The sequence below is a fragment of the Grammomys surdaster genome, unplaced genomic scaffold (assembly GCF_004785775.1).
Source record: "Grammomys surdaster isolate TR1022 unplaced genomic scaffold, NIH_TR_1.0 199, whole genome shotgun sequence".
In the NCBI taxonomy this organism is placed as follows: domain Eukaryota; kingdom Metazoa; phylum Chordata; class Mammalia; order Rodentia; family Muridae; genus Grammomys; species Grammomys surdaster.
The window spans coordinates 3,166,967-3,278,451 of record NW_021604644.1 but is presented as its reverse complement, the minus strand read 5'-3'; the positions used below and the strand labels follow the sequence as shown (position 1 = coordinate 3,278,451).

Genomic DNA, 111,485 nt, shown 5'->3' with positions numbered 1-111,485 from the left:
GAGGGAGGGAGGGAGAGAGAGGGGGGGGGCATGAAAGAGCAGGTCTCAGCACGTGTCGTCTGGAGGTGCAGGGGAGGGAGACAAGGTCAAGGCAGTACCTGAAGATGTCATAGATGGGAACTTGCCCATGACGAGGCACACAACACATTTTAAGCACACTGAGAATCCCTCTGAATTTGTTTGACCATCATTTCCTATCTTGGTCTGGCTGTAGATCTCCTTTGGATGGAGTAGCTCTTATCACACTGGAGACCCATGTTCTCCCTTTGTTGGAGACGCGGCCTCAGCAACTTCCATCTCCTCTGTCCATTCCTGATACCCTACCCTCGATTCCTGCAGAATTGCGTGCCCAGGTGAGGAGGTTTGAGGAGCTGCTGCCCCAGGTGTGTTGGCTGGTGACGGAGAACTACAAGGAACAGCACTGGAGCAAGTTTTGCGTATCCATGACGGAGGTCCGGGAGGAATTTGAGCAGCAGCAGAAGCATCTAGAGAAGGAGAAGGTGAAGGTCACAGGAGTGCAGGGAGTTGAGAATGGAGGCGGGTCATGAGCAAGGCTGCTGGGGACAGGGGTGCTGGGGAATTGGTAACTAAGCCAAAACTTGTCGAAGGCACTCCCCAAATTCCAGGCTGTATTTGAAATCTTTGATAGGGCCTTGGTCATTGAGATCAACAATAGTTCAGCCGTGTTCCTTGGTGCTGTGGTATATGATTGGTGCTGATTTTATTGGACTAAAGGCCCAGATTGTGCTGGAGTGGGTACCCAGCTCATCTTCTCTCCAACCCTCCGAGTACCAACTACACTCCTACCTTCCCACACTCAGATCACACCCAGGACATACCTGTCTGCTTGTGACCTTAGCTGGCAGAAGACATCGGTCCTGATTTCAAGTCCTGGTCAAAATCTCTGCTAATTTCTGCCTTGTTTGATTGAAGGATGTAAATGCTCAGAAACTCCATCCAAATCTCGGCCACCCCACATACACCAGTCAAATGGAGTCACTAAAACTCATGGAGGAACTGAGGCAGAAGGAGCTGAACCAGATGATCCAAACGAACCAGGAGAAGATGGAGGTAAGGGTTGCCAGTCAGTCTCCTCCCCAGGTGCTCAGGGCCATGCTGCCCTTCAGAAGAGTTGAGCCTGATGGTTAGTACCTAATTGTTTGTTTGAGACAGGGTCTCTCTCTATAGTCCTGACTGTCCTAGGACTTGTCATGTAGACCAGGCTGACCTAGAACTCACAGAGTGCCTCCCAAGTGCTAGGATGAAAGGCAAGGGCCACCACACCTGGCCATACTTTGATTTTTTAAAATTATTTACAAATCACACCCAGCTCTTTTTGTGAATGTGGAAATTGAACTCAGGTCTTCCCGCTTTGGTGGCAAGTACTTAACCCGCTGGGACATTTCACCAACTCCTCTCGATCCTTTCTTAGTCTCAAACCAGACCAGATGTTGGGAGAGATCCCTGGGCTCCAAGGACCAGGTACTAGCTAACCCCAGTGCAGCTGTTCACATGACATCAGGGTTGCCTCACTAGTTGGCCCTCCTTGGAGCTGTTCTATCCTTCTCCTGCTAGCCTGGTAGGGGCTTGTTTCTGAAGTCAATTTTCACTCTCTTTTCTCCAGGAATTTGTCAAGAAGTATGCCCGCTTCTTTATAGCAAATTTAGCCTCTTTCACAGAGCGGTTCCTGTTGCAGTTGGATGAAGTGATCACCATTGATGACATCCAGGTTCCACGTAAGTGGTACACCTGCCTCGGGCTGTGGCCCTAGGGCTCACAAGGTGTAGGGTGCTTGGGGCTTAGGGATGTCTGCTGTCCCTCAGTCAGGGTGAAAATGAGTGATGGTCTGGCTCCAGAAAGATGTACAATAGGTATACTTATGGCTTTGAGTATTCCAAGCCAAAGTAGCAAAGTAAATAGCAGGTCGCAGATAGTTCAATAGACAGATAGCAAAGCATCATCACGCAGCTCTCAAAACATCCAGTTGGGGAAGACCCATTGAGGCACTCATCTGGAACTACTGATAGATAATCCTGGACAGAGCAGGGGTCCCCTCAGATGAGGCTTCTGTTATCAAACTTGGGGGTTACAACCTGTTCCCCAAGTCAGATCTGGCCTCCTGGCCTCAATAAGCCACTAAACTAAGTGGAAAGCAGAAAAAGGAGATTTACTCAGAAAAGGGACAAAGAGACCCTGCAAAGCTCCAAATCCATCTTCCGGGTCCTGAAATAAAGTTGAAGTCTAAATAAAAGGTCAAGTATGTGCACATCTCTGCAAGCCGGGTGAAAGTGGACTCCCACCCACCACTGACTGTCACTGTCTGCTTCAGTCTCGTCCTGTGAGGTGGTCTAAGTTCTCAGGACTGTGCAGAACCTCTATCCAGGAGACAGGTTCCCTTCTGGAGGAGGCCTTTTCCTACTCCCAGCATGAAATTTCTAGAAAATTCCCATTTCTGGGAGTCCATAGTTTCAACAGGCTGAGAGACACATTGAGAGGCACAGTGTCTCTCTAGAAGCTCTCTCCATCTACCAGGTCAGTCACAGCACCGAGTACAAAACCACAGCAACAGACAGAGGCCAATCAGATGCTGACAACATCCAGCCAGACCATCCAGAGAATCTGAAGCCAAGGGCTGGGGTTCCCCTCGGAGGCTTTTCACCATGGACGGGTCCCTCTGGTCTCTTTCTCACTACAGGTGTTTTTATATGTTAGACCAAACAGTGCTCACCTCTGTTGGAAGTCATAGGGATTCTAGCTGTTCTCAGGAACATTCTCCTTGTGCTCTTTCAATGTTCTCTTCCTTGTGGCCTTGGAGGAGGCTTTGAGACAAACGTGCTTGGGTCTGAAATGGGGGAGGGGGTGAGCAGGCTGTTTCCAGGGCCAGTTTCTTTTTTTATTAAATTGGATGTTTTATTTACATTTCATATGTTGTTCCCTTACCCCATCTCCCACCCACCCAGGAACCCCCTATCCCCTTACCCCTCCTCCTGCTTCTCTGCAGATGTACCCCTACTTACCCCCCACTCCCACCTCCCCACCCTCAAATTCCCACCCCCTGGGGCGTCCAGCCTTCATGAGGCCAAGAATCTCTTCTCCCACCTATGCCCATCAGGGCCCTCCACTCTTACGTATACAGCTGAAGCCATGGGTCCCTCCCTAAGTGCTCCCAGGCTGGTTGTTTAGACCCTGGGAGCTGTGGTTGGTTGGTATTGTTGCTCTCCTCATGGGACCACAAACCCTTTCAGCTCCAATGGTATTCACTCTAACTCCTCCATTGGGAACCCCATGATCAGTTCAATGGCTAGTTGTGAGCATCTGCCTCTGAATATGTCAGACTCTTGCAGACCTCTGAGGAGACATCTATATCAGGCTCTTATCAGCATCCACTTCCTGACTTCCACATCAGCATCTACCTTTGGTGACTGCACATGGGATGGATACTCAGGTGGAATGGTCTTCAGACGGCCCCTCCTTCAGTTTCTGTCCCTCACTTTGTCTCCATATTTGATCCCTTGAGTATTTTGTTGCTCCTTCTAAGAAGGACCGAATCACCCCCACTTGGTCTTCCTTCTTCATGAGCTTCATGTGGCCTGTGAGTTGAATCTTGGGCATTTCAAGGTTCTGGGCTAATATCCAATAATTAGTGAGTGTATACCATGTGTATTCTTTTGTGATTGGCTTACCTCACTCAGGATGATAATTTCTAGTTCCATCCATTTACCTAGGAAATTCCCGAATTCATTGTTTTTAATAGCTGAGTAATACTCCATTGTGTAAATGTACCACATTTTTTGAATCCATTTCTCAGTTGAAGGACATCTGGGTTCTTTCCAGCTCCTGGCTATTATAAATAAGGCTGCTATGAACATAGTTAAGCATATGTCCTTGTTATATGTTCGAGCATCTTCTGGGTATATGCCTAGGAGTGGTATAGCTGGATCCTCAGGTAATGCTATTCCAATTTTCTGAGGAACTGCCAGACTAATTTCCAAAGTAGTTGCCATCTTGCAGTCCCACCACAAATGGAGGAGTGTTCTTCTTTCTCCACACCCTGGCCAGCATCTACTATCACCTGAGCCATTCTGACTGGTGTGAGATGGAATCTCAGGGTTGTTTTGATTTGCATTTCCCTGACGACTAAGGATACTGAACATTTCTTTAGGTGCTTCTCGCCAGGGCCAGTTTCTTAGTGAGCTCAAAGAACATGTGACAATTTACTAATTTAATGTACATCACAAGTGGATGGATTGATTTTTTTACTTATTTTTATCAAAGAAAATGTTTTGGCTGAACAAGTAAATGCCAGGTGAATTGAAGAGTAAATATTAAAATAAAGCCCAGGCAGAGAATATCTTCATACTCTTAGGGCTAGGGCACCAATCCTAAATAAAGAGTAAGAGTCAGAGGACATAAAGGAAATGGTGGCACCTCTGTGGGCCAAAATTAAAACAGGGGGGACAAAGTTCAACATGGAGAAAAACAGAAAATCTGAAGAGTGTTCCTCCTCACAACCCATGAGTCAGAGAAAAAACAGCTATTCCTGGGGTGCATAGAACTCTCACAGGTCAGTCTTAAAAGCAGAAAAAAACCCAGAACCATGTGTTTCTGAAGAGAAGCAGTTCCTGTGGCAAGCATAAGGCTCTCAGCCAACCCTTGCCTACAAGGAAGAACATGGACATAGCATGGCTGAGCTAGAGCAGCACGTTAAGAGCCCACTAGAGTCTCCCTGTGCTTGAGGACACTCTTGAAATATACATTAGTACACAAGATCATCTGCCTCGACTTCCTGGTGGCTCGGTTCACAGGCATGTATCCATCCAGCTTTTTGGTTTCAGTTTGGTGACTATTGGGGCCTGGTGAAGATGTCAGGGAGAAGAGGCCCCACGCTGGAAAGACAGACAGACAGGCCTCTGGATAGATGGTCAGACAATAGGAGATGCACACTGACAGCTGCTCTCTTGAAGAGTGCTACACTCTGCATTCAGAGCCCCACTCTCCTTACCAGGAAAGCATGCCAGAGTTGGAGCCCCAGGCTAGACATCTGGTGAGCAGCCTTGACTGTTCTTTCCAGGGTGAGGCCTCTCGTCTCTAAATAGGACCACGGTGTCATGTCCCTGGTTCTCAAGCTGTCCGTGAGGTCACAGTCAATAACGCACCTCTTTCCTGTCAGGGACGGAGCCCCAAAAGCAGAAAGTATCAATCCTCATACGGAGGAAGCTGGCCATGCTCTCTCTGGAGGAAGAGAGTGAGAAGCCCCTGATTGAACGTGGGAGCAGGTGAGAATCTAGGGACCGTGTGAATGGTTGAGTCCATTGAGTACAGGACAGGGGAGTGGGGGAGGGACTCAGGCTCAGAACTCAGGTGGACTTAATAGCCCTGGAAAGTCTCTGATGTCCAGCCTTCAGTTTCTGTCTCTGAAATGAGTGAGGCTGTTTGAAGAGAAAGATGAGGTCACCCAGCACATGCTGAGAATTCCAGGGCCACAAGGGGCTACAAAGAAAAGGAGGCCTGTCCCAAGGGGAGGTACATTCTCAAGTTGCTGCCAGCACTGTGAACTACTCCAGCTGTCTGTCCAGTTGTCAAAGTGCCTGTGCCCTGGGTCTGAGGGCAGTGACTCCCAACTGTATTCTCCACAGAGGTTCCTACAGAACAATAGGAAAAATAGGCCAGGAATTCATGGCTGCTGCCTGCATGGCAGGTTGATGAGGAAACCAAGGCCCAGAAAAGGGGAAGAAGCTTGGGTGGCATTTCCCTTTCTCATACATCAGGCCCCATGGCTATACACACTGTTAGGTCATCACGGAAATAGGAAGCAGAACATAAAGAACCCAACAGGAAAAGCTCAGGGGGACCTTTAACAAAGCCATCTAAATCCACGCTAATGGCTGAGTTTCAAGCTGTGTGTTGGGTGGCTGACAGAAGATGAAGCCAAGCATGTTTGTCTATAGGAAGTGGCCAGGAATCAAGCCCAACGAAATCACCATTCAAACCAAGATACTAACTCGGAGGACACCATCAATAACCACCTCTAAGACCACCCTGGGTCACTTGGCTGCTGTAGAAGCCCGAGATGCTGTTTACCTGGTGAGTCAGGGACAAGTGGTGTATGTCAGGGGAAGCAAAGCAACTCAGATTGGCTGCCTGAGGAAGGAGGGAGCTACAATCCACTGGGTACCTCAACACCTGACCCATGGAGAAAGAGCACATGCCAGCATCCCCCAGATCTCAACTCTTCGATAGGCTCAAGGTCACATGCCAAGGGCCATGTCCATCCCTGGTACCAGTTTGGTGGCTAAGCTGTGACCCTATACTCAGCAGACAGATACCTCACCTAGCAGTCATGGAGAAGGGCTGCTGCAGAGGGACAGTAGAGTCAGGCACAAGGCAGACAGATGTAGCAATGCCCATAGCTACAGAGGTATGTGGTGGTGGTGGTGGGGTTGTACAATGGCAGGAACACCCACAGACTCCAGGCGCTAACAAGTACCTCCTATTCTCAACATGAGGCATCTTGTGACATCCTCTCTGCCACTGCTGAGGGATGTAGAATCTCTCCCATTTTCCTAACAAGGGCAATAATACCTGAAGATACCTGCCTTTCTACAACACTCCCAAACAGCAGAGCCAGGGTTTGATCCCACTGACAGACTGTAGGACTGGCCTGATGAGGCTTTACCCAAATGCCACCTGAACTACCTCCCAGGTCAGAAGATGTACAAATCCTTGCTCCTGGTGCCCTCAGAGAAACCTAGTCACATTCACTGGTCCCAGGGAAAGCCTGAAGTGCCTAGTGCTGGTGTGTCCCTAGCTGCTGCTCCACTCCAGACTCCAGGCAGAGGGAAAGACTCTACCTGCTAAATTCAATGAGGGATGGAGACCCAGGGCTCAGCCTTCTGAAGAAGCAAGGAACCCCCACGAGAGCTCCACTGCAGGACAATAGTCAGGAATACTCACATCCCAGAACCAGAGACACAAGGGTTGTCCCGTCCAGCAGGGCATTGAACAGGGTCAGGGAGGTCACCTGAAAGAGAGAATGGGGGAAGCAGGCGAACATAAAGAATGACAATTTGTCTATAGTCTGATCAAACCCTATAGTCTGATCAAATAGCTGATTTTTACTTTTTCACACAGGGGTTATAAACACACAAAGGCAGGATGTGGGGAAGGGGATGACGCAGGAGTATAGGTGTACAGATACCTTTCAGAACAAGGTATCAGCTGGGTGAAGGTTCAGGGGACAGGTCACTATGAGTCTGCCTATGAATCACTTGCCCTTATCTAAGTTGGTACTATCCACCAAGGCTACACAAGGCCTATGACTGTCCAGGCTGGTAAATTTCCACCAAGGCTATTTGTTTACATTATCTTATAGCCATCTGTTCAGTGTTTTTCCACAGAGACCAAGACTTTGTGTTAACAGGCTGACTTAGGCCTATGGCTGATTTTAGGCCTTCAGTTTATAAACAAGGCTGTCCCTGACAACGGGTCTCTGCCCCTGCTCAGTTTCTCTTGAGCTGGGTGACCATAGGTCACAGACTTCCCATTGTAAGGTAAGAGGATAACCTCACCTATGTGAGAGCTTGTAGAGTGACTTCCTGAGGAACAGCTTGTAGGACTAGTGCTGTTCCTGAGGGCCAGGGGTCAGTGCTTGCTGTGGGCCCCAGAGCTCAAAGCTCCCAAGTCTGTGAGGGCAGGAGTCCCCAAGCCTGCCTTTTGCTTCCCTTCAGAAATATTTGGCACTGTTTGACAAAGAACTGAAGGGTATCCAGGATTACTTCAAGACCCTGCTGTCGGAGTCTCAGCGCTGGAAGGAAAGCTGGAAGCGATCTCTTAGCACCATCCAGACCCTATACTCGTCCCGTCCTTCTTCATACCTCAAATAAAGTGTTTGCTCCTTCCCGCTGCACATCTGTCTACAACTTTCCATCCACACCATAGTTTTATCAGAGATGAGGACAGTTTGATTAAAGAAGACAGATGTGGAAAGGACCCATGGTTAGCAAGTCGTTTGGTGGGTGCCAGGCCCAGCCACTTAAAATAAATACTAGTATTTCAAAGAAAATAGCACCCAGAAGCATGCTTGATGCTTCCTTTCACTCTCTGGTTGGAGATCAGCTAAGAGTGTGTTTGGCTGGCAGGCCAGGAGGTGTCAGGCATTCATTGTAGGAGTGCACCACCATTAGAAAGCCTGCCCCTGGGGCTGGAGAGATGGCTAGTGGTTAAGAGCACTGACTGCTCTTCCAGAGGACCCAAGTTGGCTTCTCAGCACTGGACAGCTTACAACCACCTGTCACTCCAGCGTCAGAGGCTCCGGTGCCCCCTCTGGCATCTGTGGGCACCTGCCCATACCACATATGTACATGCATACATACATACACACGCACACACACACACACACATACACACACACACACACACACACGAGAATGTGGTAATAGGGAAAGCTGTGAGGTTACTTACCCACTGTTGCTTTGAGGGGAAGGTACCTTCTCCAAATGGCCACAGGCTTCAGTGGTGAGGGCTGAGCCAGTGTCTGCAGAAAAGGTCTCCCATTCTAGATCTTTCCAGTGCCTGAGCCTTGGAAACACAGATGTGAGGCCAGTGAGATGACCTAATAAGTGAGATTGCTTGCGTTATGCCCTGAGTTTGATTCCTGGAATCCATGTGGAGGAAGGAGAGAACTGACTCCTACAAGTAGTCCTCTGACATTCACATACACAATAATGCATACACATACATACATGCATGCATGCATGCATGCATGCATACAGTATGTGTTCAAAGCAAACAACAGAAAAAGCCAGTTGTGTAGCAGTTAAGTATCTTGCTCCTCTGAAGCTCTCTGGTCAAGTGAGAAGCATGGGACAGGCGCTGTCTATGGAATATGCTTGTTTTCCAAAGTTCTAAGAGCTACCGAGATCTCTCACCAGGAAGTGAGATCACTTCTTCAAGGTTCCATTACCTGGCCTCCTTCTGTTAATTAGACCTACTGAGCTCCTCACCTAGTGGCTGCTTACCTTCCTCCCGTGTCACTTCCTTGACTGTACCTGGTCCCTGCCATTGAGAAGAGCTGGAGGTGTCCAAGACGGCAGGACTGAGGGCTCCAGAATCTTAGCAGTTCATTGTGCCTCTCCCATCTCCAGACCGCCACACTGGGGCTTGTTCTAGAGTCTGCTTCTGAGGGTTAGCGCTAAGTGAATGGGAGTTGATAGAAAACCTGCAGGTCGGAGTCATAAGCCACACATGCACAGACTCAGATTCAGAATGGGGAGGAATCATAGAATACAACTCTAAACCTGCCAGCTCCCACCCTGTGGTACTGACCAGCCACTTCGTCTGAGGGCCTTGTTTTCCATTCTGTGCTATGAGGGCATGGGAATGAAAGGGAATGAAATGTATATTACCATCCTGTGACCCAGAACCTTTTGATGACTTCCCACTGTGCTCAGAATCAATCCATGTGCCCTTTCCAGCCCATGTGGTAAGCAGCAGCATGCCATGACTTCCTATTTCTGGTGGACTGGTCCAAATGTAACCACTGAGTGGTTAGTGGTTCACTTCTGACTAATGTAATATGGCGAGGTCAGCGGGATGCTACCCTGTCTCTATGGGCATGAGCTATATGACCACATGGCTGTGCCCTATAGAACAGACATTTGTTTCTCTCAGAGCTGGTGGCTGCAAGTCTGATATCAGGGTGTTGATACAGACCAGCTTTGATAAGACCTGGCTACAAGGTTTTAGACCACCAACATTTGCTGTTATTTCTCACAGGACTGAAAGAGGAGGAGAGCTCTCTGGGCTGTCTTTTAAAGGAGCACTAGTTCCTCTCATGAAGACTCTACCCTTATGACTTAGTTACTTCCATGAGGTTCCACCTTCTAGTGCCATCACCGTGGGGACTAGGATTCAGTGTAAGACTTTGGGGTACCATAAACATTCATCGTACTATAGCTCCCAAGGTTTAGCTAGCAAAAATACTGCTCTTTCACCTTCCCTTGCAGATCTTCCCTCCTTTCCTATCTCTCCCATCTGCCCTCTTCCGTTCCCCTCCCTAGCTCAGCCTTGCCTTTCCTCCTCTCCACCTCAGAATCTTCTAGCTGAGGATTCAAGGACCCATATTCAGGAGTCACTCTATGTGAAAGGCTCATGTTGAAAGAGCCAGGGAGAGCTCAGACCCAGCTGTTGGAGCCAGGGAGAGCTCAGACCCAGCTGTTGGAGCCAGGGAGAGCTCAGACCCAGCTGTTGGAGCCAGGGAGAGCTCAGGCTACTGACAGGAGCTTGAATTTTCTGACACCTACAGACTCTCCCAGCTCTAGCCCCATCAGAGAGTACATCACCAGCATCTGGAAGACATGAGGCTTCCAGAGAAGCTATCTGTAGATTCCTGGTCCACTGAAGCTGTGAGGGACGAACTGTTAGCATGGTAACAGTGCCCATGTTATGAGAAGAGAAAATAACCAGGCCTCACAGCAGCTGGTCCTACAGTTCCCTCAGCCACCCTTGCCCTATCCCGGCTGTCCTAGCTTCTTCTTCCTGGCTTGCTTCTGTCTGAACCTCTGTCCCAGCAGAGCTTTGTTTCTGGCACACAGCTCCCAGACTTGAGCTGCTCAGTTTAAATGTCACTTCAGAGAGGCCACTGCCCCCTGCCTCGTTTACCCTCAGCCCCACCTCGTTTCCTTGATTTTCACTCTTTTCCACCACGTGCATTTCCCACCCCTGGGTTGTGTATCTGCTCCATGCTCCAGTCAAGGAGCCAGGACCAGCGGGTGATTGTCTGCAGTCCATGTTGAGCCACATGAGTGTGCCTGGTGTGGGTCTGTCCCAAGGGCATGGCTGCCAAATCAAAGGAAGCCTGTGGAACCTTCCCCTCTTCCCATTCTGATCGGCTCAGACTCTTGGTGTGGTGATGGTAAAAGGAGATGCAGGTTTACCTGAGGCAGGAGGATGGCCAGAATGACAGAGGACAGCTGCAAGACTCTTCATAGCTTCATCATGACCCAGGGGTATCACTGATACAGGAAACTGCCCACCCCTTTTCATCCAGGTATCTAGGAGCCCCATAGCACATATCACATGCTTTGTCTGTGTGATCTCAAAGCTATGGTTCTCCAAGGTCTCAGGGCAGCAATGGAGGGACTAAAGGAATCCCTTCATCTGCCTACGCCAGTTTACTCACAAAGGCTCCCCAATTCAACAAAAGGCAATAATTCACCTCACTGGCAAAGAAGTTCCCCAGGGATCCCAAGGATCTGGAACAAAAACTGGCTTTGTTCCAGAACCAGGGTTCAGTGCTCTGGAACCTTTTCTTCTAGTGAGAGCCCCAAGACTGATTCATAGTAAATAATGCAGGCATGGAGGTAAAAGCATTTCCCTGAGCCTAGAGCACAGTGACCCGCTGATGAAGAACTTAGGCTGAGAGATACTTCCTGAGCATGTGCAACTATTGGGCCCACAATCTCTTCATAAAGGAGAAAACTGGGTTTCTACCTTGAAGCTTCTATCCATAGTAATAGATACTACAGGGAAGGCCTATGGTAGTTTTGGGTGCTAGAACTTCAGGACCATGGGCTGTCTTCTTGAGGCTTTCTGGAGACATTAAGGAGTCCTAGGTTTCCTCAGACCCATGCTTTGGGCCTTTAGACATGTTTCTAGAGGACCAGATGCCACTGACATGTAGAGGAGGTACCTTCAACCTCTTCTTCCTAGAGCTGTGAAACAGAACAGCAATCCATCCTCTGGATCTGCCCACCTCCTGTCATCTAGGGCAGTCTTGTCTTTCCGTGACTCAGTTTCCTAAATACCCAATGTCAGACTTACTGTAAAGTTGCAGTGCCAGCTACATCAACATAGGATGGGTCGCTGGGGTGGAGAGAATCAGGTGCACCTCAGTGTAAAAGCTTTGACAACTCAGGTAGATGCTAGAGGACATTAGTAGCCACAGCCAGGCTTAATGTCCATAGCCAGACATACACAAGAAGCTCTGCCAGGACTAAGAAGTGGGCATGCTGCTGAGTTTCTGCCTCCATGTGCTTGTGAGAGCAACAGCTCAAGACGGTAGCTGCTCCCCGCACCTACTGGTCCTGGTCACATTCATATTGGAGCCAGGAACGATGCTATCTTGCTTAAGCATGAGGATTGTACTGCCTGGTTTTGTGTCAATTTGACACAAGCTGGAGTTATCACAGAGAAAGGAGCCTCCCTTGAGGAAATGCCTCCATGAGATCCAGCTGTAAGGCATTTTCTCAATTAGTGATCAAGGTGGGAGGGCTTATTGTAGGTGTTGCCATCCCTGGGCTAGTAGTCTATACGAAAGCAAGCTGAGCAAGGCAAGCAAGCCAGTATCATCCCTCCATGGCCTCTGCATCAGCTCCTGCTTCCTGACATGCTTGAGTTCCAGTCCTGACTTCCTTTGGTGATGAACAGCAATGTGGAAGTGTAAGCTGAATAAACCCTTTCCTCCTCAACTTGCTTCTTGGTCATGATATTTGTGCAGGAATAGAAACCCTAACTAAGACAAGGATGGAAGGTGGAGGAGGAATAGTTCTCCAAAGAAAACCTAAGGTGCTGTTCCCAACAGAAGAGAGCTTGGTTCTGGCCAGGCAAAAGCTCTAGGTCTTGGCTCATACACACAGACTCATCTGCCACTAAGCACGTGGGGATGTCCTGGAGAAGGAATGTGCCTTGACCAAGATCACACTGACAAATCTCAGACTCTGGTGAGTCTTCACTGTGGCCATACAGACAGGTATCATTCAACAATGGGGACATGTTATCTTAGTGCTCTATTGCTGTGAAGAGACACCAAGACCATGGCAACTCTTATAAAAGAAAGCATTTAATTGGGGCTGACTTACAGTTTCAGAGGTTTAGTCCATTATCATGGTGGGGACATGGTGGCATACAGGCAGACATGGTGCTGAAGAAGAAGCTGAGAGTTCTACATCTAGATCTGGAGGCTGAAGAAGAAACAGTCACTAGGCCTGCTTAGGCTTTTGAAATTTCAAAGCCCACCCCTCAGTGACACACTTCCTCCAATGAGGCCACACCTCCTAATCCTTCTCAAGTAGTGCCACTCCCTGATGACTAAATGTAGGCTTAGAGTTTTCAAAACCTACTTACTCAGAGTTCTCAAACGCTTCAACCCCCTTTCTAGCCCACCATCTAAAGGTAATCTAAATGATTGTAAATAGGACAAGGGGATGTGAGTCTGTTTAGAAGTAGTTCTTTGGGGGCAATTCCAATCTCTGTTGTCAGGATACCAGCAGTCCAGTTCAGTAGTGTCAGGATACCAAACACGAATCAGTAGTGGTGGCACAATCCTGCAGAAAGAGCCAGGCCTCCACAGAATCAGCACAAGATAATGGAAGACCAGAATCAGCCAGGACACCAGGAGAAGTTCGCTGCTATGCCTCTCTCAATGAAGTGAAGATCAGGGAAGACTTGAGACCAATGGAGTGTTGCAAGGCTGGCTGTGCAGGCACCTCATCACTGTCTGTTGAGTCCTATTTATACTCTCTCCAAATATCACATGTCCTTCCTGGGGTCTTGCCTCAGCAAAACACCACGTGATTTTGCATCACATGGCACAACCAGAAACTTCCACTTCAATTAAATATTCAAATATATTAGCTAATGGGAGACATTCTTATTCAAACCACTGCACATATTATGAGACATGCATTATCAGATGACTTTGTCGTGTGAATACCAGAATGGTATATGCAAGTCACTTGACATGACTTCTTGGCACAAACAGTAAGTTAAAAGAAACACAAGATGTAAGAGGTTGCTGACTGCTACCACAGCATACTGTTTTACAGTGAGTTTGCTTGCTTGCTTGCTTGTTTGTTTGTTTGTTTGTTTTTATAAGTAGGTGTATACTTCAAACTAATGATACAAGGTACAGTACAATAAATGCATAAGCCAGTAGTAGTCATTTTGTATTAATATTACCCACTGTAGATAATTGCACCTGCTATATCTTTAAAATAGTTTATACCAGCAGCAGGGTGAGCAGAGTTAGCTAGGTGAGTGTGGGAGGAAGCATGACCTGAGGGCAGTAATTACAACAGCTGTACCATCCTTAGGAGACAGGACTCTTTCAGCTCCATATAAGCTTATGTGTATGGTCCCTTACTGACCTAAACATCCTTACCAAGTGTGTGATTTTTACCAGAACCCTTCAAATAGCAGTGATGCAAGAGAGATTCCCTTCTTTCTCAGATTTAAAAGAAATTTGAAGGCAGACAGTACATGCCAGTCTTGGGCTGACAACTCTGTGAGTTCCCAGATCCCTTGTCTTTCAGTCTTGACATCATGGAACGTGATGGAGTTCCTCCAATGATGGAATCATAAGATGAAATACGTTCTTTCCTCCCCAAGTTGCTTTTGGTTATGGTGTAAGATCACAGCAATAGAAACCCTAACTAAGACGCGCTAAGACTGTGTTTAGCTTTATTAAAATTACCCCTTTCTGTCTTCTAAGATACCTACCAGTTTGCCCTCCCAGCAGCAGTGCGGCCCACACGGTTGTCAGCACTAGAGGTTGTTGGCTTTTTGTTCTTCAGTCATTCTCATAGGTGCTCGGTGGGAATCTCATTGTTATGAAAGTGGAGATTCCTCAGCCGTGTGCTGTTGGACATCTCACATGTTTGCTTTCCATCCATGTATCTCCTGTGCCAGTCCATGTGTAGCACATCTTAGTGGGAGTCTGTTGAGATACTTTTCAAGTCTGTAGATTAATTTCATTCATTTGGAAAGTTTCCTGTTGTTATTATTTCTTCTAATATTCTTTCTTCCTCTTCCTCTTCTCTTTCTCGAATCTCATAATGTGTATGTTGGTCCACTTGCTATTTCAGTGTATCCTTAATCATTGTTCAGTCCTTCTCAATCCTTTTTCTCTCAGCTTGTCAGACTGGACAATACTGATTTTCTTTTTTTTCCCCCTTCTGAGTAACTTTTACTTATTCTTTGGTTATTCCACAATTGTCACCATTACTTCGCTGTTGCTGTGACGAAACACCATGACCAATGCAACTTATAAAAGAAAGCATTTAGTTTGAGAGCTCATGGATCCAGAGGATTAGAATTCATGGCCAACACGGTGGGAAGCATAGCAGCAGGCAGGCAGGTATGCTGCCAGAGCAGTGTCTGAGAGCTTACAGGCTGAGACAACAATCACAAAGCAAAGAGGGGCGGGTGACAGGGAGAGCGGAAGAACAAGTACACGAACTGGGAATGGTATGGGCTTTTGAAACCTCAAACCCCACCCACCCCCAGTAACACATCTTCTTCAACAAGGCCTCACTCCCTAATCCTTCGCAAGCAATTCTACTAGTTGTAGTTCAAGCATTCAAACATATGAGCCTATGGATGCCATTCTCATTTGAACTACCACAACAATGTATCTTGATCATTGAAGCAACTTCCAACTCTCTCACTCATCTTCCAAAATGTCCTCCTCCACCTTCTTCTTTCTCCTCCTCCTTCACCTCTTCCTCTTCATTTTCTCTTCCTCCTTTTCCTCCTGCTTCTCCTCCTCCTGCTCTTCTTCATATTCTTCTTGAGCCTAGTCAGTGCTACCTGCTAGAATGTGGACTGGTCTCGTTGGCTTTGTACAGGTTTTGTGCAGGTAACCATAGCTACACTGAGTTAAGGGGTGTTCATTGCCGTGCCATATCTAGAAGCATTTGGAGTGCCCCTCTCTATTCTTTCATCCCCACCCCTTGTTCTATGATGTTTCTGAGCCTTGGCAGATCTAATGCAAACATCTCACTGGGGGTTGAACACTCAACTGTCAGTTTTTCTCAGTGTATGACTAGTTATGAGTTTTTGTATGGCTGCCTAATTTCAATCTTCTTGTCTCTGTGTTCCCAGATCTCTTCTGTTTGCTCAAGTCTGCTGTTGAATGTCTCCAGGGGAATTTCCATCCCAGTAACTGTAGTTTTCACGTTAGATTTTTCCATTTGGTTCACATGTTTCTACCTTTTTTTTTTTTTTATTGATGCCCTGATCTATTTGGTTGCATACTATTTCGAGGCACTCCTTTAGTCCTTTGTGAATTATGTGAGGTCTAATATGTGATCTGAATTAATTTTAGTAATGAGGTTGGAGAAAACAAAACAAACAAAAAAGAAATGATTGCCAGAGCTAGCTATTGAGGGGTTTCAAGGTGGCTTGCTAAACTGAAGTCAATGAAACTGACATAGCGTGTGAATTCATTGTTATTCTTAAATTCTGATGTTGTAAAAAGACACAATCTGTCCATGTTTTGCCATGGTGGTAGTTATAACAAACACATAACTCCCTATTTGGAAGACAAAGTCCTTATTTCCTGTTCTGCCTTCAGAAAGTCATGCCAGGAATGTGAGATGCTGCCCTGAGACTGCCTACAGAGAACAGGGGTAAAGGTAAGAGGTTGGGGCCATAGTGTGAAAAAAGGCCCAGGCTCACCAAAATATTTTTCATCAAGTCTCCCTATCCCCTAGGATGCTGTAAATGTTGTTTTAAGCTCCAGAAGTTGAAGGTGATTGTTTTGGATAGTTGCTATCAGTTCAATAGTTGTCTAGGTGATGTCACATCACCCTCTTCCATGATGTCATTAACATTTTTTAAAGATTTACTTTATTATTCGTGTATGTGTGTGTGTGTGTGTGCATGTACATGTGCACAAGCATGCACATGTGTGTGTATGTCCACAAGGACAGAAAAAGATTTTAGGTCCTCTGGAGATGGAGCTATACATCGTTGTTAGCCATTGAGGTGGGTACTGTAAACTGAACTCAGGTCTTCTGCAAGGGCAGCACGAGCCCTTAACCAACGAGCCGTCTATCCGGCCCCTGTATTACTTTTACTACCAGCCTCGTCATTGCCTTCAATGGCTGCGAATAAGTCCATTGTGTGGATATACCACAGTTCATTCATCCGCTCATCACTTGATGGACAGTGGGTTGTTTGCATTTTACATTGTTTACATCATGCTACTATGAATGTCTATATGTAAGTTTCAGTGTGAACGTTGTGTCTCTAACACAATGTTACTTAAATACTGAAAATCCTTCTGCTAGTAATCTGTATACAAGTCTCAAGAATACATTAGCAAATTAAATGTATCATTCTATTCATTATGTGCTATCTACTCTGCGTCTGCATTCTGTGTTCCAGAGATTCCCCATAAGGCAAGAAATAGATGAGGAGTTTGGCTTCTCTTGGCTTGCCTCCCAGGGGTGGTATGTGGAACAGAAAGAAAACAGTGGATGGGACACTTTCAATGGTGATATGCTAAAAGAAAACAAGCAAAGTGTGGTAAAGACAGACTGCTGTGCATGTGTGACTATGATGATTCTCAGAGGGCTGAGGCTGAACCAGGATACTGAATTACAGCAGTAGGGATAGGGCTTGGTGTATTTCCCAAACATGGATAGACTTACAAACCCAGAAAGTTCAAGCTACGTCTCACTTCCTGTCACCTAACTTGGCTTTGGCTTTTCTGAACCAACCTGAGTTGCTGTTACAGCTGAGTGTTCTCCTTCAGCAATGCAAGCCTTTTAAACAAGTGATTCATTATTCTTAAAGGGTAACCAGTGCCCAAACACGTCACCGAGATGCTGCTAAATATTCTTTACTTGTTAATGGTAGAGGACAGACTCTGTGTAATATAGCCACTTGCAAAGATGAGAGTGGATTTCCTGCCACCTAGAATTTGAACTAGAATAGCCAGTGAACCATATTATCAAAAGGTCACATGATTGCTTAATTTCTCACCATTTATCACCATTCCAGGGACCTCACATTTTCATTTGCATCAGAGGCCAGGCTATTATTTGAGCTTGATTTGGTGAAAATGTTGTGTTAATATATTAATGCTACTTAAAAAGCAGAATTTAGGATTTAGCTCAGTGATAGAACACTTGTCTAATGAGAGGAAGGCCCTGGAGGTTTGGTTCCCAATATTGGAAGAAAAAAAAGGTAAAAATCACACACACTCACACACATACACACACACACATGAGAGAGAGAGAGAGAAAGAGAGAGAGAGAGAGAGAGAGAGAGAGAGAGAGAGAGAGAGAACACCAAATAAAACAAAAACAATAAAACTAAGGAAACTAACACATACAAAGTTTGAGCTGTCCTGGCCACTGAGCCTGATGCAAGCTTGATTCCCAGACCCACATGGCAGAAGAAGAATCCAACCCCCACAAGTTGTCTTCTGCTCTCCACACACGTTATAGAACATGTGTGTACATGCACACAAAATAAATAAATACACAAATAAAATGTAATAGAAATGTTTGTGACAGGGTTTTTCTATCCTGGAATTCAATGTAAGGACCCAGCTGTCTTCAAACTCACCGAGCTCTACCTGTCTCTGCCTCCTGAGTGCTGGGGTTAAAAGCATATGCCACCCTGAAGGACTTCACAAGTTTATTTTTAAATTAAAAAAAAATACTAATTCTACCACTGCACACCTTTAACTGTAGCACTTGGAAAGCAGAGGCAGGCAGATCTCTCTGAGTTCCAAGATAGCCTGGTCTACATAGGGAGTTCCAGATTGGCCAGGGCTGTGTAGAGAGACTTTGTTTCAAAAACAGTAACAACAAAGCATATGTGTGTGTGTGTGTCTATGTGAGTGTATGTATGAGTGTGTGTGTGTGTGTGTGTGTGTGTATGTGTGTGTGTGTGTGAGTCTGTGTTCTGCCTCTCCTTCCAGGGTGTTGGGACACTACCATACACCAGCTCCAAGAGGACTGGGTGAAGTCTAGAACAGGTGGGGTCTGTAGTCCACCTGGGGAGGATGAAGCTGAGTCTGGGGTGAGCAGGATCCTGGTCTGATTGGGAGTGAGTGTCGGGGAGTTTAAGGGTAAAGGCCTTCTCTTAGGATCTTAGTGTTATGGCCCTTTTAGATGGAGGCTTTCTCTGACAAACTTTATAGTAAAGCAGCTCTCTGAGATGATCTTAGCTTGTTCATATTTCTTTATTGGGTTTGAATGCATACCTTTTATTTGGGGTGAGCCAAGGGTTATATACTTTTGGGGAGAGACATGAGAGTATCCAGGGAGGAAAAAGATCACTAACTGAAGGCTAAGGCTACTAAGATGCCTCATTTGCATGGGGAAGGATTCCAGGTGCTGTGGTATGTGACTGACCACTTGTGACCACCTGGTTGGTGGAGGGGGGTGGCTTGCAGTCTTCGGGTGGGGTGTGTGCAGTCTCTGGGTTATGTGTTCCTAGGCAAGCACACAAACAGGGAGGGAGATAACCCTAGTCCTGCAGGTCTCAGGATGAGATTCTAATCTCAGTTTTTGAGATAACCTGGATTTGTGCATGCTCCACCTCACCAGTTTCATGCCAATTCCTCTAGTGACACGGTCCATGTGCCCTACATGTGTGTGTGAGTATGTGCATGTGTGTGTCTGTGTATAAATGTTATCTTTGTTATGACAAATTATTGCATCATCTGCTTGTAGAGTATCATTTGCTCATTTGCGATGTCTATGGTATTTAACAGGTTAATTTTTTTAGATTTTTCTTTCTGTGGATATGCCCCTTGCTTATCAATGCAAAGGGGGAAATAGTCTCTTCATTCATAAGCACAAATACTGATGCTAAGAGACTGTCATAATCTTAACATTAGGATACAATGAGCCAAAACCAGCCAGACATGTTCCTAGTGTATTGAAAGTGCAGTGTTAGTATTTCAGGGCAGAAGTTGTAGTCTTGCCATCAAAAATAGAAAAAGCAAATGCAGTGTGTTGATACTTTTTACTATGTAGTCATGGAGAAAATGCAAAATGTTTTTACATACTTAGATACATTTACAACCCCATTGAGAACTCTTGGAGTCCTCAAATCAACCATGGGCTTTCCGTTGACTACCAGAGGCCTGGCTTTCATATTGTCAGGACTGCAATCCTGACTAGTGCTGAGGGATGTGTGGACATGGCACGTGGATCGTAAAATCACTGTCGCTTTGTAATGACTGCCCATGTGGCGCACTAAAGCCTCTACCCACAAGTCTCAGGGTCTCCGAGAAACGCAGTGTGGCCTTTTCAAACTCAATATGGGGTCAGGATTGAGAGAGAATGACTGAGTACCACCCACATTCTTGCTTTCCTTTAGACCTAAGGAAAGATCCCCAGTAAAGCGTTACGTTACCAGTTTCTGTTTTGAACATCCAGCCATTGTCTAATGAGGAAATGAGAAGCTCTGAGTGCCATGCTCAAGAAAACTGGGTAATCTGAGTTTCCTGGGAGGAAGAAAGCATGACCTTGAGCCCAAAGAAAACAGGAAGATTTGGTGGTATGCTCCAAAGACTAAGTGACCTCCCTCCCCAGAGGGAGAGTTATATTTCTCCTCTAGCCTCTGAGTTAGGATCCAAAGAATATATTCTATTCAGAATATCGGGGGGGGGGGTTTGTATAAATAGGACCCTGGCATTCAGAGGTGTCTTTCCTACAAGCACGGACTCACTCTGGGAGCATTTTCATTGTGTATAGAGGTGCCTTGTGCACTGGTCAGTGTATTGGCTACAGGCCAGATAGGCTTCCTGATTGACAACCCCGAGGCATCTGGATTGGTCACATTCCTCAATGATAAGTCACATTCCTCTGGTCTGTCCTCCACCTCACCATCTAGTATATACCAAGTACCGACAGGGACAGAGTGCCTGGCAGCTTTCCAGGAAGGAAGCAACTCTGGAATACGCCGACGGACAGTCGGGAGAGAAACTATGCAACTATTGAGTGACAGAGTCAAGATCAAGGCTCTATATGAACAACTGTCAGTTTCATGGACTCTCTGTGTCCCTTCACCACAATCAACAGGTTGGAATCCCAACCCTCAGTGTGCTGGTGTTAGGAGGTGGGGACTTTGGCAGATGATGCAGGTCAGGAGGGTGGAGTCTTCATGGATGGGCTCACTGCCTTTATAAAAAGAGATCTCAATGAGGTGTGTGCACACTTGTCAGTATGTGAGGAGGGGAGAGGAAGCCCACTGGAGGATACAATGAGGAGCCAGCAGTCTGCAACCCAGAGGAGGGTCCTCAGCAGAACCGGACCAAGCTGGCACCCAGATCACGGACTTTCAGCCTCCAGAACCGTGAGAAATAAATTTCTGTCGTTTGTAAGCCACGCAGTCTTTAGTGCTTTGTTATAGCAGCCCCCAAATGGCTGAGGTGTCATCAGTCTGCAACTGGTACCCAGATTTGATACAAGATGTTTGCTAACTTACAAGTGGGTAGCTCTTCGCAGGTGTTTTTATAGTAGATAAAGGTTTGCTGTTTTGATGCTTTTAATGTATTGCCCTTTGTTTGGGGAGTCTTCCCCCATTCCCATCATTTAGAATACAGACAGGTGGCATAGCACCACAGAAAGTGTTGGACTTGAGCCCTTCACTCATTTATTCATTGCAAATATTTGATGTCAGCCTGTGTGTGCCAGGTGCTAGAGCCTGCAGTTATCGTGATCCCGGACCTACCTCTAATACACAGAAGGCTTTGTAAGGAGCAAGCTCCGGGACATTTACAAGCAGGTTTAGAGTCCAAAGTTCTGAAGCATGCGCTGTAGGAGGAGCGAGCTTGTCAGTGCTGAGTAACAGCCAGCTTCCCGCAGGAGTCCTACCCTGACCCCACTACGGGGGAGTTAGAAGGTTACAGCTGCAAATTACAAAGCATTCTGTTTTAAAGAAACTGCCGAGAAGATTAAGGGCTCCAGCTTTAAATGAATGAGGAAGTTGAAGGGAGAATTGGGAGATAAAATATTGGGCTACAAGAACTCTGGGGAGTCCAGTGAAAGGAATGATTCCTTTAAAAGTCCTCAAGTGGTTTAAGTGCTAGGGAGAATAAGGCATCCTGTACTGTAGTGAGTGATGGATACGTCCAATAACGACACGCCTGTGCGTCCCGGGTCTATTGCTGTAACCAGGAACATCTTGCCGTCCATGTTTCTGGGTGGGGTTGGTTGTCAGGGAATTTCTAGCAGTGTTTAAATCTACAGGGCCCAGGAAACAGTTCCCAAACTCCATTTTATGATAATCATTTTCAAGCTTCCTCTACTCAGTTACTTCCTCACCCCAGCCTCTTAAAAAATATCATTATAAAATTCATTATAAAATTGTGGAGAAGAAAATTCGTGTTCATACAGAAAAGAGGTTTTGTCATCTACACAAACAGCCGGCAAGACATTCGTTCACACTTTGGTTGGATCAAGGGATATTTCTCTAATAAGTGGACGAAGCAACTAGGACCTAGGTACTGGCCCAGACTAAACTCCCCTGTCACTGTGACAACTAACGTTACCCTCCTGAGAATCTAGAACGCCACGGGAGGGGGGAGCTTCTCTCCAGATGGACCACTGATTAATAAGAGTTGACCCGATGGCCCAACAGAAGCTCTTCTGCTACTTAACTGGATTAGCTCTGTTGTGGAAAGGGGTCCAAGCTAGAACTAGAGCCAAAGGGCTTTGGAATTCAGTTCAGTGTAGCCTTGGACTTTGACCATGGATCAATCAACAAGTCAGGACTGTGTGCACTGCTGCTTAGGAGGCACATTTACTGAATCCTCCTAACTGTTCTTACGTTTCAGTCTGTGAGCCAGTGACAAGTGCCCCATACCCCTAGGATCCTATGCCTTTTCTTGTCACTGCTGTCTCCTTTCTTCCCTCCCAGCAACTATTACAGCATAATTTTTGTACCAATAGCTTTATCTATGATCTCAGTTTGGTGACCAATTGCCTTGTTTAAAGCAACAGTTACCTCATCTCACGCCCTGCCAAACAGCTGAGCCTCTTTCTCCGATACCTGACAGTACTTAGTAGACACCATCTGTGTTGCAGGTCCTGCCTAAGCTGTATGAATGATGTACAACTTGAAGCAGGGAGGTGAAGATGGTCTCTTAGACAGCAGGCTCTACCTTATTGGTTCTCTATACAATAGAGTATTCAAGCAGTGGTTCTCAACTTATGGGCCGCGACCTCTTTGGGGGTCAAACGATCCTTTCACAGGGGTTAGATATCCTGCATAACAGATATTTACATTACAATTCATAGTAGTAGCAAAATTACAGCTACAAGTAGCAAGAAAAAAATCACTTTATGTCTGGGGTCAGCACAGCATGAGGAGCTGTGTAAAAGGGGCGCAGCATTAGGAAGGTTGAGAGCCACTGTATCAAAGCTTGCATTATCCCCTCTTTTCCACTGTTGGCTCTGTGGCCTCTGAGGCATCCCTGATCACCCTCCCAGGGATTAGGGCCTTTCAGCTGACTCACCTTGGAGGCCTTTGTGGAAAGCTTAGGGTGTTTGCTTGCTCAGCAAGCCCTGAGCTCGGCCAGGGCCAGGATTTCATCAGGGCTCTGGCAATCCCTCCCTTTTGTTTTGCGGCTTGTTTTTGCCTCCCCTCCCCCCTTTTTTTCCTTACTCAGTTAAAACAAGCGTAGTTGTCTAGAAATTTCTCTCCATGTGTTCATGGAGTGGGGGTAGCTGGATGGGGAGTGATGATTAATCAAACATAGATCTATCCAGAGATTCCTTTTGTGAAGGATCTAATTCTCCTGACCTTGTAGAAGCAACTAGTGCCTAAGAAACTGGGTTCAACCTAGATGCAGAAACAGCTCAGCATGTTGCTGAGTGGCAGGCAGGAATGCTGCAAAAGTCACTTACAGCTAAGCAACTATGAGAAGGGGACTAAGCTGTGCACAGGGGAATGAAACGCTGTGTCCTTAGCTCTTCTTCCATGAGAACACATCTGAAGCACAAAGCACCATCTTGAAGCTCGGTTAACAGAGTGGTTGGTTTTAGGTGGGGGTGGGAGGGAGGTTTCCAGAGAGGTACTACCCATGACACTGAATAATGTCACAAGCCAATCCCTGCAGTTCACTGATGGGATGGAAAGTGATAGAAATCAGAGTCCTGTGATGTGTTTGGAGTTTTCTTTTTGTAGATACTATAAAGAGGCAACAGATGTTCTGGATAGAAGGGAAGATAGCAGTGCTTGAAATGTCCCGAAATGCCACTTGAGATGTGGAAGGGGGAATTTTCAACACTTCCCAGTATCTGTGAGGTGGAGGATGAAGAACGTGTGGATCTTTGGTTGCGCTATAGGCTTGTCGGATAAGAGGGAAAGGGCTATCTAGACATGCTTGAAACTAGGCCTTTACTGGTCTTGCTGAACTAGAATAAGGGAGGGGAGGTACAATATTCCTCCAAGAGCCCTGGATCCTCCTGCCTTGTCTAGGTGTCCTGAGGCTCCCCTATGGCTTTATTTGAACAAGTAGGCTGGCCTGATGAACAGAAAAAAAAAATTCATGGAGGATTTTTAGTAGAGAGATTTTGTTTGGTTGGTTTTATTTCTTTAAGACAGAGCCTCTCTATATAGCCCTGGCTGCCCTGAAACTTGCTATGTAGGCTAAGCTGGTCTCTGAACTCACAGAGATCCACCTGCATCTGCCTCCTAGGTGCTGGGTTTAAAGGCATGTACCACCACACTTAGCTTGTTTTTAGTTCCATCTTTTTTAGCCTGGGATAAGCTGGCAATGGGGTCATCTTTCTTCCCTACACCTAGTCCCTGCTTTGTATTTTCTTTCCATGATAAATTCCCTCTGGTGAAGTCTCCAAAGGCCCAGATGATCTACTAGGAGGCTGTCCCCCTTGCAAAAGCAACTTGAGCAGGACTCTCGGCACCTCTCTGTAGCCTTGGAAATGAGAAATGTGTGTGTTCTTTTCTTGCATAGCAAGAGACCCGCCCATCTGCTCCCTGCCTCTGCTCATGGTGGGATGAGTTTGGCCTTTTTGTGGGGAAAGAATACCTTTGAACCACATTCTATTTTGAAATACTGATCTTTGGCTCTAAGGTTTCCCCTAAGGGAATTTTTAATGTGTGGAACTGGACTCTATAAAATCCTGTATTTCTGTGTTGCTCTCACATGTTCTGACTTACTGTTTCATAAAAGGATAAGGACCCTGAGTCTAAAGCGTAGCCAGTCTGAGCTGGGCATGGCAGCACACGCCTGTAATTCCAGCACTTGGGAGAGTTTTATGTCAGTCTCAGCCACATGACAAGCTCCTGTCTCAAAAAAAAAGTCTTCATTTTCCTGAATTCCAGTTGTAAAACAAGCAACAAAACAAGATCGTACAACTTCCTTGCTACAATTCAGCTTCTTGAGAATCCTCCTGATGCATCTCAGTTAAATCCACCTACAGAACAGGAACTCTGTCCATTGTTTGAGAACAAATATAAAAACCAGTGTGTACAGGAAAAGATGCTCCATGTCATCCTGGGGAGAGGTGAGTCAAAGCCTCAATACTATGCCCCTCAGTGCCGTATGGATGTTCTGTCCATCCAGGGTAATGCTCTAATTAAAAAGACTGGCAATGCCATATTGGGAATGAGTGGACTCATGCTTTGCAGGAGACAGAGTCGTGGATAAAAATGGGAGTACAAAAAGAGGTGGCCACTTAAGATTGCACTTCGACACTTACATGTAATTATGCATGCAATTATACATCATATATAATTAAGTACACATATAAACTTATACTCATGTCCATAAATATATATAATCAACTATACATTTATCCTACATCCTGACATTAATTCTACTCCCTGGTATGCATGTGAGAAAACCATTTGATTACACAATGGTTATTTATAGATGCTTGATCCAGAACAGCCCCCAAGACTAGAAAAAAACAAAAATGCACATTAAACACAACTAATAAACTAGTTGTGATGTAGCCATATAGTGACAACCATCAACAGGAAGTGACTATTGATAAGTACAACAGGAATGATTCACAGAAGCATTACACTAAGTGAAAATCCAGGCACAAAAGGCTACACATTATGGTCCCCTACATATGGTACTCCTGAGAAAGCAAAGCTGAGAGTACCAAAATCTCATCCAGCTGCCAGGAGTGATGGGTAGAGGGAGGGGACAGGGGTAGGTAGAAGGCACAGGGGAACTTCTGGAAATAAAACTAGTTGTGCATCTTGATTGTGATGGTGGCTGTGCAGTTGGATATATTTGTTAAAACTCATCAAACTGCATACTTGAAAATATTTGCTTGTGGCAACTATTAGTAAATAAAGCTGGTTTTGGAAAAGTAGCTGCAACACATGACTTTTCTTTGTATATATGATACTGCAAACAGGGGGCACTCTTATAAACATAAAGGATCTCAGACTTAGGGTCCATGCACATCATTTTATGATTTACTTTATATATAGAACTCAATATTGCCTAACTTCCTATTCCTACAGCCATCCTCTCAGTTCATAGATGCTGGTTTTACCCTTACTCCCATCAGGATGTGGAGCCAGGACATGTCAGAGTATTATTACAGAGTCCAAATAAGAGAGCTGGCTGTATCCTAGGTCTGTGAAAGCCACTGCCATGTTTAGTTTAGCAGACACGGCAGGGAGAAAGACATCTGAAACAGACTGAAATAGAATAAAGGAGATGTAGAGAATTCTGTTTCAGAGACACTTCGGCAGCTTTAGGCAGGGACCAGATGTGAGATTATGAAAGAGAGCAGTGTTCAAAGAACACTCCTGGTCAAAGCCTTAGGACAGAACCTTCTGAGCACAGGATATCCGGCTTTTCACCATCTCCTTCCAGTCTATTCATCCCCAATTGCAGCTTTCCAATTAACAGGAAGCTCCTTAAGCACAAGGCTTATAGGCCCTCCATACACTATTGCTGTTTGACAGCAGGTATTGAGTCCATAACAGTTAACTGTCTACTCATCCACTGAAGGACGTTTATGCTCTCTCTCTGTCTTTAGGTACTGCAAGCAAGGCTGATTTAAACATCCTTGTACAGGTCTGTGACAAATAAACCCTTTCCTTCCTCTTGGGTCTGGTAGTAGAAATTCAGCGATCAAAGGTTAAAAACTACTAGTGTATGCAACAGCACAGAAGAATCTCAATAGAATTCTGATGAGTGAAGAAAGCCAGACCCTCCCCCTTAATGACAATACATATGGAATAATTACATTTATATAAAACCCCAGAAAAAGTAAGTAGCTCTATAGTAAGGAAATGGGCACTTAAAGAACTAAAAGGTGGGGCATAAGGTAAAAAAGAGAGAACTTTGAGGGTGTGGCTAAGTTCGTTATGTTAATATCTGTGATTGTTTCTCTGTTGTATGCATACCAAGCACACAAAATTGTACATTTGAATCGTGCAGCTTATAGTATGGCAAGTATATCTCAAACTGTAAATGCTGGTTGAGTAGGCAGCAGGCTCTCAGCAAAAAGATACAGAATGATGCCAAATGTTCATGAAGGGTTAAAGCAAACCAGACATTAAATGTTAGTGGAATTACCGTGGAGTGAGTAAATAGCGGCTATTCAACATGTTTAGAATGAATTAAAGAATTTGATAAGTATTTCATGCTTATTACATACTGGGCAGTGTCCTAGGATCCCTGCTCTCAAACAGCTTTAATTTTAGAGCAATGGATGAAAGCGGTGTTGCTATACAGGTGTGAAGGGTATGCGACAAAACATTTTAATGTAGTCACCATCTTCTAAAGAGTGACCTAGAAGACAGCTGAAGACAGACTGTCTAGGAGAATAAAAAGAAACTATTGAGATATTGAAGAGAATGAACTTTGTGGAAAAGAGAACGAAGTTCACACCCCGAGCGCCGGGCCGGCGTGCGCACGCGCAGAAACCGCTAGGCGGCGTCGGTTTCCCTTCTCACACGCGGACCTCGAAGTGGGCGGCCGTGGCAGGAGCGCCTGCGTCTGCGCAGAGCTGAGCCGGGCGGCTAAGGGGCGGGGCGTGGTGCGACGGGGCGTGGCCTAGAGGGCGGGGCTTTAGGTGATTCCCAAGCTGCGGCTCAGGCCGTGCGGGGAAACCGAAAGTGGGCGGCGGCCGCTTCGGGGGCTCCGGCGGAGGTGGCGCGGAGGGAGCCGGGCCCAGAGGCGTGGGCGTGGGCTGCGGGCCCCCGAGACGAGGTAAGCTCAGGTCGGGGCGCGACAGGTGCGGGCGACGCGGGGAGGGCTGCGGGACGGCAGGGCAGCGGCTGGGCGCGGCGCCTCAGGCCCGGGCCTGATCCCTGCCGCGGCGGGGTTCCAGAGCGTCGTGCGTGACGCCCCGGGACGTCCACCCAGCCGGCCTCGGTGCAGCAGGAGATGCAGAGGGGGGCGTGGGCGGCGAGCAGATCTGAGGAGGAAGTAGCTCCCGGTCAGGAGCAACCGGCCTCGGCCGCCCGTGCTGGGCAGCGGTACCCGAGCTCTGCGCAGTTGTGCCAGCCCCGCGGGCCACACTGCGGCGGCCTCCGCCCTCGAGACCGGCCGGTGCAGGCCGCGCACATCATACAGGACCTACACGTAGCCGTTCCTGTCAACTGTGAGCGCTGGGAAGGAAACAAGCATTAACAGAGAAGTTATCTTGGAAGTCAAGTCGGAGCTGACAGCTTTTCTGTTCCTATCCGCTTGAGGGTACATTTCTGTTAATATCCAGGGCTACCACTCCCCAGTCATTTTGGGGAGCAGGGAAGAAAGGTGTGTATAGATGTTAAGACCCAACCCCAAAGGTTTCTGATACCACCACTACAAACCAACCAAGAAAACCACTATTCGTGTTGGTGCCCACCTCTGCTCTGCAGGTGGACCTTTGCAGAGAAGTGTTCTTGGGACTAGAAACGCCTTTAGTGGCAGACATGCAATTTAGAACTAACTCCTGGTCTCTTCCCAGCCCCCATGATGTGGACGAAAATGTGGCATTCTACAGTGCGGCCTTTGCCGATATGTATTGGAATCTGAGCTTTAAAGCTTAAATGTGAGGTCGGAAATCAATTGCACCTCTAGTCCCCGAGCTTGCTCATGTACTAAATGAGAATAGCTCACTTACCCTTCGAAATGTTTTCAAGACAAGATAAATCTTTGGCTCATAATGATAATCATCCAAAGTGGCTTCCCCCCCACACACACCAAACTGCTCATATTTTACTGGTTTGGATTTCAAGGTTTTCAAGGACAGGGACACACAAATCTTTATATCGGATAAATTGGCACATGGTGCAGACCCAGCTGACAATAGTTGAGCTTCAGCTACATGCAAAGTACTGTGCCAGCCATAGAGCCCACAGCTCCTCAGCCCTTCTCTTTGGTAGATTTTCTCTTTGCTAAGACAGCGAGGCAGCACTTGGCAGTGCCCTAAGATTTTAGTCCCTGTGGATTGGAAGTGGAGTGTAATCCCTGCTAATGCCCTTTTAAATGCACCATATGAGCTTGGTGAGGTATTGTGTTGAATCAAGAGTTTAGAACTCCTAGAAGGATTGCTCTTTTAAAGTTTTCTAATATAGTTGGATGTTTAATAGAAATGTAAAGGAAATACACTTTATAATTTAATTCTGGGTGCCTGTTTTATGTTTGATGAAGTATAAATAGCAAAACTAAGCTTTGATGTAGAGAAAAATGTCTGGATGCTTTCATAGATCAGGAGTTTCTCGTTGCTTGGAGTGAATTTGACTTTCTTATTTCTGTGAATTTACTTTCTTTCTTTGTGCCAAACTTGCGTTTTCTTCTCTTTATCCCATCTCTGTACTTCATTGTTTTCCTGAGTTCCTCATGAGCCCAAAGATGTCTTTTCAAACAAACAGAAAGGAGTTGATTTTGTCATTTTTAGTTAAAGTATGTGTCAGTCAGAGCTTCTGCTCAACCAAGATAACCAGGTGTGATTTCCAGGCAGGCTTAGTATTTTAGTCTGTGCAGCTTTGTCATGAGCAAGCAAACCCATAATGTCCATCAACTTTGGAGCCTATTACCTCTTCAAAGGATTAGAAGAAAGCAGAGAACCAGTGAGTAGTGAGAATTTTGGTTTCTCGGGAGGGGGAAGGGGAACAACCAAACAAAAACACCCAACCAACACCCCCCCCCAATCCACAGAAATGTTATAGGAATATGTTTTTGCTTTTAATCCCAGGTGTGGTATGTGGGACTGCTTTAGATTATCAACAGCAGCTGATTTGCCTCATGCTCTAGCAGGGGTGTGATTTTGCCAGCTGCAGATAGTTTCTGCAAACATATGACATTTGGAATTCTGGGAACTCTTGAAAGGATCTCTAACTGTTAGAACCTGGAGAAAGGCATGATTGCATCGGCTGCTGCGGCTGCTCCTCCTCTCCCTCCTCTTGCTGCTGCTGCTTCTTTCTCCTCCTTTTCCTCCTCCTCCTCCTGCTTCTGGTTGCTACTACTGGTTGGTGGTTGTTGTTGTTGTTGCTGTTTGTTGCAGTTTGTCAAGTGGTCCTGTGCAAAGAGACCAGAAAAAGAAATTCGATATCCTGACAGCAAAGATTAACACCCCAGTCAGCAACAGGTAGTCTAATGATATTGTCACTCCCTTTCCCCTCTAGCCTTCTTTGTCTCCTACCTAGTGTTAGGGGGTTGGGAGGGTGGAATAGGGATAGAGAAGGGTGGAAGGAAAGGGAACCCACTTAGTAGTAAAAGTCCAGCTACACCAGTGGCTCTTGTCCATACTCATTATCCTGCACATAAAAAAGGAGACCAAATAAATTGCTCAAAAAAGCAATGATGTTCAGTAGTTAGAGGTAGATTTGAGACCCAGATCCCTGACTGAAGTACTTAATCATCATGGTATGTAGATTTATAGAACTAGTTAATTAGAATCTATGTAGTGGCCAAAATAAATAATTTGAAATAACAAAAATAAAAAGAAAAACTGCTTCCTAAATACTTGTAAGGAAGATAATACTCTGTCCTTTAAAGCTGGTTGTAGTAGACTTATTTAGGATTAACAAGTAGACTGTAATTGGAAGGACACACAGCACCATAAGCTTTTGCACACGGGGTGTGGTGGTGCACACCTATAATCCCAGCACCCTGGAGGCCAACGGAAGGCTGCGCAGGGAGACTTTGTCTGGAAAATTAAAAACGAAAACAACCCCACACACCTTGTAATATGGGAAATTGCTGGGTAAGGATCTTAGATAAATGCCTCCCCTCTCTGAGACTGTTGCTTTGTAAGATGAAAGGCTTGAGCTAGCCTAAGTGATGGCTAAAATTTTCAAGCACACATTCTGGGGCTTTAGATCCCCACTTGTAAAGATCACGTCTTATGGAGGGAGCAGCAGTTACCCCAAGTGTACACTTAAGGCATCTCAACCTTCCTAATGCATTCCTTCGTGCTGTGGTAGTCCCCAGCCATAAATTAAGTTTCATTGCTATTGATAACTGTAATCTTGTGACTGTTAGGAGTCAAGATCCACAGGCTGAGAGCCATTGCTGTAAGATGATGTTCAGATGTTTCAACATTGAGCAAGAGGCTGGGAAGCTAAGAGAGTTTACCATAATAATCTGCTGTGTTCATTTGGGAAAGTAGAATTCATGCTAGGAATGATGGTGTGGGAAAGACAAGTGATACAGTTAGAAATAGTTGAGAAAGAGAAACTTAACAGGAGAGAACCCACAGATGAGAGCCAGACTAATGCCACTGTGGTCAGTCGGTGGACCCCTGTCACCATAGACACAAGAGGCATACAGATGCCTGCCTGTGGAGTACTCAGTCCATGGTGGGTAGGATCAGAAAACATCTGTTTCAGATGTATCAAACCTCGAGCTGTGTGAGGTAGTGCCCATCTGAGCCCTAGCACTGAGAAGGCAGAGGCAAGAGACTCTGAAGTTGGAGACCAGCCTGAACACCATAGTGATAGCCAGTCTCAAGCAAACAGCAAAAACTCCACAAATTCTTCAAAATAAGACTTTTTGAGTCATTTTTATGTTAAAGAAAAGGGGAACTTTTACACAATATAGTTTTGAAGTACAGTGAGGATTGTTTTACATCATATAAATAGTCTAAATTTGTGTTTGGCAGTGTAGCTCAGTGGTAGAAGGCTCTGGGTTCCGTGTCTACCACAACACACACATGCACATGCACATACTTAAATTTGGTTTCCTGTACTTCTTATGCAGCTTTAGTATCATGGGGCATTGGCAGTGAAATGTGTAGAAGAGAGGACGAGAGAAGGATGACGGATCTGAGAAGCAGTCAGGCTCACCACTCAGTATTTGTAACATGGAACATTCTCTTGGGTTTAGATGCATCTTTGTTTCCAGTTCTGAAGATCTGTCACTAGGCATGTATCTAGATTTGTAGTGTTTTCACAGAAAGAAAGGTCTAGATAGGAAGTCAGGAGACCAGAGGATTTTTATTCTGGCCATGAGATAGGTAAGAGGTAGAAGACTTCACCATGGGCCTCGATTTCCTCACTTTTCAAAGTTACATTTTAAAAGATTTACTTGTTTTTATTTTATGTGCATGAATGTTTTACTTGCATTATGTATGTATGCATGCCTATGGAAATCAAAAGATTGTTGGTTCCCCTGGAACTGGAGTTATAGGCAGATGTGAGTTGTCATGTGGGTGCTGAGAAGAGAACCCAGCTCCTCTGCAAGAGCAGAAAAAGATGTAGTGTTCATTTGTGTCAGTGCACAAGTGTGTACAGAGGTATGCATGGGTATGGAGGCCAGAGGTCTACATTGGCCGTCTTTACTCAGTCATTCTCTATCTTATTCTTTGAGACAGCCTCCCACTGGTCCTAGAGTATGTTGAGTTAGCTAGACTGACTGTTCATTGAACCCCAGGTGTCCTCCAGCCTCCTTCATTGGGTTTACAGAGGCAAGCCACCGTGTCCAGCTTTTTACATGATGCTGGAGTTCTGAACTCTGGTGCTCATGTGCAGCAGCCACTTTACCAAGTAAGCCACTCCCCAAGCTCCAGATTCATTTTTAAGCTTAATAGTTTGAAGGAGGTGATATTAAGGTGCCTTTGTTGTATGACAAAGTTTTCCTGGGGAGATGCTACACACATGTGTCCTCACCCCAGATAGGGAGCCCATGACAGACCAAAGTACAGATCTCACCGAAGTCCAGATTGATGAACCAGTGAGTTTTATTGGGGTTACTTGACAAGAGTTACTGAACAGGAGCATAAACTACACAGCTGCACACCAAGGCCTACCTGAGCACAGCTCACCAAAGCTGGGAACCTGGAGCATACTGCACATCCTACAGGCAGCTCGATAGGTTGAAGAGCATCCTTTCTAAGTGACTCAGTTGTTCTCTAACTCTTCTAGGCAGCTGGGTTATCTGATGGTCTACTTTTTAGCTTTGTTTGTCTGAGAGGGACTTTTCAGCTTTTATTGTTTACTGGGGACAGGAGGCTGAGTGAATCTGATAAGTTTTTGGGAGTTCCTGAAGCTATATTGAGTTGTTTACCTTCTTGCTTTAAGGAGCTTCCCTATAGGATAGAATGCTTCAATCTTGGAGAAACTGTTAGAGAATAGCCTGCTACCAGTCTGTGGTATTCCCAGGTCTGTTATTCCCAGGTCCTTTTTCTATGGTTAGGTCCATGGCCTCTGTCCTAAGACAGCTGGGTCTGGGGAGATTGCATCTTGCTCCTAGACCATTTGCCAAAGCAGTTTGTGACCTTTACCTACTTGTTAGGGGAGAAATCTTGGTGATCCACAGGCTTGCTCACCAAACTTGTCAGTTGATATGTGTGTTTATGAGGCAAGTAAAAGAATCAAGATGATTCCTGATATTTCAAATTAAATACAAAACTAGAAATTCTCCAAGTTGTTTTCTGTTTTCAACCAGTATATTTATCTGTGGTCATTTCCCATACGTGGCATTGAAGTGGAAACTTAAGGGTTCTTTGGAAAATTAGTTGTGTTGAATGGTGTTTTGCTGGGGCAAGCATGTGAAGGAACGTTTTACTGAAGCAGACCGAGGAGAAAGGATGTTCTGCTAAAGCAAGCATGTGAAAGGACATGTGATGAAGGATTCTTCACTAACGGCACACATATATTGGTCTGCCTTACATTGCATAGTAGAGCTGTATTTGTAGAGACTCCATAGAGAGAAACTCGCCAAAAAACTTCTGGTGGTGTGCCGAGGCTTCTTGCTGATTGGCAGAGTGATGTCAGCTGAGACAGACACAGTGGTGAGGCAAGACCCATGGAGGACACGTGATGTTCGGAGGGCGTATAAATAGAACTCAATAGCTGTAGATGACTTGTTAGTCTCAGATCTTCACTGATCTTCACTTTGCTGAGAAGGGCACAGCCGAGAATTTCTCTTGGTGTCCTTCCGGGTCCCTCCTGCTGACTCCTGTGAATTGAACTATTGATTACCTGACAACACAGAAAGGATTTGCTCCAAAGATCCATTTCTAAACAGATCCACTTCCCTTGAATCCTTCTTTTCTACTACCTCTGGTGGGTGGTGGACTAGATGGGAAGTTAAAGCATTTAAGAACCATCATTAAAAATAGGTTTTGAAGAAATTAAAGTTCCATAGCATGCTTCTGCAAAACTGTCTTGAGTAGCTGCTGAGTGCACATAGTGTGCTAAAATCAGGCAATGCTCGCTCGATGCTTCTGTTTCACATGAGCAAGGGAGAGAGAGAGGAAGTGAGAATGAAGTGTGGCTCATCAGGGTTTCTCCCTCATGTACAGGTCTTTGCCAGCTGGCTCAGTGACTAATAACTCCCTAGACCCATTTCTAGTGTGCTTTTCTGCTTAGGAACCTTACTCAGCTCAAGTAGCTCATACACTGGTCAGGCAGTCCTCAAGAGAGTAGCCCTCTGAGGATCTGCCCACTCCGTTTCTCTCTGCTTAGCTTCATGGTACCTTGTCTTGTAGGATACTTAAGACTCACAAGGGAAAAGCCTTAAATTTCACATACATTCAGTGAAACTCAAATTTGCATCTGCTACAACATTTTTAGAGACTGGAAATAAGGGAAGGACTTGAGGCAGGATACCTAAAACTTTGTCTTTGGACTCTCAAAAGTTGAAATTCCCATGATAAGTTTTACTATTGTCCTTGCAATGAATGACTCTCAAGATTTATAAAACAAACAAACAAAAAACGCTGGATATCTTTTTAGAGGAAGGTATTCCTATATACCCAAAGAATATAATTGCCATCTGTAAAAATTCTAAACAGATAAACAAAAATCTCATGATAATTAAAGTTCCATGAGTTGCAGCATCCTAAAGCACTTATACTGGAAAATGCTATTTTAAAGTGTGCCTCTGTTTTTGATCAATACCTTAAGCAATTGAGATTTGCAACAGAGACTAGAAAAGTTGCCATGTGCGAGAACAAGTTACACAGGTGAAAAGCCTTTTTGCCTTCTCAGTATCGCAGTTCTTAACTGTCTCTCAGGTCTTCCCCATGATGGTGGGGTGGGGGAGACACAAACACACCTTAATTTACAGACGGCAGCCATCTGCATAGGTATAGCTTTCATTCTTCCCAAATATGAGCTTCTTTTTGCAGCTTAAAAAAACAACAACTCTGTGTACTTACTGTACTCTGGTATTTGTTAGTTGACTAAATAGACAACTACCAAAAGCTTAGGAGGGGCGGCAGTGTGTGATGGTAAATCCCAGCACTCTGCATTGTTAGAAAACAGAAAGGTCTAAGTTTGCAGCATTTGGGCTCTGAAGCAACACTTACATTCCCCTAGGAGTGTGGATGCCTGCTGGTAATGCCATGGCAGTGGCCCTGACCAGTTCCTGCTTATTGTGAATTCAGTGTGAAATGCTCAAAAATAATCTAACAGATGCTTCTCAGCTGGTGACAGAGTAGTTGTCCTCTTTAGTTTATAGCAATCAATGTAACTTGAGAACAGTTTTTAATAACGAATTGGCTTCATGATTATTTGTGCAATAGCTCACATACATTGTATTTTATTTTACATAGGTTGTATTTTAGTGAGTAGAAGGAAGAAGAGGTGGATAGTTAGATGGAGATTTCTTCTTCATTCGACTTAGTATGTATTGAACTCTTGTGGACTAGACATTAGAGCATCTGCAGGGAACAGACACAAATCCTGCAATAAGGAGACAACAACATAGTGAATATTGGGTATCACACTAAGGTGACAGTAAGGCAGAGTAGTGGAAAGAGGTCACCATGCAACTGGCACACTGGCTCTGACTTTGAGTATTGTGGTGGCTGGGGAAGGCATTACTTGGAATGACATGTGAGGTATTTATCTGAAGAGAGCAGTACTGACCCTTGGGGCAAGGAGTTTACAGCTGTGGGACTAGCAAGCACAAAGGTCATGAGATGGGGCTGTCCCAGGCACAGTCCAGAAAAGGCATGGGTCCCAAGATGAGTGGGGAGGAAAAGAGAAGAGAACAATCGAGGCCAGAGAAGTGGGGGTAGGCAAAGACAGTTTGAGTTTCTCATCTGAATAAGACAGATGGAGAAGATGTGAGTAGAAGAATGGCATGATGGGATTTAGTGTGGAACATCTGCTCTGTTTGGTATCTGTGGTGTGAAGAATAGATTCTAGAAGGCAAAGTGGAAGCAGAGACAAGGCAGGAGGGGATGTTGCTGGCATGCACTAGGGTAGTCTCATGGAGGTGGTGGGGAGTGGAGCTTGTCAGTCATCCATCTTTATCCATTGCTTGGTAATGGGGTAGAGGGAATGAAATCTGCTGGTGAGGGATCTTCTCAGCCTGGGCCTAAGAGAAGGAGCTTGTGCCAGGAAGAATAGGTGTGCTCTTTGCATTCTAGCATTAAATTTGGACACATAGGCAAGAGCAGATCCAGATACAATTTTCTGCAGGCCCCTGGTCCTCCACATCAAATGAAATCAAAATATATCACCTGTTTGCAAGCAGCTTTCCTGTGGAAATAAACACTAAAATATGAACTTTTAAAAAATAATCTGTATGTTAAAGAGAAAGGGTCAATAGCAGGTGTGTGTATAGCATGAGATTTTACCAAAGCAACTTGGAAAATTATGCTTAGCTAAAACAGTTGCCAGGGAAGAAAATTCAGCCATGCAGATAGACATGGTGGGAATGGGAAAACTGAGGGTATGCACTCTGATCCACACAGATGGGCACTGTATTGAAGCCCCGGTGTGTCTGCATGAATGATGCCTAAGTATCCTAGTAGAAGGGCAGGCAGTGACTGTGTGACACCTGCTAGGTCTGGGATGTCTATGGCCTGAGAGAAGGAAGAACCTTGAAAGGAGGTGGGATTTAGAGAAGGAAGCCTTAGACCCAGCTTTCCAGTGACAGTTAAGTCCTGAGTAGGGTGTGTGGCTTTCATTGCTTCCCTTCTCTTCCTACTATAAAGGCCCTGCTTGGGAAACTGCTGCTTGCCTCTCTTTCAAAGCAGAAAAAAGGAAGATGAAGAGGGTACCTTTCCTGGACAAGGGTAGAAGACTATCCTAGAAGGAAGGGGAAGCAGACTTGTTTGAGGCAGCCACAAAATTCATTTCTGATGAGCTTGCAGGATCTAGGAGGCCTGGTCTGTCAAACTGTTTGTATCTTGTTGGTAAAAGTCTTTCTAGTGGTCATTGAAATAACTCTATCAGAGGCTTATCCTATAAGTAAGGCTACTGTATAAATGGATGTATAGACTTTATGCCATTTCTCTTGGGCAGTTACTTGTTGAATTGCTGAGTTCTGGCAAGTGTGTGCTTCACTCCTGAGAAATTGCTAAACTATTTTCAGAGAATTGGTTTGAACACCCACCAAAACTGTGAGTTCTGGTTACAAAGTTCTAAGCATTTTGTGTTGTCAGTTTTTAAAGAGTGTGTATGGTGTATCCAGATGTGATCATCTGTGTATGTGTGTATGTTTGAGGTATACATGGTTGTGTGGGTGTGCTCACCTGTGTATGTGTGCATGTTGGAGGCCAGGGCTTGATGTTGGGTGTTTACTCTAGTGCTCTACACACACACACACACACACACACACACACATACACACACACTTTTTTGAGACAGGGTCTCACTGAATTTGCTGTTCTTTTTGTATACACTGTCTGTTCCCTCCAGTGACAGTGTTACAAATTGTCTTGGATTTTCATGTGAATGCTAGGAATCCAAATTCATGGCTTCATGTTTGTATAGGAAGCTGATTTAGTTGGGGTTTTACTACTGTGAGCAGACACCATGACCAAAGCAACTCTTATAAGGACAACATTTAATTGGGGCTGGCTTACAGGTTCAGAAGTTCAGTCCATTATCATCAAGGCAGAAGCATGGCAGCATCCAGGCTGGCATGGTGCAGGAGGAGCTGAGAGTTCTACATCTTGTTCTGAAGGCAAACAGACCACACCTCCTAACAGTGCCACTCCCTGGGCCAAGCATATACAAACCATCCCAGAATCATATTACCCACTGAGACTTCTCTCCAGCCCATCAAGTAATTGTTGGGGTGGGGTATGTGCATGTATGCAGGCAGCCATATGTTGTGCACACTTGCAGGAGGCAGAGGACAGCTCCTGCGTGTTAGTACTTACCTTCCACCTTGTTTGAGACAGCTCTCTCTCTCTCTCTTTTTTTTTTTTTTCTGCTGAATATGCCAAGCTAGCTGGCCTTGGAACTCACAGGAATCCTTCTATCTTTTACCTCTTGTTTGGCATAGGACTGCTAGCTTTACAGACCTTTTGAAGATTCTGAAGGTTTGAACTAAGGTCTTCACATGACGAGTGTTTTGCTTTGATTTTGGCTCTGCCTGCCATTTAAACTTTATTATTGATTTTGTTGTCTCTGTGCTGGGAAGGTTTGAAGGAACGAAAGGGAAAGGGGAAATGATGTAATTGTAATCTCTAAAAAGAAAAGAAAGGATTTTTACAAAGTGTTTTTTAACATGCATCTCTACTGAAGTATGTTTTCAGGTTGTTTACATATTTCAAATGGATTCTTCATTGAATTTTGAGTCTTTATATAAAGTATCAGCTCACTTTTCTGTTTGTTTGTATTGTTTTGTTTCTGATACAGGTTCTTTATATGAAGCCCTGGGTGTTCTAGAACTCACTATGTAGACTAGACTATCCATGAACTGACAGAGATCCTCTTGCTTCTACCTCCTGAGTACTGAGATTAAAGGTGTGGGCCACCACATCTAGCTGAGTACCAGATTGTCACTGGCTGCAGTAAGAAAATAGTTTCTTTAGTCTGACACTGTCTTTTGGAAGAGCAGAAATTTACATTTTTAATGTAATTCAATTTGCACTCTGCAGTCAAAAAATAATAATTTTGGCATAACCCAAGGTCACAGATTTACTCTAGTGGTTTTTGTTTTGTTGTGTTTTGTTTTCTGAATGTTTTACAACTTTTAAATATCGGATCTAAATAATCTATTTCAAATTAATTTTCTCATATGGTATGAATGTCCTTTTTTGTGTGTGAAAGGATGATTGGTTGTTTAGTTTTCTCCATAATTTCCCTAACACCTTTGTTGAAGAACACTTGGCATGTATGGATTATGTATTTTTGTTGTGACAGTCTCAGGAGGTCATGTTGCGCAGAGGGAAGTATGTAAGGAAGACATCAGTGTGCATTTGCTGTGTGAGTTTAAGAGGCAAACACAATTGTAAGACCAACCCCAGGAGCTGGCTTTTTTTTAAATGGTCAAATGAGAACATTACTATTGAGTTTTGCTCTTCTGTTTTCTAAGCCAGAGAAAGGGAAAGGCTGCTTATGTAGAACTCTATCCAATGTGGTAACCACTAGTCATATTTAAATCAAATATTTACTTCCTCAGTCATCCTAGTACATTTTGGATACATAAAGCCACATGTGGCTAGTGGCTCCCATCTGGACAGAACATACATTAAAAAGTTCTCAGTGGAATGTGGTGGCACAGGCCCATAATCTCAGCTCTGAGGAGTCTAAGGCAGGCAGACTACAAGTTCAGGTGTATCACGGACTATATGGTGAATTCCAGGATAGCCCTGGGATACATGATTGAAACTCTACCTTTTAAGAAAGATTTTTATCTTTATTTTTCATTACTTTTATTTTTTACAGTACAGTCTTTATCCCCTTCCCAGTCCACCCTCCGACAGTTGCTCATCCCATACCTCCTCCTCCTGTCTCCAAGAGAATGTCCCCACCCCTCTACTCTACTTCCCTGCCAGGCATCCCCATTCCCTGAGGTCTCAAGTCTCTCCAGGGCTAGGCAAGTCTTCTGTCACTGAGGCTAGACCAGGCAGTCCTCTGCTGTATATGTGTCAGGAGCCTCAAACCAGCTCTTGTTTGCTTCCTGGTTGGTGGCTCAGTATCTGAGAAATCTTGGGGGTCCTGGTCAGTTAAGATTGCTGGTCTTACTATGAGGTCACCTTCCTCTCTTCAACTTCTTCCAGGCTTTCTCTAGTTCAACCACAGGGGTCCCTGACTTCAGTCTATTGGTTGGGTGTAAGTATCTGTGTCTGTCTCAGTCTGCTGCTTGTTGGGCCTCTCAAAGGACAGCTATGCTAGGCTCCTGTCTGCAAGCACAGCATAGCATCATAATAGTGGCAGGCCTTGGAGCCTCCCCTTGAGATGGATCCCATGTTAGACCTTTCCCTCAGGCTCTTCTCCATTTTTGTCCCTGCAGATCTTTTAGACAGAAACAATTCTGGGTCAGAGTTTTTGACTGTGGGGTGGCTTCATCCTTGGACCTGACCTAGAATGAATGTTTTTCCTTAATCACAAATCTGTCCCAAGTAATTTATCTTCTTAATGTAATTTATGAAAGCTCATTGTACCTCTTATTATGCAGCCTTTTCTAACTATTCTATGAGGAGGAGGCACATTCTATTCTTAGATCTAACTTTATCACTTCTTTCTGTCAAAACAACTAAAACTATCTCCTTAAACTTTTTCCTAAAATCATGATTGATTCAAATCAGGAATTCTGTAAGGTATTTAATTCATCTAAACAGCATTAATTCATGAAAGCTCATCTTCATGTTGATCTGCAGGAAATTTATCCCATAGGGTGGACTATCATTTAGAAATAATCAAACCAGAAAATAGGCAGTGAGGGTCTCCTGGTGTCTACTCATACCACGTCAGATAAATGAGGAGCGTGGTAATGGCAAACATGAGAAAGTACATCAGTAGCAAGAAGCAATCCTGGGACAAAGTCTCTGGGGCCATGGCTCACCAGAACTCACCCATCGCAGCTGAGCAAGACAGTGCGGCTGTCTCCAGGGAACTCACTTGCCCACTGCAGCTCTTCCTGCATGGCATCTGCTATATTATAGGTACTTTTATATAGCTAGTTAATATTATGATTCCTTATGACCTTTTCAGACATCCTTACTGTTATTTTACCCTCTCCCTCCTTCTGTAGCTCATTTCCTTTCTTAGAGCTCCCATTTCCCCCATTTCCCCCCCATTTCACTTGCACCATGCTGCTCTAATGCTCCACTAATCACCTTCCCGGGCAATGGCCCTTTTTTACTTTCCTGGTTTCTGCAGTTGTTCCCAGATGTACTCACAGCTGATGGATGATGTGGAGCTAGGAGTCTCAGATGAAAGAACACTTGGTGTTCGTCTTTCTGCTTCTGGATTGCCTCCCTCAATGTGAACTTTCCTAGTTCTGTTCGTTTCCCTGCAGAGTTCATAGCTTTGCTTTACAGCAGAGTAATGGCCCTTGGTATATATATGTACACATTTTTATTACCTGTTTGTTGGTTGAAAGAACTTTGGGTTGTTTCCATTTCTAGCTATCATGAGTGGAGTGGCAGTGAACACAGCTGAGCCAGTATCTGGAGTAGGATGTCAAGTCCTTTGGGCATATCCAAGGAGTAGTATAGCTGGGTCATGGCAGATTTGTTTTTAGTTCTTTCCACACTGAACTCCAGAGTGGCTGGACCAGTTTGTAGCCCCACCAACAATAAGAGAAGGTTCTTTTTCCCCACGTCCTTCCAGCATTTTTTGTTGGCTGCTTTGTTGACCATAGCCATTCTGGCTGGGGTGAGATGGACTCTCAAAGTTGTTTTGATTGATATTTCTCTATTGTTGCAATAGTGGATAATTTGAGATAATTCTTAGCCATTTTTATTTCTTCTCTTGAGACCTTCCTGTTTAAATAAATCCCAAGCCCATTTTTTAAAAAATGGGTCATTTTGTTTCTTAGACTCTTTTTTTTTAAAGTTCTTTATCTATCCTCGATGTGAATCTTCTGTGAGATGTATAGCTGGCAAATTCCCTCCACCCAATTGATTGTGTTTTTAGCCATGCAGCTTTTTAGTTTCATGAAGTCACACTCATCAATTGTTGGTCCCAATTCTTGTGCAAAGGGTTTTATTCACACAGTCCTTTCTTATACCCGTGTCTTGTTCAGGCTTCACATTTAGGTTTTCAATCCACGTGGACTAAGTTTTTTATGTAGGGTGGTAGATATGGACCTACTTTTTTTTAAAGATTTATTTATTTATATGAGTACACTGTAGCTGTCTTCAGACACACCAGAAGAGGGCATCGGATCTCATTACAGATGGTCGTGAGCCACCATGTGGTTGCTGGGAATTGAACTCAGATCCTCTGGAAGAGCAGTCAGTGCTCTTAACTGCTGAGCCACCTCTCCAGCCCCTGGACCTAATTTCTTTCTTCTACATATGGACGTCCAATTTTCCCAGCACCATTTGTTGGAAATGCTGTCTTTGTATGGTGTGTTCTTTGGACATGTTTGTTGAATATTAGATGGTTGTAGTTATGTGTGCTCATGCTTGGGCCTTCAATTTTGTTACATTGTTTGTGCCAGTCATGATACTTTTGAACATTCTGTTGATTCTCTTTTAGTCTGGAGGGCAGTGGGATACAGCTTATGTCTCTTCTCTCTTCCCTCGGCTCCTTCCTTTCCTTCCTCTCCTCCTCCCTATCCTTCTCTCTTCCTAACTTTTGTATCAACTGTTTGTAGTTCTTTTTCCTGTACCCATCTTTTACATGCCTGCCTTCTACAGAAATCCACCTTTAACCTTGTTTTTTTCTATCTGGATGCCGAAGACCAGTAACTCTCTTATTAGCTCAGGTCTCTAACCTGTGTTCTCAGTGAATATATCTATGTGGCTGGCCTATGGACATCCAGCTTCTGCCTGTTCAGAATTGAATGCAACCTCTTTCTCTCTTGTAAACCTGCCTGTAACCCGTGACTCTGAGTGGTTACTACCCAGCATGCCTTAGCCAGACACTAGGAGCCCTCATCACTTGTGGTTTCTGCATCTGACTACTTTTAGCCTGCATTTTTATTTATCATTTATTTTTGAGTCCCCCATATTTCAAGCATTCTCACATCTGTGAAAGTCCTTCCAATTTAGCTTCCCCAAGAATGAGTAGTAGTAAGTGACCTTTAAACTTCAGAGCTGGACACTTTGTTTCCCTCATTTGTGATCCCCCTTCAGTGTTGCATTACTTTTAACAAATGCAGTCATTAGCATACTGTGGCCATCTCAAAGTCTGCAATCCTGTCAGTCACACAGCTCCCTAAAGTTCCCAGAGCACCCCTACCCATGCCCTTCTCCCCACCTCTGCCTTTGCATTCTCCCTTACCCCACAGCTCTATTTTCCTCTTATTCTGCCCATCAGAAACGCACACATGCTCTTCTTCAACCTTTCTGACTCCCCCCACATTCCTGTGGTAGTCCCTACTTTGATGTCATGGTAGATACTCCCTTGCACTGTTATCCCACAGGAGACCTTCAGCACTCATTTGTGGCATACTATAAAAAGCTTCATCTCTGAAATATATTCACATTCATAGGCTGATGGGCCATAAATAATAACCTTCTTCTGTGTTCTTATAGGCAAAGATGCTGGAGGCAGATCTGGTTTCAAAGATGCTAAGGGCTGTCCTGCAGTCTCATAAGAATGGGATAGCATTAACCCGGCTCCAAGGAGAGTACCGATCTTTGACTGGAGACTGGATCCCCTTCAAGCAGCTGGGCTATCCTACTTTAGAAGCCTACCTGAGGAGTGTGCCAGCGGTTGTCAGGATAGAGACTAGTAGATCAGGAGAGGTAAGATGGCATCTGGCCTCTCAGAATTCCCACACTGAGTCAAAGTCACCTGCCTGGTGCTTCTGATCTCATACCTGTGGTATAAGCAAAAGCATGCACTGGGTAGCTGAGAGCCATAGTGACAGCACACCCAAGGTACAGCCCACATTCTCATGTCTTGTGTAATGTATGCCTCAGAGTATTTGGGATATTTACCCAACACCAGTGTGTGTGTATGTGGGGCAGGAGGGAGGTTGGTAGAGAAGAAAGGGGAGCCAGGACCAAGAGAACAGTCGGAGAGGAAGCTCATTTGCAAGAACGTGTGTAAGGGAAGACCGCAGTTAATTACACGTGGGTATCAGTAGTAAGCATGTGCTGGCATCCCACGGCCTCCCAGGTCTAAGCCTTCAGCTCCTGCGCCTCACAACATTCATCACAGAGTCTTCAACTTCTTTTCTCTCTCAAGAAAAGATTTTGAGAGTGAGAGATTTGCCTTTTCTCTTTTCATAATCAGCACTTCATAAATGTGCTGCATGCTTGAAAGATCAAGTATTCAAATGAATGAATGAACTAATAGTGCTTCATACAGTTTTGAATTATGTTTTACTTTGAACTCCCCCCCCCATTTTGAGCATTTAAAAATGTTTCCAGGTTTTGACTATTACAATATCCCCTACTGAACATACTGAGGCTGGTAGTGTTTTTCTTTGTATTCTCAAGAATAGAAGCACTGGCCAAAAGAGTACTGATAAAATTAGGCTGTTGCATAAAGCTGCATTGTTCTTGATTTCAACTTAGAGTAACACATGACAAACAAATGTGATTTTAAAAAATAACATCCTCTAGCCTCAGAGAGAGCCTCAGTATGTGAGCATGGAGCTTAGCTTTCTGAGCACTCGCTGTTTTGCCTGTGTAAGTGGCAGAGAGATGTACTGTGCGTGTCTGAGCTGGTGTATGCAGAGCACAGGATTCCTGTGGCTCATTTGCTAATCCCCCCCATAGTATTGTAGGTACTTAATAAGTATCTGTTTAAAGAATAGAAGAAAATCTCAAATTGGAGAAGGAGTACTAGATCATGCATGATTCCTTTTGTGTTAAATATAATTTTGGTTCTGGAAATTGGGAGCAAGCCACTCAGAGTTGCATACACCTTGCTCTGGGGTGTGTAGGCTCACTGGGACCCAGCCTTTACAAACTGCCTCTCAGAATGTCCTGCTCTCACTCTGCTGCTCACAGATTGTCTGCTATGCTGTAGCTTGCACAGAAACTGCAAGGATCGCTCAGCTTGTGGCTCGACAGAGGACCTCTAAAAGGAAAACAGGGCGACAAATTAATTGTCAGATGAGAGTGAAGAAAACTATGCCATTCTTTCTAGAAGGTAAGTCTGTCCCTGAGTATCATAAGGACTTATAGAAATACTGCCTATGTTCCTGATAAACTGTTCATTGAATACTTTACTGATAGCCACATGTCAGGAGAAAATTCCTGCAACTGGGATTTCTGCTGAAATGATGATGAATGTGACTTACAAAATCCAGTGGTGACAGTGCAGAATAATGCAACTGATGGTGACTGTGGTGACAAGAATCCTCATCCAGAATGTTGGATGAACCAAGAACCTGCGATATGGTTTCGTACTTAGCAGATTATGTCTTTTGGTTTTAAGACATTTATTTTTCAGAGAAATGTGAATTACATGGCCTGAAAACATGATAAACAGCTGTATTTCCTGAATGCTCATCTCTAGGAAGTTATAGTAAATTCTAAAACCAGATTCTCAAGCAATGGTTCAACAGTGATGTGAAATATTAGATGATTCCATGGCAGAAGCATTTTAGACAAGGCAGCCATCACTGTGAGTGAGAAGGGTAGCCTTCCTGATGGTGGGAGACTTGGGTGCAGGCAGAATGTGTGGACTGAGAAAGCAGGAGCATCCTGCTGACTTCATACCAACTGGTGGCTGCTTGGGAAGTGCTCATGTAGTGAGCAGAGGGAAGCACTGGCTAATGTGGCAGGCAAGACTCCACCCACAGAACTCCCTAGTCTCATGTGGCCCCTACTCAGCCCCTACCAGGGACCCCTTCTTCTGTTCTTTCAGTTGTTCTGGGAAGTGTGACCCACAGAAATATCTGGAGCAACATAATGAAACTACAGTCTGAGGAGGCCAGCTGATTGTGTTGTATCTAATTTTTAGGGAAACCAAAGGCAACGCTCAGACAACCAGGATTTGCCTCAGATTATTCTATCAGTAAGAAACCTAATCCAGCGCTGTTTAGAGACAAAGGAAGCACCTTCGGAGTAAAGGCTGATGTGGACATGCCACCTTACCCAGACATTCCAGTGCAGAGGCATGTGAGCATGTCTGCCAACAGCAGGTACCCTGGGCTTTATCTGGCTTAAAGGAGCAGTGCGGAGAGCTGGGGTAACAACTATTAGAAGTGTGTGTTCATATGGAAAACCATTTTCTTTGTGTTACCAGCATCACATTCATCACTGTTAGTCCTCTTACTGCCTGGTAGCATCTCCCGAATGGCCTCTGTACTGTTTCCTCCTCTGTTACCATCTCTTCTTGTCCAGTCAGCTGTACATGCTCTAACCAGTTCTAAGATGCTATTTTATGTGATTTTCAAATTTTTCTACAAAACTGTTGTTATAATTAGTTTCAGGTAAGAATCTCATTTAGCTGTATATTCCTTTGCTCCAGTAATTGCCACAGTCAGGCAGTAGCATTTGATCTTGGTGCACTAGCACTGGGATGTTTGTACCATGGAACTGGACTACAGCTAAGGCACTCCTAGACTCAGCTTGGGTGTGGCTATGCAGGAGCCAGCTAACAGTAAGCTCATTAGTTTATGTTGTGTGGGTGATTCCTCACTTGACCAGTGAAAACATGCAAGAAGCTGACCAAACGGTTTCTTTCTATTTCAAATGTTTTAAGAAGTCAGCAAGCTACTAATTTATGGGCTACAATCCAAAACTTTACTGTCTGCTTTTGTAAATACAGTTTTATGGGAGCATGGGCATATTGTGTTCATGTATGTACTGCAGTGGCAGAGTCGAATGGTTGTGCAGAGCCCGAAGTCTGTCCTGTTGGCCTCCTGACAGGAAACACATGCTGAGCCCAATAGAGAGAAATCAGTATCCCATCTACCTTCCAAGTTGAAAGTTGTGCTTTTTTGTAAATTTGTGGTATCATATTCCATTAAAGTAGTGTCTATTTGAGGGTAAAGATACATTTTTCCTCAGAGGCTTTCCATCCAGATACTAAAATATTTAGGAGAAATTAGTTTAAAAATAGTTTGGCAGAACAGTTTGCTTTTCTGTTGAGCATTTTCCCTTGAGCGCTTACATTGATCAATGCAGAGGTGTGGGAGGCCAGCAATGGCATGAGCTAAAAGCCTTTATTAGTAGTTGACAGACTGATTGCTTCTTTTAGAATTAAAATACCATTAGGAAATATGCTTCATTTGAAGCAGTTTAATTTTTTAATCTTTTGTGCTGCTCAAAATTGTGACTGCCTCTCCTAATGAGAAAAATGTGGTCACTGTTTCTTTGATCATGGTTCATTCAGCGAGGCTTACAACACTCACTCTCCCTTATGAGTACTAAGCATCACTCAAAAGCCAGGGACGTGTGTGTGTGTCTGTGTGTGTGGGGGGGGGAGGAGAGAGAATGTATATATATATACACGAATGAGAATGTGGAGGACGTGTGTTGGGGTGTGGGGTGCATGGCTATGTATATGTATGTGTGTGGGTGTGGTTTGTTCATACTCATATTTGGAAACATCTTCCTATGCAAGTCCAATAGTTGATAGTAAATTATGTTGGAAAGGATATGAAGTAGCAGGTGCTTATGTCTCTTTTCTTCATGTGGTTATTTGAGCAGCCTATCTGCTGACTTTGAAACTCTACTCTCATTACAGCCAAGCTAAAGCTAATGTTTGTACGGTCTGTGCTCCTGCACTCCAGTACCTGGTTTAAAGGTCTTGACTGTAGCACATCCCAGTCTATGCTGCTGCTAATATTTCACATGGGGTTATGTTCCTAAATATTCCTTATTTTAAGTGTTTATTCTTCATGTGCTTTTATTTATTTATCCCTTTAAGGATGATTAGTTGAAGCTGATTCCAGGTTGTGAAAGAGACTTTCAAAAACCTACTTTAAATTTAGCTTTTGACATACTTTTCTCTGAGTAAATATGAAATATGATGCCAAATTTGTTTTCATATTTTAGAATATATTCGTGTTATTTTCTTAGGGACATGGGGACTTTAAGTGAAAAGTAGAGTGTTTAAAACTTGCTGTTTTCATACCTTAGGTTCAGTCCAAAGTCCTCGTTGCCAGCACCTTTCCAGACACACATCTCAAGGACCGGTCCTAAGGAAATGAATGGTATGTTTTGCAGATGTGGCATGAGTCTTGGGCCCCAACAGAAATAATCTAATGGTGGTTTTGACATGTGCTCTCACCTTCTCCCGCATGAGATTATTTCCCTCACTCCATTTCTAACTGTAAACTCGTGGATTGAAGTGATTGTTAGAGAAAATAGTGCTTCCAGTGATATTGTCAGTGTGACTTGAGGCCTTCATCACACCAGACCCATTCTGCTCCATGTTCTCGTGTCCCTTGTACAGTTACCTGTTTTCCTCACCCATCCCCTAATTAGAGGGTGAACCTTCAAGACTTGGCACTCAGAGGCCTCACTTTAAGGAAACTACCTGCTCTGTTTCAAGGTCCGAAATGTGGGGATTAAACTCATAAGAGAGACTTAAGATGCTATACTAGTAAAAGTCGGCACTATAAACTGTGAGGTATGGGGCCTGGAGAAATAACTCAGAAGTTAAGAGTACTGGCTGTTCTTCCAAAGGATCTAGGTTTGATTCTCAAAACCAACATGGCTCCTGTCCCAGAATATCTGACACCCTTTTCTTACTTCTGCAGGCACCGCATATATGTGGAGGTGCACATACATACATGCAGTCAAAACAGCCATGCACATAAAATAAAAATAAAGATTAAAATGATTTTTAAACTGTGAGGTGACAGCTAGGTATAGGTAATTATTGGTTATGAAATGAAAAGGGCCATTAAGAAAACAATAGGATGGTAAAGAGAGCCAAGGAAGCTGCTGGTTAGACATGCACCACGCATGGACTTGTCTTGTACAAGCGGTGTATGAGTCCACTGAGTACTCTCACCAAGGGCAGCTTTACAGAGGGCTGCCTCTGTGCTCTGTGAAATGACTAGGCAGGATTTGTTGCTTGCAGTATGTCTCTTATTGAGTTTAAATTCCTTTTCCACAGGAGTGTTCTTACAGTATTGATTATGAAAATGAATAGTATGACTTCTGTATATAAGAACTATTTTTACATATGAATTTTTCTAAATCATGATTACTCAGTGAAGTTGTATGCCTCTTTAGGAGTTTAAAATAGAATAAGTTATTTCCTTAATAGGAAATGGTTATGGGTATCTTGGACCCTTCTCCTCTCTGTGCCAGTCTAAGGGTGGCAGAGGCACATCCTTGTGTCTTCTAGTGAGAAGAGAGGAGTAATCTCTAAGTATCCTCAAGGAAAACTCTTTTGGTACCTGGTAGCCTTAGAGACCAGTGTCCCCAGACTAGACTATATATCTCTTATTAGTTAATCAAAAAGAAAATAAAAATGACTATACTTAACAGAAAAGGTATCTGATTAAGTTGTAAATACATTTTTCATGTAGGTGTTAGATTTTAATACTTTGATATATATCCTGATAGAATTCTATGTAGGTTTGACATTATTTCCATAGTTAAAGGACCAGAATGGTCACAGTAACACACAAGTTTCTCTTGCTTAGTATGTAAACTCAGGCACTCTGAGTTTTAAATTAAAAAAAAATAAGCAGGAGTGAAAGAAGCCAGCTAAAACTTTATGAAAGATAAGTATTGGAGAAGTAGAAGCCAGACCTGTGGTTGATGTCCATAAACTTGCTGGGATCAGTTTTTATGGATTTCAGGCTCCTATGGATTGCTAAATTGTTTTCCTTAGTTAAAGGGAAAGTAGTCAGAAAACCTAGACCTCTTTTTATCTTTTATAAAAGCACTCTTCCTACTAAGACATTATTTTTGTGCCTCATGGATTATAGCTTCAGTTGAGCACTGCACGTGTGTTTATATCATCTAAAATGGTGTCTCCTTTAGTTGCAGCTAAATAATAAAACATTATTTTTTACCCAGCAAGATTTCCATAATGTTCAAAGTAAACTATGAAATATCCTTTCAAAATGAAGGGATAAGTTCCCTCATTGGAGGTGTCTTGACTCTGCTGATATAATCCAGGGATAAAAGGTGAGGTGGTCCTCAGTGCTGTTTAGCTTAGTCCCACATTCTTCTAAATCCAGGACCCCAGAGCCCACAGCGTAGCCAAGTCAGAGACACAAATGCTAGATAATGGAATAATCTATTAATTCTATCATTCTTTTAAAGATAATTTAAATCAGACTGTTGAGAAACCAAATGTCACGCCTCCTGCCTCTTACACTAATAAGATGGATGAGGTTCAAAACCGCATAAAGGAAATATTAGACAAGCATAACAATGGCATTTGGATATCTAAGCTTCCACATTTTTACAAAGAGTTTTATAAAGAAGACCTTAACCAAGGAGTTTTACAGCAGTTTGAACACTGGCCTCACATTTGCACGGTACGTGTTTCCTTCTTCTTCCCCTCTATGCTCCCTCCCTGCCCAGCTTGCAGGTCCCAAGTCAGTAGCCACAGGAACAGAGTGCTTCCCATGTGCTTCCTACTAACTGTCTCTAAAATTAACACAGGTGGCTTCTTATGCCTACAAAACAAATGTCAAGGTTGGAAGTGCTAGTACCTATTTTGTCTGAATTTTAATTTTATTTTGTCTGCATTTAGTAGTTGTGTACCATTTTGTGTTGATTGAACTTCTGCCAATAAACATTGGCTCTTCTGCCATTTTAGTACTTACTGGTCACAGTTTGTATTAGTCCTAGTTTGTACATGCTTATTCTTGAGCATTTTTCAAGGCTTTTCAGCTTGAACAAATGTATGTTATTTGTGCTAAATGTTTTTACATGGAACTCGATTTGTTCTGGAACTGATACTATAGTCATATACTATAGTCATATTTGAGACCTGTGACATCTCAGAGTTCATGATTATAATATGGTGGATCAGAACAGCCTGTTAGAAATTTTAGTCCATCCAGAGGTAGACAAAGCTGGATTCTTACACCTAAGTACTTTCTAGATGTTTCTTAATTATCAATATAGAATCTATTTTTAAAATGTAGTTATCCTAAATGACAGCATTAATACCTGCTTGGTGCCTCTGCATTTGTAGAATCAATTTCTTGGAGTATGTGTGTTTTGAAAGAGGGCATTCTTTAACGTAAATTTTGGCTTTTACACTTATTGGGCAAAAGGACAGGTAGTCTCATCATCCGGGCTCCTGGCCTAAGAAAAACATGTGTTTTGGCACTATTCCCCATAGGCTATAGTTCCCTCTGTGTCTCACGCCCAGTTCCAGGCAGAAGTCATCCTTCCATATATCCGTTCACTTGACACTGCTCCTGCTAATCACTACCCTGAGTGTTGAGAGCAGAGGAGATGAAGTCTAGTGTGGTAAATAGCTATGAGAAAAAAGAGTTAGGGCAGTGTGGCCAATGTTAGAATACTCTGTATGAAGTAGGGAAACAAGAACTGTCAAACTCTGGAGACACTGCTCTGTTTCCCTGTAACTGCAGAATAACAAATGTTCTGGAAAATGTCTGTGGTGTTTAAAGTGTAAAACTTGTTCTTAAGATGGGAATTCTGTTTCCCTTTATTTGGGGAAGATTCCCTCCCAGATATAGTATGTTGATGTCCCCTCTGCCACCTTACTCCTAAGGGAGCTTGTTAAGAGTTTGTTGGCCTGAGTTTCAGCTCATATTGGATGCATACCATCCCTTGATTTTAAAATTCCATTGACAGTTGCAAACTTTAAAGTTTTGATGGCCTTGGAGCTTTTCATGGTCATCTTACAAAGATAACTTGTTGCTAGGTTTGGATAAGGAATTCTTTAGAGCATAAGTTTAAAGAGTAAACAGTGTGCTGCCTTTTCGTTGCTTTATACTTCATGATAATCACTAGCACTTGTGTAGCTCAATTTATTGCTGCTAAAGAAATTTTCATCCTTGCTGCTCTGGATGGCTATAGAGTCCCAGAATACTTCACTAGCAAGAGTATCTATCCTGTTGATGCTGGAATGTTACCTAAATTGGATGGTTTCCTCTTAAATTTTAGGTACTGAGGCAACCCACTTTTTTGTTACGCGTTTAGCACTTCGCCTCATCCACACCTCATGATCATTTCTGCCCAGTCAGGACTGTTGAGCATGAAGCAGAAGCACAGAGTTCATTCCTTAGCAGTATTCCTCTTGGCTTTGGGTAGGACCATGTGGACTGAGTAGGGATGTCAGTGTGAGGTGGTGGAAGGCAGTGTGCCAAGGATACCACAGACTGCCTGTCATCTGGATGTCTGGTGATAGTTTCTATACCTATTTTCTGACTTCTGAATATTCTTAGTTGTTTGAGTTATTCCTTGGTCATTTCTCCCTGGCTTTAAACAATTGTGCCATGGTTATTGTCCCTTCTTCCTTTTGTTCTCACCTCCATGAAGAGCAGAAACACTGATAGCGTGCCTGGGGCTATGTTACCACAGCCAACATCATAGAATAGAATGAAAGGTAGTACAAAAAGTCTGGTATTAGAAATGGGCCCTTCTTCTGTGGCCTATCACAACTGAAGAAGAAATCTAAGTGTGTTATATTTCTTTTTTAAAAAATTCTCCAACTATATATTCTATATGAAAACAATTAAAAATCAAGTCATAAAAAATCAAATATCCTGTAGTTCTACCATCCAAAGACATGTGCTTGTAGGGCTTTCCATTTGCCTGTCAGAAGGGCTCCTTGAGCTTCAGGGACCAAATAGCAGCTGTGAGGTTTTACCTAGATGGAGCTTCAGATCAGGATGTGCAGTAAACTATGTCACAAAATACTAGATGAAACGGTGAGGTTTTATTTGTAGACAGGATATTGCTACCATTTTGTAGTCCAGATTAGCCTCGAGCTCACAGTAGTCCTTCTGCCTCAGCTCCTTGAGTGTTAGGATTACAGGTATAGTTCTGACACTGGGCTGCACGACGTTTAACCTTTTGGATCACTCAGGAAGCAGAGAGTGGGCAAGAAGGCTGGAGAGACTGCTAAGTCACAATGATGGCTAGGTTTATAGTTTTAGGCAGCTGTAAGGGAAATTTGTGTGTGCCAGCCACTGATACAGGTGCTAAGGATAAAACAGAAAACAAGACTGATATGGTCTTGCCTTGTGGAACTTCCTGTGCAGAAAAGAAAATCATCATTTGAACAAATGCTGCTAGGCCTCCAATTGTGCTGAGGGCCTTGCAGGAGGGAATAAACAGGGCTCTGTTTGGGACAGTAAGTGAAGAAAGCACTCAGAACAAGTGGCTGTTAAATGGGAAGCTAAAACTGTGTGATACACACCAGAGGAGCAGCTCATGCCAAAGTCAGAGACAAGAGACATGACGTGTTTAGGAAATTTCAGGAGAGAAGGGCTCAAAAGGAAGCTAAAGACTGGAGCAGAAAGCAACTAGCTTCATAAAGAGTATCCATCACTAGGTGGAAGTGGTGTGTCCCTGCTCTGAGGTTGCCACGATCCTGGCCTCTGACTGACTTGCAGATCTTACAGCGGGGACTGTTGACTAGTGGATCGGACTGAAGCCTGCTGTGAGACCTGGGTGGAGAGAACAGCCTCTTCATCACTGTGTCAGGCCACATGTCTGTTTTGAGGTCCTGCCCAAAGCAGTTTGGAGAGCCAAGAGCCTAAGCTTTTGAGCCAGGTCAAATGCACTTAGCTGAAAAGAATTTCCACCCACAGCCACAAGATTTGCTGAAAGACAGCTATGGAACCACCAGAGAAGTATTCCATGTTTGTGGCACAGCAGGCCTTTGTTATAGAAAGTGATACATTATGAATGGCAATATAATATTGCTGTATGTAAGATGCCATGAGTAGTTGGAAATGCCTGATGACACTATTAATAGCTTCCACAAAGATGATTTGTGGTTACATGCGTTTCTGTTGGGTATCGTTTTGTGACCCATAGAAATCACTGAGTTTTAGGTTGGCATTGCAGTACCCCAGACCCATTCCTTCAGTATGCACAACATCAATAGAGCCCATCTGAAAACGCAGAGGCACCAGAAGGTCCCTCATGTATATGCAGCACTCTGGTTCTCAGTTTTTCATCAACAAAGGAAATAAATCCTAGTGAGCACGTTGATACAACATCAGAGTCTCAGTAGACAGTTGAGTAGATGGCAGATGAACTGGCACATGGCAGAATCAAGAGAAGTTGAGAGGTAGTGCGCCATTTGTGTCTGAGCTACCACAGGCCTGAAGAATGCTGAACGCTTAGATCACAATTGAGTTGAAATTGGATTTAAAGCCTCAATACAAAGCTGCTACTCCATGGAAACAGCCCAAACATGCTTTGGAAAGTCTCTTGATTTGATTGGATACTACTTTCTCACAGAATCTTAGAGAAAATTCTAACTCCGTAGAGACAGTAAGCTTAATCTCTGAGGCCTCTGCAGCGCCTTTAGGGGTGTCATTTATTAGCTGTATGACTTCTGGCCTACATACCACCCTCTTAGAGCCCTAATCTACTCTATCAGATAAGTAAACCTGCACACGTCATAGGGTTGTTGTGAGAATTAAATGAGATAAGATACACAAAGCAGCTGCTAGCAGAACACAGCCCAGCCTTACAGCAGACAAAGCCTTTGCTCAAGTGGGGATGCCCAGTGAGTCCTACAGAGGGAGTTACTTCAGTGGAAGCAGAAGATGCTACTAAGAGGAGAAGGTTCCAGACGAAGGAAGAAGCAGTGACCTGAAGGGACTGCAGCTCTAATATGTACATAGGTGCCGCCTGGGAAGATCTCTCTCCTTTCCTTACCTCTGCCACAGGTAATAAGAGCAAGGTGGAATGCCTAGAGCATAGTGCGAGCCCTAGCTCCTAGCCAGAACCATCCCAGGAAGTTCTGTAGATGTAACTGGAAGACTCCATTATCTTCCAAATGTGTGAGCAAGTAGCTTCAGTTTGGGAAGTCACAAAGGAAGTTTTTATCCTTGTTGAGGTAGTGCCAGTGTGTGTCTCGAGACAGCATCGGTGGGAGGCACCAGGTAGACAAGCAGGTAAGAGAGTTGGCAGTGAAGGAGGCTCTGTACCTATAGCTGCCTTCAGAGCCATGGAGAAAGGTTCTCTGGGTAGATGACATGTCAGTGGCCAGAGGTTACAGCAACAGAGAACTACTTGCTTCACCTTTTAAGTCCCTGTGGGATATGCCACAAACCATGCTTCTTAAACAGAACCCACTGGAAAGGTACTCCTTTCAGCACCTTGGTTGTGGCCCTTAGTGTGGACCGTTGCTGCGGAGATGTGTGAGGTGGATGGTATGGGGCTGCTCTGTGCTGGTTTAGCTGCTCTGTCTTTCCGTGAACACAGTCCATCCTTCATCCCACAGTATCACATGTTTCAAAGTGTGCCAGGCTGTCTGTCTAACTGTGGCTTTGTGATGCCAGTGGCCCTTTCTTCATCTCTCTCAGCTCTGACTTGCAGCCAGTCTTACCTTTAGCACAGAGAGGCTGTCTATTAAGAAACCAATTGACCAGTTTTCCTGTGAAGTGACCATAGTGTGTACAGGCTTGTAAACAGTGATAGAAGTTGTCATTGTTGAGGAAAAGTATCTGGAGGTCTTTCCTTCACTGCTAAGGTCAGAGTTTAAGTTTTTCTTATATAGGTTTCTTTTTCTTAGTATTGATTCATTTTGAGCCCATAACCATTGCTGAATGTTTGGAGACCTAGAATGTAGATTTGTAGGTGAATAAAGGCATTTATTACACCATTTTGAACTTCAACTGAATGATAGCATGTAAAATAAGATTTAAAACAGTATTTAAAACCTCAACATAAAATTGCTACTCCATGGAAACAGAGCTGTGCTCATACAGTTTGAGAAGTCTCAATTACTGGATTCTTCTAGAACCCTAAAGAAAATTCTAATTCCATAGAAACAGTAAACATAACCTCAGAGGCCTCTGCTGTGCTCTTGGCAGGTGAGCCGTCAGAGACTAAGTTCACAGGCAAAACTAGAACAAAAGACCTCTCCTGGCTAAGGAGAAAACAGTGCAAAGGATGAATCCTCACCTGTATGAACACAGAGCTGTCCAAAAAAGTTGATGTTTTTTTCTTTGGACCTGTACCTACCAAATCTGATGTGTCTCCTGGAAGCTTACAGAAACCTGGTGAGGTGTGAGATTCCAAATGAGACACAATCAATCCAAATCAAGCTGAGTAGAGGAAACTTGTGAGCATAGCAAACCTAAGGCGTATTTGACATAGAATCTTCTGATGGTCACTGTAGAAGGTGGGTTATCTCCGTAGTACACAATGCTAATGGCTTACATCACTGGTGTCTCCTGTAGGAGGTGGAGGTTAGGCCATGACTGAGCCTGCGCTAGACTGATGATTTGAAGAGTGGATATCCAGATCTAAGCTCAAAAAAAAAAAGATGAACGCATGGTTAGAATGCTGAGTCTGCCCACATTGTGCGTGGGCAGTGGCAGGTGGGGGCGAGGGGTGCTGATCCTGTCCCAGTTATGTACATGAATCAGCTAGGCTAGAGGAACTAGGAGTTAGAAAAGTCCTCTCCTAGGAGATCTGTCTGAAGTGCCTTCCTGGCTGTCACATACAAGAAATATAAGAGCCTTGTTTTTATGTTGGGCACTGAGGCAGGAGCCCATGTATAAATCTTAAACCCTGTGAGTTAGGCCAGAGCACAGAAAAGAGCAGAAGTCAAACACCCAGTATGAGCATGGTTCCTTAGCTGTGAGGAGACCTGGAGTGTAGTGGGAGAGAGAACTAGAGATGCCATGATTTGTGGAACCCAGCAGCCACAGGAGAGTTTTGGGAAAAGTGAGTTTCCATCCATAGGAAAATTTAAAACAGATGAGCTAAAAATTATATTTGTTTTAATTTTTTAGGTCTAAATAATGCCTTCCATGTATATTTCCCTTTGAACTAAGAAACCCTTAAGCCAGTGGTCCTCAACATGTAGGTCTCTACCCCTTTGGGGGTGGAACAACCCTTTCACAGGGGTCATCTAACACCATCAGAAAACAGGTATTTACATTATGATTTGTAACAGTAGAAAAATTACAGTTATGAATAAGCAACAAAATTATTTTTATGGTTGGAGTCACCACAACATGAGGAAGTATATTAAAGGGTCATAGCATTAGGAAGGTTGAGAACCACTTCCTTAAGCCATTCTCCAAAAGTTAGCTAATGAAACATTTGGTCCAAGCCTGTTTCCATGTCACTAAAGTTACCAGGGAGTAAATTTGCCTGAATTTTGAATGTTGTCTGAATTAACTGCAGCTAGGCCAGGGTCTGTTCCTAAAGTTAGGTGAGTGTTTAATCTTAGTCAGCAGGCAGGACTGACAAGTTCAGGCATTCAACCTCCATTTTGAAATAAGGAAGCAGTCTACAGGCATAGCCCTGACACACTCAGTCTTATCTGAAATATGGAAGAAGCCACTATAGTTTCACTGGAGTTTACAGTTCAGAGAAGTCATGGAGAGAAGGGAGAGTGCCTTAGACAAAAGCATAACACTGCTGAGGGAAGCCGTTTTCTAGTTTAGGGCTTTACCTGACTGTTGCTTGGACTTTGGGGAAATTCTTGCTGTTTATAGGCAAAGTTTGGCTTAGATGCTGCAGCCAGATTTGTAAACACGCTACTTCTGAATGACCTTTAAGATTATTCTGGAATTAGCTGAACATAGAGGTGCACACCCACAATCTGATCACCTGAGGAGGAGAGCTAGGATCAGGAGTTGTAGATCATCAGGCAGATGATCGTGAATCTGAGGCCAGCCTGGACTACACAAGGCCTTGTCTGAAAAGCAGAGGCGATTGAATAAAGATTAGGAAAAACAGGATTGTGCTTTTGCCTTAAGCCAACGTGAACTAAATGGGTAAGTTGTCGATAACTTCTATTGAAAGCAGTGCTTCTTGCTCAAAAGAGCTCACTGTACTGGCTGTCTGCAGAGGCTGTGACAGAGCTTTTTGGGAGTGAGTGTGTGGCCATTGCTTCTCATCATACTAACACATAGGAGGAAATGGAGGCTTGGCACAGTGGGTGGGGCAAATCAACCCTGCAGTGCTCAGGTAATGTCTTTGGAAAGGAAGGTATCATAAAGCTGAAAAGCATTAGGGGTTAGATGAGGACACGTGTAGCTGTGGCCCAGGGCTTATGGCTTTTTCTCTGCTGAACCAGCCTCCATTATGCCTCTTGAGAAAGGGTTGAAAAAGGTTAGTAGGTAAAGGTAGAGAGAGTTTGAAGGCAGGCCCTGCAGCCTCCACTGGCTTTGGATGTGGAAGGCTGCCATGTCTCAGTATGAAGTTACTTCAACTGGAGTCATACACACAGGAGCCACTTACAGCATTGGTTTTTATTTTTCCATTTTTCTGGGAAATATATTTTCCAGCCCTGCTTGGATGCCTGGCCTAAACTCTGAGCACCAACTGGCTTTTTAAAATTGCAGATTTAAAGCCAGGCCTGATGTAATCCTTACTTCAGAGGCTGAGGCAGAAAGATGGCTAATGCAAGGCCAGCTCAGGCTACACAGCAAGACCCTACCTCAGAGTAGAGAAGGGCTGGAAATGTTGCTTAGTGATAGATTACTTGCTCTGAATCATTTCTTAACACTAGAGAGAAACTTTAAAAAATTAAAAATTCGGATTTAAGAAGTTAATGAGCCATGGAGAGAAGGGATACCCCAGATATTCATGTCTCTGCAGCTTAGCTGGTACACATCACTTCTAGGTGATCTCAGACTTTTCAGAGAAAACCAGGTCTTCACACTTAGATCACTGTTTCCCAATTCTAACGTATCATGAAGAGTATGTATTCAGATGAAAAGGATTCTTGGGTTGGGGGGGGGTTGTTTTGTTTTGTTGCTTGTTTTCTTTTTTTTTGAGATAAGATCTCCTGTAGCCCAGGCTGTCCTTACAAACTTATGTAGCTAAAGGTAACTTTGAACTCCTGATCTTCCCACCACCACCTCCAAAGTGCTGAGATTAGACACGTACGCTACAATACCCCAGCTCCAAATGGAATCTTTAGTGTCATAGTGACCTTGTCTTTCAACTTATTAAAAGTCTTCCCTTGTACATTTGTACTTCTAATCTGTCTTCCTACATACTATGTAAAAAGTGAGGTAAATGAAGTAATGTTTTTTTATTAGTAAGCTGACCAGTCAGCAGAAATATTCTGGTTGTACCTGGCATTGGTGATTCATGTCTGTGATTCCAACTCTTAAGAGACAGAGGATCAGAGGGCCAGGAATGTGTGATGGCACACACCCAGCACCAGAGAGGCAGAGGCAAGCAGATCTCTGTGAGTTTGAGGCCAGCCTGGTCTACATAGTTCTAGTATAGCTGGAGAGACCTTGTCTCAAAAGAGAGAGTTTGGGAGATCAGGAGTTCAAAGCCAGTTTGTGCTAAATAATGAGTTTGAGGCCAGCCTGGGCTACAGGCAGCCCTGTCTAAAAACAAAATGCAAGAATCAAACAGCAATAAAACAGAAAGCAGTCTGTTGTCTTTGGTAGTTTCCTACAAACCTACCATCCTAGTAGATTCTCCTAAGAATTAAAATTGTAGCTGAGTAATAGACAAATGGGACTAATAAAAGGAATCATTCCTGAAGGCAGATCCTGACATCTGAACTCAGGCTAAGGGCGAAGAGTCTGGTTCTGTGAAAGGCTAAATAGTGAATAGCTAGGCTTTGGGAGTTCAGAAATGTTGCAGAGCTGCATGACTGTCTCCTGTCCTGTCCTGACTTACAGAGCAAAGCACCCTTGAGTTACATACACCAGGGAGGCTAGAGACACACCTAACCCCATAGGATATTCACATGTGAAATGGCTCTTCTGATTGGTCAGCCATTTAAACTGTGAAAGTCCGCGTCTTAGCTCATAACTCTAAGCTGCATAGGGCAGGAGGCTGGCGGTGCCAATCCTCTTATGTCAGTAGAAAGGCTTAGCATTGGAGGACAGCAGTGTCACCAGTTCTCAGGGTGTTCCTCTCAAGTATGTAAAGCCAGAGACTGGATGTCATCTGATGCTGGGTATTCCCCCGCTAGCTCATTAAGATATCAGTGTTTTCAGTTATGTGTCTGCTGTGGTGAATGCTCACACTGCCTTACCCCTGGGGCATCTTTTCTAAAGACTCCCACACTGAAAGCTGTTTCTCAGGATGCTGTAGGAAGGAAAGTGGCACCCCTACTGTGCTTAAATATTCCTACTGTTCCTCCTTGAGATGTATGTATTCCTGACATAGCTTCATCTCATCTTGGCTCCAGTGTATTTTGCAAACTTTGCTCTGGATTTAGCAGAGAAACTTTGACAGAGCAGACCCTCATGATTCCCTGGGCAGTTTGAGTCTTAACTTCTTCTGAGTGAAATGAACACCTTTTCTTCCCTGATTGTCTCGGAACTCTTGCTTATGTCATCTGTCAGGTGATGCATCTTTGTAGTTAAGAAGAAGAATGTACACTTTTTTGCATTATGAAATTGAAAACAGTCCTCTCAAATATAAAATAGTTTCTGTGTTTTTAGGTTTTCTTACCCACTGAAATGTCTGTCATTGACTCTTTACAAATTTCAGGTGGAAAAACCTTGTGGTGGTGGTCAAGATTTACTTCTTTATCCTGCCAAGAGAGAGCAGCCCTTGAGAAGTGACCAGGACCTTGAGAAGGAGCTCCCACCTCCACCACCTGCTCCCAAGCAGGAGGTGCCATCAAAAGGGAGCCCAGCAGTGATGCCAGATGTCAAGGAGAAGGTGGTGGAGCTGCTGGGGAAATACTCAAGTGGCCTTTGGGCAAGTGCACTCCCCAAAGCATTTGAGGACATGTACAAAGTCAAGTTCCCTGAGGATGCCTTAAAGAATCTTGCCTCACTCTCTGATGTGTGCACCATAAACTACATTTCTGGAAATACCCAGAAGGCAATTCTCTATGCGAAACTCCCATTGCCCACTGACAAGATCTTAAAGGATGATGGGCAGGCACAAGGAGATTTTGACATCAAGTCGATGATTGAACAAGAGTATTTGCAGATAGAAAAAAACATGGCTGAAAGTGCTGATGACTTTGTGGAGGACATAACTGTGCCACCTCTGGTAATTCCTACTGAGGCCTCACCGTCTGTGTTGGTGGTTGAGCTGAGCAACACAAATGATGTAGTTATCAGGCAAGTTGGTATTTCTAGTTGTTAAGAACTGTGCAGTGTTGTCACGTGACCATTCCTAGCATGGATGCTGTGGAGAAAGAACACCGTCCTCGGGAGTCATAGTGAAGTGCAGTAGCATACTAATATTTGTTAAATGCCCACAGTATTCTTAGGAGTAAAAGATGGCTAATAGCTTTAAATGGGAATGATAATATGAACTTGGTATAAATTGTGTCATAAGCATATCATGGCAAATATGTCAAAAATATTCCATTTCTATTCAACCTGTAAACCTGTAAACAACCTGTAAACAGCCTCGCCCCTTCAGGCCAGATGATGCCATCAGATCTAGGACTGTGTGGCTGCCCTAAAATGTCAGGGTAGCTAACTTCACCCATCATATACTTCAGATTAGCCAGTGGACCTAGAGCTGCCCTACTGACCGGAGCCTTTAGCTGCCAGTCTGAGTCTGAGAGATGAATAGCTATCGCCCAAGTGGCTAATGACAGCCTGAATTGAAAACACCAGCCCAGCTCTAAATGCTTCTCTTAGACTTTTAGAAAAACCGTGAAACACATAGGGAATGTAGAAAGATTACAATTTGCTGCTTCCTGCAGTGGGAACGTGTATCACTGAAGCACTGGATCACCGTCCAGTATGGAGCTGGTGTTGGGGACAGGGAGAGCATTGAAACAAAAAGTATCCAGGCCCCTTCACCCCAAATGGCACTCTAGTTTATGCTGCCCAAGACCTATATATAGCTGGACTAGAAAAGCCCAGAGAATGCCCAAATTAGATCCTTCCAGAAGGAAGAGCTTGACAGCATTAAAGCAAGTGGTGGCCCAACTGACACTAAAGGGATGGTGATGCCTGCCTAGTCTCCTGCTTTGTCACCAAGAAGGATCTTTAGAGGGACTTTGACTTACATGGGGTTTTAGATGCAGGTAAAGTTTTGTAACTGTCACATACTGAGGTTGATCTGTGCAGATTCTCTGTCCCTTTGCTCAGGTAATTTGGAGACAGTGTATGAGCCTATACTGGTACTGCCCACCCTCACTCGCTGTAGCACCAGCCCCTGTCCACACCTGTGAGTGTAGCCATCCTTCTCTACTGGGTGCTGCAACTCCCAGGTGCCTCTTCTCATTTACTCAGTTGTCACCTTAGTTCAAGCCCCCAAGTCCCATGCCTCAAAGACTGGGATCCAATGGAAGACTTGACTCCAGCCTCTCCTAAACACTTGCAGCACTCAGCAAGTGTAAATGATGGAGCTTGACAAAGTCTCTAACCCCTTGGACGAAGACTACACATCTTAAAATAGCTAGTTTCCAAAGAGTCATTCTTTGCATTGTGTGTAAAATGTCTTTCTAGTTTCCCCTTCTCTCTTGTAGCAGGTAGGCTGGCTGGGCCATCTTCTGTCCTGCAGATAGTTACCAAGACCATGTGGAGCAGTTTCTTAGAGTTTTCTCAAATCACCAGAGGCCCTGTGTAAAAACTGGAGAAACACAAGGAACAGGGCTCTTCTGCCTCCCTTACCTCCTGGGCCAGGTGATTTGAGGACTCTTCTAGCTGCAAGCTCATCCTATAGCAAAAGTGTTCTCATTTCATGAACCAGACTTGGTTTTCCAGACCTAACATCCTGGAATGAGGCCTGTAAGGAAGGCAAGAAGACAGCCTACTCATGGCAGATGAGAAATGTATTTTGAAAAACACTCTGGATCAAAGGACTATGCATCACCAGCAGAGAAAGCTGGGGAATGCTTGAAAATGACACTTCTCAGGGTGTACATTTTAGAGGCACTCAGCCGGAACACATCACTTCTAGAGGATACGCTCCATATCTTGTTGTAATTTGCTCAAACTTGTTAAATAAGTTTTGGGGGGCATTTCACTGCTGTGTTTGTCTTGCAGGGCTGGAGATGGAGCCCAGGGCCTGGCATAGGCTAGGGAATTGTTCTGCTGCATACACCCCCAAGTCCTTGGCCTTACTTCATTCTTCTTGGTAGTTTCTCTGCTTTTCAAAGCTCAAGGATTCTAAGATGCAGCCTTGCCAGGGTAAAAGCATCTGCCAGATCTCAGCAGCCTCATTCAAACTCCGAAGGGTCCACATGACCTATGGTGTCTCCACATACCTTCTGTCTCCTGTCCTGGGGTCACTTGCAGCCTGCTTCCTCCTGGGCCCCCAATGCCTACTTCTACTCTACTGTTCTCAGGGCTGTCAGACACTGCCACATTGGGCAGTGGACACCATAGTCTTGACTTCCTTCACTGAGAATGATGTTCCCTGAGCACAGTTCCTTCCCCTGCTGGGGTGAGCAGCTGTGAGACTGGAAGCAAGACCACAGGGGACACAGAAGCACCAGTGAACCCTGTGGTTCACTCACCCTGAGCTGTTGCTCCTCTCACCAATCCAGGTATGTAGGCAAAGACTACTCAGCTGCTCAAGAACTGATGGAGGATGAGATGAAGGAGTATTACAGTAAGAACCCCAGAGTCACACCAATCCAGACCGTGCATGTGGGACAGCTGCTGGCAGTCAATGCAGAGGAGGATGCCTGGTTACGAGCACAGATCATCTCCACAGACGAGAACAAGATAAAGGCAAGCTCAGTTTTGTTAGCATGAGGTAGATACAAGTTTTCAGATGTGATTGTTGTTTCTTGTTCTTCTCTCAAATCCAGTGTGACTTTTGCCAGAAATTCCAAGATAGTTCCTGTGAAAGACTATCCCTGTCAGCTCTTACATCAGTGGTAGTTATGATTTCTCAGTTTCCTAAAGTCAGGGAGTAAGTGAAGTTCTCGGTGAGGGGCAGACTCAGGTTTTGTCAGAAGGGCGTTTTCCCACTCCTGGCACTGAGCAGCTCTGTGAACAGCTTCAAGCAGGCCTTCTCTGAAGAAGCAGCCTTAGCAGAGAGCTGCTGCTCTTCTTCAGTGTCTTAGCCTGAGCTGGGCTCGTGCATCAGCAGGCTCCAGTACTTTTGGCAACATTCCATCTTGTTGATCAGCCTCTGGCCCTTTGCTTTATACTTTCCATGAGGAGCCCAAGAATCTCAGGACTCTGCCCACAGGCTCAGTTTCCTTGAGAGTTATGCCATTTCAAGCCTTGAGGCTCTCCAGACAGGGAGAAAAGTTGCTGTGCCGTGATGGACTCCTGGCTTGGTGGCCACCTGAATATGTTACTTCTCCCTTATTGGAAGCAAGCATGCTGTGAGTGACAATCCTGTGTCTGGTGTCTTCCAGACAGAAGAGCTGCTATTTTTTGACATGGAGGGTATGAAGCAAAGGAGCAGAGACCAATCACCAGGATGGGATGTGGCCAGAAGTCCTGGGGTCTACAGATGGGGCAGGATGCAAGAAGATTGAGGGTAACCCTGGGAGCAGCTCAGCTCAGGCTAAGAGGAAAAGGGGAAGCTCTCTGCTGAGGCTGCTTCCTCAGGGAAAGCCTGCGTGAAGCTGCTCAAGTCTTCTTGCTCTCTCTCTCTCATGATATCCCTGGCAGCTAGGAGGAATGTGCAGGTGCTCAGGTGGCCCTGAGACCTGTGGTCACTTGATGGTGCTAGAGAACCAGAAATGGAAGCATCAAGTGTTTCCATTCCAACATGAGATGCTTGCTCTGCTCTCCTAGAGCAGAGGACACAGGGTGAGGTAGGTGAGTCATATGGGCGCGTCCAAGGACAAGTAGTTTGTGAATTGTGATTGCTATATGTGTTATCAGCTGAGCCTGGTGCTGGAGGTCTGTAATCCAGCTACTTGGGAAGCAGAGGTAGGAGAAGCACAGTTTCAAGGCCAGCTTGGGCAACAACTTAGTAGGAACCTGTCTCAGAAAGTTACAGGATGTAGCTCAGTGGTAAAGCACTTCTCTAGCATATATTTGGTCTTAAGTTCAATCTCCAGTACTAAAGAACAAACAAAAATCCACCACTACCATAGAAATAAATGTGATCAAGTCAATAAAGAATCCAGCTGCAGACGTAAACCCTGTGAAGACTTTGGAGTGGTCCTACCATAGTCTGTTGCTGGGCTAACAACATAGCCTCGCCGTCTCTGGAGTCTGGATGGCACACACTGCATCTCATCATCAGCGTATATAGCATGAGTCCAGGAAGAGCACATCCAAGTTTCAGGTGTAGCTGCTGGTAATGAAATTGAAAAGTTTGCCTGAGTCTTGAGGCCTGTGAGAGGGAAAGAAATGTATAGACAAGGTGAACTAATACACTGACCTTTGGACTTGACGGCAGTCTGGGGTCCAGGCAGCAGCGGGTCCAGTACTGTTTCCTAAGAGTGAGTCTTTGCTGTAGTAGTCAGATACACTTACCACACGGTCAGGGGAGCTGGAGGCCTCTCTCTCTGCCTCTCCTCTTCCTCAGACTCTGCCGTGGAGGAATTTATCTTTATTTTCTGCTGGTGCCTGTGCCTCATTTTCTTCAAAAGACATAGGGACCTGCTGCTGTTGACTGGTATTTTCCAGCCAGCTCTGCTTGGCTTTTGTTGTTTGCTTTGTATTTTAGGTTTTCAATAGTTCCAGATTCTTAGTTATTCTGAATCTAGGATAATAAAACGTAATATTTCTAGTTACCAAGAAAAAAGAGCTTTCATAGCTTGGGAGGCAGAGGCAGGCAGACCTCCAGCCTGGCCCCACAGTGAGCCCCAGGCAAGGCAGGACTACATAGTGAGACCGAGAGGTGGAAGACTGTGGTCTTTAGGTCTTGGTGTGCTTCAAAAGTCATCTCTGTGTTAATGGTGTGTCTTCAAGTCTCATTTCTGTAGCTATAATAAAGTATCCTGAAAAGAGAGAACTTGGGAAAAAGAAAGGGCTTACTCGGGCTGCAGTTCTTCACTACAAGATAGTTAAGGCCGGAACTAACAGTAGTCAGTCCCGTCTGTAGCAAGAGCAGGAAGAAATGAACACAGCTATGCTTGGTGCTTAGCTGTCTCTACTGTACAGTCCAGGGCCCCAAACCAGGGCATGCTGCTGCCCACTTTGAGCCTAGGTCTTCCTGTATCAATTGAGGCAGTTAAGATAGTCCTCCACAGATACTATACAGGTTTTAGCATCTACTCTGATCTAAACTCACGGAGACACTTCCCAGATGATTCTGGGTTATGTCTAGGTGACAGACTGTCACAGTTAAGAGTACACCAGTCCAGCTCTACTCAGAGCTGGGGCCTCAGCCAAGCTGAATGAAGATATAATCTAGCTTTGTGAACTTGAAGAAAAAAAAATTGGATTTCTCCCCTTTTTAAAAAGTAGAATTCTGTGTTGTCCAGACTGATGTCACTGTTGTCCCCGACCAAAGCATCTCATCCTCTAGTACCACAGTGGTGGAGAGAGCAGGCTGTCATAGTGCTGTTTTGGGATTCTAATATCTGGCCAGTATCACAGCACTGATGGGCTCTCTGGAAACAGCTTTTGCCCCTCAGAACGGGGAAGACTCCTAGCTGGAAGGACTGGTGGTACAGCATTGGATAAAGACAAGAAGAAGCCAGACAGCAGCAGAGGTGACCTTGCTGAGGCCTCATAGCCTGTTCTGCCTTGGCCTTATTATTCCTGTTGACTAAGGGATAAGGTAGCAGACAAGGGCCTGAAATATGGGACCCTGAGGCCCAGCCTTTTGTCATCTTCTGGGGTGTATCAGGGAGCCTTTCCTTTGGCTGTGGGTGAGAGTTGAGGTGCCACTTGCTGATTATGGAATAAAATGAATCCAGTTGAATATATTAAGGTTTTAAACTAAGGATAAGGGCTTTTGAGTGTAGATGTGATTGGCTTTGTTTTACCCCTTAGGTGTGCTATGTTGACTATGGCTTTTGTGAAAACATTGAGAAGAGTAAAGCATACAGACTGAACCCACGGTTCTGCTCTCTGTCCTTTCAAGCTACAAAGTGCAAGCTCGCAGGTAAGGGGAACTTCTTAGAAAACCCTCTTAACACTGTACTCTTTGGCCATTTAATTTAGAAATGTTCTTGATGTCACTTTCTTTTTTTCTGCCCTTCCATTTGTTTGTTTTGTTCGGTTTTGTTATGTTTTAGGTGAAATCTTATTATATAGGCCAGACTGGCCTTGAACTTAAACTCCTCCTACCTGACTTCCTCAGTACTGACATTATAGGCATGGCTGCCACACCCAGCTCATAATGTATTTTTCTTGAAAGGTTCAGTGAATGAATTCACATGGTGTTCTGTATAAGCTGTAGTCATAATGAAAGTGTTTGTCACATTTATTATGTAGAATATAGCTCATTGTATTTTATTATAAAAAGTTTATCTAGCCATTTGAATGGCTTAAGTTTATTTTGTTTTGTTGTAGTAAGAGCCTATGTGACTCTATAGGATGGAATTCACCCTGCTGGGTCCTGTTGCTTCAGGGGTAGCCTCAGCCCTCTCCATGGAAATGGACTCTGCAGATACACACTGGTCGCAAATCCTTGTGCACCCAAACGAACCGCACCGAGGATTGTGCTGGTTCTTGTGCCTTTCCTCTTTACAGAAGCATAGGGATAGGCACTTGTGCATGACAGTAGGGAGAAGCTATGGAAAGCACAGTGAGATTCATGAAAATAGGCTTACACTTAATTCTAAAGGTATCATACTTCTTTTTCTAAATTTTATGTCTCTTTTATGTACACACACACACAGACACACACAAAATCTGTGTATGCCTCATGAATACCTGTGCCTATGGGGGCCAGAGGCATCAGATAATCTGTAGCTGGAGTTTCAGGTGTTGTGAGCCTCCCAACATGGGTGCTGGGAAGCAAACTCAGGTCCCCTGGAAGGGTGAAGAACATTGGTAACCAGTAAATTAGGAGATCATTACATGAATATGAGCCCTCTACAGAAATTCCCCTTAGCTGAGTATGGTAACCCACACCAGTAATGTCAGCATTTCAGTGTATGACAAATTGGTGGCCAGCCTGGGCTACATAGTCAGTTCCAGGCCAATGTGGGCTTATAAAATGAGACCTTGTCTCGAATGAATGAATGAATGAAATGAATGAATGAATGAGAGAGAGATAGATTAGTGTCCCCACCAGCAAGGATGAATCTTTCTGTCTCTGAAAAACCTGACTCTGAGATAAGCCCAACAAGCTCCTACAAGCCAATCATAGACTGTGGAGTTATTGTGAAAGGAATGTATCACAATTGCAGAGCAGGAGTCCAGATGCTGAGGTAGATGGTATAAGCAGAGTTCCAGCACTAAGTCTTGAGAATGGGCAGGGAAGGGGGTCTGCCTTCTAGCTTACACTCAGAGAGAAAAGTAGACAGAGGCACTGAAGTCCCATACAGAAATGGTATTCTCATTTCAATCAGTGTAGTTTAGTAGATGGACTTAAGGATTGCCATGTATGTAATATATTGAATTCCAATTGTCAAAGCACTGAAAGTGATTAATAATACTGCACCTGACACCTGTGGTGGCTGAAACATCATTCTCTTTTGATAAATCTGTGGTGTCCTCAGGGTCAGGGTTGAATAAGGAGGAAAAGGCAGAGGAGAGGGGATTTGCAGTTATACATAATAATCTTATAAGAAAAAGTTGTACATGTTTAGTTGAAAACAGAAAACCAGCATAGGAAAGGTATTACAGGTACATGATTTGCAAGAACAGGTTCTAGTCTTTTGTTTTACATATGGATTTGCATATGTTTCAAAGGCTGCTCCTTCTGTGGTAAAGCTCTGATTGGTCATCAGCCTCATTCTGTTAAGTACCTGCTCTAATGTGTCTTTTATTTTGGGTTGTGAGCAGCCTGTAATGGCTGAGCCACCTCTCCAGCTCTCTAGTGTGTCTCTTAAAGAGGTTCATTCACATCGTGTCATTTACCTACTGATGTGTAAGGTAAAGAAGATTGCAAAACAAAACTTCATTGAAAGTGTTGTAATTCTGAGGTAGATTCTTCATTTTAGTGAGTAGTCAAAATACACAATGAAGTCATGCAGCCATGATGCTTCTGTGACTAAATAGAGATGTAAGCAGTCACTGTTTTCCAGGGTTGGAGATTCTGAATGATGATCCTGACCTTGTCAAGGTGGTGGAATCATTAACATGCGGGAAGATCTTTGCGGTGGAGATTCTGGACAAGTCAGATATCCCGCTAGTGGTGCTGTATGACACTTCAGGAGAAGATGATATCAACATCAATGCCACCTGCCTGAAGGCCATATGTGACAGATCACTAGAAGTTCATCTCCAGGTACCACTGTGGTTGCTGTTCAGTGTGAAAGTGTCTGTGTGCGTGCGTGCGTGCGTGCGTGCGTGCGTGCGTGCGTGTGTAGGGTGGCTATGCAAACACTATGGCCAGCAGAATGTCTATCCATGAAGGCAAGAAAGAAATTCAGCTCAACACAACTAAATAGCTGGTACTGGTTCAGACTTGGAGATTTTGATATTGGGGAGTTGAATTTTAAGCATATTGAAGAGACACCCTGTATACTTAACACTCCTGGTTTCCCTAGTTCTCCTCTGTAAGCACAAGGACCCGCATCCCTCCTACAAAAGTAAACTGTCAGGGCTGAAGACATGGCTCCTCAGTTAAAAGTCCCATCCTACCACCCACATATTACAAAACAAAACAAAATCTCAGCTCCAGTGGCACACATGTAGAATCCCAGCTCTTAGGGAACCAAGACAGGGTGATGCTTGGAACTCAGCAGGCAAGTTGTCTGGGCAAGTCAGTGACTTCCTTCAATAAGAGTTCTTGTCTCAAAAATAAGATGGAAAGTGGTTAAGGAAAATACCTGTCATCAACCTCTGGTCTCCATATGAGTACATACATGCAGGAACACATGTGTACATACATGCACAAAAAAGAAAAATGAAGAGAGTGAAGGGAGATGAGAAGAAAATAATATGAATTAGTTATAGATTAGTTATAGATTAGTATTAGTTATAGTTATATAACTAATATATATATAATATAGTTATAATTAGTTATAGATTTTAGGCAAATAATTGATATCACCTGACTGGAAAAACAAGGAGGGGATACAGAGGGGAAATGACATTGCCTTACTGTGGAAAAGCAAGGAGAGCAAGTAAGTGGGAAATAACAACCTAGTAATTATTTCTCAGGAATTAAATTTCTTTGTTTTACAGTTTCTGCTGTGGAAATTTTTATATGAAATTTTCTTATAAAAATTAAAAAACATAAGGAAAAATTTTATTCATGAAAATATTTGTTAGTCTGAACATTCTTTAAATCTTTAGGACATAAATTAAATTATAGAATATTCAGCTGAAACAATTGGGTAGATGCTAATGAACAGGCTTATTATTTAAAAGACTTGATAAAATCATTTAGGGAAAGAGGCTGTTAACAAATGGAACTACGATTTTATTTTTAAAACAAAAAAAAAGTTTTGTAATTTGGCCCCAAAATGGCTGAGATTAAACTTTTATGTTGATTATAGTTTTTGAAAAGCATTAATATTCATATAGAGCCCCCCTTGCCCCTCACCACCTGGAGCAGGCAGGAGAGCAGGCCCTGTCCCTCACCCAAGCAGCATAGTAGTGATGGCCTTGGTGCCAGGGGATCAGGAGAGATAGTCCAGCCATTCCTCTGCCAAGAGGTGGCATGAGCAGGGGGCGGGGATCCACCCCTCACCACCTACTGTAGTTGAGAGAGCTGGTCCTGAGGTCATGAGAATAGGAGAGCCAGCCCTGCCCCTCACTGGCTGCAGCACTTAGGAGAGCGAGTCCTGTACCCCACCTAGGCAGCACAGTAGAGTAGAGCTGACCCTAATGGTGAAGGCACCAGGTGAGCCAGGCTCCAAGGATGTGAGAGCAAGAGAGCTGGCCTTTACCAGCTGCAGTATTAAACACACCTTGACTGGGCAGCAAAGTAGAGCTGGCTCTGGTGGTGTGGGTGCAGGTAAGCTGGCCCCAAGGGCACGATAGTCAGAGAGCTGACCTTGCCCCCTGTCAGCTGCAGCATTGAGTGAGCTAGCCATGGCAATGCTAGAAAGTTCACCCTGGTAGTGAGGGTATTGGAGAACTGGTAGACTGACCAGCTCAGCTACCACCCAAGGCCAGATGCAGATCTTTGAATTGGCCCACCCTGAAATCTACCTCATCTGTGATCCACTGAAGCATGTGAAAGGCCTGATCCTGCAGACCCAAAGCTGCATGATCTCCATGATACAATGCAGCAATAGGAGAACCCAGAGGCGTTCCAGTGAGGTTTGTTATCACCACCACCACCTGCACTCAGACTCGTCTCACACCACAGACTAGCATGTAGTTTTGCAGTGGTTAGATCTTTCCTGATGTGTTGCCCCAAAGCTAAGTGCTGTACACCTTTGTAAACTGCTGCTCTGCCCTAACTTGTTTATCAGCTGTTGTCCTCTTATGGTAGAATTAATAGGGGCACTGATGCATACTATCATATAATCTGCAAATAAAGATGCTTTGAATTTTTTAAAAAATCATGTAGTCCATAGTGCAGGACTCCAGCACATGGGATGATACCCACATTGAGGCTAGGTATTCATTCAGTTAAATCTTTCTAGAAACATCCTCATACATGCATGCTGAGGTATTGGATTCTCAGAGTTGTCAAGTTGATAGTGTTAACGGTCACAAATGTGTCAGTGTGATGGACTGTTCAGGGAACTGCTTAGGTAAAGGGAAGCATTTGTCCTCAAACAATCTCCATGTGTCTCTGCTTGTTCCAGGTGGATGCCATGTACACAAACGTCAAGGTGACTAACATTTGCTCTGATGGAACACTCTACTGCCAGGTGCCATGCAAGGGTCTGAACAAACTCAATGACCTTCTGCATAAGACAGAGGACTACTTCCACTGCAAGGTATGGTGGAGTACTGTCTCCTGAGATCAGCCTCAGACCACAAGCAAGGGGCTCAGAATGTATTAGGGTAAATATTTGTTTACTAGTTAGAGGTTGATTTTTTAAAATGATTGGTAGAAAACCCAGATTTTAGAGCTTTTGGGAAAACCTCCCACTTTTGCCTTACAAAAATGAAGGTGTAGCAATTTGTTCCAATGAAATCACAGTCTCAGTATTGCCTAGAGTAGTGCTTGGCATGTAGGAAGTGTTCAGAAATGGAATCGTTGGTTACTTAGGGCAGGCAGCCAGTGTGCCCTAAGCACATGTCCACAGGAGCCAACTTGTCAGGCAACCCTCCAGCTCTCTCCTGAGGAGAGGCAGCCCATAGATGTAGTTCCATGGCTCAGTTGTATGAGCTCCGGCTCACCTGCTGTCCCTCCATCCCTCCTGCTTTCCTCCTGCCCCTCCTTCCTTTCATCTTGGATCAGGACATGCAGATGTTTTAAGTCACTAATATGATTTCCTAACCTTCAATATGACATAATTATAATCCAGAATGTGCTATGGTTTTCAGGTAAGCAAGTTTCTGCTGCTTCAGCCCTGACCTCTCAACCACCTGGAAGGAAACCCTTCCTTTTACCTGCAAGAGATGTCTAGCACTTCAAGTTATTTTGTTCAGCTTTATAATATTTGGCTAGTTGGCTACTGTCCTGCCTTAGGGTAGAGACAATTACTTTGTTAGTTTTTTAAGTTCCTAACTTAGTTTCATATGTAGAATATGTAGTCTAAAATATGTATTGAATCTCTTATTCATATTGTCTGGAGTGGAGACATCAAATATATAGCTTTACTCCTTTTTGTTGCAGGTGTGTGTGTGTGTGTGTGTGTGTGTGTGTGTGTGTGTAAAATGTATGTATGTAAAGTACCATTTGCTAGTTGAGTTTGGGGTAATAGGAGACTCCCAGAGAATCTAACTTGGTGAGAATTCGTTTGACCTAGTAATCCAGGATGCTGAAGAGGACTCAAAATTTCCTAGTGCTGTGCCACCCAAGGGGAGTTGTTGCATAGATAACTAGCAACAGAGAGCAGAACAGCAAGCCCTGGGCAGGCCATTAGTGCAGTCTGGGCAGAAGAGGGGCAGAGGAAAACACTGTCATTTGTTAACATCTCACTGTCTGTGTTGATGACACGTCTTATTTTGGAGTTAAACCGTGAAGTGAAGTTAAATGTTAAAAGGTGGAGGGAAGAGGACTTCATGGCTGACTCAGCCTCCTGCCTTCATCCATCTGCTCTCTGGTCTGGTCAGATTCAGCAGCCTTTTCCTGTGGAACTGGTAGAGTCAGAGCCCGCTGAGCCCCACTGACCCTGCTAACATTGTAGACATCGTAACCCTATCAGTCTGTGTGCCATGTGTGTGCCGAGTGAGTGAGTAAACTGTTTCTAGCAAGCATGACAGCAGAAGCACCATGGTAAGTAAGCTTGCTGTGTCTGCTGCAGCTGTTCCGGGGGAGGAAGAGTGAACAGTCCACACCTCCATGTTGTTCCCAGTGCTGTAGTAATGTTTGCTGAGAGTAAGAGCTGTTTCTTGCTTTTCTGTTTCATAGCACATGACCTCTGAGTACTTCATCTCACTACCCTTCTGTGGGAAGATCTGCCTCTTCCATTGCAAAGGGAAATGGTTACGAGTGGAGGTAAAAATTAGCCTCTTGGCTTGTAGAGATCATTGATAAGTGTTTCCTATATACAAACAGATTTCTCAAAAGCACAGTAAGCGTGCTTGGACTCATCACCAGTTTCTGACAGCCAAGCTCCCCTTCTTATCTCCTTTCCTCTGCGTTAAGGAAACTAACAGCAAAATTTCTTCATGTTCTTGGTATATTTATGACTACATGTGTAGCTTTGCTATGTATTATATATAATAGAATATTCTAGAAGTATAAGAGATGAATATGTATTTAATATGTGTAATTAAAAAGTATAGGACTAGGGAGATGGCTCGGTCAGTAAAGTGCTTGCTACATACACAAGCATCAGGATCTAAATATGAGTCCCCAGCACCACAAAAAGAGCCAGGCACAGCAGCAGATGCTGTAAACTGAGCTCGGAGAGGGAAAGAAACTCTGGGGCAGCCTTGCTGAGCTGATAAGCTTGAATTAGTGAGCTTTGGGTTCTTTGAAAGATCCTGTTTGAAAAATAAGGTGGACAGTGATTGAAGACTATTCTCATTGACCTCTGGCCTCTACATGTATGTATGTGTGTGTGTACATAAAGTCTCATTTGCTAGATGAGTTTGGGGAAGTAGGAGACCCCCATTCAGGCTAACTGGTGAGGATTAATTTGTCCTAATAACCTAGGATACTGAAGAGGACTCAACAGTCAAGTTAAATGTTGAAAGATCATGTGTCTCTCATGCTTAAATACGTATACACACATGTGAATGGTTAATTGAACAACGTCTTTAAATTTTTATGTAAATAAATGTCAGTGCATTCTTGACAGACGATGTCAAGGCGTCTTCTGAAGCACGCCTTCCACTCATTGTGTGAGACTCAGCTCGGTTGCTGTACTAGTCTGTTTGCACTGCTGTGTAATGTGGCAGCCCAACGCTGCCCTCTTCCTATGAGTATTCACAGTTTTTCTTGCCACCGTGACCCTTCCTGTGAAGGTTATTCCTAAGAACCACAAGGAAAGCAACCCTACCTAGAAGACAAGAAACATCATGTGATTGCTCTCTGAAGTGCTTCAACATTTAAATGTGCTTACTTTCAGTAAGACTCGGCTGTCCCTAACCAAATGAGAGCAGCAGTTCTGGAGCGGTTCCTGCCTTTGACAGGACAGTTCTCAGAGAGCCGAGGGCTAGAGTAGGTCACATGCTCAGGTGACATTACTGAACTCTTAACACTCTGTTGTGTAGTCGATAATATTTAATTGTACGGAACTGTTTTTAATTTAAGATGTAACTCAAGACTCTGAAAAGTTACAAAAGTAATATGAAGAGCCTGCACTTAGCATTTGTGTAACCAGTCTCTAATTACCAAACCAGGAAATCAACAGTAATACAAGTAACTAATGTGCAAGATTTTCTGTTGTTTCTCAGATTGTCCCCCCATGTCCTTTTCTACCCTGTAATCCAGTCTGGATGCCTCATTGGGTACCTGACGTGTCTCCTCTAAACCTTCGAAAATGCTGCTATAGTTGGCCTTTTTTTTTTTTTAAATGACTCTAAAGTGTAGGGCCATCTTGTAAATTTTCACTCATTTTAAATTTATATTTAAATTTCTGCTATGTGTTTTGGACAAAAGGGCTTCTTAGTGCATGTACAAATACTTAGAATAACTATATGATATTATTTTATTGCTATTAAATTGTTTAAGTGATGTCTTTGTTCTTGACAGTTGTACAAGAATTGCTCATGTAGTTTATCCACTGATGAACATTACTTCGGACTTTATCCCTCTGACTTTTTGAGCTTCAGATTTTTTCATATGGCAGAAATAATAAAAGTGACTGGGATTTTTAGTAAAACTGTAAAGTATGTTATGATTTCAAAAAATTCTATCTTGACTTACTGGTGTTCTTTATTTTCTTAACTAGGATATAAGAAGTTTCCTCCATACTTTAGTATTTTAAAAAGCGCGTTGTCTAGTTAGCAGTATTTCAAGAATTAAAGAACTAGTGGACACTGCTGTCCTCACAGTGGGCAGGCTTGCTGCGCAGTACTTGCTTTCTCACCGTCGAGTGACTTAGAAGAAAGGTCAGAGTTGTAGTCCAAGAGTGTCTGATAAATACCTTTAAACAAAAACATGGATAGCTTGACTGTGCTGGAGGCAGTGTGTCCGTCTTCCCGCTGTGACAGTAAGCCACTGCTCATCTCACTGCAGATCACGAATGTTCACAGCAGCCGTGCACTCGATGTTCAGTTCCTGGACTCTGGCAATTCAACATCTGTGAAAGTGTCAGAACTCAGAGAAATCCCACCTCGGTTCCTGCAGGAAATGCTTGCCATACCCCCTCAGGTACGACCTGCCTAGGCCTGGAGATCTGTGGAAGAGCTTCCTGCCTGTTGAGCATCACTGCCAGCCATGATCACCAGCGGTACCTCAGTTTATAAGGAGACTGGAGAGTGTCCAAGTGTTGCTCTTCACTGGTTTTCAGAAGTGAAGTTGGCTGACTTGCATAAGAAGTAGTCACATTTACAGAAAACTGTTTAGTAAACATTTGTTTTCAAGTACATGGAGTCATTAGACTGTCACCTAAGTAGAAGCTCTCATGTAAGCCTGATTCCATGGTGCTCTTAATCTGTTTATATACAGCTATAATACCGGAAGTCCATGGCCCTTTAAGTGCTACAGTTCTGTGACACGGCTCTGGCCTCCTTGTCTCCTCGTAGTCATGTCCATCTAGGGCCTGTATCATATTAACAAGGTTCCCTGGCTGGAGAAAGGGGCTTCAGGCCTACTATTGCCTCTCTGAAAGTCACATAACAGTCTCTTCTTTATGCTGCAGTGTTGGATATAACAGACATTAGACACCTTTTATTTTCTGTCAACCTTGGCTAGATTCCTTATTTGGTAAGTGTGATCACTATTTACTTCAGGTCCCTAAAGGCTAGCCTGTCCAGCCTCTAGTTCACATCTCTCCAAGACATCTAAGTAACAGAAGCAAACCCAGAAAGGTTGAATGGTTCAGCTCTTGATTTTAAGATATTTTAAACATGTGAATACATTGCCAGGATTTAAAAAGAAAAAAACAACAGTATTTTTCTCTCACTAAAGTGCTTCCTTTAGCATTTCTTTTAATCATTTAGAAAATCTGATTATATTAAATGCTCTTTTGGTGGCAGAAGCTGCTGAGCAGTCTATGGCTTTTCCTGCCATCAGAGCCTGTACTTACCTTTGTACCAACGCATAGGGCTGCCTATCCCCATCTTACCTCTGCCCATAGGTCCTGCAAAGTGTTCTTTCCACTCTGGATGGCCTAGCCATCGCCTACAGCTTTTCCAAGAAGAGACTCAGAGCCTGGGGGAAGGTGGGTGTGATGGGGTGCCTAGAGAGCACAGAGAAGGATGTGTGGGAGCTTTCACACTGGTCACAAATTTCCTCCCTTAGTTCAAGAGTCACATATGGCTGAAGAATCACAGAAGTCACTCTCCTTCTTGTGGCATTCTGCAGCAGCACTAGAGTGTGTGTGTGTGTGTGTGTGTGTGTGTGTGTGTGTGTGTGGCATTTGGGTACCCAAGGATTTAAGGGATTTTGCCCTCTCTGTTTCTCACCTCTGCCTCCTTTAGGAGGTGAGCACAAGTGCTAGGCACCCTTTGGTTTCCTGGGAGACGTTGAGTGACGTAGATAAGCTTCCTTTGAGGCTTGCAGCGTAGCTAGGTTGTTCCAGGTGTCCCATCTGTTCAGTTCCGAGACCTGCCACAGGCTGCTCTCTCAACTCATTTCACCATCTATAAGACGGTGCACAGCATATGTTGGACCAGAAGGATTGTTGGGTGACAATAGAGTCTGGTATAAACCCCTTGGCCCCTGGAAAGAATTAAAAAAAAAAAAAGTAGTGACCTAGACAGATAACATATAGCAGACCCTGAGACCAAGGGCTGTAACTGCTGTTATCTGTTGCAGAATCTGGCTTTAGGGAAACAGATGATAGACCTATTTTAAGACAGAATGTTTGCTCCATACCATGTTACGGTTTTTTGTTTGTTTTTCCAGGCTATAAAGTGCTGTTTGGCTGATCTTCCACAGTCCATTGGCATGTGGACACCAGATGCTGTTCTTTGGCTAAGAGATTCTGTTTTGAATTGCTCAGACTGTAGTATTAAGGTTAGTTATCTCTCTGCTCCTGGGATGTCTGGAAAGAGCTAGAGCCCAGGGCTTACATGGATGCCTTTCACATCACTGTCATAAATGGACACATTTTTACTTCCAAGAGATGACTTATACATGTAGCTATAGATATTTCATGGTTCATTTCTATTTAAAGAGTTACCCTCCATCTCCTGTATTACTCAGAACCCCCTATTCCTGTTATTATTAAAGTAGCAGAGAAGCTAGTTCTCCAATTCTGCTAAGAAATAATTAAATTGACTCCAATATTGTGATTATATCTCTGGATAAATATGTTAACACAATTTTTTTCTAAATTGGGTTTATAAACAAGTCATCCACTGCTAACCTGGTGTTTGCTCATTTTTTTCCTGAAGCTTCTTAGCTTGTTGCTCACATTTCTAGAGTGAAGAACATTAGACACCTCATTTAGCTCTTAAATCTATGCACACAGTGTTATTACATCTATACACAGAGGTGAAATCCCTCAATCAGTACCTTCCCAAAGCTGTAGGTCATTTCCCCTGCCCTGACTGCCCGACCCTGTGTGCCTGTGGAGTTAGCCCTGACTCCCTGTGCCTGTGTGTCTGTGGAATTAGCCCTGACTCCCCGTCCCAGTGTGTCTGTGGAGTTAGCCCTGACTCCCTGTCCCCGTGTGTCTGTGGAGTTAGCCCTGCCTCCCTGTCCCTGTGTGTCTGTGGAGTTAGCCCTGACTCCCCGTGCCTGTGTGTCTGTGGAGTTAGCCCTGCCTCCCGTCCCCGTGTGCCTCTGTGGTCCAGGCTGCTGCTGTCACTTGCTCATCTCACGCTCCATGCTAGTATATTTACTGGTTTGATGATGCCTTGTTTTCTGGTCTTCATTTATCACGATAGTGTGTGTTGTTTTCTCGACAAAGTCTTGGCTATACATGATTGTTTTTTCCTTTTGAAATAGTGCCTTGCTTTGTATCACTGGCTGGCCTGGAACTTTCAGTAATCCTCCTGCCTTGACCTCTGAGGTGCTACTATTACAGGCTCAGTTCATCATTCTTAGCTTTAAAAGTATTTTTAGTGGTTAGTTTTAATGATACCCTGTATCATAAATCTCAGGATGAATCACAGTATGTCAGTAGACACCAAAGAATGGATTTAAATGGTTCACTGAGGGAGCACAGTTTTCAAAATAAATTGTCCTTGACTGGCTGTTTTGTAGGCATCTCCTTCCTGCCCATGTCCCTGTCTCCCATTTGTGTCCCCTTGCATAGAGGATAGATAGACACAGGCTGAAGTGTCTCATTTTTGTCGTCCTTAAGACAAACTGGAGGAGTTGATGAGATCGCTAAGTTGCCCAGGCCTCACACATGCATCAGTGCAGCCATAACGATTGTTCTCCTATGGACGACGGGGTGGGAAGTCAGGAAGAGCTCTCATTTGGTGGAGTTGTCCTTCTCTTCTTCTTCCCCACCTGCTCTGTATAACTGGGGAGGGAGATACAGACAAGGGCCAAAGTAACTGCCATCCTGGGGTTCTCGGCTGGCCTGAGTCAGGTGCTTGTCATCACCTTGGCTGTTGTACTGCTGAGGGTGGGCAGCCAGTGTGTGGAAGCTTCCTGTGTCCATCCTGCTCTGGATGTGGTGTCATTCATTTAAAGCCTTGATGATGCTACATTATGGCTCTCCTTCCCTCAGTAGCAGTAGCCACTTCATACACATTACAGCATTGGTTTTTCAGTTTTTATTTCCGTAAGATTGGCTGCTGTTTGATAGATGTTTTGACGCAGGGCCTATTAGGCTGTGAGAGATCATCGTCTTACCATGAATAGTGTTTTTGCAAAGTACTCTGCTTTGATATTTGAGGTTAATATAAATTCTGCCTGCCAGAATTCAGTGTCAGTGTGGACTTGTAAGTTGCTCCTCTCCGTCTCCCGAAGGTTACGAAGGTGGATGAGAGCAAGGGAGTGGCCTATGTGTACTTGTTCACTCCTAAGAACTTCCCGGATCCCCACCGCAGCATTAACCGGCAGATCACAAACGCAGACCTGTGGAAGCATCAGAAGGATGTGTTTCTGAGCGCTGTGCCTGCTACAGCCAGCTCCCCTGGCAACAGGAATGGCGGCACACCTGTTCCAGGCAGCCCTGCAGAGAATCTCAGAAAGAGCAACCCAGAGGTCATCAGAAAGTCTGTTCTGGACCACACCAGCTCTTTCTCCTTGGAGGAACTGCCCCCTCCTGTCCACTTGTCAAAGTCGGGGGAACACATGGATGTGTATGTGCCTGTGGCCTGTCACCCAGGCCATTTTGTCATCCAGCCTTGGCAGGAGATCCATAAGCTGGAAGTGCTGATGGAAGAGATGATCCTGTACTACAGCGTGTCTGAGGAGCGCCACATAGCGGTGGAGAGAGACCAAGTGTATGCAGCCAAAGTGGAGAATAAGTAGGTCCTGGGCAAAACTTGTTCTTCTAACAGTATAGGGTGCTCATGAGGGTCTTTACTCTGCCCTGCGAGATTTGGCCTGAACAAATGAGAATTTTGAGTGAAAAATGGATTTGGTAAATTGTGCAAATTTTCTGATGTTTAATAACATGTAAAAATGTACTAACCATTTTCATGTTAAAAGTTAGTTTTACATAAAGTGAAGGGTTTTTTTTTTTAATGTTTATTGTGGGAAACTTAGAGGAGAAAAAAAGCATAAGAAACTAAAACCAGCTTCCCAGACATAATATTTTTTAGCCACTTCTGTAATCTTTCCAGTTTGGTCTGTGTATTTGTATCATTGATACGCTGTTATGAAGTTGTTCTTTTTCAAAACTCTTAATAGTCTATGCTAAAAATTCCTCAGAAGCAGTTTCTGGCTGAGTGGTTATCTGTCTCGTGGGGAAAGCAAAATTAGCATTTTCTTTAGTTGGGTAGGTTCTCCCAGATCTTTTGAGTAATATGAATAATAATAGCAATTACTATAAATAATAAACCATTGTTTCCACCTCTGGTTATTCAATAAGAGTCTCTGGAAAGAAATTATTAGTTGAAAGCTGCACAGATTCCCAACACACACTGTGGGTTGCTTCCTGGCAGGTGTAAGCACCTTTTTAGGGAGTGGCATGCGTTGTTTGGTTCTCCCCAGCTGTTCCCTTCCCCATGCAGTTCTGTTTGAATCCACACCTCCTTCCCCCAAGCCATCAGGTTGTACTGGGTCTGCCCCAAGGGAGCACAGGCTCCCCACCTCACACTCACGCCACTGGGTCTTGGGAAATGAAGAACCACCCTAGTGAAGACGAGCTTCTTAGTGCTAAACATAAAAATCTCCCACCCTGTTCTCCCCCTCCATCACTCCCTCTCCTGCCCCCCTCACACACACAGAGTTTTAAAAAGGTCACACTGCTAATTTTTTTTACACAAAATACTTTTTCTTAAGATAGTCAACATATACATATATATATAAATGTCAGTTTTATGAGAGAAAAAAGCAATTTTTAACTCTTAAAATGTGAAAATAATAGTGCTCATTTTGAAAGTCATGAACCTGTGTCATACACTTTTCACCTGTAAAATTCATTATGTCACTTTATTAATTACAGGTAAACATTAGTGGGGTTGACTCAATTTGTATAAATCTGTCTTAATAAGCCTTCACAAGGCAACTTAGTTCTCACACAGACTGTCATCAGAGGGTGGATGAGTGATGTTGATCTTGGGGCCTGCCTGGAGGGGAAGAGTTGCCCCCTCCTGTTCTTCAGCATACCGCTGGGGCAGCTCTGCACCCACACTTTTGAGATTTAACCACCCAGTTGTTCATAGATAATGGATATTTTATAGATAAGAATATATTAATGATTTTTTTAGGTTTCATGAGTTAACCAGTGTGAAGTGTTTAAAGACTCTCGACTGTTGAACTTTATTTCCAGCTATGGCAAGCTAATACATAGGAATCTAACACATTTTTTAATTGCCATGGTCTCCAAATCTCTTAATCAGAAGCACTTGGAAACACATTAAAAGCTCCATTCTCCTTTTTTACCGAGCCCCTGAATCAAAACCCTGGGGAAAGGTCCAGCATGCACGATTTTAACACTCTGGGTCATGATTGTTCTGGAATTGATATGTAATCCAATCTGAGCCTCTGTGTAATAATCACCTGGCTTCAGAAATTCAGCTGAGCAGAAATACACGTGTTTTCTGCAGCACTCTTTGTTACTGTGTTTTCAGTGGACTGGAGACACAGAGCACCATCACTGCTCCCCTGTAGCACACTGATGATGCTGTGGGTAGTAACCAAGTGTATTTATCGTACCCTCTTGAGCAGTCTGCAGCCTGGCATTCCTACCAGGAAAAGTCTGGTCTCCAGTTTTCACTTGGTTCATCTGCAGACAGTGGCTGGCACTTTTAAATGCCTATTGTTATGCCAAGTATCGAGCTAGACACTTGGAACCAAAAAGTAAAACGTTCTACATGAGACAACTGAGGCTCAGGCCAGAGTGACACCACAGGGTTATGGGCCAGGGCAATTCCCGTTCAGATGTGATTGGCTCCCGACCCTCAGGTATTTGTTAGGAATCCTTCCCATGTCCTAGTTGTCAGTGAGACGTGTACATTCTCACTTACTGCACCTTAAGCCTGCCCAAGGTTCCTGTATTCCCTTAGAAGCCATCAGTCACATACAGGGATTAAAACTGGCTTCATTGTAAGCTACTAGCTGTGTTTCACCCTGGGCTTGCTGTGGGTTTCTGGCTGACAAACTTATTGCAGAGAATGCCTGGTCCTGCCACCTGAGGTCCAGTCCATTTTAAACAGAGAGAAAACACACTTGTTAAGGAGAAGAGAGAACTGAAAATGGGAGGGCCTGCAAGGGAGGATGCCCTAAAATACTGTTGGTTCAAAACTTTTGATCTCTCCCCAAACAGCCACTGAGTCCTCCTTGCCTTCATGAGTCCTCACTCTGGCTTTCAACCCATATCTGCCCTTTCAACCATCATGTCCTCTCAGCTTCAAGCCAAAATGTCCTCTCAGCTTTTCTCTGCTCTTATGCAACTCTCTGGCTTCCCCTCATCCTACCTGTGTATCTCTTTCCATCTTGCAGACATACACCATATACCAGATGTGGCCATCTTGTGTCTCCACAGGGTGAGGGATCCCTTGCCTTGTGCTGACCACCCCCGTGGCATCTGTTTCAGCCTAAAGAGGGTAACAGTGCAAGAGCCATGCCTTTTCAGTAGCCCTGTGAGGCCTGTATAACTCCAGAGTGAGCAGCATGTATCAGAGGACCCAGAGGCGCAGCAGCCACAGTTGCTTCCACACTTCCATGGCTCACTTTTGTGTGTGTGTTATCATATAATGCTTGTTTCTCTTTGGAACGGGTGTTGACTTTGCCTGTCTTCTCTTTTTAATCCAATGTGTCTCTAGGTGGTACAGGGTGCTTTTAAAAGGAATCCTGACCAATGGGCTGGTGTCTGTGTACGAGCTGGACTATGGCAAGCATGAGCTAGTCAACATAAGGAAAGTGCAGCCCCTAGTGGACGTGTTCCGAAAGCTGCCATTCCAGGCAGTCACTGCTCAACTTGCAGGTAATTTCTGCGGTGGGGCTCAGCTGCAGTGGGGCTCAGCTGCAGTGGAGCTTGCACTCTACTTGGTGCTAGGGTTTTAGCGAGTGCAGGCTCACTACTTAGCCTGCTGCATGTTGCTTCAGCTTTTTAATGCTAACAACATCCTGTTTGTGGTGAGCATTTTCATGATCAGTCTGTCCCCCCTCTGCTTTTGACTTGGGTTGCATGCCTGATATATTTCTAAAGCTGTAATCCTGGGCTAGATAACGATGCTGTGTCTTGGTTTCCCTCATTCACAGTCTCCCTGTTTGGGAGATATATTATCCTATGGGCTAGTTGTCATCTTTCATTTGTTTGAATGCTAAACACAGGCCCATAGTGGAGCTGTATCCCTATCCCCTACTGACTATTTTGATGAGTGTAAAGTATTCCATTGACTCAGTATTTCCCTGGTTTGAACTGTAATAAAAACAAGCAAAAGGCAATGGAAACTTTCAGCCTAAATAACCATTAAGCATAAATTAATTATTTTTAACTCTAAACTTAGTAACTGCTGCACAATCATAAAACATAAGGGCGTTACAGCCAGCTTATACATGTGTAACTTCACCACCCGTTGACACTGGGCATGCTTATTTAATGCTCTACACCAACACTGCCTTGTAGTGTCGTTTCTTGAGGTCTTCCTTTGCTCTTTTAAGAGACAGTTCAGGTGTGGCTCCCCTGTAAGTGACCGCTGGGTCCCCTCAGTTTGAACAGAAGGCATGGAGGCCAGCAGAACTTCTCCCTGTGCTTCCTTGGCCCTGTGTCCTGCCATGCTGGAGTATTGCGGCCTTGCGGCCTCCTTGGGCCACCTGCTTCCTTCGCTGCTGCCTGAGGCCTTGGCCTTTTGTACCCCAAACATGGGACATTCGGGGAATGTGGTGCAGACAAGGGCAGATGTGAATTCCCTGATGAGTGCCCAACGTCCAGTGTGAGGCAGACAGCGTCTCATTGTGAAATCCTTGCCCTTCTCCCTATACCTTTCTGCTAGGATTCAAAACAGCTTCCCATGATGGTTGCATGTAAAGCAAAAACAGCACTTACACACTACTTTGTGTGTGACATGGTCGCTCATCAGCCTGGGATTGGGGCAGTTTCTTCAGATTTAATGTTTGCTTTCCCTTCATTTCCATCCTGAATACCCAAGTTTACCCAATAGCACATTCTGTCAAATATGACATCTCACTGTCAAGAGGGTTCTCAGGGATGAGTACCTGGTGTCACTACTGTTTGACAGGGCCTTCAGTGCACGCACGCACGCATGCACGCGCACACACAGAGGCTTTCTTGTGTCCTAACACACAGTGCTATAGATTTCCCCCTGAGCACTCTCTTGCCGTGTACCACACTTTCGGATGTACTTGCTGTGTTCTCATTTTCATTTAGCTCAAAATATTTTTAAATCCCTTTGGGGTTTCTTACTGGCCTGTGGGTTAGTTAGAATTGTGTTATTCCTTCTTGGAGTCGTGGGATTTTTATGCTAGCTTTCTGTTAATCTCCACTGTAATTCCATTATGGTTTGACCAGACATTGTAGTTTCTGTTGTTTTGAATTTGTTCAGGTGTGTTTTATGTCTCAGAATATGAGTCCATGAAAATTTGAGAAAAATTATAATCTGGTGTTAGTGGATGAAATGACCTGTAGATGTAACATCCGGTAGATTTATAGTGTTGAGTTCAGTGTGTCCTGTTGGAGCTGTACCCGTACCCCGTGTGTGTGTGTGTGTGTGTGTGTGTGTGTGTGTGTGTGTGTGTACATGTGTATGTGTGTACAGGTAGAGCAGCTGCTAGTGCCCATACCTGTTCCTATTCAGGTTGAAAACAGAGGTCAGTATCAGCATCCTCCTGTTTTGCTCTGGATCTGGTATCTAGAGTCAAGGTCCTTTCACTGGATATGTTTATTGTATGTGTTGATCAGAGGACAGTGTCAGGTGTCTTCCTCAACCACTACCCACCTTATTTGTTTTTTAAAGTGAGCTCTCACTGAATCTAGGCTGGCTAGCCAGCAAGCTCCAGGGCTCCATCAACCTGCCAGTGTCTCCCCAGTGAGGAGTTGTAAGAGCTGAGCACAGCACTGTACCTGGCTTTCACTTGAGTGCACACTAAGGTTCTTTGCCAACTGAGCTGTGGCCCAGCCTTCAGGGCTAATTTTAAGTAGTGTTATTCTCTTTCACAGTTAGTAACAATACCTCATAAACTTTCTAAAACAACTTAATCCTTGGGGAAAATAGTTCCTTCCTCCTCCCCCTCCAGAATGACTCTTACTGCAGCCATTGGTTACTAATGGATACTATTTTGCATATTCAACTACTTTGATGCTAGAAATTTGAATGCACCGGTATCTACTGCTAGATCAGTTACAAATAATAACCAGACAAATATCTGTAACTCCAGCACTAGGGAGACTGAGGCAGGAGGATTGTGAGTCTTAAGCCAACTTGTGCTACAGAGTGAGTCATAATCAAGTCTCAAAAGCAAACAGTGTGATTTTCCCCTGTCACTCACTCTCTGACACGTCCTCTTAGACCCAAGTTTCTTTCCCTCTGAAGGTCTTTCCTCGTCCCTTCTGAGGCAGCTACTTAGCAGACTCCAACAATTGTTCATCTGTCCAAGAATCTGTTTCTTCTCCTCCTCTTATTTTTCTTTTCTTCTGTCCCTCTACCTCTGCCTCTCTAGATTGAACCCAGCCCCGTGTGCACCGGGGAAGCACTGGGCCCCTGCGCTGTGAGGGCTTCTTGGGCAGGGGTAAACGTTTGAGCTGTGAGCACCTGTTCCTCATAGCACTTCATTGCCGTGCTCTCTGGTGTGGCTGTAAGTCTTCTGGGAGTCTGTCCCATTGTACCTGAGCTGCTTTCCCTCCTGTGGCTTTCCCTGATTTTAGATTTTCTGAAGGCGGGTGTGATGTGCAGAGACGTGTTTCCTGTGCTATGTTAGGTGTGACTCTGACCTGAGGTGGTCAGTCATCTCCATCACCAGCTCACTGGCAGTGTTTGCCCCCTGGCCTCCCTTCTCCCGTCTCCCGTCTCCCAGTTCCCACTACACCGACCTTCACACTCCTGAGTCTCCTTCCCAGACTTGTCCTTGCTTCAATTTTAGAAGCTTCTCTTAAAAAAAAAAAAAAGAAGAAGCTTCTCTTGTCACAGTCTTGAGGTCAGAGGCGCTTTCCTTAGCCCTGTCTACCCGGCAGTGAGCTTAGTAGACTTCTCTCTTTCAGCATCTTTGTTGTTTTTGTTTCCAGCATTTAAATTTTTTTCTTTCTACTTTTCTAAAAATTTCTGTATTTCTATTAAATCATGCGTTTTCCCTTTTGGTGCCAGGCATAGACCCTGGTCCCCACACATGCTAAGCAAACACTTTCCCACTGAGCGGCACCTCCACCGTCCCTCAGTTCTCATGTGCAGCCTGTCTTCTCCAGTGAAACCCTCAATTGTCATTCATGGTTATTTTAAATTCCTGGCTGGTCACTCCAGCATTCCTGCCTATCTGGTGATTCTGATGGTTGTTCAGTCTCTTCAGACTGAGGGCGTGGCCTTTAGAATCACTTGTTTTGGTGGAGGTGAACATGATGCACTGGTAAAAGGCATTTCTGAACAGGCCCTCAGTGGTAAGAATGTGAGGGGTTGGGACTGGGGCATCTATAGTCCCACAACTAGGTACCTCCATGAGTCTTGGGTGAGCCTGTGCCCCAGACTGTGAACTTCATTTCCTCCCAGGAGCCCCTCTTAAGGGGAGCAGAATGACTGTAGGCAAGGGGGAGCCTTATAAGACCTGCCTGAGCAGTCCTCAGTCCATGGGCTCAGATGAAACATTGCGCTCTTTTCTGTGACTCTGTTATAAGAAATGAGAGTGTGCATAGATTATATAGCCAATCATTTCTGTTAATTTAGCATTGGTTCTGACAGTTTTCCCTCTGGCTATCTCAATTCTAACAATTTACAATTTAGGTATAGGAAATGGGAGTGATCATCACTACTCCCCTTTATAAACAACGTGGTTGTCTCAAAGGAAGCTTGTGTCTACAGGTAAAGTCTTATCTTTATTCAAGAGAGAAGAACTGTGAGACAAGCAGGGTTGAGCAGCAGTTTTCTGGCATAAGCAGGTCTAGCCTGGAAAACTTGAAGTTCTTTATAACTGACTAAATAGTTCTTCCTCCCAATGGCTCAAAGAAAGGCAGGTGTAGCCACTCCCCCCCCTCACTCCATGTCTTTCTCCTAGGCGTGAAGTGCAGCCAATGGTCGGAGGAGGCTTCGATGGTGTTTCGAAATCACGTGGAGAAGAAACCCCTGGTGGCATTGGTACAGACAGTTATTGAACACACTAACCCTTGGGACCGGAAAGTAGTGGTCTATCTAGTGGACACATCGCTGCCAGACACTGATACCTGGATTCATGATTTTATGTCACAGTATCTAGTAGAGCTTTCAAAAGTTAATTAATCACTGCTTGAGACCTTGACCGCTAATGCAGATTGTTCTCTAAGCAATAATACAAAATATGTAGTAGGGTCTTAAAACATCTTATTTTTACTACATGGCTTTGACTGTTGTGGAGGATTGAAAAGAATATGCTTTGTTTGATGAAAGATATTTAACAAGTTTTGTTTAACACAGTTGACTTTTCAAAGAAAAATTGCACTTGAATTATTAATATAATATTAGAATAAAATGTTTAGCAATGTAAAACCTGATGTCTTAGTTTGCTTTCTATTCTGTTTTAAACACCATGGCAAAAAAGAAACTTCAGAGGAAAGCCACCTCCGGAGGAAACCAGCACAGGAGCTCAAGCAGGACCTGGAGGCAGGAACTGAAGCAGAGGCCATGGAGGGGGCTGCTTCCTGGCTTGTTCTCAGGGCTTGCTTAGTCTGCTTTCTTATAGAACCAAGGACCACAGACCTGGGATGTCCCTGCCCTCAGTGGGCTGGGCTTTTCCACATCAGTCATTACTCAAGACGGCAGGCCAGTCTAATCCAGACGTTTTTTAACTTGAGGCTCCTTCTCAGATGACCGTAATTGTGCCAAGTCGATGTGCTAACTTTGTAGTCTCTGGGCATTCTGATCCTCGGTTGAAAACACTCATTTCCACTGATGTCTGCATTGCAGCATTGGGGTCATCTTCAGCAAATCGAGAATGTAATGATTTAACTTGGATCCACTGTGGTATACGATGTAGCAAATGACCCCAAGCAGAATATTTATTCTTATTGTCTGGTACATCAGTGTTGCTAAAGGAAGAGACACTCACAACACTGTGCTCCTTGCCCCAAAGTTTAAAAAAAATGATTTAGTTAGTGTGTATATCTGTTTCTTATTTCATGTCAAATGGATTGACATAGACGTCAGGGGAACTGTGGGAGCTAGTTGGTTCTCGATCCTTTCATCAGTTCAAGAAGTAAACTCAAGTCGTCAGTTTGGCCTCAAGTGCCTCTACCTGCTTAGCCACCTCACCAGCCCTCACCCCACACCTTGTGTGACTTCTCATTGTCTAGAATCCAGATTCAAGACCCAGGCTATCTACACTCTCCCTCCTCAGCCCTGTCTTCTCCATGTGTGTTCATCCACACGGACCTTTATCTGGAGCCTGGACCCCACTTACCTCCATCCAGAACTACTGACATTTCAAAGAAGGATCCTTCCCTTCTGAACCAAACCTGTTCCTTTTTTTTTTTTTTTTCCTAATTCATTCTGCCCATACTAGTTTTTCTTGTCTGTGCCCTTCCTGGCCTCCCTGGATGACCATGACATCTTCCCTGGTGCCCCTTCTTCTCCGCTGTACCTTGTTCTTGGTTTTCATTTGTTTTTCTCTCAGGGTGGGGGGGGTGGTTCTTGCTATGTAGTCCAGGCTGGTATCAAACTGGAGATCTCCTGCTTCCAAGGTGCTGAGATTGTACCAAGCCTAGCTCTCCAGTGTAGTGTGAGCATGCCTCTCCAGTGTCCTGGTGTCACTGCACCTTAAGAGTAGGCAGCTATCTAGTTGTCTGTCTTAGTCATCTCAAGTATGATTGGCCCTTGGGACAAAACCTAGCCAAATCTCTTCACCCTGTAGCACACCATGGAATCCTCATGAACAGATGAGCTTTGAATTGTGCTGCCTGACAGCATATAGTCCACACTCCCACCCTTGCCGATTGCTGCCTAACCATGTGACGTCACTGCATCCTGGAACCAGGAAGGGGACTACCGTTTTAGCTTCTGTAACTGTTACATGATCACTTCCTGTGTCATCCACATAGATGACATTGTGGACAGTGTACCACCACGTGCTGGCTTACTGGTGGACAGACAGATGGGCAAGTGGATGGATTATAAGCTTTAGCTGTGGTTAGGATGAGGTGGAGGAGCCCCAGACGAAGGGCAGAGCACTGGAATAGACACATCAAAGACATCTTGAAGTTCTTAATTAGAATATAAGGATAGATAGCATAGATACAGGCTGCATGTAAAGTCAGGCCTGAGGATGGTGCCCCTTACCCAGGCTGAGGGGAAGATGAAAGTGTGGGTGGAGCACACTGTATTTCAGCTGATGGACTGCTGGGAAGATGCTCAGAGGCCTTTGGAAGTCTGAAGTAAGTGTACTTCAAGGAGAAAACCAACCTGGAGACAAACTTTCTTAAAGTCATTTTTTATTTGAGAAAAACTAGGGAAAACAATAATAGGAAAAGAAAAGACCAGGTTTTTTTTTTAAAGCTTTTCATCATAAATGTATAAAAATTATTCTAGCGTTTAAAAAATGTATTTTAAAATATGCATGCACACTTATGCTACTGACTAAAATAATTGTTTATTATGAAATAAAATTCTTCCAAAATAGCAAGATTTAAGAATCCTTATGCTGGTGGTTAAATTATTTATGATAAAATTTTTCCAGAACATAAATGTTTGAGTTAAGGCAGTGTTACGATTTTTATAGTGATGTCTTTAAACACCAGAAAAGGCTCAGATCCTTGAATTTGGTACACAACCAAAGGAAGACTTTTCTATTTCATTGACTTAAACATTTCCATTCTTAAAGCATTTATGTTTGTTGATGTAAGGATAAAATTAATGTGATGTGAGGTCACTTGACACATTCATGAGTTTGGCCCCTGCCCTGTATTAAAGTCCAGAGTCAGTTCCAGGTAGACAACAGACCTGCATATGAGAGGCTAAGGTAGCAAAGTACCAGACACAGCTGACAGAGCACCTGGGAGCCAGGGACAACTGTCCTCAAAAGGCTGGAAGAGGAGGAAGGGCAAAGTGAAATAATACACACTGTTGTATATTACATATGTGGTATACAGTATGTGACTGCACCGCATTGATATATTGGATATGTTCGGTAAAAATGGGCAAGAAGTTTGAACAAACACTTCACAAAAAAGGAAATCCAACTGGCCCATAGACAAAAAGGTGTCAGCAAATGTGGGCACAGCATTGGCATTGTGGCTCAGAACCTCAATGGATACCATCCCTTGCTACCAGCGTAGCTACAATGTAGCAATTCTTGTTAAACCGAAGTGGTTTAACCCAAGTGGGAACCACTTGCAAGTAGCATTAACCCAGCGCTCATCTCTCCTAGAGCTGAGCTTGGCACTCAACTTCCTTCAGACAACGAGAAAGAATGAGCAGAGCCACACTGTAGTATTCTGAACCTCCACTAATAGCAAAGCGAACTTGTAAAATAGGATGTATTCATATAGAAATACTGTATTATGTTCATATGGTAAATTCCCTTCGGATGAAACCTATAAATTGAACAGTGGAAAAGAATGGTGCATCGCCAATTAACCTCAGCTGTGAGCAAGAGTCACCAACCTAACAGTAAGGGCAAGACTTCTGGAATCGTCTTAGGAGGGGGTAGGGTAGGCTGCTGGTTGGCTTGCACAGGTGTTCTTACTGTAAAAATTCAGTCAGCTACACACTAAGATGTGCCCTGAAAGTATTTACACCCACAACGAAAACGCTTAAAACGTCGTTGGGAATGGTAAGTCCCTGCTTTGTTTAAAAATACACCCCCACTTCTCCCTTGAAAAGGGCATCCTTAATAAGGCGAGGGTTTTATAATACAGTAATGCATTAGGAAAATACTTTCAGTACTTTCCCGCGTTTCTCCTTAGGCATCTAGGAATTAAGGTTCCCCTTACCAAAAAAATACGTTAGGATAATCCAACTGAGTCGTTCCCGTGGCTGTTTGGATTCTTTGGTAGGAGCCATTTGTTTATTGAAACACTTAGGCTTCGGTTTGGGTTTAAGTGGTTTGTTCTGGAGAGTACACATTAGCCTTTTAAGAAGGAGGAACTTGCATTCCGATTATTTTAAGTGGTGATTTCGGACGCTCCATTCTCTCAATTCTGTGTAGGGAGAAGGCGTTCAATTCTGCATTGGAATTGCACGTCCACAGATGGTTATTAAGCCCTGGGCGCGTGCCAGTCCTGGCCGGCCTGCTGGGAAGAGGGGACAGGTTGCCTTTTCAAAGGAAGCAAGGTGTAGCTGGGCTGACTTTACTGGAACATTCTAAATGAGAATAAAGGTCTGCCCGTCTTTATCCAGATACCTCCAACGTAGCTTAAAATCTTCCTGAGACAAGTTGGAGAAACCGAGAACAAGGCAGGGAACCACACATTTCCGGGGCTCGGGGTGGCCCTAGATCCTTCTAGCGAGTGTCTCTCCCAGGCCGGGGACCGCACAGCACCCGGCGCCCCTGGCGGAGCAGGAGGGCGGGGAGGGCGGCGGGGTGGGGCGGGGCGCGGTGACAGCCGAGCAGGGCCCGCCCCCGGCTTCCCACCCGCGGCCGCCAGGGAACTCACCCAGCCCCGCGTTCCGCTCGTTGCCGCCGCCCGCGCTCGCGCCGCCCCGCATCCCGGTAAGACCCCCCGCCCGCTAGCCCTAGGTCACCCTCGGCCTCGCGGGGCTCCCTGCCGCCGAGCCGGGGCGCAGCCATATCTGGGCAAAATATTCAGCTGTCGCCGCCGCCGAGAAGGGACTGAGCACGGTTTCCTCTATAAATAGCCGCCGCCTCGGGTGGCCTTCGGGGCTCGGGGTCCGGTTCCCCAGCCTGATGATCCCGTGGCTGGCGCTAAGCGTCCCGGCAACCTGACGCGCGCGACCCCTAGTTAGGGCGTCCGGGGCTCTAGACCTGGTCGCCTAGGGACCTTGGGAGCCGCCCGGGGTGCCCTCCGTGGGCATCGGCACATTGCGAGCTAGCAGGAGTCCTCTTGGGAATCTGGGGAGGAAAGGGGTCCATGCTTGGGGGACGCTGAGTCCGCGGAGCACCGATCTGGCCGGCGCCGGAAAAGTTTCCCAAACTGCTGGAACTAGCGAGGTTTAAAGCACCAGCTGCATTTAGGTTGCGCGCAGCCCAGGTAGGACAAGAAAGAGCCTAGAAGTAGGAAGCTGTCTTCCACTCGGAGGTGGCCTAGGGAATCCTGCTTTCTTCTCTGGATCTCGTTTTCCCATTTGTAAGGTGAACTTAGAGTCTTCAAGGGGATGGTACCCGAGGCCACAAGAGCGCCCAAGCATGCTCTGAACTGCCCACACTCCCCCGCACCTGTTCTCCAGTTTCAGGGTAGGGATGCTGGGGACACAGCTGCAGAAGTCAGAGACTTTGGTGGCTCTTGGAACTCAGGTCCTGGCCTAGGGACCCACTGGGGCCCTCGGAATAGCCTGGGAAGTGTGCCTGGGGTGCTTTGGGGCATCTCTAGGCTGAGTCGCTAGCAGCACCTTGGCAAAACAACAAGTGACCAAATAAACTGGAAAGGCTCAGGCAGTTCAGTTCCCTATGTGACACCTGTGATATTCCCTTAACCGTGAAGCCCCGCAGCTCTCTGCATAGTTGTCTTCCTCCGCCCGGTGCTCACTTTCCCTATGAGATTCTTGAAGACCTGGCCACAACAAAGCCAGACCCTAAACCCAGATTCTGGGTTCTTTCTTAGTGAGGACCCTCGTAGGGCTGATCTTTCTCCCTAGGTCCCACTGTTGCCCCATGTAAGGGCTTCAGAACCCTTTGCTCAAGGTCATGCAAACCCTCACCACAGTCTGCCTGCCTTTCCTGTCTCTTACTGACCTTTCCTGGCAAGTCTGGGGACTCTCTGAGCCCCTCTTTTGTGATCTGCTAATGTCTGGGACTTTCCCAGGCTGGAGTAATAGCGTGAAGAGTCTAGTGATAGATCTAGAAGATTGCTCCGTCTTCTCTAGAGCTCTCTCCGGGCTTCACAGATACATGATCGAAAAGGGAATCAACCCAAATAGGAAGGTTCCCATCGACTTCAAACCTCACAACAAACAGGCAGAGTACAGACAGGGCGCCTGTCACTCTGGCATCTTATCTCTAATGAGCTAGTCTCACAGTCCATGGTTTGGACAGCCATTGGCCCTTGGTGCCTCGCATCCTAAGTGGGAAGTTAGAGTCCTCTAAAAATAGCCCAGCCCATCTTATCAGAGTCTCACACCTTCTGCTCCTCGGGCAGGGCTCTTTGCTGCAGCTTAACTACAGAACACAGGGACTAGGTGGTGTCAGCTCTAAGCAATAAAAGAGAATGGCCCAGAGTTCAGGCCCCTAGCTCCAGCCCCAGCTCTGTTACCTACTCGGCACGACCTTGAGAAATGACCTTAGTGGACAAGATGGTCTTTAGTGGCTCTGGAGTGTAGAGGGCTGGAAGTCTTCCGGGAAGCCCTCTAGCAGGAGAAAAAGGAAGTGCAGGGGAGGTCTGGGGCACTAGATCTGGGACGAGGACCCCAGGAGTCCAGGTGAGGTTTGGGGAGTCAGGGCTGTGGCTTTCCAAGAGCCTAGTGGAGAGGTGGGCACACAGTTACTACACAGGGATAGAGTGCTGAGAGGTGGAGAACTCCATCAGAATTAGGGGTGGGCATTGGGGACTTGGTGGCAGCATGGCAAGAACATTAAAAACTCGGATCAGCTGGAGACTCAGCTTATCTCCTCAGTTTCCCCCTGTGTACAACAGGGCTAACAATAGTGGACACCTCATTCATTCAGGCTGTGATAGGAATTGATGAGGATGCCTGAATTTAGTTAGACCTTGCCTGGTACCTTTCGAGGGTGTGGTTAGGGAGGCAGAGGCCGGAGCTTAAGTAGACACAGCTGCCAACTCTCTCTCAAGCTTAGATGAGAAAGGCGGTTGGAGCTTGGGCAGATTGCAGGCCTCTGTGTTTATGAGATGGCCAGCATGAGAAATGGTAGAGGCAAATCCAGGGGCGACGACAGAGTATGAGAGAATCTGAGGGGTGTGTCCATGGCAGAATTGAGGTCCTTTCTTAAGGACATGCCACATGTCACCAGCTTTGCAAGTGGCTTTCAACCCTCTAGACTTTGCTTAGCAAAAATAAGGGAGGGGGTTTGGGGGGTAGAATGACACAGGCCCTGGTCTGGGCCCCTGTGTCCCCTGGATGACTCAGTCTCTGTGAGCCGTGAAGGGTGAGCTGACCCTGCTCTGGGGGCCTCATGGCCTTGGCTTGCTAACTTCTGAGATGATGTCATCTATTGATGACTTCTGCTGAACCTAGTCATATGGCTTCTTCCGGACAGTGTTTTGATTTTTCAGTCTTACTAATGGACCAGCCCAGGCTGCCAACATTTCTAAAGAGGCCAGTTCACTTTCCCTTAAAGCCAGAACACCAGCTAGATCAATTATTTGGCTGCTAAGAGTCATTATCAGTTTAAAGCGAGGGGCCTGCTCCCTGGGATTAACGGGAGTTCAGTCCCACGGCGCTGGGGGCCATCTCTTTCCGTTTGTTTTGTAAAATCTTCTGGTTTGTTATGATGGCAACAGCCTCTCAGTTGCTCTCTGTGATAATGAAAGAATGAGCTCACTGGAATCAACCTAGGACATGGTCTGGAGTCTTCTGGGCTGAGGCACTGGGTCCTTGTCAGATAGAAATGCTAAACGAACTCGAGCATTGTGTCTGTGCCTTCCATCATGTCATCTCATGTCTCATGTCATCTCATGGAGATGAGCTTTGGGGTAAGCTCAATACCACAGTGCCTGAGTAGGTGGGAAGCACCCCTATGCTCTGTCCCTTTTATACTCCCAGGTTCCCTTTCCAGGCTGCCTGCTTTTTACTCTGAGATATTAGAGTAACCCACAGAGCTGTTGCTAGAGATGTCCGTAGTGGACCATGGCAGTAACCATTGGGCATTTCCTCCAGGGCCCAGACAAGCCAAGGAAAGCAGAGCGCCTCTTGGCCTCACTCTGCCTTCTTCATGGACTCACCTTCTGCCCTGTCTTTCAGTGCAGCTGCTTTTAATTCTTGTGGCTTCTTGTCCCACTCCCTCTCCCATTTCTGTTAGCCTCGGGCTCCTGCATACTGGACAAAGCCAGTAATGGCTCCCAAAGATGTTTCAACCTCAACAGACTTAGCCTTGATCTCTCTTGTCATTCTTTTTGTGTTCTCATCTTGGTCACCAAACACACGGTCCACCCAGGCCCTGAGGCAGAGCCTCCTTTCCGCTCCCCATCCCTTCCGCACAGCCATTCAGCCAACCGTACCTCCCTTACAGCTCCTGTTCATTCGTAGGTCGTCACTGCAGTCAAGAACGTAGGCATCTCTACTCCAGGCTATTGTCAGAGACTCTTTAAAGGGAGACTGTGCTGCTGTTCAAAAAGCTTTCCAAAGCAGAGTCATGGTCTTTTCAGTGTTCTTTAGGGGAATTCCCCCATTTCCTAGTAAAGACCTGAGATTTCTTAGCATCTAATAGGATCTGGTCCCAGGGTACTTTGAAATCCCTGCTATGTCTGCCCAGATTCTTTGCACCTTCTCAATGGTCAGATGTGTTTCCCTGCCTTTGCCTCAATACTCCCTCTGCCTGGGATGCTACTCTCTCAGCTCCTTGGTGTCTCAACTGTGCTCCCCAGGAACCCCCAGAGCACCAGCATGCTCAAACGAGGCCCATCTGCTTGCCTCTCTGTCGGGGCAGAATGGAACTGTTGGAGGCACAGGTTCTAATGACCTGGGTGAACAACTAAGGCATCGCAACAACAAGCATGCAGTACAAGCACCTGGCATTTGCATGCTTTCCCATCCACCGGCAATCAGCTCCGTGGGTCAGGAAGCAGGTTTGGCCTGCTTCTTGTCAAGTCCCCAGCCCCCATCAGCCCCGTCACACTGAACAGCTGATGACATCAATCATGTCATTTGAAACTCACAACGATCCTGTGAAGGAGAGACAGCAGGTGTCATACCTGTGTTTTATAATTAGACAGTGGACCCCAGCAGGAACTGGGGTGCATATTCCAGAATTCCGAAGTGCTGTCCAGGGTTATAAACTCAAGGAACAGGGGACTTCATATTCTATGTCAATGGTTCTTTATTGGGCATCTCAGCCATACGGAATCTTTCTGTAAATATGCAGAGTCTAGCTCAATGGGTACGAGATAGTGCTCAACACTGTGACTTTCCGAAGAGTACTTTACTTCTAATAAGCTGGACTTCGCCGTCAGTAATAAGCCTAATTTCGGCAAACATCTCTTACATCCTCCATAAAGCGGTGCTGACCTTCGTCCACCCACATCCCCTTTCTCCCACTGCTGACTCTAAGACAGTGCTTTCTAAAATCTACAGAGGAATGCCTTTGCACCCTGGCTCCAAGTCAAGGGCTCTCTCTGGTCAGCACACTGCTTACAAGTTTGGTGTCTATTAGCTTTTGATTAGTGTTGGGGTGGGAACCTGAGACAGGTGAGATGCTGAGACACCAGACAGGGGCGTGCAGATCAAAAAGTGTGAGAGAAGAAGATATGAAGAGAGACTTCCCCTGTGCAAACTCAGGTAGATTCCTGAACTCTGGACGGCGGTGCTGTGTGTATTTGTGTGTGAGCTTTGTGAGTTCTGCTTGCTTGCTTAAAAGTGTCTGAGATGGTTCAAAATAAGCCTAGATGGGCAAGGAAACTAATAAAGACAGACAATTACGATTATGGGAAATTACAATTATGAGACTCTGGGAGTCTGATTAATGCTGTGGACCCTTGCTATAGAGAAATGAATCTGTTCATCCATATGGTGATTCACATAGCATTCAGGACAGTGCAGAGACCCCCTGAAGCCCATTCAGAAGTATGAATGGCCAACACAGGAAAGAGTACCATGTCAGGCTCCGAGCTGGAGATGGCAACTGTTTCTGGATGCCCAGCTTCGCTCCATCCAGTTTAGGACTGGCAGCCGAGGTGGTGAGAGCAGCTCTCTGTGCATCTGACACAAGGGCGGACACGGGTCTTTCTAGAGACAAAAAACTTTCATGAGCCCGGTTCTCAGCATGTTGTCATGACAACACAACCAAGCTTCTTGTAAAAGCCTCACATTACCAGCAATTTAAGAAGCTTACCACAGTGGCTAAGAACTTGGACTCTGGAAAACAAGTCCTTGGCTTTATATCTCAAGTCTAACAATCATAGACTATGTAACCTCGGGTAACTTTTACCCCATTGGTATCTTGGTTTTCTCATCTCTAAAGTGGGTTGTTGTCAGGATTAAATCACTTACATGTAATGTAGCAGGGTGGTGGTTGTGGTGGTGCACAACGTTAATCCCTGCACTCAGGAGGCAGAAGCAAGAGGATCTCTGAGCTTGAGGCTAGCCTGGTCCACAGAGGGAATTCCAAGACAGACAGAGCTACACAGAGAAACACTGTCTTAAAAAAACAAAAACAGCAAAGAAGTCAGCTATATATAAAATGCTAAGGGCAACACCTGAGACACAGTCCATGCTAAGTAAGCATGAGCACCCGTGCTGTGGGAAGACAGTGCACAGCAGGGATGGTAAGGTCAGCCTGATTGCTTGCCTCAGCTCTCTGACCTTGCTCAGCATGCTGGGCTAGTGTACCCTCCCCAGCTATGCCACCCAGGCCCCCAGAATGGTACTATACTTGGGAATGGGGCCTTTACAAATGCGGTTATACCAGATAGAGCTGTCCAAAGGCCAATGTCTGGTGTCCTTGTAAGGAGCCACATGGCAAGGTGGGTGGACACTGGGAAAAGCAGTGATAGGCTAGGTACACCAGGGACTGCCCACAGTCACCATAGTGATAGGAGAGTCAGGGGCAACCTGCACCTGCCCACCTCCAGACTCTCCCAACCTCATTGGTAAACCTTGATTTAGGATGTCTGCCCTCTGATCTGTGTCAAAATTGATCCTTTCTTGTGGTGTCCCTTCACTTTTCCACATCCAAGTCTCTCTGTCTATAAAACGGGAATAATGAAAGCAGCTGCCTCAGCACTAGTGAGACTGCAGGGAATAAGCCACACACGGGGGCTTGATGTGACAGAGAATGCTGAGCACTGAGTACAGACTGAAGGCTGTGAGGCAGGGTGCTGAGCACTGAGTACAGACTGAAGGCTGTGAGGCAGGGTGCCGCTGGTAAGGTGCTTGCCTAGAATTCTCTAGGCCCAAAAGGATGGAAGAAGGGAAACTACTCTCTACCTGGCTCATGTTTGTCATCTCAGCTTCTGAAGAAGCTGAGGCAGGAGAATTACAAGTTCAAAACCTTCCTGGGCTACAGGAGTTCAGAGCCCTATCCCAAAATAAACTCAAGAATAGCTTGGAAAGATAGTTTGCAGATCAGAGTGCTTGCTGTTCTTTCAAAGTATTCAAGTTTGGTTTCCAGTATGGACATTGGGTGGTTCACAACCATGGTAACTCCAGCTCCGGAGATCCCCCTCCCTCTCCTGGCTTCTGTGGGAACTGACATTCGTTCACACACACGCACACACACACACACACACACACACATAGAGACATCGTCATTTCCTCCTCCCCCTCCTTCTCCTCCTCCCTTTCTGTGACAAGTTACAGTGATATGAGTCAGTTACAGCCTCAGTGGGACGTCATCGGTGTTCCATTGCATTTCAATACAACTTATTTACCCAGAGTCCCCTTGGTGATGAGCTCTCCTGGTGTTTGCAGGACCGGGCTGTGGATTATAAAAGGCAATCTGTACATAGATCTTTGTAAGTTACATGAGTTGGGGCCTGGAAATGGAACTGCTGTCAAAGGCTGTGGCACACTGACAGCAGGGCTTACCTGGAAGAGCCCTGACAATGTCTCCTCCAGTCCATGAGGGTGCTACCACCCCTTGGGTCATCCCCATGGGTGGTTCTTGGGCTTTTGGCCCTGCCCCTCTACAGGTGAGCCCTGACCAGCGTGGGGTTTCGTCATCCATGCAGCTGTTGATGAACCATCCCTTTCATCTATGGAGCTGCCTATTCCTTCCCTACACATTGTTTTTCTCCAGGTCTGTTCTATTTTTGTTTTTGTCACTGTAAAAACTCTTTGTTAATCAAATTAACCTTGTATTCAATCATGGTTTATATATTGCATGCTACCCCCGACCATTTGACCCTTCAAAAAAAGTATAAAATATGCCCCATATTTTATATGGCTCTATTCCCGTGAATGCCCACCGTGAGGCCAGGTGGCAACAGGAGGAGCCCAGAGCTGCTCCTCAAGTTCACTTGCATTTCTCAGAGACAGCCATCAAATTCAACAGGCACACCCCACACTGGTTCTCATGGAGCCCTGGCTGGCCTTGAACTTGCTATGTGTCTGAGGATGACTTGGAACTTCTGATCCTCCTCTTGAGTGCTGGGATTACAGATGTGAGAGTGATACCACTCTGTGTTTATGATGTGCTGGGGATAAAACCAAGGCTTTGGGCATGCTAAGCAAATGACCAGCTGAGCCTCATCCCAGCCTGTTGCCTGTCTGCCTGCAACATCCTCCCTCCCCACCCCACCCCCTCTCTCTCCAGCACTAAAACTACAAGCCTTAGTCTAGGCCCCTGGGAGAGTTGCCTTTGTGTGACAGGGCCATAAACCTGTGTAGTTACTCCCACAAACTCTGACAGCCTCTCCTGTTTGTGTTATAAGGTTTGGCTTCTGGAACCCTCCTGAACAGGCACACAGAGCCTGGTCAGAGCCAAGGCAGCCAGAACCAGGGAAGCTGTACAATGACAAGGAAGGAGGCACTCCAAGGGCTGGGGGGGGGGGCTTCATAACCCTGCCCTGGAGTCCTGCTAACATTGTAATGATCCCGAGAGATGTAAAATAAGATTGTGTGTGTGTGTTCCTTTTTCTCTGTGTGTGTGGATATGTGTGTACCTCTCTCTACGTGTACCTTTCTTTCTGTGTGTGATTATATGTGTGCACCTCTTTGCATGTGTGTACCTTTCTCTGTCTCTGTCTCTGTGCATGTGTGTATCTGTTCCTTTCTCTGTGTGTGCGCGCATGTGTGTACCTCTCTCTCACTGTGTATACCTTTCTCTCTGTGTGTACATATGTGTGTGTACCTCTTTCTTTGTATGCATGTGTGTGTATCTTTCTCTGTCTCTGTTTCTCTGTGTCTATGTCTCTCTCTCTCTCTCTCTCTCTCTCTCTCTCTCTCTCTCTCTCTGTGTGTGTGTGTGTGTGTGTGTGTGTGTGTGTGTTTGCCTTTATGATTTAAACCACCTAGCAGCTTTGGCTGTGTGAACCCTTGAAGCTTCGTGTGCTCTGGGCGGGGAGTCACAACAGCTGCAGAGAGTGACAGGCAAACCCTGTGTTTAGTGTCCCTGCTGGTTTAGAAGGTACTTTCCCACATGACTAACAGAAGGAGCTCAGCCCAAGAAAAGAAGAGCACATGAGCCAGAAGACAAGACTCTAATGACGGCTTAGCCTCCTCCACGTGCTGCTGCAAACACACCCTTTAGAACAGAACCAGACTCCAGAGCGCCTTTGACTGTATCAACTCCACAGCAGCCTCAGGAACTGTGACATCAGCCCCCTCTGGAAGGCATCTTTTAGACCTGTCACCTCTGCTCACATGCCTGTAGTGACAGGTGCTCCTAACTTCATGGGCCATCCCAGTGTCTTCTTAGGCATCATATAGTGTTGAGGTGTTCCTTGTGTTGATCAGAGATCCATGCCTTGGTGACCTCAGTAAAGCATTGGCCTCTTCAGTCTGGGAAGCTATCAGGCCACGCTGTTTTCTATTCGCCAGTTGGTGAAGCACCGACTGTGCCTAAGGAATGGCATCTGAGGCTGTCCCATGACCTTGCTCTTCCTGGTCTATTGGCTGTTCTACACATGACACCAACCCATCTTTTCTGGACTCGGTGACACATAAGAGAAGACTTAGTGTAGAGGGGAGGTTATCTCCATGGCCAATGGGCTTTTAAATAAGTATTGTGTGTGTGTGCGCACACACACACACATACACACACACACCCTAGCTCGCAAATCCGAAGAGACCAGAAACAGGGGTGGATCCCCTGGAATTGGAGTTACAGGTCATGAGCCATCTAACATGGACACTGGCATCCAAACTCAAGTTTTTGTGAGTCACAGTGACTCTTAACAGCTGTGCCATCTCTACAGCCCCACGATGGGCTTTAGGAGAGTACTCAGCAGCACTAGCCACCAGGGAAGTGCACAGTGAGATGCTACTGCCACCCCTCCTGAATGGCTAGACCAATAAGTACCAACAATGACCTGTCAGCAAGGATCTGAACAAAGTGAAGACTCCTGCGTTGCTGGTGGGGATGGAGAACTGTATAATCACTTCGGAAAACTGCATCCATTGCAACTTGACTGCGTCTTTTGAAACTCAACTCCATCTCCAGCTGGCCCAAAAGTGGTTCTTTCTCCCAGAAGACGTATTCACAGCACCAGTGGTAATTCCCAAGTAATGGAAACAATTGAGGCGTTCTTTAAGAATAAATCAATCTATCGTGGTGTGCTTTGTGTAGCGGAATACCACACAACACTGGAAAGAACAAACTGTTACTACAGGCAACAACACTGATGAGCTCATAGATAGGACGCTTCCTTTGAAAGGAACCAGCTCTGGGACTGAGGAGATGACTCAGTTGATAAAGTGCTTTTGTTGCAAACAGGAGGATGAAGTTTGATCCCCAGAATGCAAGTGTGGTGGTGCATTCTTATGCTTGCAGAAGGAGTCAGGTGCAGGCAAGCAAATGCCTGGGGGTCACTGGCCAGCCAGCCTAGCTCACTTGGCAAGTTCCAGGCCAGTGGAGACTCTGTCTCAAAAACCAGGTGCCTGGGGAATGACACCCGAGGCTATACTCTGGGCTCCACACATGTGCACCGTGCATTCCTGCACACCAGGTGGACATGCACACACACAGAAGAAATAAAACCCAAGAACCTTCCCATTGTATATTTCAATGTATGTGACATTCAAAATATAGCCATGGCTAGTTGGTAGTTTTGAAGGTCAGAAGAATATTGCTATGTTTTAGGGACACTGTGAAGGGTTGAAGACTAAACCTTCAGGGTGAAGGGCCAGCTGGGTGTTTACATACTTGCATATATTTGGGGAAATTCAATGAGTTCTACATTTAAGACTTGTACTGTACTACATGTAACCTTTTTCAACCTTGTTGAAAAAGAAAAAAAAATAATTTTCCCATTGAAGTAATAGTGGCTCAGACTTCTCCATCACAAAGCTGAGACGTCGCCACCCTTGTTTGGGCTACTCTACTTTTATTAACATGGCTGAGCCTTCATCCTGGTTTGGGGTCTAGCTCCTCACACTGCTGACTTTTGTTGGGTACGTGGTCACTGGAGAGGCCACCATCCTTCTCCTGGCTGCTCAGATCCAGGGCTGGCAGAGCTGGCTGTTGAGCCTCTCAGGAGGTGGAGGGAAGAGGAATTAAGGAACCATCTCAGCTGCATCCTTGAGATCTAATGTCCTCATAAAGGAACAGTGTACTCTATGTTCTCACTCTGCACAGGACCTGCCACTCTTAGGTGCTTGATGCTGCTACCTGAGGCTGCTGGCTAGAAGGGCCGGGACAGGGCAGTCCATACTCTCTTCTCTACGGGACGACCTGAGATCAGACCTCATCCGTTAAGGTCTGACAGTGTAATCCATCAACCCTCTCGCAGAGGTGGTGGTTAAAGATCTGCCATGTGTGTCCTCAGCCCAGGGACCTCTATGTGAATCTCATCCCTGCTTTTAGTTAACCCTCCAAAGCCTGGAATATGATGAGTGATCTGTTACCTTGGGAGTTAGGCTGTGGATCCAGAGTGCAGCAGCTGGCTCAGAGGCTGCAACCAGGCCCTTGTCTCCTGGCCCAGTGCACTTTTCTGCCACAGCACAATGGCCTCTATAGACCAGACAGGTTGCAATGGGCCATCATCATAAGTGGGAAAAAGCCAAGCTTATCCTAGGACCTTCAGGGTATGTGACCTGAGAAGGGGGATGGGGATGGGTGCTCTACACTTGCTGGTGCACAGAACCTCACTCTGCAAAGACCTAGTGTTTGATCAAATGCTGTATGGTCACCATCCAGAGATTTTTAATCCTTCTTATCATTGAACTTGTGTGTGTGTGTGTGTGTGTGTGTGTGTATGTGTGTGTGTGTGTGTGTGTGATGTGTCCATGAACTTGTGTGCATGTGCATGTGGAAAGCCAGGGGTCAATTTCGGGTGTTGTTCCTCAGGAGCCCTCTACCTTGATTCTGAAACAGGTTCTCTCACTGGAACATGGCATTTACCCATTATACTTGGCTGGCTGGCTGGCCAACAGCCCCAGGGATCCATTTGTCTTCACATCCCCAATCTAGGACTGCCAGTGACACTTTACCTGGCTTTTTATATAAATGTTGAACATCAAACTCAGGTCCTCGTGCTTGCGTGGCAGACACCGTTGGCTAGGCATACGTCTCTTCCGCCCACTGAACTTGTATTTTTACGTTCAGCCGGAACCTCAGCGCTCATGGATCCTTCTCCTTCCTCTCTGCTTCCTGGTGGGGTTCTTGGAATCTAACTGCCCTGTCCTTGCAACACATCCCCAGCCCCTGTCATCCTGTCCAGATACTCCTGGGACCCTCTACCCACCCCAGTGAATTCAGCTGGGAATGCTGAAGGAAAAAAAAGTCGACTTCACCACTGTCAGCCCCCAGCATCTTTGCCCAGCCAAGAAGTAAAGTACCCGTAGGGAATGGCCCACCGATCGGAAACCTGTAGGCCAAGACTGGAGAAAGCTAGCTGAGGGCATGGGGTAGAGAATTATGTTGTTATAGTGGTCAAAGGGATTGACTTCCCACCCTGCTCCACCAGAACAGTGTGGCAATCCTGTGTGTGACAGGAGGGGGGACTTAGAGGCCAACAGTCTCCTCACACAGGCTCTGAGTTGAAGAACAAGAGTGCTGGTGTTGGTTATGGTCTAACACGGAGAAACAAGAGAGAAAATAAAAGACAGCAGTACCTTTATTGTGTTCTCTCTCTCTCTCTCTCTCTCTCTCTCTCTCTCTCTCTCTCTCTCTCTGTGTGTGTGTGTGTGTGTGTGTGTGTGTGTGGTGGGTACCTGCACATGTGTGCAGGTGCCCACAAAGGCCAGAAGAGGATATTGGATCCCATGGAGCTGGAGTTACGAGTAGCTGTAGCTACCCAGTCAGAGTGCTTGGAAAGGAAGTCAGGTTCTATGAAAGAGCAGTATGTGCCCCTCACTGCTGAGCCCTCTTTCCTGCCTTTCAAAGAAAAGGCCCTATGGTTTTATCCTACAATGAATCTATTAAATTCTGCAGATGGTTGTCTTTAACACTGTTCTATTGCTGTGCCGCGCTTCCATGACCATGGCAAATTTATAAAAGAAAGCACTTAATTGGAGGCTTGCTTCCATCTTCAGAGGGCCAGTCCATTTTCATGATGGCAGGGAGCGTGATGGCAGGAATGGCACTGGAATAGTAGCTGAGAGTTACATCCTGATCTATAAAACCTTGAGGCCCACCCTAGTGACTGACACACTTCCTCCAACCAAGCCACGCCTCCTAATCCTTCTAATCCTTTCCAAGAGTTCCACTCCCTGCTGACTAAGCATTCAAGTATAAGAGCCCATGGGGGCCATTTTTATTCAAGCCATCACAACAGTTATGTGACCTACTGGTCTCCTTGCTGTAACAAATTACAAGACAAAAGCAGCTTAAAGAAAGAAGGGGTTCTCCAGGCTTAAGGTTTGAAGGTATGGTCTGTCCATCGTCCACCGTGGTGGAGAAGCCATGGCCCCAGGAGTGTGAGGCAGATGTCATATTGTGTTTGGAGTCAGGAAGCAGGGAGAGGAGAACACTGGTGCTCAGCTCACCCTCTCCTTCAGGACCTACATTCAGGCTGGCGTCTCCAACCTTAATCCACCCAGTCTAGAAAGTCCCTTCCAGATATACCCAGAGCTTTCTCTAGATGGTCCTAGATCCTGTCGAGGTGACTGTCAGGATTAGCCATCACAGCAGCCCTGCCCAGGAGACTCTTGCAACATCAGTGGTGGGTGGAACTGGGTTGCTTTGTGTGTGTGTGTGTATGTGTGTGTGTGTGTGTGTGTGTGTGTGTGTGTGTGTGTGGTGGTGGTGGTGGTGGTTTCCTTCGAATGTGAGAAAGCCAGGGGTTTGCACCTTGATCACTTGGAGAACTTCACCTGCTTCCTGCTGCTTCCATTTTTCTCTCTGGAGAGGTCACAAGGGACCACACCCCTAGGGACAGGAAACTCATGCCTAAGGGTAGTTGTTAGATGCCACAGAGGTCTCTGTACGGTGCTGGGGTGAGGGGTGGTGGCTGTTGTTATAGTCCTCCTCTCATTTTATGACCTTGAACTTGTCCCCAAACATTCATTACCTCGCCATCCCCTTCCACACTCAGCTGAGTGCTGGTTGGCTTTCTTCCCTAGCTGGCTGCTGACCTGAGGTGGTACTCACTTGTGCACTGTTCCCATGGGGCTTGTGTCCCTTGATGACAACCCACCAGCAACTGCTATGTTCTTCCTCCGAGCCAGGCTGGGACTGAGCACTGAGAAGAGATGTCAAATAAGACCATGCTCCTCTCTGGCCCTGCCTAGGATTTGATGTCTTCTGGTAGTCATGGGGTGGGGGGGAACCATTTATTACATAACCACCCTTCCCAGGTTGTGCCCTGGGATGGTGTCAAGGACATCACATCTTGACAACGTCAAACCCTAAATGGAGGTTTTGTTCTGTCTCAATTGGGAGCTATTAGGGATAATTAGAGGCTTACAGGCTGCAGGAGAATGGTTTTCTTAGGCGTCTGGGTGTGGCCTGAGGAAGGAGAGCTGAGGCAGAGGGATGGGCCAAGCTCTTGGGATGACACAGATACTAAAGGGTAAAGGCCCTGAGAAGAGAGAGGATAGATAGGGAATGGTTGAAGACACAGGATTCCAGTCACTCAGAGACAACAGTGTCCGGTTCCACTCTTGTGAGCTACAAAGTGTAGCCAAAATCTCACGCCAGGCAGGGCCCCTGAGAGCAGTCATAAACTGGCAGGAGCAGGGCAGAGAGAAGAGAGGGCTAGCATTATGTTGCCAAGTTTCGGCTGTAACGGATGAAAGCATTCCAGAGGTGGATAGTGGTGACGGCTGCATGAGAAATCACCAGATTGTCCTGAGTACCTTAGAACTGGACACTTCAAAATGGCGGAGGGCTGGGCTGTGGCAGTTGCAGTTGCAGAGAGGGTGTACCTAGCAAGCATGGAGTCCTAGGTGCCATCCTCCAACAAAGTGAAGATTTCATGTCATGTGCATTTTTTACCACAATGTAAAAAGAGAAGAGTGTTAGGCATGGGGGTTGACAGAGATGGAGGAGCCAGGAATAGGTGGCTGGGCTGACCCTCTGGTGTCCAGCCCCTGGAGACTGACAAGCACCACCAGGAGCTCCCAACCCTCCACCATCTCCTCTTCTCCTTCATCCTGTACCACGTCATGGCCATTGACTACCCCAGGCCCCTACTCCAGGCATTCAGTTGGGAGTGGAGATAGATCAGATAATACGACTACCTCAGGTTCTCCCTGAAGAAGGGCACTGGGGAGACAGCTCTCTCAGGAGGTACAAGGGACATTTCAGATGCTCTTGTGTCCCTAAAGTTGGAGGAGGGGGGGGGAGAGGTATTTCAGGAGGAGAAGACAGAGCATAGAGTCTGAGACGCAGGATTTTGTCATGAAGGACCATGGCATAGACTCCTTCAGGTGATGTGTCTCCCAAAAGAAAGGCCCATATGTCAAAGATCAAGAGAGGATGTCATGTCAATTTATCTTCCATATTCCCTGGCACAGCCTTTCTAAAACTTGGGAAGATGCTGTTATAAATCAAGGTGGTACCACCTAGTAGTTCCTCCCCAAGTGTCCCCACAGAGCAGATACTGGAGGACCCCATCACCAGAGTGGCCAGCCCCTCCATTATGATATGGGCATTACTGTCCTTGGAGCTGTCCTGCTGGGAGTGCTCACTTTCTGCAGGTTTCCTGATGAATATCCTTAGCCTTAACCTACTAATTTCTACTGTGTAACCTGCAGAGATTCATTTTCTGCCACAGCTTGTAGATCCTATTGTTTTATGATTATCGGCTGCTTGAAGTTTGTGCTATAGAAAACCAGGTTGGCTAGCTAGATCTACTCTGAGCCTAACCTACATGCCGGATGGTAAAGATTGGAGCGTGCCAGGGCATTTTCAAGTTTCTGCAGTTCCTCTTTTCTCCTTCATACTGACACCTCAGTCAGTCGGCACCTAGGTTATAAGGCAGGTAAATCTGCTTCAGGAAAGCCGTGTTGAGGGCTAGGCTGGAGCTGAATCACAGCCTGGCATCCCTCCCCTCCAGGATTCCACACTCATCTAACCCCTGGCCAGGCTTCCCATGTAAAGATGGATACGCAGAGGCACTGAGAAGATCAGGCATTTGCCTGAGTGTTTAAGGATGCTAGATCAGAGCCCAGCTGTGCCGTTTCTTTACCTTGATGGTGATACTTCTGCACCAGGCACAGCTGTGAGGACACAGAGACAACTAAACACAGGCCTCCTGGGAGGGTCTTTATGGTCTGGTGATAGTGTGAGAGGAAAGTAGAGAAGGCTCCAGCAGGAGCATCTGTTACATTATAGCACCTGGCACTGTGAGCCTGGGTGGGCTGTGCCCCATCCCCAGACCGCACCCTTATCTGCCTGACAACAATCACTCTTACAACATCCTACTGGGTGAGTCCTGTCACTCTAGCTTGGTCTAGTGAGTCTCAGCTTTGTATTTGATCTTTTATTTCAAGGAGCTGTTCAATGACCCAAAGCAAGATCGTGAAGCAAGGTCAGGGTGAACACTCTCACCCTTTGGTCCCCTCCAGATATCTGGAGACGCTTTCTCAGAGATCTCTGGGGACAGTTTTAAAGCCACCTATCCGATCCAATTCTGTCATTGATGACAGTTCAGTAAACAGAGGCCTCAAGAATTTAATGATGGTCCCCCTGGCAATTAACATCAAAACCCGCTCTCCAGCCGGGTAGGGGACTCTCTTTTGCTAGAAAACAGAGGTCTCGAATTAACAATTATAAACTCAATCTCTTTAAGGCCCTGTTTTCAGACTGAGCCTGCAGTGGGATCTGTGAGCACACCAAGTTCATGTCCTCCCGTTCCACCTCCTCTCCACCTCAGGCCCCACACTCGGAGGAGAATCCTTTACAGAAATCGTCCTGTGAGCCAACCAAATGAGTGTGGCTTGAAGCTGACAGCTTCATGATTCTCCGCTGTTCTTGGCCTATTTAAAGTTAATGCCTCATCCATCTGTAATATTCACAAGGTGCTTGACATTCAAAAGGGCTTTTTTAAAACCCTATGAAATAGAGATTTTGAACTCAGCAGTGACTCGGGGTGGATGCCTAGTATAACTTTCCTGGAGGCAGCAAGAGGAGACCTCCTGAGGAAATTTGAAGATGTCTGCTCTTCAGGTGGCATCGTGTGGGTGGCCTGTTGCCAGGCCCCAATCTCTCTCAGCAGGCCCCAGAGTTGTCACCTACCACTCTCATCTGGCTCTTTCCCCAGCAACTTCTGCCCAAGCTTCCTCTCATGTGGACGCCTCTCTCCTGCTCTCAGATTCTGGCTCATAGATTCTCCAGTGTCCATCTGTGTGTGAGTCTTCTCCTGCAGTCTTACTGCAAAGCATCTAGAAAATGAGTCAACCATCAATAAACAAACAAACAAACAGGCATGGGAAGACCCCAGGTTTCTGGGTACTCTCAAGTTGTGTCCTGTGGGCTCTGTCCCTGTGACGTTTCTTCTTGTGTGATGGCTCCCAGTATGACCTAGAAGTGACTCTAAGACAGTGTTTTCCAAAATTTGTTGTATGAGATTCCATCTTGTGGAGACATGTCTTAGAGATCTAACGTTGTGACAAAAGAATTGGGGGATTCCATTGCACCTTACTGCTGGAGACATCTCTTGTGTAGCTGTATAATAAACCTTTTGAGAAGTCCTATGGCCCACATCTTGTGGATCTTGGTACAATCTAAAACCTTTAAGAACTGTCTTATGGTCACTTTTAATTGCTAAGACAAAAATAGCTAAGGCTGGGTACTTTTGAAAATAAAAAGCATTATTCAGCTCACAGTTTTGGAGGAGAAAATCCAAAGTCAGGCAGCCTCATTTGTTCCCCTGCAGGGAGAGCTCTCTTGGGTGTATCAGCACATGGCCATGCCAACATGGTGAGAGGGCACCAGAAGTAGACATCGCATGGCAAGACCATGACCCAGAAAGCAAGGGGAGGGGCTCCTGGCCATTTCTTTTGTCAACTTGACACAAGTTAGAGTCACCTGGGAAGAGAAACCTCAATTGAAGAAACTGCCTCCATCAAATTAGCCTGTGGACAAGCCTGTGGGGCATTTTCTTGGTTGATGATTGACGTGTCAGGGCCCAGCCCATTGTGGGCAATGCCACCCGTGGGCAATGCCACCCGTGGGCAATGCCACCCGTGTGCAGGTAGGTGGTCCTGGGTGGTATTAAAAAACAGGATGAGCAAGCCTGGAGCAATCCCACAAGCAGCGCTCTGTGGCCTCTGCTTCAGTTCCTGCCTCCAGAATCCTGCCCTGACTTCCCTCAGTGATGGAGAGTGTCCTGAGAGTTATTCAGATGAACTAAACCCCTTTCTCCCCAAGTTGCTTTTAGTCAGGGTATTTTATCAGAGTTACAGAAGCTTTTAAGAGAAGGAGCCGATCTTATTCGTTCTATGATGACTCCTTCGAGTAGTAAATAAACCATTCCATAAGACCAGAATTAGCCCCTCCAGAGGACAACGCCTCCAATGACCTTTCAACCTCAAATACATCTCACTTCTTTTTAAAAATATATAACGTTTTATTAGTTCTTTGAGAATTTCATACAATGTATTTTGATCATTTTCACCTTTCTACTCCTCCCTGATCTAAACCTACCTCCCTATGTGTTCCCAACTTCATGGTATCTTTTTAAAAACAATCCACGGAGTCCAATTTGTGTTGCCCGTATACTCCCGGGTATGAGGCCATCCATTGGAATGTACTTTCCTACAGTACATTTCCTACTTCTTAAAGCCCCCAGTAAGCAGCAGTGCCACATTGGAGACCATATTCCAACACAAGAAACTCCAGGGAAGCAAACCACATCTATAGCACAACAGACACCAAAGACTGATATTCTGAAGCCCATCTCAGAGATCTGAGTTTGGAGGACTTGCTGGACATCCTTATGAGTTCATTCTGGAGGTCATTATTTGACTCTCTCTGGGCCCTGTAATGGAGGTCATGGATCCCTGCGTTTCCTGGATTTGCTTAGGACAAGCCTAATCAGGCTGCTATGACAGGCCCCCAGCTGTTACACCTGTAGCAGGCCATCTGAGTGAACGGAAAGGGGAGTGTGCACTTATGGTCCACACATTGTATATTATGGGGTCTGGTCACGGGAGGACTGCAGCCCAAGTCGAGGCTTTCTTGGCGAACAGGATAGCACTGGTGTTCACGTTGGGGAAGCTCATCTGTCTCATTGAGGTGGCTGTCACTCTGCCTTCCCCTGAGGATGTGCTCATGCATGATGCAGATTTACATGAAAGCAATGTGCCCCTGCTCTCCAAAGACCATGCTTTTCCTGGTGGTTAGTCAACTCTGGCTTTAGTTTGTTTTTAAAATTACCCCAATTGTCCTTAATTTTAAAAGCCCAGGTTTTTGATGGGTGGACTGTCTTCCCTCAGTTTTCATTTTTTCCTGCTGTGGAAAATTCCATTTAGTATTTCACAAATGAGCCATGTGTTTCTCTCTCTCTCTCTCTCTCTCTCTCTCTCTCTCTCTCTCTCTTTCTTCTTCTTCTTCTTCCTTTTCTCCCTCCCTCCCTCTCTTTCTCTTTCTTTTCTTTCCCTTCCTTCCTTCCTTCCTTTCTTCCTTTCTTTCTTTCTTTCTTTCTTTCTTTCTTTCTTTCTTTCTTTCTTTCTTTCT

General features: G+C 45.2%; 2 protein-coding genes across 4 annotated transcripts in view; both read left to right on the top strand.

The window, feature by feature from the left end:
• Ccdc180 (coiled-coil domain containing 180) overlaps nucleotides 1-7,883 on the top strand; it is a 64,119-nt gene extending 56,236 nt beyond the window's left edge. Inside the window, exons 34-39 of the mRNA XM_028770271.1 lie at nucleotides 340-500; nucleotides 934-1,071; nucleotides 1,625-1,736; nucleotides 5,171-5,276; nucleotides 5,949-6,084; nucleotides 7,728-7,883. Coding sequence (XP_028626104.1) covers nucleotides 340-500; nucleotides 934-1,071; nucleotides 1,625-1,736; nucleotides 5,171-5,276; nucleotides 5,949-6,084; nucleotides 7,728-7,883 — 809 coding nt within the window. The remainder of the gene's footprint in view (nucleotides 1-339; nucleotides 501-933; nucleotides 1,072-1,624; nucleotides 1,737-5,170; nucleotides 5,277-5,948; nucleotides 6,085-7,727) is intronic.
• Nucleotides 7,884-20,963: 13,080 nt separating this feature from the next.
• Tdrd7 (tudor domain containing 7) lies at nucleotides 20,964-87,975 on the top strand. Of its 3 annotated transcripts, none has more exons than XM_028770232.1 (17): nucleotides 20,964-21,099; nucleotides 43,575-43,787; nucleotides 45,003-45,144; nucleotides 45,961-46,141; nucleotides 48,087-48,160; nucleotides 50,235-50,452; nucleotides 60,564-61,147; nucleotides 63,538-63,724; nucleotides 66,905-67,016; nucleotides 69,109-69,311; nucleotides 71,791-71,925; nucleotides 73,509-73,595; nucleotides 75,786-75,920; nucleotides 77,619-77,729; nucleotides 79,641-80,143; nucleotides 83,108-83,268; nucleotides 87,504-87,975. In XM_028770232.1, the coding sequence occupies exons 1-17, from the start codon at nucleotides 21,007-21,009 to the stop codon at nucleotides 87,722-87,724; spliced, it is 3,360 nt and encodes a 1,119-aa protein (XP_028626065.1). In that variant the 5' UTR covers nucleotides 20,964-21,006; the 3' UTR covers nucleotides 87,725-87,975. The 3 variants fall into 3 exon arrangements, with proteins under 3 accessions (XP_028626065.1, XP_028626066.1, XP_028626067.1); XM_028770233.1 differs by lacking the exon at nucleotides 20,964-21,099 and adding an exon at nucleotides 27,811-27,955 and having other exon boundaries at nucleotides 87,504-87,974; XM_028770234.1 differs by lacking the exons at nucleotides 20,964-21,099; nucleotides 77,619-77,729 and adding an exon at nucleotides 27,931-27,955.
• Nucleotides 87,976-111,485: the final 23,510 nt, after the last annotated feature.

Bases quoted from the DNA above. Each gene is read 5' to 3' on its own strand.
- Tdrd7 (XM_028770232.1), top strand. From the start codon at position 21,007: ATGAGGAGCCAGCAGTCTGCAACCCAGAGGAGGGTCCTCAGCAGAACC. The intron at 50,453-60,563 runs GTACGTGTTTCC...TACAAATTTCAG, and splicing joins ACTGGCCTCACATTTGCACG to GTGGAAAAACCTTGTGGTGG. The intron at 75,921-77,618 runs GTACGACCTGCC...TTGTTTTTCCAG, and splicing joins TGCTTGCCATACCCCCTCAG to GCTATAAAGTGCTGTTTGGC.